The sequence below is a fragment of the Leiobunum rupestre genome, chromosome 4, assembly GCF_980474605.1.
Source record: "Leiobunum rupestre chromosome 4, qqLeiRupe1.1.hap1, whole genome shotgun sequence".
NCBI lineage: Eukaryota > Metazoa > Arthropoda > Arachnida > Opiliones > Sclerosomatidae > Leiobunum > Leiobunum rupestre.
This window is the reverse complement of record NC_143387.1, coordinates 23,491,967-23,613,862: the sequence shown is the minus strand read 5'-3', so window position 1 is coordinate 23,613,862 and position 121,896 is coordinate 23,491,967. Positions and strand designations below refer to the sequence as shown.

General features: G+C 38.9%; 5 protein-coding genes across 5 annotated transcripts; 3 read left to right on the top strand and 2 right to left on the bottom strand.

Moving 5' to 3' along the window:
- Positions 1-609: 609 nt before the first annotated feature.
- On the top strand, positions 610-26,237 carry sano (CABIT domain-containing protein serrano). Its single transcript, XM_090172639.1, has 5 exons — positions 610-910; positions 21,678-21,741; positions 22,509-22,567; positions 22,643-22,957; positions 23,034-26,237. The coding sequence occupies exons 4-5, from the start codon at positions 22,667-22,669 to the stop codon at positions 25,200-25,202; spliced, it is 2,460 nt and encodes an 819-aa protein (XP_090028765.1). The 5' UTR covers positions 610-910; positions 21,678-21,741; positions 22,509-22,567; positions 22,643-22,666; the 3' UTR covers positions 25,203-26,237.
- Positions 26,238-36,644: 10,407 nt separating this feature from the next.
- Positions 36,645-39,255, top strand: LOC149947204 (uncharacterized). Its single transcript, XM_090170855.1, has 3 exons — positions 36,645-36,892; positions 37,375-38,035; positions 38,536-39,255. Exons 1-3 carry the CDS (start codon positions 36,645-36,647, stop codon positions 39,253-39,255), a joined length of 1,629 nt encoding a protein of 542 aa, XP_090026981.1.
- A 766-nt stretch (positions 39,256-40,021) lies between these two features.
- On the bottom strand, positions 40,022-43,449 carry LOC149947203 (uncharacterized). Its single transcript, XM_090171497.1, has 3 exons — positions 42,814-43,449; positions 42,043-42,440; positions 40,022-41,983 (listed from the first exon to the last, which is right to left on the bottom strand). The coding sequence occupies exons 1-3, from the start codon at positions 43,350-43,352 to the stop codon at positions 41,562-41,564; spliced, it is 1,359 nt and encodes a 452-aa protein (XP_090027623.1). The 5' UTR covers positions 43,353-43,449; the 3' UTR covers positions 40,022-41,561.
- A 10,460-nt stretch (positions 43,450-53,909) lies between these two features.
- On the bottom strand, positions 53,910-60,383 carry LOC149947202 (glycine receptor subunit alpha-2-like). The gene is made up of 5 exons (XM_090172753.1): positions 60,257-60,383; positions 56,226-56,308; positions 55,019-55,183; positions 54,620-54,957; positions 53,910-54,555 (listed from the first exon to the last, which is right to left on the bottom strand). Exons 1-5 carry the CDS (start codon positions 60,355-60,357, stop codon positions 54,190-54,192), a joined length of 1,053 nt encoding a protein of 350 aa, XP_090028879.1. The 5' UTR covers positions 60,358-60,383; the 3' UTR covers positions 53,910-54,189.
- Positions 60,384-110,331: 49,948 nt separating this feature from the next.
- On the top strand, positions 110,332-110,799 carry LOC149947201 (uncharacterized). The gene has a single exon (XM_090170854.1). The coding sequence runs from the start codon at positions 110,332-110,334 to the stop codon at positions 110,797-110,799; it is 468 nt and encodes a 155-aa protein (XP_090026980.1).
- The last annotated feature ends 11,097 nt before the right edge of the window (positions 110,800-121,896 follow it).

Genomic DNA, 121,896 nt, shown 5'->3' with positions numbered 1-121,896 from the left:
CTACACGTTGTAATTATGATTACGTAATTTAGAATATGAATTATGCTGGCGCGCGGGGGCATCTCGCGATCGGAAAGTGTACACTCGAGGTCAAACGGGTCGTCAAGTCCCGCGCGTGACCTTCACGGGTTACCGAAAGTCTTTTCTCTCTACCCACCAGACAAAATATAGAGAGGGTATGGCTCCTACCAGATATCATTTTCGAGATTTCTTTTATACCCAAATTACACCCCAAGCTATATTATAAAGAAATCTAGATAACCAGTTATGGACCCGCCGAAAATGGGCGATTCCATTACGGCGGCTAAAAAACAGGGGGTTCCGATACGCGACTATTCCTTCTCTTAGGTAACGCAACCGACTACGGCACCACTCAGGTACCAAAGGTTGTCCACACCGGGGGAAGTAGCGTTCCAACTTTCTGGCGAATTCAACTTTTATGCCGGGCTAAATCCCGGGAGGGTTGTTTTTTTTTCTTTCGGGAAAGGGGGTGGCAAAAAGGTTTCATACCCGAAGCCAGCTCGAGCAGCGTGCCGTGCATCGGGGAGAGCAGACGCCGTGAAACGGTACAGCCTTGGCAAAAGTTAGTTTGACTCGCGAGTTTCGCGGTGGAGGGTTCGGTTCTCTTCGCCGCCGCCGCGCGTCGCGATTTTTAAAGGAACGACGTATTTCTACGTTCGACAAATCGTACGTAGTCCTAGAGCGAGTTCTATCGGTAATTTCCTTTTAAGTTAGCCTCTTTAAAAAAAACGGATTACTTGTTGACCTTTCCATATGGATTATTAAGTTTCGCGTCCGAGCGTTTATTCGAATTCGTTGGCGTCCAGATGATTTTGTAAGTCTCCCTTTTGAAGCTTCGCTAAGAGGTTCGACTGACTCGTTAAGGTCTTTTCGAAGTAGAAAACAACAGGTAAGTGTAGACGTATATAACTGTATTTACACGTAGGCGAAAGTCTTTAGTCGTTATAAGCGGGGATTCTTTTTATTACGCCAAAACTGAGCAAAAAAGTGGCTCCAGACGAACTAGTTCTGGATTTCCAGTTTTGGCTAGTCTCGTTTTCTTTTCTCTGGTGCTCGCGGAGTACAGGATCGTTTTCTTCTCACTGTATGCAGATTATTCAACCTTTATAAGGGAGGGTTTTTTTACAGAGAATTTCGGCCCGAGAGCCTCGCCGTCGTGTGGGCGACCCGGGCACAAATTCGCCCGAAGGTGTGTGAGTGTAAGCGGCCCTTTTCCGCTACCCACTTTGGAATATTGAAATATATTCCTCATTTTTGAAGGGCTTTTTGACGTATATTGTCTCTTTTTCCGAAACGCGCAACTTTTGACGTGAATAATTAATTAGATTTTAGTTTTCAAAATATGAAAACCTATGTTTACGGGGTCTGCCTCAAATTTGGGTTATCATTAATACGTATTGTCTATACATTACGCGTTATATTTCATTGTTAGTAAATAGCGGTGTTTATTATTGATTAAAAATCTAACATTTGAGAGTTTGCAGCCCTTGACTTTAATTGGTAGCTACGACAGAATGGAAGCTATTGTTAATTCGTTTGACCCCTGATTTCGGCAAGCTCCCCTATTATGTTTGTCTTACCGTTGGAAAGTTTCCCGGATAATTTGACGCGTTTTAAAGGTTTAACCTCAAAATCATTTCCTTTTCAAATTCAATTAATTTAATTTCGAGTTCATTACGAAGCTTAAGCGCGAGCTTTAGAACGTGGACTGAGAACTCGAGAACGGTGCCTTATTTATAAACCTTTTAATGTGAAATTACTTTTCTAATAACTTTATTTTGGGTCATGATATGAGGGTTCGATAACTGATTAATCGTAATAAAATTAACGTGATCTACGCGTTCTCATTAGCCGTTTCAGTGTTCGGGGCTTAACCTCTCTGTTAGCGAATTTACTTATATATAATTGGAAGAGGGTTACTTTTCTAAAAACAGGTGAGGCAAACTGTAATAAAATTGAACGGAATTGAAAAGGACTATTGCGTCCACGAAAGAAAGACCAGGATGTTCGCGAAAAGTGAAGTCTCAGCCGCCTCGCTAGTAAAGCGCAGTCAAATATATCAAAATTCGCCTCTTTCTCCATTTCTGAACAAAAATTACTACAGATGAAAAGGTTTTATGCCGGCGTTTGGACGCGTAATCAACAAAATTCCTATTCAAATGCAATAAAAGTTCTTTGGTTATACTTCGATTTAGTTGAAAGACAAAATTGCAATATTTAAACAAACTAGTGTAGTAAACTAAAGTGTAATTTTTATAGGCTTCGTAAGTAAAGGGTTTTAGAGTTAACTTTCAGTTACAGTGGTTATTCACAAACTATTACATTTTGTAATCAAAGGTAAAATTTAGTTGTATTTTGTATAAATAATATCGATTTCCGTAAGTGAAAGCGGATACGACCGAAAAATACGTTCGTGATTATACAAAAAGTCTATATCACCCGAATAAAATTCCCGATAAAGTCGCCTATTGCGTAATCACTATCCGCGAATTTCGACGATTTTCCACACTCGCGTAATAACCCTGGAATTTATGAGTACTAAAAATCCCTACTTCACGGTTATTCGTAGACCACAATAACCGAATCGAACATCTCGGTATATAAATAATTGTGAGAGGGACGTTTATAAATTCCGAATCTGCAATTGTACGAATATGAAGTTTCCTCCTTTTGAAAATTGCTTTTACCTTGATTATATTCTCTTTCGCCGTACACAGTCTTAACAATGTTTTAAGAGAATAATCTCGGACATCCACCGAAAACGAAAGTACGCGCGAAAAAGAACAGCGTGAAAGATTTCAAGGAGAAAGTTATAGAAATATTTTCGTATAAAAAGGACCAAATGTTACATGACGAGACTCGCGCTGGGTGTTTCGAGACATGATGAAACGAGTTGGTTCGCCTCCTCCGCCAGCCTGCCAAACGAATAGACATCCTAATCTGAGTTTTGGATTTTTGCTGAAAGGAATCTCCGCCAATGACGAATGAAACTCGCGGCCAAATTCTTTCTCCGGCGCGAAAAAAAGATCAAAAATCTCCTTTTATTCCTTAAATTAAAACGCCACGATTTTCGAAGTTGGCGGAAAGTTTTTCTCTCGTTCTTTTTCTTAATTCATTCTCGAATCTTTGTCGGTTTATCATTGGTGCCGCGAACGTTGATGAAGTTCAAAATCCCTTCTGAGTAGTTGGCATTGGCAGATTACCGGTGGGCCTTTGAATTATTTATCTCATTTTGAAGCGTAGGCCGGCTCGTACGGAACGTTAATCATATTGATTTACGGTGCCCAAATGTCGCGCTCTTGTCTGCCACTAGCCACAGCAGCGTGTCTTTGAGAAATTAATGCCCTTTTGGTCGGCATTACATTCCGAAGTCTCGCCCTCAGCCGCGTCCGTGTTGCCGAAGAAAGGGGTTTTTCCTTCAAAGAAAGCGCCCTTTCTCGGAACATTTCGTTCGCTTTCAATTTAATCGTGACTCTATAACCCTAATCGCTGATATTAAGATGTTATCTAAACGCGCCGTTCAATTAATCCTACCATCATTTTTATTCCTTACGCGTAAGCCGCGACGTTATTGGGAATAGCCTTATTTTAAAAGGAGATATTTAGCCCGTATAATTAAACGTTCTGGAAGAAATCGCGGACAGTGCTTAAGACTTTTGATTTGTAAGGCGGAGTTTGTTTCAAATAACTTAAATTATGTATAGAAATATTCGTAATAAAATAATTCGTTTATTGAAATGAAATATATACCGCTCCACGAGTTATCCCTACGCGTTTTATTGTACGGGCTTAATGATATAACCCACGTGTACCGCAGCTGCGCTAGCTCCCCCGTAATAAAAAATAATCCCAATAAATATGATACTACCCAAAACATTCGTATCTTGTTAGAACAATATATACGGTTTTATCTAGACGTGTCCTGTTAATATAATTATAAAAATACGTATAATTTAATACATTATGTTTAAAAGCGTCAGTGACCAATGTTTCGTTTGGTTTTTTCCTAATGTTGTAAGTCGGAAAATTTTCCGTATTTTTCCGAAAAAAATAAAAAAAAGTTTTCATTCCATAATTAGTCTAATATATTGTTTGCAAATTGAAATAAAGCGGTATTTTCGCCTCATTTTTTCGAATCTGAAAGTAAAACTAAACCTCTAGACTAGTTTAAACTGATTAACAATGTAACGCTATTAATGTTTTGTAGTATCTTTACTGATATTAGACATTTTATATCGATAAAAAGTTAAAAACATTAAAAACCCTTAAAAGGTAATTTATGTTCCAAATTTTTATTTTTCCGATTTGCGGAAAATTTTCCGGAAACTTTTCTGGAAAATTTTCCGTATTTTATTTTTCCGGAAAATTAACAACACTATTTTATCCTCTCAGTTGCGGTTTCCACTCTAATCTCAAACATTTTAAAAGGCGAAATAAAACAAACGAAAGTGGTCGTGAAAATATCTATAGCCCCTCGCTTAGTGTGCCAAACAGGACGCATTCGGTTTAGAAAAACAAATTATATTCTGTAAATTGAAGTAGTGTACACGGAACCGAATTATTGACTAAGCATTTCATGTAAACCTTTATCAGCGTAATTTATTTTGACGAAAATAATCGTTATTTGGCTCGGAAGTTGGTTTACGTACGGATGAAAAGAAATCGAAGCAAAAACATTTCAATTATGATAATAAACTTGAACGAATTTTACATCCCAAAACGCGGTTGTTCGAGACAACTAAGCTCGATATTCTTTGGGTACCCCAACCGTTACTTATGGCTTTGGCCTAGAGCCTTCTTCAGCGTTAAGCCGGAGCCGCGGCTACAGGAATCATTATTTGCCATTGTCACTTATCTCTACGAGTTTTACGGATGACTGAATATTTCATCAGTTCGGTTCTCTCTTGACTTTTGGCGCGGGGCTCGCGAAGAATTTCTCGACCCCTTTTTAATTCTAATTAGGGCGAATTTTCAGATTATCAATGAAAAAGAATTAGTTTCTCAGCGATCGCGTTCCTTTTAAAGTGAGGGTGTGGAAGAGGGCGGGCGTGGTGTTCGAACTCCGGCGCTGCTAGTCCTGAAACAATTGGAAAGTCAAGCGCTCTCGGGGTAGCCTCTATGACCACTCTAGCATTGGACCTGTTTACCTCATTCACTGTGGCAAGGTGAAGGCTAATTCGTCATTGTCTCTCGTTTCCTTTCGCTCGTTACGCGCCACAGTCGCTTTCTTCCAATAATTAGCCGAGTGTGCGCCGTGTTATCGGCACATTTATTGAAGGGTGTTAATTGAAGTTTCATTTTCCGTCGTCGGAATTAGGAGGGGCGAGAGGGGGGGACAGTACTTGGACGGTTCGGTTCTCGCGGCGCCGCGTTACTCAGGTTCAGTGATAATTAAGCGTCCTGGGGAATTGAGCGTATCTTTAATTAACAAATAAATATACGGTCCAAATGCGGGGAATGTTTTCGCTATATTATCGTTTTGCGTTAAATATTCAGTTTGAAGATGCGGATATTAATTAAAAAAAAGATGATTCTTCACAAATCACTTTATTCATTAGAGTTACAGTAATCGGTTAATAAGGCAACCCATTTTTCCAATGAACATTCTAACCACGTAAAGAACTTATCGGCCATTTTAACTGTATACAGGATTTGATTGTTTCCTACTCGTCAACAGGCTCTTCTATAAATTACTGGCTAAGTCATCTACAAAGACTACATAACGCTATTGGCGATTGTGACTCTTCTTTGGTTTATGCACGGACTGTAAATTTTAGAGGACCGGTATTCCCGAGGTATTTTGCGCCCCGTTCACCGATCAGGCTGACGGGAGTCGCTCAAGGTCATAAAAAAAACTAAAGAGCGTGTCTTTCGGTCGGCCAGATTTCCAGATAACATGCGGGGGGGGGGGGGGGTATATAACTCTATGCCTGGTACAAATGACCTTGACGGACTCTCTCTCTCTAGTTCGAAGTGATTGATGCTCGGGGAAAATAAAATTCTACAGGGGAAGGCTACGCTTTACTCGTCCTCTAAAATTTACAGTCCATGGTTTATGTTCAGTCTTTATCAGTTGGAAGCGCGTAGCTACGGTAGCCTACGTGAAGACAGTATATTTCAAAATATAGCAATATTGACTGGTAAATGGAATATTAACACTATCAACGAAATATCGCTATTTCACTGGTTTGTTTAAAAATTTAATAGATAAATTCAACCATGCAACTAGATTTGCAGGTTCGTCAGATAAGTGAGATAACTGTTATCTCTTTTTCGGAGCCTCCCTGGTTCCCGAAAAATTGGCCAAACCCTCGTTTCAAGTACTTATTTGAACTTTCATTTGAATATTCTTAGACGTTGGATTTTGAAAAAAAAGCAACGATTTGTTAATCATTTAAAATTCGAACAATCTGAAGCCGCTCGTTACTGTAATTACATTCGTGGAAGCAAAATATTAATATTTGACGCGTATAGGCTCCGTTAATTTTTCTTAAGAAGGAGTGTTCGTCGAGTTCCGAGATATTTTTTCTCTTCGCAGTTAAAAGTCAATTTAAAGAAATTGGCCTCTCCCGGGCGCTAAGGGGGAAAATCGAATTCAAATGAAACCACAGCGCGCGGATACGCGGGGGCCCAGCCTGCGTGAGTCACGGCTTCGGATCTTAGGCGAGTTACACGCCGTCGATAGAATGTCTCCTCGTTAGGACAACGACAAAACCGGCCTTTCGGAGTAATTTTCGGGATTCTGCTTTTCGTTAGTACACACGTATGGTGCCGCCACCGCCGCACTCGTGTCACATTTCGATAAAAAAAAACCGAAGCTATATCTCCGAGCTAATTAAAGATTTTCTTCGGATAGTATAACCGAAATAATTCCGACGTACGGTTCATTAAGCGGAGCGCTTAACGCCATTTACACGCGGAATATTTTAACTCTTCATAAATTTTCTAAACGGAATATTTTGCATACATCTTCATTAATTTTTCATCTTCACTTTTGAGGTAAGAGTTATTTTTATTTTATTTCAGTCCTTAGGAATTTTTTAAACGGCTTTATTTTTAAGCAGAACTAGACGGTAGAAATTCTCACTATTCTTGCAAAAAAGCATAAAAATTCGCGGAAACCTCATTTACATGATAAAAAGTGAAATTGTCAAATTGTGTGAATTTAAAAGATTGAACTTTTTAATTACATTTAAGAAAAATGAAATTAACCTTGAATTTCTATGCCATTTTTAATTAAATAAGGCTTAGCCAGTTTAGTAAATAAAGCGAATAGCCACAAAAAAACCCATAAATTTTTCAAATTAACGTAAACATAAAAAGTGAACGCTTCTAAATCCCCGACAACGCTGCTTCGAATTTGGCTATTATTATTTTACAAAATAGGGACATTATGTAAATCGCGTGTATAGATTTTCCGGATGGGCCGAATTTCCTTATTTATCGCAGAAACTATTCGTTTGGTTCATTCTGGCGGAGAGCCAGCTAAACTAGAACGAAAAACTTGTATCATTTTTTGGGTACATCCAACCCAAGTTCAAGAAACTAGAAATAGGGAATTTCCAAACTCTGGCTGCAACGGCACCACCGAGTCGTCGTCATTATTCTGTTATTATCATCATCTCTTGGTTTCTTTTGTAAAACAAAGGAGCGCTCCCCCCCCCCCCCCCCGGTCTAGGATCTCCTTTTTCGTCCTTCCGATTACAACAAAAGAGAAGGGGAGCAAGCGGGGGAAGGGAACGTCTTTGGAGAAGAAGGTGAAACGGAAGAAAACAGACTCGAGATGGCCTTTATTTTCGGACGAACGTGGCGTGTTTCTGCCCAATTTAATCGTGCGTGCACTACGCTCACGCACAGTGTAGCCGATGCCGAGGCCGATGCTGCCGTATCCCATATAACTCTTCAACAATTAGGGCTAGAAGGGTCAGTTATATGTCAATCTAAAGCATATATCATGCCCTCGGTAGCCCGTTATGAATTGTTGAAATCGGAGCCCATGAAGTTCATAATTTTTCCATTTTAGTGGTGTTCGACAATTTTCGTCTTTAAATCTACATACTTTTTTTTAACTAAGAGCGACTTGGTTGAATATTATATTTTTAGCTAGTACTAATCATTTTTGAACTACGTTTTCAGTTGAATTAAGAAATTTTTATTTTAAGTGAGCTATCTTGTGACGATTTTAATCTCGACTCCTAACCTACAGACTGCGAGAGTATCCTAAACAAACAAACACATGGGGATTATCTTTCAAGCCGACACGAAAGCCACGGTCACACTATAGCTTAAAACCCAGTTTAGGTCAGTTTGAATGCCAGTTTTGACCGCCGACGATAATTCTTGGTTCACTCACGCGAAATCGCTTCACCCCGGTTCGCTTATAGCCAAGGCTTACCGTCATTTCAAATTATGACCATAATTTTGAAAATACTCAAATGTATCCCAAAACAATTAGTTTACTATACATGCAGTAATATTATTCGACCTTATTTAGAATATATTCCCATTATTTTGGAAAATATGAACAATTTTTCTTCCCCGCCTTTTCGTTTTGAAAGCGATTCTAAGCGAACCGACTTGGACGTGTTGCTTCCCGAACTAACACGAAGCGATTTCTCACGATGGTTTTGAAAACTAGTTTTCTAAAACGAAACGATTATAGGGGTAAGTGTGAACCTGGCTTTAATATCACGTACAGAAAGGGTTCCACGCTGTTAAGACTTTATCCCGGGTTTCGATTCACGTAACCACCACTGCTATTGGAGTTAGCGAAGTATACGTCAGTTGTTGTCTAGGCGTATGCATATTTTTAGGCTTATACTTATAACTGAAAACGAGACTCTGAGAGTACCAAAATATTTTGTAATATAAATAAAAAGTAGAATTAAAATTGAACGTTAAGAAACCAACATAATTGGAAGTACTTCCCTTCGCAACTTAAATACACTATTAATCATGCAATATACATAAAATGCAGGGAATGGGACATTAGGGATTATTAACATTATATTTACAACATATTAGTCCTTTGTCCTAGGGGCGTAGGAACGTTCTAGAAGTTGGAGGGGGCAAAGATACACGAAAAGGGGTCTGGAGAATGGTTTTTAATTTTTAATTTAGTGTAGCTTCTCCGAATGCATGTGTACTTGTTACTACTATGTAAATTGGCGGGAAAAGACTGAAATTTAAACACAGTTGAGGTTCTTTAAACTGTATATGCTTTTAAAATGATAATTTGAGCCTTTTGAAGATTTCAACTGACCAAAGGTTGGAGGGGGCAATAACATTATAGTTGCCCCCTCCAGCAAAATTCTAGGGAGGGGCATTGCCCCCCCTGCCCCTCCCGGTTCCTACGCCCCTGCTTTGTCCAGTTCCATTATGCACTCGTGGTTACTTTTGCACGACTCTTGCTAGCGTCTTTTTAGAATCGGCGTCTCTCTTTCAGAGCGCTCTCATTCGTCCTCGTTCAGAGAGGCAGAGCTCAATCGTCTCAACTCTCTCGTTGCGCCACCACATTATTTTCCTTTCTAGTCATGTGACCATTCCCAGACTAGACACTCACAACTCGCCCACGCATCCTTTTTAAATTTTAACGGACAGAGTCCGCATCTCAGCTTACGAGTCCTTAATAGCAACTATATTTATAGTGGTACTATTTGGTCTCTGTTGGATCCATGGTTCGCTCTTGGACGTCCAAAGATGTAAGGCCAACGCCACACACAAACATCACAGATGGGGAACATAAACACGCGCCGAAGAGACGATTCAACAGTAAAACACCGCTTAAAATAAAATAAAACTGGTAACGGTCATAAAACGGGGGTGGCTAAACGGGGTTACAATTACTTAACACATATTTCAATAAAAGAAGGGAGAGAAGCTTCGCTATCTCCTCGCAGTGGTCCAGGGAAAATCTTGGCCAAAGACTCGCCGCTGCACCAAAGCCCATAAACTTTCACTTGACGACCAGCGCCTTCGGATCGAGCATCTGGAACCCATTATCCGAAGTCTTTTTTACGAATATAGGCATACCATAGTTGTTTGTATATTTAACACTACAATCTGGCCAATTCGCGGGACCCCACAAACCTATTGTTATATTTGAATTTCGTGCCATCTAACGTGTTAGCGATTCGCTACCTTATTTCCAAAACCAGGAAACTCGAAAAATTATTTTTCGATATAACTCCTCTAACCCTCTTGGTTTTATTAAGTTAACGTACAAGGTGATTGGAAATTTGTTCAAATTTACATTGAATATTTAAAATAAAGTTAATTATTCGGGGGGATTGTGTGTACTTAAATGACCGTGACATCTAGTTCCCTTTAAATTAAATCCCATCTGCATGGAGCCCAAAATGTCATAAGCGCACCGAAAACGCCACCGACTTGAAGGGCAACCACGGCTGTCATTACGCCATCAAACGGTGCAGTTTAGAAGGGTTAAAAGAGATAAATTAGACGGTTGTCTAACACTTCGCTAAATTGCGCACTTTAGGTCATATCGTTATTATGTCTTTAATAAGTCATTTAAATGAAACAAGTATCCCTTCGCAGGTTCGAGGTAGTTTCCAATGAGCACAATTTTTACGTCAAATTGCGGAAGCATACCCTGCATATATTATAAAATATCTAAAATTTGTGCTTATAAACCATTTTTTAATGAATATTTTAACCAAATCATTATAATAACGAGTTTTCCTGGCTCCTTTTGTCTTTCTAAATCAGAGGCATTATCACTATATACTTATCTCTATGAGCTATATAATGTACTTCTGGTCAAACTTATAGACAAAGACGAAGGAGAACACAGCCGGTCCGAAGTCGTGCTTTTTCTTGTGTACAGTTTTCATTGGTTAGACTCTTTAGCGCCTTCTACCGTCGGAAGGGGAAAATTAGGAAATTGTCTTCCCCCTTTCCGTAAAACGTTCAGCGTAAAGGCTCGTCCAATGAAATTTGTACACAACACTGCGTTATCGTGTTTAAAGGCTAGCTGCGTTCTAACCAGGTTCACACTTACCCCTAAAATCGCTTGATATTACATAACTAGTTTTTAAAACCAACGTGAGAAATCGCTTTGTGTTGTTTCGGGAAGCAACTCGCCAAGTCGGTTCGCTTAAAATCGCTTTCAAAACGACAAGGCGGGGAAGTAAAATAACTCGTATTTTCCAAAATAATGGGAATAAAATAATAAATAATGTCAAATAATATTACTGTATGTATAGTAAACGTGATTAAATAATTGTTTTGGGATATATTTTAGTATTTTCATAATTTGAAATGGCGTTAAGCCTTGGCTATAAGCGAACCGGGGTGAAGCGATTTCGCACGTGTGAACCAAAATTATAGTCGGTGGTCAAAACTGGCATTCAAACCGACCTAAACTTGGTTTTAAGCTCTAGTGTTACCGTGGTAAAAGCGTGTTTGTTGCTCCAAGCTTAAATATACTCAACTTTAATTGAATTTTAGTCGCTTCTCGTCGATTGACAATGCGGATAGATTAATTACCATAAGTCTATAACTATATACCATAATCTTGTCAGTTATTCTAAATAATGATAAAATATTACGCTACTGGTTGCCAAAAACTAATAGCGTCTGCTAATACGATACCTATCTAATTTTCGACAGCAACCAAAAGAGGGCGTAGCGATAACGTTCGGTCGCGAATAACTCAGATCCGAACGAAGGCATACCGATAAAGTACAAGAGTAAAACCGCAATGTTCAAACGCCAATGAGGCCCTTTAAAGGATAGCAGCCAGTCTTTGTGGAATCACAAACAAGATGACAAGCGCGAATATCCGTCGCTTTGAATAGTTTCATAATGAACCTCCTTTTCGTAGATACGTAACTGCGGTTATAGACCTCTCTTGTAGATGAAGCACCGAGAATTTAGTTATTCATGGCTCGCGGAAGGTTGTGTTGCCGCCAGTTTAGCATAAAGGCGATGGAGAGAGAGAGAACCGAGGACATTTGCATCTTGGAGGACGTAAATTATTTCCAAGAACCGCCGACGGCTTTTGAAACGCGGTGGGGAGGAGCGCCGGCGATTCAACGGAGGGTGAAAGTGGGGCACCCGCTGAGGAACTTTTCAAGCGCCGCCGCGGCTATACGCGAACCCCCTCGCCTACCCTATATATTTCGTTATTACGACCAATATACCGGCTTACCACGTTCACTTACTGAAATAAATTCTAGCATGAAAAACCTACTCGCAATATCGAGAGAAGATAGGGAAAAAATGCCACCAAACTATTTGCATTTTCCAGTCGTTTCTCATTGAAAATGCCACGATATTTTCTCATGATTTGGTTAACAGCGCGTTATCCCCTCTCCTTGGTGAATATTCCGAGCAGCGGCGACCGGATGTTCAATGAGGCTTCCTTTTACTCTGATGTCCAATTTATTACCGCTGCTGCACGCTGGTCATTTCAATTTTCTTCTCATCAACTTTGCTCTACGCGATATTGGGCTATATTAATTAATAGTAATAATAATAAACAACGAATTTATAATGCTATAAGACTCATTCGAAACCTTTGAAATTGAAAAATGCTAATATTGAAATCGTATTTAAATAAAAAGCTACTGACTTTATTTACCACAATTGAAATAACATGAGCTGGTACATTGATGTACAAAAAACTCAACTATGCAATATTTATACAACTATTTCCGCGTTGAGTTTGCAAGTTATCTCCCCACTCGTTAAAGGGCTTTCCTTCGTGTTCTTCGTTTGCCCTTTTACACAAAAACTTGTTGAGGTTAACGGTAATTGTGAGTGTAAGGAGCTGTCACTTGGCTCGCGTGGCACGAAGGGCTTGCCACCACCCTCCTACGCATTGTAACTCTGCCACCTGAATTAAATACATTAAAATTCAGTATCTGACGTTGGACGATGTTGGTGTCTAGCTGAAAATTTTAATTTTTGTTTCGTTCAGTCTTTTACTTAATCTAAATTCTGTTAAAAATACCGCAAGTAGAAAAATAGGTCATAAATGAACGCTAACTACATATTAACCTTAACTGTTCGTAATTGCCAAGATTTATAGTTGAAATAAGGTAAAATTTTAAAACACTTTTTGAAGCGGTGAGATTATAATTATAAAGCCGCCACTTTGCTCTTAAGTAACGCGTCAGGGTAAAATCTTCCCTCTCTTTGAATAGCGTGAGCGACTACCAAAAAGCACATCAAACTAGCAAATACAATGAGGAGAGTTTACGGAATAGGTATTTTTGCGCTATATTTTTCGCCAATGATATATTTTCGTGCAAAATTAACTGAAAGAGTAGTGCTAGTGGAGTCAATTGATTCCGCTATATTTAAATCATTTTTTAAATTATTTGATTATTCTTGTCAAATTAACTGATAATTTAATTGGTAATGCTATTTTAATTTAATTAAATTTTTGAAAGGGAAAATTTTATACAAGAATACGATATTTCGAAAAATTAATTCGTATTCGAATCTACTATACAACTATTTAACCGAATGAGTATATTTAGATTAATCCACTTTTAATGGTGTACGTGACGAGATACGTTTAACAACTGATGCCCGAAAATACTACACTTTGATCGTAGCCAAAAACGAAAAAAGCTTATTAGTATTTAATTTCAAGAATTTGTTTTATACGAAGTTATTTATTTTGTACCAAAACTCAATATTTAAGTGGCACCTTTCTACAAATAAATGTTTCATAAGCTACAAAATGACACCAAAAACTATACAACAAAAAAATGTATAGCATTTGATTTTTATTATTTGAAAAAATCTAGCGTTAGTTACCGTTACGGAACAAAACAACAAGATTTCATAGCTATCAAATAAAGCAAAGTACGTCAACATTGTAATATTCCACCCTAATTTTATTGAGTACGCGATTTGACCTAACACGCATTGGTAGCTTATACGATCTTACTTTGGATCGAGTTAAGAAGCTGAAATCGTGAAGTCGCTGACTTAAATAATAGCAATGATAGTTGAGAAACAAAAGATTTAACTCCCGAAACATTTTAGAATTAGCCCACTAAACCGCGATACGCCCGAAACCCTAAAAGCCGGCCCCCTCAAAAAGCGGGGGCCAGCCTTTACAATGTACAGAGTCAGACGAAGAAAAACAGCTTCTCTCCAAGGTATATCTAGACCAGTCATGCTGATTCTGGTCTCTCGTTCTTTTTGCGTAACCTCATTGTTCCGTGGCTCTTTGCGATCTTTGATTGATTGACTGAAAACCAAAGGAAATGCTTTCGCATTAGGAAAGGCGTTGTTCCTATTTACCATAACCAATATGATCAAATAACTTCTACGCCACCATTTTCGTACTCAAGGGATTAACAATATCCCTCACCCCCGAGCCAAAAAAAGAATTCTGTAACAAAGGCGAGGGATGGGAAACTATCCCAAATCAAAGCCCAGAATATGGGCACTTTCTCCAAAAGTGTACATTTTCCAGGTGCTATTACGTGAATTAAAGCAAAAGGGGACTATACATCATTTTTGGATCATACAAAATCAAATGAAAAGAGACTTAAAACGGTTTTAAAATTCACAATTTATTTATTTAAAAAATCCAACGTTTCGGAGGAACTGTTCCTCCTTCTTCAGGGATTTTTACAAGTCTGACAGTATCTAGGAGGATTCAAGTAAACCTGGAGTGGTCGTCTCCCGTTTTAGGCGGGGTAGTAAAAAATTCACAGACATAACAAGTATCGCCATCTATCGTAGAACCTTTACACTTTTAATCGGCTTTTCGTCTGCTAGTTTTTCTATTCGCGTATTTCTAGTCCCGTGTTTTTAGTAGGAATAGACAATGAATTTTAACATTCGAAAACTAGCAGACGAATTTTTTAAAAAGATGTAGAAAAGGTGGCGCTAAACTCGTATGTCCGCAATTCTGCGTTGCCGTAGAGAGAGAGGGGAGCTCGTAGTGGGGAATACACTTTTCTATTCCAGGGTACCGAGTTTTCATATTCCTAGACAGTATAATGGTAAAACTTTGGGACGAAAAAACGTAAAATCTCCTGTGAATGTGGTGATTATTACATCGGGCAATGCCGTCGCCCATTTCATCAAAGGCTTAAAGAACACAAAAATATAAACAACCCGTAGAATAATTATCCCCTTAGCGAACACCTTCGTGTTTTTGGCCATAATGCTAGGTGGGACTCAATAGACATACTAGCTCAACCAAAATTAAATAAAACTCATTTTAATGTACGCGAATCTATCGAAATTTAAAAAAATAAATCTGCGCAATGTTTAAACCGTGACGATGGTCCCTTTAACTTATCCACGTTCTCTCCACTTTTTAAATGTTTTTATGGTCCTCATCCTCTCCCACACAACAAACCAATTCCTCCTCTCGCAGAATCTCCCATTCCGACAATAGTAGCCTCGCGCGCGAACGAAGATATCGAGCCCGTTGCTCCTATAACACTTCGACGGTCGACTCACCTTCGGGAAAAAACGCTCGCGGCTAAAGAACAGTAGCCACTATATGTATAAAGCGCATAAATGTTTTTTCGTCCCAAAGTTTTACCATTATACTGTCAGACTTGTAAAAATCCAGCTGAAGAAGGAGGAACAGTTCCTCCGAAACGTTGGATTTTTAAATAAATATATTGTGAATTTTAAAACCGTTTTAAGTCTCTTTTCATTTAGTTTTTCACAATGTGCTTCTCTTCACTTCTAATACAAAATCACCTACAAAAGATATGTACTTCTGGTAGTTTTGATTTTTAAATAATGGTTGAAACTTTCCTTAAAAAAAGCCTATTATATCCAAGGAATAAATGGTTTGTGAGAAACAGAATTCAAGGCAAACCCGTTTACCCGAAATATATTTTCGGTGTTAGTTCGATTATCCGGACAACCTTGATGATCGGATTATTTTGTGTGTTTCTTTATTATATCGAGAGTTTCTGTAGCGTTCCGCCGTTATTGATACACCTAGTTCACAAAGTCGTGCGTGGGTTTTTTCGGTGTTAGCCCTCAGCCCAGGTTTAAATTAAACCGCTTTAAATTCAAGGCCCCGCGAAATATAAAAGAAAGAGTTTAGGTCTGGCTACTTCCCACGCGCCTTTGCAGCGATTTCCGAAGCTACACCCATGATCCATCGGTCAGTGGCTCCATCTATCGATGACTGACCTTAAAACCTCTTTTTACCAGATGAATTATTCCCCCTTCCCCCCCCCCAAGCAAGTGCTCTTATAAACTAAGAACCTAAAAAAGGTAATTGTTACTAAAAGTCTGGCAAAATTGACTTTCTTATTAACATTTTATAAATTTTAAAATGTTTTGGCTCGTCCGAGTGATATACTTTAATTATATTAAAGTTAATATAGTAAATTGTCATTGTAATTTGATTTTATTTCCTCATAACACGGCATTTTTCTGATAAACTACAAATGTAAGTATTCAAACATTTTCCTCGCGTATTGGGGAAAAAAATCAACTTTCAAGTCACTCTTGATTTTTCACCGAAATCAAGGTCTTCCAACAAGGAACCAAAACTATTTTTCTTTGCTACAAAAATACCAAAATACGAAAATTCAATAACAGAAAACTTTCATATCCATAGTTCACATTTTTCATAATAACATTTTTTGAGTATCACCAGAAGTAAATTATTCTTGTAGCACCTAAAGCAAGCATTGTTTAAAATACGAAAAGCAAACGAACAACTCAGAACTTAAAAAAATAAGTAGAATAATAATTAACGTATTTATCTGCCTCGAATAACTTTAAATTACATTATCCAGGTTATAAACTATTCGGTACAAGAAAAATCAGAAAGTTAATTTTAGGTATACCAAAAAATAAGGCATTACCAACAACCATATAAACAATGTAAGAAATACATAAAAATATCTTGATATTGTTTTAAAGGAAAACGGTTACGTAAAAGTATTACATTTAAAACATTACGAGAATATTTATCGAAATTCCCGTTAATTTTCTTGGACGAGGAAACTCGGCATTATCGAATGAATTGCTCGCAGAAATTCGTACCTCCAAATTAAATGCTGTAAATTCCTGGTGCGCGGCAAAAATTTCGGACATTTAATTTGCATAACGATTAAAAAATAATTGGCTCCAATGTGAACATGACAGGAAATGTAATTAGAGTTCCACGCGGGAAAGTAATTAGAAAAATCGATTTCCTTTTAGAAGCGCTTAATCGCGCTAATTATAATTGTTGACTTCTCTTTAATTGAGAAATTAAAATAAATCGAAAATATTTGGATGATGACTGAAAGCGGTCTGTTTAATTGTTGTCGGAGATTTTTCGGATAATTAGAGTATTATTATTATGGTTTTCCGCCAAATCGTTACCGTATTTCTCGTTCTTGTTTGGGAAATTTTAAAAAGAATTGTCATATTTTGTAGTTTATTTTATAATATATTCTTGTATCATATTATAAATATTAAAGTAAATATCGCCGAAGCCAATCTTTTTTTTGGTTTCATTGTGATTATGGTAATACCGGATAACCCGGGGTAAACAAAGGGTAAGGGCTTTTTTGTCTAGACTAATGGCTGACTAGGACGTTGGAGCCCTAACAAAACAAGGCGGTTTCCTGGAAAAAAAAATTATTTAAACTTAACCTATTTTTACGAAATGCGCGAACTATACGACAAAATAGTATATACAGGAAATTTTATGTCTATTGGAATGGATATTTTTGGTCAAAAGGCACACTATTGAATCGGGTAGTTTAATGCCCCCGGGGCCCTCTTCTGTAACGTGGATTTTATAATGGTGCGGATCAGGATCCCGGGAAAATACAGGCTCACGAAGATGGCTTTGAGTTGAAGAAACATTCGCGCCCTTAGCTGCTTAGTGTATCCCCGAGACTAAATTGGAAAACAGGTAAGAGTATAATTATAAGAATACGACAGCATAAGCTTCAAGTATTGGGGTGTTATGCTGTGGTGTTACATTAACATTGTTATGGATTAAAATTTTGCGGAGCAACTCGCTACTTTGTTTTACAACAGTGAAAGTTACCGTTGATTTTAGTTCATTTTTAAGAAAAATAAACGCAAAATCGATAAATAAGATGCTTTGATTTGGGTTTCCCGACTATTGTTTGAGCAACTGTCGTTAATTTACCAATGAAAATAATTGAAAAAAAAAAATAATTTGAATTTGAATTTGCGTACTTTCGCCCGTGCTCAATTTTTTATTTTGTTTAGATCGGTAATGATTTCTTCCGCCCTCACATTTGTTGAAGGAAACTGCTAATAAGCCAATAACGAGGAATATAATCTAATCTAAGTATTCATTTATGCCGTGCAAGTTTCTAATGTTATTCTTCGTGTGTCATATCGCATCCAGGTGACGCCATGTTTTTGTTTCGTATCGCCCGTCATCGCGTACAACCATTCGCGCTTGGGAGAAAGTCAGCGACCTCTACCGACACTTCGTTAGAGCTGTAACTGGAAATGTCATAGCCTGTAGCCTATTCCCGCACCTATTTGTATTTCGTTCAACAGTTTATCGCTCGAACGCTTTTATTTATTACCTTTCCATGTCTTTGACTTTTTAAAAAAACTAAATATAAAAGGACAACGCCTGGTTACACGCCGTACATTTAAAAACGCACAAAGGGGTGCTACAATATTAATAACCGAAGCTTAGTGAACTCGTCAGTTAGTTATTTGTAGGTTCTACTCGCGTAGCGGGTATTAAACGTTGTCGAAATGCTCTGGAAATGGTAAACGTAATAAGAACTAAAATGGGCGCTAAAATGATATGACTATTACGAAAAAAGGCTGCTTTTTGGCCATTGCAACTAGTTTCATCTTTGGCTAGATTAGACGCTCGAGATTAGGTATCCTGACTTTAATATCTAGTTGAACCGGTTCTCGTGTCTGGAAGATAGAAAATATATAGTCCCATAAAAATGTTCGCGAAAAAAGAAAGACAAGGAGACCCTATAGGGAGAGGAGAATCGCGCATTGCGAGAACGAGTATCAACTGAGCGCGATGCTGGGGGGAAATGCCATTTTAAAGAGAGGTACCAAAAAAAGTTCGAATTAATTTTGAAGTACAGAAAACAATGTTAACTTGGCCAAATATAATTAGAAAAATTCCAAATAGAAAGTTTAATGTCGCGGCTATTAGCCAAATGTTGTCACGCACTTTAGCTGTCTCGCATTACTTTCAATTTTAAATACGCACTTATCATCCATTAGGCTCAGTAATTTATTCAATAAATAAATTTTATAAAAACGTTGATTAGAATATCTTGAACCGCTATCGAAAATATCCGGTGTGAACGTTAAATGAGCATCTTGTTTAGCGAACTAAGCGGCATTTTTTCATTGCCAATTCAGTTTTGTGGTTTTACACCCAATCCCCAAAGGATTTATGTGTACTCTGCCCACGTACATCCGATGACACCGATGCCACCGTATTCCACATATTTCTCGAAGAATTAGGTTTAAAAGGGCCTGGGGTATCTTAATCGAAAGGAAATACCATGCCCTCGGTAGCCCGCTATGAATTTTGGAGATCAGGGGCCCACAAGTTGATCATTGGCCCATTTTAGTGCTTTTTGGCGATATTCGACTTTAAATCTACATACTTTTTACCTCTCCGAGTAAACTCTGTTGTCTTCTACTTATCATTTACTTTTAGGACGGACCGACGGTTTCGTTGAACGTCTTATAGTATCCAAATGGGCAAATGGCAGGGTTTCTACCAAATGTTCACGGTATACGACTTATTATCACTTAGCGATAGCGTTTGTCGGGTCCTCCGGCGTGGCAGGCGAGTGTTCTATCATCAAACCACCGACACTTATTAGGCTTCACTGAAAATTAGAAATTCAGTTTAAGCAAAAGCGTATATTAATAGTGTTTTATGTTTTGGTTCTCATTTAAATATAACGAGATTTCATGCTCAATTTAAATTATTGCGTAGAAGAAATTGAAATGCATGTCTATTGAATAAAAACAAAACCGGCGATTGGGATTTCAACCCTGGCCCTCCTGTTTGGCAGGTGAGTGTTCTACCACAGAACCACCGACGCATATTACGTTACAACGATATTTAGAAAAACAGCTTTGGCAAAAGTCCGTTTTCCTTTACGCTTTTATAAATGTATTAACGTCAATTTACTCTATAATACTTTTATAATATTTATAAATGAAATTAATTAATTTAATATAAAATATGGTCGTTTACCGCTGAGCCATTGACTTTCATAAAAAGTGTCACAGGAAAACTCTTACGAGGAGAGGTATATTTTGCCAACTTGTTTAAATTAAGACTGACTGGGTTGAAAATAATATTTTTGTTAGTACAGATCATTTCTGAGCTGCGTTTTTGGTCGCATTAAGAAATTTTAATTTTAAGTGAGATATCTGGCCAATTCACGGGACCCCAGTCACCCCACAACCCGCGTACCCACTATTGTCATATTTGAATTTCGTGCCAATTGATACAGGCGCCATCTAACTCGTTCGCGTTTCGCTACCTTAGTTCCAAAACCAGGTAACTCGAAATATTAGTTTTTTTTTAAAATGAAATGAAATTAACGTGTTTGCGTTTAGCTACCTTACTTCCGAAACCAGATAACTTGAAATATTCGGTATGTCCAAAAATTAATTTAAATTAACGTGTTCGGGTTTCACTACCTTATTTCCAAAAAAAAAGATAACTCGAAAAATTCGGTTTGTTCGCTATTCACTACCTAATTTCCAAAACAAGGTAACTCGAACAATTCGGTTTGTCTAAAAATTAATTTCAATTAAGGTGTTCGCGTTTCGCTAACCTATGTTCAAAACCAGGTAAATCGAGAAATATCTTTTTTGATCAAATTCCTCTTGGGTTTATTAAGTTAATGTACAAGATAATTGAAAATTTTTCAAATTAAATTAAATGTTTATAATATATTTAATACATCGGTGGGATTGTGTGTACTGAAATATCTGTGACAACTTGGTTTTTATAAATACTGAGCGTATTGCTCTTTCGTCTTCTTTTTTGGAACTTTGGGCGTTTTTCATGGTTTTTAAATTTTTTGATTTTGCCTGTGTTTTGAAAAGTGGGTGGTTTTTACAAATATTACCATTTTTATGGGCGGGTTTGGTCTACCACTAACCCCCCCCCCCCCCCCAATGGTTGCACCTTTGCTAACCTCATTCAGCTAGATCACTCGGCCAATAATATTGAATACTGTTTTTAATTTTCGACTTTATTTTAAAAGGAGACATTTTAATCTGCAATTACTTTCAATTGTTGGTCTAAAATAGTGTTAAATTTAAAAGGACACAGATTTCAAAACGCAGATTACGTTCGTGAGTTTGCGGCTTAAAATATATTTGATGCATCTTATTGTTTTCGCGATAATAATTATTTTCAAAGCTGTAGCTCCTTCAAATTTAGTCACAGTTTAACATATACCTTTTCGAAAAAGAGAATACCACGTCAGAAACCTATCATAACTCATCGAGTGCATATTTAAAATTTTAATGGGGGGTTGGGTCTAAACGGGGTGTACAATTTAAACCCCACCCGAAATGAGATCCTGGATACTTATTAGCACTTCTGTGTTACTTTTGCTTTAAAATTATAAATCTGTTATTCAGAATAAGTTATTTAATTCAGTTATTAATTTAAAACTATTGGTCTCGTTTAGATGAATATTTCTCAAGAGGAGTATGGTTCAAGCAACGTTCAGAATGTGAAATGAAGACCTATAGGTAAGTGTTTTAAACCTTGCAGGCATACAGTGGAGCGGACCAGTAGGGAGTTAGGTCTACGAGTGAGGTCCGTATATGGGGGGAGGGGTGCCAGGGGATGCTCAGCACCCCCAAATGAATACTTAAGCATCCCTAACCCGACCGACCCAAAAAAATCGAATGTTCAACTACCAAAAGATATGATCTAAAATATTTGTATATAAATCAAATAGGAGAGCTACATCACAATTTAATTTCAGTAAATATTTAACACGTTTTTACTATAGGTTCCAAAAATATGGTTTTCGCGCGTTTCACTGCACCATAAGCTTAAATATTTCAATTGCAGAAATACCGAACTAGCCAATCAAAAGTGTTTCAATAACATTGCCTTGGTATTTTTGGGCTAATTCATAATTTGAAAAATAACAAAATTAAACCAATTTCGGTATATTTACTAATTTCAGGAGTGGGAGTTAAAAATTGTTTAGTATCAAGGCATTGGAGCCCCCCCCCCCCCCCCACCCCCTCCAAAATTTGAGCTCCCCCGAGTTTTGGCGGCTGGCTATGGGCCGGCTACGAGTGGCTCATTCGAAGTCGTGGTTATTTGCGTCTGGCACTATATGTACGTGAAAAAGTGAACTAAGAACAACTAAGGTTTATTTCTCTTTAATTAATATAAATGGCGAAGACGCCAAACTAGCCCAATTTGGAGTTGTTATTATTCTAAGTTTAATCTATGAGAACATAGTTATTCGTTATACTAACAATTTAATCCAATATTTCAGGTACTAAGGAACTGAGCGCAATATCTTCTTTAGAAACTTTGGGAGACATATATTTCAAGGTGCATTTAAACAAACCACTTCGGGTCACGTTCTTGACGTGACTGTTCGTTTCTAAATATTTGTAATATCCGCAGGTGCTGACGAAACGCAAAGGCAGCATGGCAGGTGCCGACGCCAGCGCCTACCTATCGGCTGTCAAATGGGGCGACGAAGCGCTTCAAGTGCGGGAATTTGTGCAGAAGATGAAACTGCCTCAAGTAGCCAAAATCATCAAAGGCCAATATTCTCACCTCGGGGTGCCATCACTGGCTTCGCCTTCCTTGAACCAGATCGTCTTCTTGTCGTCTGGTGGGACCCGAATTAAGGTTGCCGCGCAGTGTGTCAAATTCAAGGAGGGCAGAAAGGTGGTTCCAGTTGGACCCAAACTAGCCATACCTGATAATTACCAGGTTATTTACCATACTTACCACTTATTACGTAAATATAATACATTTTTCTCATACCGTATGAATTGTATTTGCGCAGGGATGGTTCGAGATACTTTCAGAGGATGGCCGTGCCGTTCGAAGTATCGAAAGCGTCGCTGAACTGTCTAGGAGGAAGCCCGAAATGTGCGTGGTCAGAGACCCGATCAAGGTACTAGTCTCGAAAACGGAGGATCCCGATGCCGTGGCGGAGAAAAGTCGGACGTTGCAGGCAGGCGAAACCTTGATTTTGGTGGGAGAAGCACCCTCCTCGTCAGTGAAGGCCAGCAAGAATTCCAACGCCCGCTATTTAAGGTGTTTGACGAGCAAAAACGAAACGGTGTATTTGAGCCTAGATCAGAAGGGTCGTTTCAGTCCAATCGCTGGCGAAGAAAATATTTCGGGTGTCCATAGTATTCGTAACCTTCTGAGCAAAAGGTTACCGTTAATGGTGAGATTAGTAGCCGGTAAAGGTCCAACGGGCTATAAATCAGGCTCTCAGTTCCTGTCGGAAATGCGTCTCTACTCTTTGTTCGAAGAGGAATGCATCGTCGCCCTTCCACTTCTCAAAGATTCTCGGCTGGTTCCGGTACCGACTAACGCGCCTCTGAAAGTACTAGCGCCCAAGAATGCCGACGTACTGGTCACGCTTCGGGAGTACGAACGTTTGAACGATAAATGCCAGTCCATGATCTCAGACGTATCCGATCAAATACAACCCTTCGATATCTCCATGAGCAAGGAATTGCGACGTGATTCGCGAAGCAGCCATATCAATAATGGAAACTTCAACTTCCCTCCAGTCGTGTTGAGCGGAAGACGGTTCAGTCACGCACCCCAACGCACTCGCAAGCTTCCTCACATACGACTCATTCAGAGAAGCCTCTCGGATCCGCAAGGCACCGCCGCTAATCCAACCAAAGTGATAGCTACTGCCGAAACTGTGGTTGAAGAGGTCACGACCAAAGTAGTTAAGGAAGTTAAGGAAACCCTTCGAGACGACACTCGCTACGACGAAATAGATCAAATTTACGATTACGTGCGTGGTTTCGCTCCGTTGCCGTCCAAAATCAACAGCGATTTCGCTGTCGAGGGTCCAGTTTCGAGGCAATCGTCGTCGGAATCAACGCCCATCATGACCCCAGCGTCGATCTTGACGAGCTCCACGGCCTTTGTCGAACATACGCCTTCTTCAACGACGTTGGACAATCCCGTCGTTAAACCGCCCTCGATAATGAATTCGGAGAAAATCTCCAAACCAGAACCACCTCCGATAGAGACTATTCCCGCCAGGAAGATCTCAACGGAAATGCCTACTGTTGCGGGAAACCTAGGACACAAAGCTGCTTCCGTTTCCGTCAGTCTTTCCAGTAAGCATACTTCTCGAAGTAAATGTAACAAGTCAACGGTCGAAGACAAGGACAAAAATGGCGAAGTACATTTGTACGAAAAATTGTCCAAACGTAAGGAAGACGCTCGTAACAACAACGTCAAAAGCGGTGACGCCAAGAATTCAACTACAGTCAGTCTTACGAGCAACGGTAACGTCTCTCCGAGTAAAGTTCCAGTCCGATCGGACAACAACAAGTTATCCTACCATACGTCTCTTTCCCCCAATTTGGCCATTCAGACGAGCCCTCCTTTGCAGCCGGCGTCCATCACGGTGTCCAATTCCGCCGGAAAAAAGCTCTTCGTAAAGAGCCCGACCCAACAAAGAACTCCGCCTCACAAGTCTCGCTTCTTCAAGCATTTTAAAGGAGGGTCGCGAGAACCGGCCATGGTCCACCAACAGCGCCAAAATCACAGCCATACGCCCCATTACCAAAATGGTAACGTCAGTCCCGTTAAAAACTATATCGCTTCGTCTAACGGGAGCAAGAGCTTAAGCGCGTCCCCGCTTTTTAACATTCGATACAAATCCTTATCCAACTTGGCGGTTGATTTCAACACGTTGGATTCGAGTAATTCCGGTGGCCAAACGACATCGTCCGGTTCCGCGGGCTCCAAGGAACATCGACCTCGGGAACCAAAAATCCTAAAACGCAGCCGCCTCCCTCGCCCTCGTTCGCTGACGAACTTGTTGTGGGACATTAGCCAAGTCGATAGTCGGAATAGATACAATTTGACGCGGACTGAATCCGGTAGCCGGAAGTTGATCTTCCCACCCGTAAATGGTGATGCCAAGCACTCTCCTAGCCAAACTAAAGCCATCGGAACATTGTATCTTTGACGCGCGATTAACACCTCCAAATTGGAGAGGTGACTCTTAAACTTATTTAAGCTTACTCAATTTATTAACCTCGGAACGCGTGAAGATTAAATCTTTGACGGGAACCCGGACGAAAAAAAATGTTATTTTTATACGCTAAACTAAACGAACTAAGCTGAAGTACATGTAACCACGATATTGTTTGTATGCACTAAGATTGCGAGAAAATATAAAATGTTGAATTTTGAAGCACCGTAGACTAAAACGTCTGGCGAGAACGCGCGAGAGGGCAATTTCGGTAGTATTATTTCATTGGCTTAACGCTCATCGGCACCTAATTAAGATTATTTGAAGAAAATTCTACATTAAAAACAAACTATTGGGCAATTGCTCACTGTCTGCGCATTCTCGTCCTATCACGTTTTATTGTCGGTCTTAATCATTAATGCGTTATGTTTAAAGCCATTTTTGTATAGTCATACCGTAAGTCATGACGTTTTGTCAAAAGGTAATTGATAATTAATGAGTTTATATATTTAAACGAAAAATATGTATTGTTTTATGGATATGATATGGAATGAGTCAAAGTTACATTTCTCAAATTTTTCAAGCGCGTTCCCTGCGAATATGGTTATTGTAATTTGTTAAGACTCCCTACAGTGAACTTTTGGTGCCAATGAAAACATTTTTTTTTTAATATAGCCCGAGATTGTTCCGTCTATTGCCATTTAATCAAGCTTGCTCTTAGCCTGCCGTGGACATACATACATACAGTATAATAACAGAAGAACAAAGTGATAATCTGAAAACATATTGGTCTTAAAAAGTAGGAAAGAAAAAAATGTTAACTGGTCATTATTAATATCACGAACATAATTTATATTGGCCATTATTAAACTGGGTTTATTTTGACTGCCATATATACATTATATATTTGTTTTACGTTTTGGTTAATTTTTATTGAGCCAATACAATTTACATGACACGAGCTCGCCATTTTTCTTTAAAAAAAACTAAATTGATTGCTACATAGAAAGTCAGCAACCATTTTATTTCCATCTGATGAACCTTCAAACGTGTAATGGATAAGTGTAATATTAAAATACCAATAAATGAGATTTCGATGAAACATTTAATCATTTTCACACACTGAATCAACAGTAACACGCTTAGCGGACTTGTGTACTTAGCCTTTTGAATTTTCAAATATTCATCTCCAAAGGCTGCCCACAATGATCAATTGCAAAGAACGATGAGGTATTATATCTACTTATCAACGATTTTTACAATTTTCAACAAGATTCATTCATTGTATTTAACTCTTAATTTTACGAAACTTAGGCATATATACAGTGGCGTAGCTAGACCTTTTTCCACCCGGGGCGGTCCAAGAGTTGGCCACCCTTCTCAATATACACCAGATATCAGTCTCTCTCTCTGCTCTACCTATTTCCAGGGGTAGCTCATATGAAAAATTCCGCCCACAAAAAAGTGCCACTTGAGGCGCCCCGCCCCCTCCGCCCCTGCTACGCCACTGCATCTATACTGCATTTTATTACAGTTAATGAGACCAAGGCAATTAGTTGAATGCAAGGAGTTAAGGATTCAGAAAGACACATTTTAACACAGATTTTGAATAATCCTAAAAATCCATAATTTCCAGAGTATGCTTTTTACAAATCCAAAAACGTAAAGAAATTAAAGGATTTTTTTAAACTATAAATAAAAGGAAATTTCTCAGTAAACGTTTTTAAAAATCACTTACAATTACTTTGCCAAAGATTTTACTTTCAAATTTAAAAGATTTATTAATTTCAAAGCAGACCCCAAAATAACTCTAGCTTTTTTCTAACTGAAAATTAAAAAAATTAGAAAAGAGATTATATTTGCACCTAGCGAATCTTCAATTTCAATTAATATTTATCAGATGTTGAGTTTAACTTAGGTTTATGACTAACCAGAGAGAGGGGGAAGACTAGGCGGGATGACAATTTTGGCCCCCCATCACGGGAGTAAGACCGAGATCCGTACCTGGTGGAAATCGAGGGGCTGATCACTCCCCGTAATCGGTGTACAGAGCCGTACCTTTGACTGTACTAATGGGGCTACACGTAATCTTTGAAGTCTCTGCCTTTGGTAGTGCTAATCTAAGCGTAATCCGGTGTACAGACTTTCTAAGAGTGGTTAGCCCCTCGGTGGAAATGTATAGAAACACGGGAAAATGGTAGCCGAAATAACCGCTGAAACGTCTTGGCGATCAATTATGGATATTAACAGCTTAGAAAGTGAGAAAGATGCATCAACTCAATATAACTATTATTTAATTAGCAAATCAAAACAAAAAGGAAGTCTCTAGCATGTAATTTCGATGAAACATTGGCAACTAATAACCAAAAAATGGCAAAGAATACTAAGCATTCGACATGTTTTGAATCGGTTTCCACCCAGTGCTGTACAATTCCGGTTGTAACAATACCATGCCACCAAAAAATTAGCCGGAAATTAAAGAGAAACACGATTTAAAAGCTAACAAATCTACCAATGTTGACATCAAAACGAAGAGTATATCCACCCTTACATAATCAGTGGTAGTTACCGTAGTTGGGACATAATGTAATATTAAGGCCATAATTATACAGGGTGTTTTTTTTTGCTCGAAAAGTATTGTTTTCAAAAACTATGTTTTCTAGAAAGTTGAAATTTGTACTGTACATTTTACGTGCCGGGGGACACTTTCTACCAAAATTGCATCTAAATTGAAAATATTTTCACGTTTTTTGAAAATTTCAATTTTAACCGCTAGGTGCTATAAGAAAATTGTCAATGAGAAAATTGTAGAGCGTCACTTGAAAAAGTGACAAGGTGGGCAAGCTAAAATAACTTTTTTTGAATTCCATTGGGAGAGTAGTGTAACTTTATGAAAGTCAGAAATTTGTTAATCTGGTGTTCAATGCAATAAACACCGCTGAAAAATCGAGGAGACAATGGCGAAGAAGGTATAACACATTTAATTTCGTAGGATGAAAAATGCGAATTTTTAAAAAAAAACAAAATTTATAAGTACGTTTCGAAAATACCACCTTCGGCTGCGATGCAGGCTTGGGCGCGAACAATCATATTGTCGAAGGTGGCTTGAATCATTTCCGGGGTTACTTCCCGGCAAGCGCTTACAATTCGTTGACGCAGCTCTTCAAGGGTCTCAACCGGAGTGGCATACACCTTGTCCTTGACGAAGCCCCAAAGAAAGAAATCCAACGGAGTCAGATCGGGCGACCTTGCTGGCTAGTGTACGGGACCGTTTCTCCCTATCCATCGTTGTGCAAATTCGTTGTTTAAGTAATCTCTCACGGCTCTGTGGTAATGAGGCGGGGCACCGTCTTGCTGAAACCACAGTCTTGCTCGTTGCGCCAACGGCAGTTCGTCAAGTTGTTGTTCTAGCTCATTTCTCGATTTTTCAGCGGTGTTTATTGCATTAAACACCAGATTAACAAATTTTTGACAAAGTTACACTACTCTCAAAATGGAATTCAAAAAATGTTATTTTAGCTTGCCCAACTTGTCACTTTTTCAAGTCGTATTTTTTCGCGCTAACGCTATTTGTACGTTTTCGGTGACGCTCTACAATTTTCTCATTGGCAATTTGCTTATAGCACCTAGCGGTTAAAATTTAAATTTTCAAAAAACGTGAAAATATTTTTCGATTTAGATGCAATTTTGATAGAAAGTGTCCCCCGGCACGTATAATGTACAGTACAAATTTCAACTTCCTAGAAAACATAGTTTTTGAAAAAAATCACTTTTTCGAGAAAAAAAAACATCCTGTATATCATAGGCTAATATGTTATCAGTAAACAAATGTATATTTTTTACTGTGCTGATTTTTAAGCTATATGACGTCACACTCTTTGTATAAAAGGCCGGAGAACTAGTCTCGTAAGACCAGTCTTATCATGTATAGCCGTGTGTAAACTCTTCTGAATAAATTTCGTTTTATTGTAATCTACTTTGTATCATTCTTAAAAAACATGGTGTCTGAAGTGTACGAATCCTGCTTTCCGACCACACGGTTAACGAATTGATCTTGCGTCCGTACTCATTACGTGCTCCTGTTTCCGTCGTAGCAGTTGGGATCCCGTCAAGATGGCCGATGCGGTGCAGACGTTCGCCTCTTTTCAAGTATCACCGCCAGAACCTTTCAGTTTCTTTAACCCGAACGACTGGCCGCGCTGGAAGCGTCGATTCGAGAGGTTCCGTTTTGCCTCTGGGTTGAGTTCCAAGCCGCCTGAAGAGCAGGTGAACGCTTTAATCTACTTGATATCCTCGCATCATTCACTTTTGAATGTTGAGCCCTTCTTTTAGGGAAAAGCTGCCGCGGAATATTTTAGATTTGAAATTCACGTTTCTAAACTCGATAACGACCTACAGCGATAGTTTCTCTCAAACATGAATTGCGCAGGAAATATCGGCTGCATAAATATACTACTACCTAGAACGATAGGTAAGAAACTTAGCATTAAAACAATTGGAAATGTCATACTTATGGTTTTGTTTCGCGGACCTCTTAAAGTTGCATCCGTTAAATTGGTAAAAATTAAGTTGATAGACGCTTTGAGATTTTGACATAGAGACTTGTAAATATTATTTAACTATTTTCTTTCCACTTGCCTACATTCTTAATGCCTTAAGTTTTTAAATTGTTTCGATAGTTTATTAAACTTTCGGATTGTGTGTTACACTGTAACAATTATTCGATCAATTCCACTAGCTGAGCAGGGCCGTCTGGGCGAATAATATCAGGCGCCCTTTTTCATGTGGTCGGGTCTTTGAATACTTTACAATTAAATTACAAAAAAATATAAATGACCAGACAGCACCCCTCCGAAGTGCGGCGCCCTTTAGTTTAAACCTACCTAGCCCAATGGTAGAGATGGGTTTGAGGTCCATAGTTTCAAATAAGTTCGAAAAAATGAAATGAGACGTGACCAATGTTTTTACTATTTAAAGTATTTGAATATTATTTTAAAAAATTAGTTGATATAAACTTCAATTTCAGTAGCAGACATTTCCTATGCATTTTTCTTGACGCAAAAAGTACCGCTGGAGGTTTTATCAAATCTAGAAACATCATTCTAGCAGTTTACTTATTTGGCCGCTCTTAACTCAACCCAGTTGCCATCTATGCTGTTAAGTTGGCATTAAAAAATACGTTTCTAAAATTAATTTGAAAAATATAATAAATTTAAGATGTATTATAATTGACTATTGCAGTCACGAGGAATATAGCTTTTTCTAGCGCGCATACAAATCGCCCGTGCGATTAAAATTCTTGTGACGTAAGAGCAACATTTTAACCAGTTGAGCAAGACCACTTTTTATTTTATAAAATCAACTATTCCTGAATGGTTTTATTTGGTTTGCGTAAGAACTCTTTAACAAACAGGGTTGGCAAAATCCTTGTTTTTTTTAAAAAGAACAAAAACAATGTTTTTTATTGTTTTAAACAAGATTCATTGTTTTAAACTGTTTTTAAAGCGAACAATAAAAAACACATAATAAACAATAAAAAACTATGTTTAAAACACGTTTTAAACTAATCATTATACTTATGAATCACGAGTAAACTCATTTAAAGAAATATTACGTATCATTAAACGTATTGTCATAAGTGGCATAATTACCCTAAGTGTGTCAATAAGATGAATTTTTCCATGATACCTTGTTTAACGAAATTGACGTAAATGACGTCATTTTTCCAGTGACGAAATTTACGTAATGTGTTTGCGAAGCGGCGTCTGCGGCGCGAGCATTAAATATACCATAAAGAGTACTTGAACGGAATTCGCGAGTCCTACGGTTCTTTGGTCTGTTTAGAACAAGCTCAAATTGAAGATTTTCTGTGGGAAAGGCTCCTATTGGCACACTTAGGGTAATTATGCCACTTATGGTATTATAAATAAACTCACATTGAGAAGAACCAATGAGTACACGCTTATTTAAACGAGCCAAGAATTTCGCTAAGCGTAGGGTTTTTAATATAGTTATCATCCTGAAATTTTTGGTCGCATAGAACTAAGAAAAGGGAAAATATCCACATATTGTTTTTAGTTTTGGTTTATTGAAATGTGCACGTCTGCAGTCATAAATCATCACAAATAAACAATGTTACATAAAATAAGATTTTAGGTACCTCTATAATCTTAAAACTTCCATCACGTCATAAAATTTCTAAAAAATCGAGAAAGGGGACCGAAATCCCTTGATTTTTATCTTGGAGTGCCGCCTAGTCGGTTTTAGCCCGATCTGTCCAGACCGGCCGTGTTTCTTGTTACTTAAAACCCGGCACAACCCGACTAAACAGCAACCCTACTTTTATCTCGTGCATAGGTAGTGTCCCAAATAGATGTATATTGGCAGCTATATAAATTCTATTTAAACAAAAAGACAAAATTCAATGCGCTCGTAGGATTTTTGCACTGGTATGAAATTTATGAAATCATATCGAGCCTTTTCAGTCGCTCTTTTCAGAGAATCTTTAAATCAAACTACCGTTATAAATACAATTTACCTTTCTTAGAGCCTTGGAATGGTTTTTTCTACCTTTTCCCTCATATTGAATAACGAAAATCTTACAAAAAACAATGAAAATTTACCTTATAAAAAACATGTTTAAAACAGATAGTTTAAAACGTTTAAAACAAATTGGTGTTTGTTTAAAATAATTGTTTTAAACGTGTTTTAAACACTTGTTTTAAACCTTTTGTTTAAAACTTGCCAACCCTGTTAACAAAAATGCATTCATTCGAACTCGCGTAATTTATCTTGAAAAATCCGGTGCTTCTTTCTTAGGAGCAACAAACACAATTAGAACGCAGCTAGCCTTTAAACACGCTAACGCAGTGTTGTGTACAAATTTCATTGGACGAGCCTTAACGCTGAGCGTTTTACGGAAAGGGGGAAGAGAATTTCGGAATTTTCCATTCCGACGGAAGTTGGCGCTAAAGCGTCTAACCAATAAAAATTGTACACAAGAAAATGCATGACTTTTGACGGGTTGCGTTCTCTTTGTGTGCGGTGCTGTGTATGTCGCTCATAGTTTCCAGTGCCTGTTAGTTAACACATACTTGAGAAATGGAGGCATGTGTTTTAAATGGAGATGAAACGAAGACAAATAAAGGAGGGCGTCTTTGCACAAAACTGTGGCCGAACCTCGCCTCGTAAAGCTGTCAACGAATTGTTTTAAAGTGGTGGTCAGAGTGGTGCATGAGAGTGACTTTTGTCTACGACTATAGCTGCGATACCCAACTTTCCAATTTCTGACTCATCGCCAATTGCAACAACGTTCTATCCAGAAACTACTCTATGTGTTACCTCTCTGCATGGACAAACGTTCTACCCTCAAATCTATCTATACCAACGCTGGGTCAGTATTAAATAAATTGAACGAACTGAAACCTATTGTGTTCCGAAAGGATCCTGATATAGTGGCTGTCACCGAGTCTTGGCTGCACTCGTAAGGGAGGTTATATTATGTTCGTGAAAGCCTCATTGGGCGGTGACTGAGAACCGAGTCTAGGTGGCGTAACAGCGCTAGCTTCTCCGTGGTAGCGCCTATGTTCTAGCGTCAGCTACAGACCAATTAGAAAGGCATAAGAAAGTTTATTATTAAATAAACTTAACAAAATATAAGGAAACGATGCTAAAATTATATTAAAATGCAAAGATCATTATTTATAATGTCAAATTTACGAATAACGATGAGGAAAAACTAATAGCGTCTGCTTCAGCTGCTAACTATCTGGGTTTCAATGGCGAACCAAAGGGAGCGTGGCAATAGTTTTCGGTCGCGAATTCACTATATTTATTTGTATACCTTCGTAGCTTCAATAAACATTTGTCTTTAAAGGAATATTTTGGTCCGTCAGTTTCTGTAGTTTTGTGGCACCTTTCCCTATCAGCTCTGAGAGACTTCACTAAAACATATGGGACTTAATTCTCACTTTCGACTCGGTCTTTGTGTCTACCGTTAATATTGAACATCCGTTAGATAAAAGTGATCATGCACTTTAATTTCAATTAAACTACTCCTTGCATGAATAGCAGGAAGTTATCCCCGCCATCACTACTCGGTACATCGTAACGCTCTTGTATCCCATATTCGATATGAATATTGTTTAGTTAACCAAGTGGACTTCAATTTAAAAGCACTTTTTAGCTACATTCGACGAAGTTTCAAGCATCGGGCGCCTCCAGCAGCTGTGGAATTCCCAGATGAACAGGTCACTCAGAATCTAGAATTCATCAGTAGTCTAATGAGGGACTTCTTCCGATCGGGTTTCCGCCCGGAACCCCATCAAGAAGCTGCCTACCTTCGTGACTTCTAAGCCTTCGTTGCATCTTGTGAATAAAGTATAAAAGCCAAAAGTCAAACGATCTCTATTTCGTATAAAGATTGTCAAATCACCTGGTCTTGATGGTATTCACCACCGTCTTCTTAAGGAAGGTGCTTGCATTTTGGCTAGCGTGCTTAATGCTTTTCAGCATAAGCGAACAGTCACTGTCTGTAGGCCGAAGTTATAAATCTTAAGAAGAAACCGAATTGTCGTAGTGTGGACGAATTTTGACCCATTACTCTCACTGTATCTCCTGCAAGAACTTCGAAACCCTAGTGAGTGAACCGGTTGTCACTCATCTGGACACCTGCGGATTTTTCTCAAAAACGTTCTCCCCGTCAAGCCAGTGATCGAATTGATCTTTTTAACAACTCGTGTTGTATGATCACTAAAATTTAGGGAAGGATCCATCGATATACCCAAATCGCGAATGGGAGCATCAGGCTTTCGAAGAGGGGAACCGTCGATGTGATAACACTCGCGAAGGTTGTTGGAGCCGAGGTGGGTCACACCACTTTTCTTAACATTAAAGGACATACTGTGGGCAATCACTTCGTTTCCGCGTGTCTTTAGCCATCGTGGACAACTATGCGATACCACTACGCTTTAGCTCTTTGCGCACCGATACCATTTTATCAATCCAGAACAGCCACTAGTCTTGTAAAACGGATATTATAACGACATAAATTTGTTTTCAAACGTTCCAAGTAATTCAGGTTAAGCCATGATACTCCATCACATGCGCAGCCATCGATCTAATACTCAAGCGTAACGACCCACTTCACATTGAAATCCACGACTATTTTCGGGGTATCTAAAACATCAAAGGTGGAAGTCAAAACTGGTACAGCAACCGTCATCAATAGAATTCTTTGAATATGAGTACAAATTATACGATATGTCTACCAAGTTCCAAACCTTGCAATGGAGTTAATTCGCTTAAGCTATATTGACGACGTGACGTTTCTAATTCTTCCCGCAAAATAATTAAATTCCGAATGAGTCGACAATTTCAATTTTACTCTGCTGAAGGAAGAACTACCAATTTGAAATAGATGCTGACGAAAATAAAGACATTATATTCGACTTTTCCACTCAGTTAAATTTAATGTTGTAAGTCGGAAAATTTTCCGAATTTTTCCGAAATAAATAAAAAAAGTTTTCATTCCATGATTAATCTAATATGGTTTGCAAATTTAAATAAAATGGCATGCCCCATTTTTTCGAAGCTAAAAGTAGACTAGTTTAAACTTTAAAGTCTTCAAGGTCGAGTCTTTCTCTCGGTACGTAAATAAAGCACAAGAATAGCGTCGGAGGTTTCCGAGAGTGCGGTTGTGTAGAACTACGTTCCTCTGTAACAAGCGAGGTATCAAGTTATCAATAATAACTGTCTGAACTCTGAACGTTTTTCCCACTAACCATGGGTAACCAAACTACTGATATTTGGCGTTATTTTAGGAAATCTAAAAAATTCGGAAAAATTATTAGTGAATGTTTACACTGCAAAATAAAACCCTTAAAAAGTAATTTATGTTTCAATTTTTTATTTATTCAACTGGCGGAAAATTTTCCGCATTTTATTTTCCAGGAAAATTAACAACCCTAGTGAAATTTTAACATTCGTCATCAGCGTATGCCGGTGACTTGACCCTTTTTTGGGGCCCTTAATGGGTCAGAGTGTGCAATAACTGGTGGCTTTACCGAGGAGTCGGGGTCCGGCTCTTGTAACCCATAAGGGCGGTGGTGTACTGGGAGATGTTAGCACTGATCAAATGGTCCTATCTCCACCTCCGACTTCGGTCAGGCATGGGATGGAAACTGGGTTTCAGCTCAGGCTAACGGAGAGGGTCCAGGCAAGCTGGACGCCTCGGAGGATTGGGTAGCCGGCTGTATAAGGCGCAGTGGTCCTGTTTCCCGGCATTTTGGGGCAACACCGTGTGCCAGGTTCCAGCTGTGCCGGGTTACGTGGACCGCTGTGTGCCCGTCATTCCCCTTTAGGAGCTCTTTCTGAAGGGTGTGGCTCTCTAACTACGTAGGTAGGGTGTCGGCTGGAGTTGCTATAGCATCCACTCTCTATTTCACAGCTGTGCGCGAAGTGGGAATTGGTCGCCCCATTATTGCTGCGCCTTTTGTCGGGATGAGTGGCTTGCGTCGAGGGTGAGTAGGGTACTACAACCCATGCTGGATTTGTCATTTCATCCGGGCTTGTGGACGCTGGCGTAGGGCATTATGATGAGACCACCGGTGTAGTAGGCTTTTTGATTCGTTTGGAGCACCGGTATATAAATTTCTGACCCAATGACCCTTCACTGGCTTTTTCATATCGTCAAACTTAGGAATTCAAGCGAACACTCTAACTTGACCACTAGTGCATAAAAAAACAAAAAAACAACGGATATAATCGACCTCCTGATTTTACTGTCCACGCCTTCTGTCGAGATATCGTTGAGAGTGTACGCGCTGCTAGTATACCGGGTGTCCCTTAAAAAATGAAAGCTGATAAATAACTGAATAATGTTTATTTTGATAAATTTAAAATTTCTATGGAACATTCCTCGTGCAGGTTAACATTTACTAGTGTAAAATTGAATGACCTTGAACCATGTCTTCAAAGTCATTCAAAAACTATCTCGAGAACCGTTGGGTTTAAGGATTTGGTTCCAATTAAAAAGTTGTTGCTCGCCATGTTATTAGTTCAAATAACTTTGAACCGGGTGGTGACCTTTTACTTTCCTCCATACTCGTGGGATAATTTATGAACTCTAAAAAACAAAAAACAAACCAAAAAAATGAGCAAGGGTCTACTTCCAGTCCCGGCTTGATGGAGAGTCTAGGTTATCTTCGGATGTTACCCAACCCTCAAAAACGTCGATACGCAATGCACGCCGCAAAGCTGCAAGGATCGCTAAGAAGGAGGTTCAGTCATCCTCGGGTGACAAAGAAACCCTTTCACTTAAGAAGCTCAGGTCGGAGGATTCCAATCACTCGCCTGGGTCTTCTCAATCTGCGGCCAAAAGGGGCTAAGGAGCGTCGAACTCCTATGTCCTATTGTAACGCAGTAGGGTTGCTTAAGATGGCCATTGTAAAAGATGGCTTTCCGAACAACCTTATCACAGAGGAGGAGATGGGCGCCGTCCAGCTTGGGATTCTGGAGAAAGTTGATGGGACACCTTCGGGTGAACATCTTCCTCTCATCACGAATTTCCACCTGGTCGGAGGTGCCATCACATATCTTTGTGGGGATGCCTCAACCGGGGAGTGCTTAAGGAAGGCAAGAACTTCATTAGATGGATTTTCCAGATGGATGAAGATTCTGTCGCAGTTTTAAAGGAGGCAGGATTTTCTGCCTAAACAGGGGTGGATAAAGTCCTCAAAAATCCTAACACCCCAGCGCAGCCTGAAGCGGTGGCAGAGGACTCTGATACTGAGATGTCGGACTTTGATCTGGCAGGAGAACTGGGTGATATCAACCGGGGCTCCATGTCGGACATTTCCGACATCACGGTTCAAAAGAACTAAAAAGGTAGATTGGGATGTGGCAAAACAAGTTGTCACTCACTCCAAGCTTATGTGGGCTATAAAGTCTTCTGGTCCGGATGGGATCTCACCCATCTTGTTGCAGGAGGGAATAGATATTATCTGTCCTGTGTTGTGCAGAATCTACAGCTCATGTATTGCTCTTGGGCATATACCGAGCTCCTGGAAGCATTCAAAGGTTATCTTTATTCCTAAACCCGGGAAAACTAGTTATCTCGAGGCTAAGGCATTTAGACCAATCAGTCTAACTTCATTTCTCCTAAAAGTCTTGGAAAATTAGTTGATAGATTTATTAGAGCGGAGGTTCTTAGTGTTACACCCCTCTCTGATGCTCAGTATGCCTATCAAAAGGGCAAATCTACTGAGACTACCCTACATGGCATAATTAACGGCCTCGAACGTGCAATTGAGTTCAAAGAAATAGCGTTAGCTGTTTTTCTGGACATCGAGGGGGCCTTTGATAAAGTCTCTAAGGCTGTCATTCTTAAGGCTGCTAAACGTTTTGGTATCAATGACACGTTGTGTCTTTGGATCGACTCTATGTTGACTGATCGGGTCGCGACGGCTTCCCTGCTTGGCGAATCACTGAGGGTCACCACTAGCCGGGGCTGCCCTCAGGGGGGGGGTGTTCTTTCACCCCTGCTGTGGTGCCTGGTTGTGGACGAACTCTGGGTGAGACTAAACAGGGATGGCTGTCGCGGCTTTGGTTACGCTGACGATGTCGCAATTATCATTACTGGGAAGTTCCCAGGAACCATTTCGGCTATGATGAGAAAAGCTCTCATCTCTGTGGAATGCTGGTGTAGTGATGTTGGCCTCACTTTCAATCCTGACAAGACGAGCCTGATTCCTTTCATTCGGAGGAAGGTACAGGACTTGTTTAATGATATTTCTTACTTTGGGACCATCTTGGTCAAATCAACTGAGGTAAAATACCTCGGTGTTATTCTCGACAGTAAACTAACATGGAAGCCACATCTTGATCTCAGTATCAGGAAGGCAAAAATGTTATTCTGGAGAGTAAGGGGTACCATAAGCAAGTCTTGGGGTCTTAGCCCAAAGGTTGCGTATTGGATCTATACCACGATAATCAGGCCTATACTGACGTATGCAGCAGTGGTTTGGTGGCCGAGGGTAGTGCTTAAGTCAGTTCAGGCTGAAGTACGCACTGTACAAAGGCTGGCCTGTGTTAGCATTACAGGAGCTATGAGAACAGCCCCAAGCGTTTCTCTAGAGGTGCTCCTGAATATTCTACCGCTTCATCTTTATATAGAGGAGGTTTCAATTATGAGTGCCTATCGGTTACTACATAATGGTTGGTGGAGGTCTGCTAATTGGGAGTGCAGCCACACCAAATTATTTCGGCAAAATTTTGGTCATTTACCGATCTTATTGATGGGTTCTGACAACATGGCTTTGAAAAGCAGTTTAGTGTTTACTTTCCAAGTCGTCTAGACTGGTCTGGCGACACAGTTTTTGGAACCAAGGGTGAAATTGTTTGGTTCACGGATGGCTCCAAGACTCACTCAGGGGTGGGTGCTGGAGTTTATGGTCAGACTAAGAAGTTTGGATTCTCTGAGAGCCTTGGCGTTTTGGCTACGGTTTTTCAGGCTGAGATTTCGGCCGTCTGCTTCTGTGTAGTAGACTTCTGTCTTAAGAAGAAGTATGGGGGCAAGACTGTTCAGATTTTCTCGGACAGTCAGGCTGCCCTTAAGTCTCTTAATCAGTTTAGTATTACTTCTAAGCTCGTTCTTAGCTGTCTGGATCTCCTTTCGGAACTGGGCACCCATAATAGGGTTCAACTATATTGGGTGCCTGGTCATAAGGGGCATCATGGCAATGAGCTGGCTAGGTTCTTAGGTGTTGAACCTGCTATTCCAATACCCAATGGCCTGGTTCGCAGTCATGTGCATGGCGCTATGGCTGAGAGGCAGGTCAGGCTTTGGCTTGAGACGGAAGGTCAGAGGCAGGCCAAGGAGTTTATTCCTGGGTCTTCTAAGAAAAGAGCAACTGAGTTGCTCTCGCTCTCTAAGAGTAGTATAAGGGTGGTTACGGGCCTACTTTTAGGTCACTGTCAGCTTAATAGACATCTGCATCTGATTGGTATCAGTGAGACTCCTATGTGCAGGGCATGCCTTGCAGAGTAGGAAACTTCCTCTCATATCCTTTGTGTCTGTGATTCTTATGCGGCTCAAAGGTTTGAGCATCTTGGTATGCATAGGCTGGAAACGAGCGATCTTTCCAACATTCAGGCGAAGCAAATCTTGCGCTTCGTTTCAGAGACTGGGCTTTTCCATTTTTAAAAGGCTGGGGCTGCACAATGGACCTCTGGTCGAAGTGCTAGGTTGGGTCTAACCCAACCACCCCAACTCTTACTAATAATTACTACTAATAATAATAATAATAGACTTTTAAGCAACTCAATATTACGCAAAGTAACACTCTTCACTTCGAAGTTATTCCATAACCGATTTCTGTCGATAGTCGATACTATCAAAGGCTTTAGCAATATAGATAAACCGCAGTTAAAGGTCCATTTTTCGTTGTCACGCGATTTCTATTAGGTGGGTGAGTATGAAATAAGGTTCCTCAAAATGCTACTCTAACAATTGAGTACGAATAGGTTATCAGCTATTCTCCAATCTTTCCGAAATCCACCTTGAAACCTTGTATTGCTACTCTTCGTTACGAGGGAGGGGGTATTAAAAAAGAAGATTTTTTTCATTATGTAATATGTGAACAGCCGCTACAGTAGTTTATGGCTCCTTAGGTGTAAAGGAATTAATTAGTGTTAAAATGAATATAATCTTTTAATATGATGGTTTGAAGTTAAAATCGTTGGGAGTCTTCTGTAACCAAAGCGTTGGAGGTTATATTATCTTAAAAGTTTAAACAAAATAGACATACCATTAATAATATTTCACCTTTTCATTTTATTCAAATTCACCGGTTTCTATATTACAATATAAACAAAGTCTTTTTATATAATAAAGCAAAGGCTATATAAAACTAATGCTTATATGAACTGGAAAGCTTCCATCGATAATGTAGTTTTCCAACATAAAAACCAGTGGAGGCATAGGAGAAATGAAGTAAGAACATTTTTTTTTAAATATCTGGTTGCCATATAATCCAAGATTAGAGTCTTGATTGCTAGGGGCTCAACATTAAGTTTCCAGTTTATGTAAGCATAATACTCGGAGACATACGCCATGGAAAGGGTTAAAATTTGTGTATTAATTGGTATTTCTGGTATATCATCAGCAGGAATTTAGAATTTGTCCAGTTTACAAATGGATTTATAAGTGTAACTGCTCAAAGAGCTTCAAAATCAACTGCCAAATAATGAAGTAGAAATTAAAACAATCAATTATTGAATATCAACATTTTGCAAGTTATTTTTTGTTGCACAGTTAATTTACTTTTCCAATAAATAAAAGTTTATTTCGATATTTATATCTTGCACATACTGAAACTAATGATTTTATTTATTCATATTTAGTTCAAAAATTTAAAATTTGCAGTTTTACCTCTGGCCAAATTTGAAATTTCCACCGAGTATTAGAAATATGTATTAATATATTTGCACTGCACTAGATTAGACACCCTTCCAAGACTAGTTCATAAAGTAAGATTTAATTAAAATTGGGCACACATTTCTTTTTTTGATATAATTAAATCAGGCTAGCCACAGAGAAACCCCAAATATTTCATAAGAAAAAAATACCAATAAGTTTTGCAGTCAATTTATATGAGTAAAGCTTTGCAAAATATAGTACAATTTCGGTTGCAATTATAAAAAAAAATTAATATTTATTTGGAAAAAATTTAAAAGAACTTTGGTTTAATTATAATCTGATCGAGCAAAATGATTGACTAGAGTTACACTACTTTAGCTTGAACATGCATGTTGCGAAAACTAAAATTTTAAATTTCTGATTACATAAAAAAAGCACTTAAAATGAGAAAATGATAGGTTAAAAAAATTCAGATTAAGAGAACAGTTAGGAAGACATTAAAAATAGGTAGCATTATAAAATATAGGAGTTGTGGCCACCCTGTTAAATACATGGTATATATAATATTTGAATGTGTTTTATCTGAATTTTCATGATACCAAAATTTTACTTATTTTAATTATACTTAGGAGAATGACTATGTTGAGACCATAAACAGGAAACATTGTCTAGTTTTCCCCATCATAAAAGGAACACATGTGCTTCAATGGCATCAGGTGACTATTGGGGGGAGGGGCTTACTCTTCAAGCATGAGGTTATTTTAAGCAAAGTTGTTTAAACATAGTAATTCTCCCTAATAAATAATTCTGGCTGATACTTTAGGTTAAAATAAATATCTATGAAAAAATCAATTATTATGAATCGAATATTTAAAGTACTTAACATTAGGATACACACCAGCTTTAAATGAGAAAGTAAAAAAGAACTCAATAACTCATCCCCAAGTTAATAAAACAAACACTGAACTTCGCACATGTTCAAATGTTTTCACTATTTCTGAATTACTACTCTCTTTGTCAGTGTTACACGTATTTGGAAAATAATCAGTCCCAATGACTAACCCAGGACGATCTATAGCATTACCCGTCATTCCAACCAATGGTATCCTGGGGAAAATGCTTTGAAAAGCAGATGATTCGACATCTGGAATTTGATAATGTTCAATTCCTTTATGCCTTGATGAGAACAAAAAACCAACAGTCTTGGATTTCAGATTGATACCATCTCTAAGTTCTTTTAATTTAACTATAACAGCTTCTCTGGTACGCATGGAAGGCTGGATTAAAATGCTTGCAGCTTCAACGTTCTCCCCAGTTATAGCCAGACCAACTCCAGTTTCATCATCATTGAGACCCACTATATGAATTTTAATTTGTTAAAATAGGAAATACATATATATGTATACTTAAACCCACCTGGTCTAGAAGGTGTGTTTTGCATTTGAATATTATCTGCTTCTAGTCCTCCCAAAGCTAGTTTATAATTTTCTTTGCTCATCAAATACTGAGTAATGGGAATTGTTTCTTCTTCCTTTCCATATATATATGGGTTTCGTTTAAATATCATGAGGCATTTGATTTTCTTTCCCCTTGGTATACGTGTAGCATTATCATATTCTTTGGACTGTTTTCGTCTTTTTGTTGGTAATGAACTAATTGTGTTGAAAGACTTGGGGATTACAAAAGGGTAAAATTCAACCCCTGACATATTTTTAGGAAAAAATATTGCTGAAATCGCAGGAACGCGCTCTGCTTCAAGTGGCCAATTTAACCTTGTAGAGTCGGGCAATCCTATAGACACCTTTCCATAAGACCTTTAAGTAATTCAAAGAAAATGATCAGAAATCTTAGGTTAAAGGTCAAAGAGTTAATAACTGATATTTGGGTGCGAATTTGAATTACGCCAAGCCAAGAATGTATTTATTTATACTTCGGTAGAATGACAACATTAAGGTGATCCTTGGAAATCATGCTTTTAATTTCCCTTGCACGAGAGTAGTGAACCAATTAGATACTGGACTGATTTGATTTTTGTTAGGGTGAAGGGGCTTACTGTTAGAGCATGAGGGGGAGTCATCTCAATATAGTAAATCTCCGGAAGTATAAATAAATACATTCTTGACCAAAGCCAATGCAAAAAGTCAACATTGAAAATGAACTTATTTACAGTGTGCTAAAAGGCCTTACCTTAAAAGAGAAACACCAGGAGGCAAACCATGTGGAAGAATTGCATTTAAATTTCTGTATCTAAGCTCATATCGAAGATTACAACAAAACACAAAACCAAAACTAGGATCAACATAAGTGTTCTTCAGCCTCTCTTCAAACTTTGCAAGTAGTCTTTTTGAGCCCCATTTCAGTTGATAACGGTATTGAATTCGCTCTATGTCACCAAGTCTTCTTACATTGTATTCATGCATGACATTTATTGGCTGACCTTCTTCATCCACCGCAACTTCATAAATGACAAGAGGGTTTCGTCTCTGATTTTTCACAATTTCAGCAAGTTGATTCCACATTTTACAAACAAGAGAACATTTCTGAAGTTCTCGTAAGTTTAAAAGCTTAAAAATCTTTTCCAGTATCGTAGGGGTTCGTGTGAGAAGGGTGACAATCAAATCTTCATTAATTTGATTTTCAGAGGAATCATCTCGGCTTACTTTTTGACGATTTTGTTTAGTGTTCTGATATTTTACACTTGATCGTCGCTTTCTTTTCTTATCCATGACAATAAAAAATAAAACTGAGTAAGTTTAAAAGTGGGAAAAACTTGTACAGCGCTGTTTTTGACAATGCCAAGGCTCAAAATATGCGACTCATGTAGCAGAATACAGTGTTTCCACTCTGCGGTAGAGATTTTCGCCTATTTTAGGGGCAATTTTACTAGTTTTCGCCGGTTCTATAGTCGATTTTCGCCGCCGTTTTCACCGCAATTTCCCCCCAGTAGATTTACCTTAATATTTTTAGTGAGTGTCACTGCATATTTTACTTCTCTTTATTTCCAATCTTAGATTTGGGCAATAGTTTTTTTATTAAAAAAAAATTTATTTCTTCAAATGTTATACATTTTTTATTGGTATATATAAAAATTGAATGGGCGAACATAGGGGGCAGAGTAGAGGGACTACTGTCAGAGACGACGATTTTTTAGTTTTTGTGACTGAAAATATCGAAAAATATTTTCGCCGCAATTTGCGCCGTTTTCAATGGTTTTCGCCGCTTTTAAAATTTATGGTACCCACCGAGACAGTTTTCGCCGAAAACGCCCTTTTATTTTCTATCTCTATGGGGTAATCGCGTTCGCATTTTCTTGAATTTTGAAAAATGGTCACTAGGGTAAAACCATTGAATTGGGAATAGTACCGCTAGAATTACAAAAGCGCGTTCGGGAGCCGTGGTTTTGCAGTCAGCGCATTCAGACGTCAATCATTATACGGGTGACGACATCTATCACTTTCAAAGTACACTAGTACTATTAATTCAATTGTATGGGATATAATTCCCGCCGCTAACAGCGGATGGCGCCACCAACAAATGATAGGGTTCTCAATTTTGCAAAAATTGTTTCGCGGAAGGCAGATTGAAATTGAAATTCTAGCGGTACTAGGTTAAGGCCATTGAAAAATGTGGGAGCGTTTTTTTTGTTAATATTGAGTTATTCTATAGTTTTATTTTATTTTATTAGTATTTCAGTTTTTCACTGTTGCCAACTTAATCGCCGACAATTGGACCTCAACCAAGGCCCTAGTTAGTGGCGTGTGTGAGCAGAAATTACGGTCACGCCGTATTACGCTTTGGTATATCGGCCAAGGCATAGAGGCGATTGCTGCATCGCGAGGCTAGTTTGACCTCTTGCAATAGTAAGCCACCTACTCGTTAAAGTACAATCTGCTACCAGTACAAATTGAGAGACCCTCTAAAGGTAGAGGAAAGTCTGTACATTGGATCTCAGGTTCCTCTTGAGATGCTTAGACCAATTCGTAACGGGCGCTCAACACCCTAAAATCTCAACTAGTCGCTCTCACAAACCAGCACTAGACCTAAGGCTAACATGTAAAATGGATAGAATCTGAACTAACGGACAAAATTTTAACAATCAAATCGTTAGACCAAACTGATCGGGTCCTCTCCTCCACTCTCGAAGCCCACAAAGCGGATGTCTGTCGCTACCAAAATGATTTAGAAGAGCAAAAGGTTATTATGGGTGAACCGGTTGATCAAATCCAACTATTAATTGATAGTCAGGGTCAGGAAATTATCGGCCTGAAAAAATATATGCAGACCAGCCATGGCTGACCTTGATTCAGGCTGCACCAAGCTATCAGGCACAATCATAAAAATTGGAGAACGATTTTTCATGGAGTTTCTATCTAAAGAGGATTTGAAAGTGCCTCCCCCCTCCAAGTTCTTAAAGCCTACTCGGTTCTGCGCATCGTTTTGGGGTTTCCCGCGCAACTCGATCCTCATGTAAACAAACCTGACGTCATTTCTCTCGAAATATCATTAGCAAGATCGTAGAAAACGTGGCGAGACGGTTAGCGTAGGAATCAGGCCTTATGCTTTCAACATTAAAATTATCCAACCTTCCACATCGCTTTACCCACATTAGACATTTGTTCATTCTTTCTAATTTCTTACTTGGCTTAGGGAAAGGTATGAATCTAAAATCCTTGAAATTAAATGTAACAGGATATCGCGAATCTCTCCTACAGCTACCATAAACACATTTTTCTCTTCCCTTTTTCTCAATGTAACGTTTAAACAAATATTATTAAACAAATATTAATAATGAAACTATAAATCAAAATACTAAATTATAAGGCTTAGTACCGAATTGCTATTGGTGATTCGCGACCATCTTCGTTGTTTATATGGGCTCCCCGTTTTCCCGAGGGGCTAAAACGGACAAAATAGACTGTACTCTCTAGGAGCAGAGTAAAAGCTAAGAGGGGGAGGCACTTTCAGCTCCTCTTTAGATGGAAATTCCATGGACTTTTATAATATTTCGGTGCTGACCGATTAGAACTGTACCTTTTGTTATGTTATCTTAATTACTAAGAGTAAAACTCATAATTAACAAATAGTTATATAGTTTAATAGAACATAGAAGTTACATTTACATAGTGCAACTCGCACGATGTCCAGACTAAAAAAACAGACCTTGGTACCGCTACCTGCCCCGCCGTTGTACCTATTTTAATTACTCTATAGGCGCCACCTATGAGCAAGAAACTAAATCATTTTTGAACTATTCAACATCTTCCCCTTAAGATATAAAACTATTACAGATACAGAACATTTTTTTTAAAGATTCAGTCTTTGTGGTTTTCTGATCTCTCGTCCAGATCTGGTTCTCGTTGGTGGATGTTGACCTTTAAATCCCGCACAGCGATGAACTGGTGACATATTCTCTAGATTAGAGCTGTTCGTAGGAGTGTGCTCAGTTGGTTTATCCATTTCTTGGTTTGGACCTTGAACTGCCTTGTTATATGGACGGCTTATTTCTTTTGGCTCTTTATTAACTTGGGGAATGGGAATTAAGTGCAGTCGATTTCTCGGTATAATTCCTTTTGGGGTCACGAGCATATCCAACCTTGGTTCGGGTGTTTTTGAAGTTACCTTGCCTTCTACCCTCATATCAGTGACCCAGACATCTTCTCCTTCCTCTAGAGGTCGCAGTTCTCGAACATTGTGACGATGATCATAGTTCGTTTTCTGGGAATTCTTGAGTCGTTTTCAATCTTGACAACTTCGGTGCGTGGAGGAATTGATGGATTGAGTTGTTCATTGGCGGTTGGCAATGTGGTACGCAACTTTCGACCCATTAAGAGTTCTGCCGAACTGTATCCATTAGCCAGAGGTGTTGTTTGGTAGGCTAATAAAGCTTGGTATGCGTCTTCAGATTTCTTTAGTTGCTTCTTAACAACTTTCACCGTGGCTTCTACGAAACCGTTACTTTGGGGAAATATGTGGCTAGACGTTTTGTGTTGAAAACCATATTCCCTCGCAAATCTTCTTAATTCAGAAGTTTGGGTTGGATCGAACTGAGGTCCGTTGTCTGATTTGACTGTTACTGGAATACCGTGTGTCGCAAATATCGATTTTATTCGAGTGATTACTGCATCAGTTTTTAGATCATTTAAGGGACGGATTTCAAAATATCGAGAGTAGTAGTCTGTGACTACGATATACCACAGTTTGTCCATGGCGACGATCTGCCAAGGACGCTCAGGAAATTCTGTAGTAATCAATGGCTCATTTCTGTTGTTCGATTCTTTAATGCAAGCTAAGCATCGCTTTACTTTTTCTTCGATAGCCCGCGACAAACCAGTCCACCAAACTGTGGATTTCGCTCTGGCTCTAAATTTGACGATTCCTTGATGTCTCTGATGTATTTGTTCTAGCACTGCATCACGAACTTTCACAGGGATTATAAGTCGAGGACCTTTCATAATTAGACCGTTCAGTATCGTCAGTTCATTTCTGTAAGGAAAGTAGTCTTGGCATTCCAAAGCAACCTGGTTTTTAGACGGCTATCCATCACGAATATAACAAACTGAGTCTTGCTTTTGTGTCTCCCAAATGTCCGCCAAACGAGTATCCGTAACTGGTAAAGACGTCACGATTAGCTGAACATGAGCTGAAATTTCATCTTCTAGCTCGTGATCGTCCTCTCCGTCAAGTAACGGACTGCGTGATAAGGCATCAACCGCGTAAAGATCTCGTCCAGGAACATACGAGATAAAATAGTCGTATCTCATCATCCGTAATCTTATTCGTTGCAGGCGCGGGGATAAGTCGTCCAATTGCTTTGTTTGCAACACAGCCACTAGGGGTTTATGGTCTGTTTCTAGCTCTACGTTGATTCCAATGATATAGTCTTTAAATCGGTTACAAGCCCATGCCAAAGCTGTGGCTTCTTTATCGATTTGCACATAGCCTTTTTCGGCTTCCGATAATGTTTTAGACGCGTAGGCTACGAGTCTTCGTTGATCATCTTCATGGACTTGACTTAAAACTGCGCAACTTGGGATCATATACTGCTAAGACTGGGTGACTTGTTAAAATAGACTTTATTTTGAGAAACGCGTCTATCTGTGGTCGCTCGAACGTCCATTCATTCTTTGTACTTAGTAGCTCATTTAACGGCTTGAGTACGTCGGACATGTTTGGTACAAACTTTGCTAACAAGTTTACCATTCCCAAGAAACGTTTTAATTGAGTGAAATTCGTAGGTTGAGGTAGCTTGGTGATGGCTTCAATTTTAGCTTCATCAGGATATATCCCTTTTTCGTCAATTATGTGGCCCAAAAACTTTACTCGTTCGACGGAGAATTGACATTTTGCTCTATTAAGCGTGATTCCAGCATCTGATACGCGTTGTAATACCTTTCTCAATCTCTCGTCGTGTTCTGCTTTGGTTTGACCCCACACCAATATATCATCCTGTAAGTTTACCCTTCCATCGATGCCTTCGATGCAAGTGCTAATTTTACTTTGAAAATGCTCGAACGCTGAATTGAGACCAAAATGGCGTACCGTTAAAATAATATCGTCCAAATGGCGTGATGAATATTGTTAGTTTAGCCGATTTAGAGTCCAATTGTACTTGCCAGTATCCGCTGTTGGCATCGAGTTTCGGGAAATACTTTGCTCCGGCCAGTTGGCCTAAGGTATGGTCTACGGATGGAGCCTGAAAGCGTTCCCTTTTGATGAATTGATTAAGGTATGTCAAATCGACACAAATTCGAATTCCCTTCTTCAACTGCACCGGAGGCACGTTAACACCGTTCTTGTTTTCAGGTGTCCCGTTGAAATCTTTATTAGGTAAACAGACTCTGAAAAACCAAATTAACCATAACAGAAATGAAAGGTACGGATGGCATCTCACACTCTGACCCTAAGTTTATGGCTACAGTCTTAAATTACCATTTCTGGAGGTAATTTCCAACACCGCCCGTACCTCCCACTACTACCCACCAGCCTCGAGAGATGGACCCCTCCCCGACAACAACTCACACTTTCTCTACATTTACTTGCACCCCGGACTCAGTTTATAAACAACTGATTGCACTCAATGTTCACCAAGCTGCTGGCCTGATGGCCTCCACCCATATTTTTTGAAACAACTCGCTGCCGTCCTCACTTTAATAATAATTATAATAATAATAATAATAATAATAATAATAATAATAATAATAATAATAATAATCAGCTTGGCTAATACCCAAGGCACAACCCTAAGCCCGAATCATCAAGCGACTTTTATTGCCTTTAATTCAGTTGGCCGGGTTAAATTAATCATCAACAGAATCTTCGTGATCGTTAAAGTTTCACACGTCTAGAAATGTGATAAAATTTAAGGCTGGCTTGAGAATCGATTCAACGAAGTATCGGCTGATTGCAGTTACGTGCCACGTTGCCTGTATCGGTGAGCGCCTAGTGGACGAACAATTTCGTACTTTCCTTCTCAACATGGCTTTCGCTCCAAAGACTCGTGCACTTTCAGCCTGCTATCAGCGACCAACAATTGGACCACCTGGTTAGATGACGGAAAACCCGTAGATGTCATCTATTTAGACTTTCGAAAAACGTTCGACACCATTCCCCACCAGAAGCTCATCGAAGCTTTGCAAGAGAACTCAGCCCTTCTCTGGCTCTCCGGGTTCTCTGTCTTCATAAACTCCATGCCTAGCGTTGTGCAACATACACGTATTTACCTCTTTGTGGATGACTATAAATTGGCCTTCCCCGTTGCATCCCCCGATGATCACAATTGCCTCCAAACTAATCTGGACGCATTGGCCCGTTGGGCAGTAGACCCCGGCATGGCCTCATTGTCTCTAAATGTAGTCTCAACCATCTCGGCCGCAACAATTTTACCTTGGAGTGCCACTATTGCATTTGGATTCCCCAATACACTTCAAGTGGTATAAATGTACCTCTGAAATTAATTAATATCCGTCCAATAAATATGTGAATAAATAGCAGACTACTTGGGAATGTTTTTCGGTTGAACTTTCGGCGGTTGTGCAGAGATTATTTTGAACGAGCAGTAAGCTTTCATATATTCATTTTAAAACTCGGTTGGTAGGCGGCGATACTTATGACCAAAATGTAAACTACGCTTGAAGAATAGACCTCTAGAGAATATTTCCATAGAAAAAATTAAACGGAACACGCAAATAGTGGACTCTAAATGGAAAATTCTTAATATTCCTTGTCCTATTGAAAATGTTATCATAATATTCCAATCAAAGTCCAATATTTTCATTATACTGCCAAAGCTGTCATTAAAGTTCTGGCAGCATTGTTCGGCAAGGGGGCAATACAGTCGGTTATGACCACTTCGTCGTCGTCGTCATCCGAGCAGTAGCGGCGCTAATTTTTTTTCACAAGTGGGCTAATTATTTTGTTGCCCCTAAGAATTTGGTGACCCTTACAACTTTAGTGACCCCTTATAAATTTTTCAGGAAGCGAGAAGAGCAAGTTCGTTTTATTGTTGCGGCTCTCGTCCCTTTCACAGGACCCCCTACTGACCTTGTATCCGACCTGGAGGGGACACGTGCATGCCCGGGGTATTTCTCTAAATTCCCTTAAGCCCTTTTTTTGTTTCTATCGTCCATTCAACTTTCTCTCAATTTCTGCCCCCTTCCTCTATATCTGTTTATGGTCTACTCTCTTCTTGAGTAAACGAATTATTTTGAAAGATTTTTTTTCGAGTAAAACGTTTCTTAGCAATAAAACAAATTTCTGGAGATTAAAAAGATTCATAAATTCAAATATGTGGCCTCTTAATTATAAATATATGGCCCTTTTAATAAAAATGTGGCCCCTCTCAGAAATGCAGGGGGTTACAGCCCACCTCTGCCCACCCTCTAGCGCCGCTACTTCGTCCGAGCTTCGTCTTTCTGGCCTCTGTAATCGAAAACCATGTTAAGCCGGCTGAGTAGTAAAGTCTGCGCGTATGGGTACTGGCCCCTCTTTTTCCACGCTATTCTGTGGTCGAGAATACCTATTAGCTCGGTCTCTCAGAGTCTTGATACTCAGTCGGGGCAGCAGTAGGTAACATTGTAAAACCGGGGAGGGGGAATGCGGCAAGCTTTTCGACAATCCCGGCCTTTCCGCCGTTTTGCGAGGCGAGGCGCGGAGTCTTTATACTCTGTCGGGGCAGCAGTAGGTAACATTGTCAAAGCTGGGAGGATGAATACGGCAACCTTTTCGACACACACGGCCTTTCCGTCGTTTTGCGAGGCGAAGCGGTCTCTCGGTCTCTTCAAATTTTAAGGGACGAGCGTATTTGTTTCTGTTCGTCATGAGGGGGGAGCAAATCTGCCATTGGGTATAGGGGGTTTACAGGAGTACAGAGTTTTTCTTTATTTTTGCGGGGAAAAAGGGTACCCCGGTAATTATGGCATGGGGAAAGGGAGAGGGGTGCCTTACTGGGGGGTTTGGAAGAGAGAGAAAGGCGAGTTTTTATGAAATTTTTGCGGGGGGGGGGCAAAGGGTACCCCGGTAATTCTGGCATAGGTAAAAAGGGGCAGGGGGGCCTTACTGGGGTGGAGTGCCTCGAAACACCCAACTAGCTGAGGGCCCGCCCGTAGGGTGGGCTTCTCGGCTAGTTTCATATAAAGACCTATTGACATTAATTAAATTTCGTGATCGAGAGGCATGATTCATGAGCTAAGTTATAAGTTGCCAAATCTAGAAACGCGCGAGGAGTTCTGAGCGTTTTCAAACTTCAATGACGATATTAAGTGGTTTTTTTATCCCCGTGCTGGGATTTTGGAGTAGAGTAAGAAGATTTGAGTAACCCTCTGACGTAATTATACTCCGATTCTGTGGTGGCGAATAGTTTGAGTCGGGGTAACAAGGTTTTCTCAAAATGGCTACCTGTGGCCATTTTAGTGGATAAATTCTGGATAAGCAGATGATGTTTTGTCGATTAAGCTAGTCCCCACTTTTTTTATTTCCGGAAAAATTCTCGATCAATTTTATGCACCCACAATGCGAAAAAATGCGACAACAAGAAAAAGAGATGCGACTTAACCATTAACGAGATATTTTTAAAATTAAAAGGCGGGCTTAGTTAACGACAGCCCCCTTAATTTCATTAATCAACCTGGGTATATTACCCTAGCAACAACATGTTAATGCGAAGAAATTCGACACATTTAATTTTGAATGCGAAAAAATTGTGTTTTAGAAAATTGATCGAGAATTTTTCCGGGAATAAAAAAAGTGGGGCCCAACTTAATCGACCCGATGATTTTATCAGTTTACACTCTTTACTACCGCTTTTGAGGACGAGCAGACAGCGTAGCCCTATAACAATCCAGAACCGAGGGGTAAGACACTTACGATTTTTGTGTACACCGGGAGTTCGAACTCTGCAGAGTTCTCTAGAATTCACGGGAGCTCATGGGAGTTCACGGGAGTTCACGAGAGTTGGCGAGAGTTCGTGAAAGTTCACGCGAGTTCGTGAGAGTTCTCGAGAGTCCTTGAGAGATCCAGAGAGTTCTCGAGAGTTCCAGAGGGTTTTCGAAACTAGCCTAGGTGGCGCAATGGCGCTGATTAAAAAAAACGTGTATAAATCGTCTGCTAAATTTTTCTAATTAATTGAGCGTTCTATGAAATCGGCCCAAGTCGCCAACACCGGCCAAACATTCGAACAGACTTTAGAGCTAGTTCAGCAGGACTAAAAACATCTGTTATTCTTTGGTTAAAGAGAACTTGGCTTATGTCCAGTCTTTATATGAGCTGGAAATAAGACAATTTTTGTACCAATTATTTTAGGCTTTAGCCAGAAAATCGTACTATTACTATAACTAAAAAAATAAAAACATGGGAAAAGGGGGGAATATCTGCTGTGTCTCTATTTGTAAAAGTAAGAATATTTTCTTGAGATAAGTTTTTTTTAAACGTGTATTTTTTTACTAGTATTTTTCTTATCTACCATCATAAATTTATTACGAATATCTTTTAAAACAAGAAATACGGCGTAGATAGCCGAAAAATAGTTGAGCCCATGCTAGCAACTACGCTCGGTGAGACGGTAACTCGAGCAGCGAGCTCCTCTCCCAAAATTCGTCTGCTCCCAAATTCTTACGTGTTTGCCAGATAAACATTTTTCACTCTCTCTCGAAAAACTGGTCAAACCTTCACCTCCTCCCGCGCCTCCTCCGAACTCATAAGGGGGAAAGCACATGACGTCGACTTTATTAGAGTGTGAAGAGTTAAAAAATGGAAAGCAATGCTTAAAAGGAGTAGACAAGGAGAGTGAGACTCAGGAGCGGCGCCAGTAATAGGCCTACCTGAAAGTTTCAAAGGGGCTCTACATTTTAAAATTATGGGCCTCCAAAAGTTTTAAATTAGTGGCCTCTAAAATTTAAATCTAAGGCCTCTAAAATTTAACCTGAAGCATATGAAATGTAATCTGGGAACTTTAAAATATAATCGAAATGCTTTTTTAATTATGGCATGTAGATAATTAAATAATTTCTTCATTTAAAAATCGGAGAGAGTGCGGAAGCTCGACCCGCTGCTCGACCTGCGTAACCTGGTTTTAAGTTAGACAAGCAGTAATACTACCCGTAAGAATTCATGAAGATTTCGAGGAGAGTTCGCCAGAAAAGGAAAGAACTCTTGGGAGTTCGAAAAGAGATCGAGGAGAGTTCGCGAGAGTTCGAGGGGAGTTCGAGGGAGTTTGAGGAGAGTTCGTGGGAGGTCTTGAGAATTCGCGGGAGTTCGAGGAGAGTTCTTTAGAGTTATCGGGAGTTCGCGGGAGTTCATAAGAGTTCCAATAGCAAATGTACACCTGAGTTCTTGAGTGTCTTACCCCTCGTCCAGAACAAGTGAATAGTTGATGGGGCAAAGTCAATCTGATCCCTGGAATAGGCGAATAAAACGTTTTAGAGTCCAAGAAAAGGTGAAAAGAAGCCAAGGTCTTTTAAATGTTTGTTCTAAACTACCACTAAAGCATTCGTTCAAATCTTGCCCTAGTTTTTATTCCTGGTTCATAAACTCATAAAGAGAAAAATACCGTATTCTTGCAAGACTTCTTATCTACGTGTCCTAGTCTGGTTTTACACGTTCGTATTTGGAGAAGTCAACTTTTATTTTAAAATTATAAGCTTTTTGGACACCCTTCTTTAAATAGGAAATTTATTTCATAAAAATATTGGCATATTTAAGAATAATTTAAGTTAATTCTTCAATGAATTTGTAGGAAAATCTGGTTCACAAATGTTTTGTGGTCGGATGCTCGCCTCGTTTAAAATAATTTAACATGGAAATTCAATCAGAATTTGGTTAATAGAGCCATTGCTCTGGAGCCAACACAAGAAAATATTGATATTTTTAAAAACTTTTTTAATGATACGAATGTTCTTTCAAAAATGTTTGTCATAGATTGGTGCCTAGTAGATAAAAAGTGTGATTGAGAAAGTTGTAGATCATCCCTGACATACTCCTTGAAAATCTTTAAGTAACATGGGTACTTTTCGCTATCAATCATTCCCAAAAACGTTTAGTTTTTATAAGAATTTGTTTTTCATATTTCTATCAAACAAAATCAACATCGTCCAGCGCTACTATTTGGGAGCCATAGTAAGACCAATACACAATGCCAAATAACAACAACGTTATTGGGAACAAGAAACGTGACATTATATCAAATATATTCGTTCTACGCGTAGTCTTCGTGTCCTTAGCGGTTTGAAGCTTCCATCCACTTGGAATCTCCACCAACTGATTGCCCACATTCACTACCACCAGTAAAGTCCAACCTAGTTTTTGCGACTTCAAGGTACAGTCTTTGCATAATGTTGGCTCTAAGTTAGTTCCATGTGATGTAGGAGGGCGACTGGATTCCGTCTTCACTTCACCTTCGGTGGTCCAAGCTCCAGGTACAATAGTTGCTGACTGCGCCTTTAAGAAATAACGCAACTTTAAATAAAAAAGTTCTTCAAGAATTGTTTTAGAAAAATCCTACCTTTGTGTGAATTGCATCTAGTTTTCTAGTGAGCGAGTAGGCAAGGGTGAACTCTATCAAAGAAGAGAAGACCATCAGAAGGCAACCGAATAGCCACACATCCATGGCCGTCATATAGTCCACGGGAGGAAGCAGGCTTCGTGCGTGCACGATTTCCGTGGCCAAGGTTAAAAGAGCAGTAACGCCGAGTGTCACCCTTCCAGGGACCGCGTCTGGTTCAATCCAAAAGGACACCCACGATAGACTTACGACCAACGAACTTGGGATGTACGTGTTAATTACACTGGCTGTGATATGGCGAGCGAAATTGAATTTGCAAAGGAGGCTACTGCTGTTACCTTTAAATTAAAAAAAATGTGGAATTATTTATAGAGCTCGTCAAGAATCATTGTGAATTACCAGTTAATCGCGGTTTTTCTGTGTGGCGTAGTTTCGGAGGTCCCATGGAAAACTGCAAAGGTTGAGCTCCTTTGTAGACTGTCACATTATGAAATGCTTCGGCGTATTTTGGCGTACCACTTTCTCCAAACCAGTGCAAAGTAACCTCATCTAGGTTGCTATACACTTAAATATATAGGGATATATTGTAGTCAAAGATTATGTGAAACTATCGCTTACATAGCATGCGCTCTTTTACATCACTTGAGCCCCCTTAGCGCACGTTTTTCACCCACCCTCATCCGAGTGGGCCAAATGGAACCCTAAGGAGTGGTATACCCCCAGGGAAGTATCAGACCAGGCGCGGATCCAGAGGGGCGCCATGGGGGCATGCCTCCCTCAAACCGCTGAAGATATATATGAAGCTGTATGAGAAGAAAGCTCCGGTCGCTTCAATCGCTCGGACCAGGGCCGGCAGGTGGTGTTCGGCCGGTAGGGGGGAGAGCCTCTCCAGAAAATATAATAGCTTTTAATCGAAAGTTCCGAAATCGTTCACCGTTCTTAAACACATTAAAAATATAATAGTATGAAAATTATACCACAAATCATTACCTGAATCTCTGAAGTTTTAAAATTTGTTAAACAAACTAACCGTTAAATTGTAAAACACGGTCCTCAGTTATTCCCTCAGTTAATAGAATTTGAGATACAAACGATAGCACGACGCGAGACGTAGCTATGTTTTTAAACAAACATTCCTCGTAAAAATAATACAATAAATCTAGGAGGTTGACGAAACAGTTCCTTAGAAACTATGAAGATATGCGTAGTGCGATACTCGAGAAGTCGGTTTCTAAACAAAATTTGACATCTAGAGTACTAGACGAATTGTTCAAGACATCAAGTGTAGAAAAATATGAAACCATTTTCAATTTGAGCATTATTTTTCCAAATGCTGGAATAGAATATAAAAATTTTCATTTCGCCAAGTGGGCATTGCTTTGCCAATCTCTTCGAATTTTAGATGGAGGAAGCTCCGCCATCCCCGAATTCCAAGTGGGTAAAATACCCACTTGGAATTTACCGTGTGGGTAGTGTTACCCACTATACCCACACCTTCCGGCGGCCCTGGCTCGGACAATATCAATGTGACGTTACCCCAAATGTTTATCTGAAGCCGCGCCTGGATTAGACTATGAGAATGAACTCCCAAGGTTCACTTACTCACATAAAGATATAACTAGCCGGCAATTCTGACTATCCATTGGATAATTTTGAAAATGCATTTGGCAACTGATTTTCAACCGGTACCTTAAAAAGAAAGCCCAGTCTTAGTTATTTAATCAATTGGTCATAGGGAAAAGGTTTTAAACCCCTTATCTACGCTAGGATTGATTTGCCTGTTCTCCTGTTAGGACATGTTCCTAAAAATGACTTATGTACAATAGGAACCGTCAGGCCCGTAGCCAGCGAGGGGGCCTGAGGGGGCCTGGCCCCCTCAAAAATAATTTGTTCCCCCTCAACAAAATCTGAGAGTGCCCCGTGGTGCCCCCTCAAAAAGTCTCGGTGCCCCCTTAAAATATAATTGTGCCCCTAGAAAAATTTCAAAGTAAGTAAACAAAATCAATAAAATATGTCCTATTTACATATTATATTTAGTTCAGTCCAACTGTACAAAATATATTATTACTTTTCGTGTACCTCGCTTTACTATATTAGTTTCCTTCACCGTGCGCCAAGTTGAAAGTTTAAGCTGTAGCAGAAACAATAATATGGGACGTAATCTGGTACAAATATTGTTTGACTATACTAACTAAGGTTAATTTCCCGTAGCACTGTAGTCTAACTGCTAATTTTCGTCGTCATCGTGTATTCAGTTGTATCCAAGTTATCCAACTATTAATGGCGGCGTATTTCACTTTATTCCCTCCGCGTAGTTCTCAAGTTTACAACGGCTTTAAAAAAACACTGTCGAAGAACAGACTTATCCATAGACATAATAAAGAAATAGACCCAAGATTCTACGGGGGGTAAATACGGGAGCGATAACTAGCAGACAACCGGTGTTTGTTCCGTATTCCTGTGGTACCACGTTTAAGCGACGCCTGTCGATTAGGCGAGAAAATACAAAATCATCACGTGACACGTCACACATCTTCGTGTTTGTAATCTTTTAGGTACTCTGACGTGATTCGCGAATATTTTGGCTGTGAGAATTTAAAATAAGGTAAATTTTTATTATAATTTTTAAATAAGTCAATTAATTCTTTCAAAACCCAAATAAAAAGCAGCAGATGATCTTATAATTAAAAACAAAAAATTCTAATTGCGAAATGATATTTTGTCAAAGGCTTAAGTAACTATCCGGTTTGTTGTGGTTAGGGCTTGTTATGGGAATATTCTGAGATTCTAAATTGTAAACAAAAGTAAATGGAATTTTGATGAAAAGGATGATTCTACCTTGGATTAATAATGATTCTACTAAAAGTATGTAGCTATTGTCCTTGAAAAAAAATTAGCTTTGACAATTTAAGTCTGATGGCTTGACCCTTCATTTCTAGATTTTTGTCCTTCGCTAATTTGTGGAGTCTGAGCTTGCAATATAAATTAATAACTTTCTTAATGATGATGTTCGATTCCAACTTCAGGATCAAACATGTTCGTGGTGATCTGGTAAGATGTCCATGCCAACAATATTTCGTAATACAGCAAGTTCTAGCAAGACTACATTTCTTTTATAGAGAGAGGAATATCTCTTCATAACAACTAAACAAAATTGGCTAAAAACCAAGGAGATCTTACTCAAATTATAATAACATAATTAAACCTACACGAAATGATCCTTGGTCAAAATTTAAAGGTGAGAAGTTAGCATCACCGGTTTTTTCTATTTCACTTTCAACTGGATGTAATTTCTTTAAATTAAATAAAAAAATTATTTAGACTTTTGTTACTTGTTTTAATTCTATGGAAACCAAACCAGAGTTGGAATGGCTTTTGGTGTGACCCACCTTTTGCCATTTACAATTTGTATATCCCGTTCTAAAAAGTGATCATTACAAATTAAATCATGATTTGAATGTGTCGCGATTTACAGCAATTGTCCATTGAGAAAGTATTGTAGGTTTAGATAAGGGAAACCTACCAGATCACCACGAACATGTTTGATCCTGAAGTTGGAATCGAACATCATCATTAAGAAAGTTATTAATTTATATTGCAAGCTCAGACTCCACAAATTAGCGAAGGACAAAAATCTAGAAATGAAGGGTCAAGCCATCAGACTTAAATTGTCAAAGCTAATTTTATTTCAAGGACAATAGCTACATACCTTTAGTAGAATCATTATTAATCCAAGGTAGAATCATCCTTTTCATCAAAATTCCATTTACTTTTGTTTACAATTTAGAATCTCAGAATATTCCCATAACAAGCCATAACCACAACAAACCGAATAGTTACTTAAGCCTTTGACAAAATATCATTTCGCAATTAGAATATTTTGTTTTTAATTATAAGATCATCTGCTGCTTTTTATTTGGGTTTTTAAAGAATTAATTGACTTATTTAAAAATTATAATAAAAATTTACCTTATTTTAAATTCTCACAGCCAAAAAATTCGCGAATCACGTCAGAGTACCTAAAAGATTACAAACACGAACATGTGTCACGTGATGATTTTGTATTTTCTCGCCTAATCGACAGGCGTCGCTTAAACGTGGTACCACAGGAATACGGAACAAATACCGGTTGTCTGCTAGTTATCGCTCCCGTATATTTTTGGCAAATCAAACTCCGCGTAAGGTGTCTATTTATTTATTATGTCTATGGACTTATCTTTATTCGATCTCGTTGGCAATTTAATCAGTATATAATATTAAATTATCGGTAGAACAGAACCAACGACGTAAGAAGTAAGGAAGAAAAGCAACTTGTTTGTTGTGAAATTAGTCCAAACCGTCAATTTAGAATGTAGTCTATATCGAAAGACCATTATGTAGATTTCTCTTACTTTTATAAAGAATTTTATCAAGAATTCAGCAGATAATTATAGGTACTAATCTATTAGGTGTCAGTTTCTGTTACTTAATATTTTTAAAGTTCGTAACAAACAATCAAAACAAAACCCAAATTGGGGCAATCGATTGAAAGTAAAGCCCAGTTCACACTATATATTTAATTGGACCACTTAATGGTATCCAACTTATTGTAAGCAAGAAAATTGTATAGTGTTAACAGAAAAAGTGGGAGTTATTGTTACAATTTTTCTGTTCACACTATACAATTTTCTTGCTTACAATTAAGTGTCATATTTAATTGTATAGTGTGAACTGGGCTTAAGTTTATATTTGTGCTATTGTTACATGATTATCGTTTATTATAAAAGTTATTATAGCAGAACTATTCTATGTGCCCATAGAGATAGAAAACTGAAAAGAAATAGAGGGAATATTTTCGCGTTAAGACACCCCTGTTTTTGACCGGGAAAATTCATCCCCCCCCACACATGTATGAAAGCGGAGATGGGCAGAATTTGCAACGCCTTCCTTTATTTACATCAAATGACAGTTGATTTTCCAAAAGGCATAATGTATTTCATTTCACCGCGCGTCGATGGCGCCACGTAATCTGCCCATCTCATGGCATCCTACATGGCGAAAAGGGGGTCGGCACTCGCAGTCAACTTCGCCAGATACAATAGTGCCTATTTCTTTTCTATCTCTATGAATGTGCCTAACATATTAGTAATTAAAAAAAAACTAGGCCTTTCACGTTAGTTTTGGTAAAATACAACAAACGGTAAAAGTTAGGAACAGTGTCAGTAATAGTCCTATTTATAAAAAAAGTTACAATTTTTAAAAACAGGACTATTATTGACACAGTTCCTAACTTTAAATAAAAGTGTTTTAGTAGTGTAACGTAAAGCGAATGGCGATTATTATCGGAAAAAGGAAAAGAGATGCCGATGTAGAGGCTTCTAAATCCAGTAAATTCATCGTGTTTAAATCATTTATATTTGAATATAATTAAATCATTTATATTTCAATATAATTAAAGTAGTGTGTAAAGAACACTTGTTCCTAATTTACTTTAATTGCGGGCGCCATATACACATTTTGAACCGGGCGCCACAAACCCTCGGTACGCCACTGAGCGTGCCCCCTGAGGAATTTTTCAGGCCCCCTCAACTGAAAAATCCTGGCTACGGGCCTGGGAACCGTCTTACTGTTGTTTCACAGCCATCGAAGATAACATACCTGCTATAGCGAAGGATGAAGCCGTCTGGGAGTATTTTGAGGTTGGAATTCGGGATGGTAACGTCGAAGAGATGGGAGTCTTTACTGTTGGAAAATATCATATCCGGTTTCCAAATGCATTTTGAGAAAGAGGTCGGCACATTGATTGGATTACTCAAATTTAGATTGTTTAATTTCAAAATCGGATCTTTCCAAATCTCATAAATAGACGTCTGTAATCCAAATTCCTGAAATTTTTAAGGTGAAACAATCAATTCACTTATTATTATTCCTATTTAGTCGTATTTAGTCACTATTACAAAAATCACCTTTTTGGAACTGTGACACAAGTTATAATTAGAATAACACATCTATGATATGTAAACTAATTTTCATGTATTTTTCGTAATTAAACCTTTTTGAACGTGTCATCAATATTTTTGATTAGGAAATGGGTGTTGGGAAAGTGAAACATTGTAACGGCGACTGAAAGGACTCGGAATTCATGTACCGGTGACTGGAGAAATTCCGTATACTTTTTCAAAAGTACAAATAATATATAAATCTTTTAAGATATACAGTTTACTTATAATATTATTATTTGAAAATAGTTATTTTTCTTGTGCAAAAATATAAAAAAATAATAAAAGAGATACAACGAAATTTTATCGTGCACAAGTGTTAAAGGTTATTTTTTACACTTATGATATGTTACGTCTCTCCGTTTGAAACCCGTTCTCGTTGAATTTTTTTAAAGATATGCTATACAGAGGAACACTTATGAGTGGTTATGGTATGTTTACATAACATGTGCTGATAGGGAAAATATGCATTTTACCATTTTCTCTTCACTGACATCAAATAAATCGATGATGTTGATTGCCACAAATACTTTTATAGGGTTATCTGAAATAATACAAATACTCGTTTTCCGTTTACAGAAAAATGTATGCGTACAAAATTTAAAGTGGCTCAGAGGAAGCTGACATAGAGGTGTATTGAAAGCGAGGGGTCCGCCACTTCAAGAAATCATGTACAGGACCTGATTCCCCTATTCCGAATTACAGGAATCTGGGCGGGAATCTTAAATTTTTCAGGAATCAAAGAATCATCTTTGGATCTAGAATCATAACAGAATCATGAAATCTTACAGGGTATCAAATTCGAATCATTGAATCATCTGAGGAATCATACCAGAATCGTGGAGTCACCTTGGGAATCAAACTCTAGTGATGAATTCTTTTTCGGTTAATCTGGGAGGATATTAATCAGAATCGCGCCCGCTCGATCGCGCCACTGAGATTTGCTTCTTCGTCTTTTTTTCTTTTGTTTGCAACCTAGTTTACAAATCCATAACGAGGTCGGTGTGGGGATGGGGCGTTAGCCTTCCAAGGCCGGTGGGGATGGTGGGGGGATTGTATGTCTTCCGAGAGAGGTGAAGTTTGAACCCACGTTTTATTTTATGTAGTATCATTTTAAAGGGATGTGTAGAATAATTTGCAGAAAAATGGTAAAAATTGGGTGTAGTTAGAATACGTAGTGAACGCTGATGCCGGTGGAGGGATACAAAACATCATTTTCAAACTGATAATTTCAAATGCTGCAACGTAGGTTGCGGACCCCTTGAAATGAAAAATATTGCATTTCCTGTTCCCTTTAAATATAAACCAAGAAATAACCTTAATCAGAATCAACTAAGAGTATGAGGAATCAATTAGGAAATACGGAATTTAAGTAAAATTGTGATTATTGGGAATCTTAGCAGAATCTCGAAATCAAGCAGAATCAACGGTTTTTTGAAGAAATCCACGGAATTGAAAGTGAAATCAGAAAAAAACAATTTGGATTATGAAAGAATCAAAATGGAGTCATGGAATCAAGGCGAAATCACGGAATCAAAAGGAAAAAATAATTTTTGGAATAATAATAATATTAATAAGGCTTTATTCGGATATCCAATTCAGTCAAAGGACTGATTTCCAACTGGGTCCGTGGATAAAAATACAAACAAAAATAAGTTACAGTTTTAAGGTAATTACAAAATTAAAAATTTCACGTTTAAACTGAGATAATGTTAAGTTTTCTGGAAACAAGCGCGAAGGAAGGGAATTCCACAAATAAATACCCCTGGATCGATTGTGGATGGCAGATTTTCCAGGTAAAACAAAATTGCAATTGTGCGAGTAGAATAATTATGAACGGTGGAGACTGATTTAAAATGGTTAATGACGTATTGCGGTACTTGGTTAATATAAACCTTGAACATGAACATTAAGAGGTGAAAAACATAGCGTTGCTTAAGTGTTAACCACTTTACGGTAGTACGAGCTTGCGTAGCGGAAGACCGCCGGCTAGCACCAAGGACAGTTTTGGCGGCTCTGTTTTGAATAATTTAAAGAGATCCGAGGCGGTGTTCCGAGGCAGCGTGATAAAATATGTCTCCATAGTCGAATAGCGGTCGTACCAAAGACTTGTACAGAATGTTAAGCAATGACACATCCAAGGATGGTTTCAAAGTTCGAATACACCATAGGCGCTGATTTACCTTTTTCGATACATAATCAGCGTGGGTGCAAAAGTTGAGCCCTTCGTCAAGATAAACTCCCAAATATTTGACGGAAGTAACTCGAGAAACTCCACTTTCAGGTAACTCTTGTATGTTTTGAAATGGGGGAACAACATAAACACTGATTTATTCTTTTGGAGCGATAAGTGCAAGTTCTCATAGGCGCCGTCCATATTTAGAACATCGCAATCCATCTTCCTTAGGAGCTCAGTTGGCGAATTGGATATGGTTAAAGTGGCATAGTCGTCAGCGAAGAGATGGGTGACGCTATTTTCCAACTGCCGACAAATGTTGTTAATGTGCAATGAAAACAATAATGGACCAAGAACGCTTCCCTGGGGGACCCCAACCATCGAGTCCATGTGGCCAGACGAATGCACATCAACGGTTACAAATTGTTTTCGCCCAGTTAAATAGGATTCGAACCATAATAACGTCGATGAAGAAAAGCCTAGACGTTGCAAAGTATGTAGAAGAATTTGGTGATCTACAGAATCAAAAGCCTTGGCGACATCGAGGAAGACAACACCAACGTATAATCCATTTGAAAGAGCATATAAAATATCTTCAACGAGGTTAAAGATACAAGTTATCATTATAAATAACCGTGATATTGGCAATCGGGGAGTTGTAAGATGTTTCTTGAACGTCTTCCTTAAGAGACGGGAGTTTCCTTTGCAGCGTTCTACTTCGCATCTAATATAGGATTTTTTAGAGGATTTGAGTTGGTTATGAACCATATTTCTATACATTCGATATCGTTCGTTGTGGAATTCCGAATTCATTCCAGTACGACGCGATCTATGGTGATCATGATGGTACGACAGTCTGCGGAATGTTGAAGTGAACCATGGTGGATTATTCAGAGAACAACGTCGCGATATAGTTGGGGCGTATTGATCAAGGGTGGAAGTCAAGCAGCGCCGAATGAAGAGCCACAACTCATCTACCGAACCATCAGGTAACGCTGTTAATGCCTCCGCCAGGATTGTAGTAAAAGATTCCGCATCAAAGTTGCGATCAACGAGAATCATCTCTAAGATTCCTTGATTCCGAATCTTGTACGCTTTTTTCTTAAATGGCGGACCTCTCGATTGAAAGCGTCTAAAAATTGTTATTGTTTAACTTTTTGGTCAGTAAGAAATTCAGTGGTAACACGAACCCATTAGTAAGAATTTTCATGTAAAAAGGAACTTAATATTTATTTACTTCGGTTTGGTCGAATATAAGTGTCATCTCCAAAACATACTTCCGGTTTGATAGAAGCCCAATTTGGAAGTGCGGGGCTCTCCGAAGATCTGTGAGAAAAAAAAAGAACAGAAGAAAATGGATTTTCAGGCTCAACAAAGGTATTGTATCTCCGTTATCGTGCACTGATTTCATTAGTCATAGCAAAATCTAGTTTTTAAATAAATACACTTTTGTATTATTTTTCCTATCATTAATGTTTAACGTTTCTAACATAGTTAGAATGTAAAATTGGATTATTTCACGCAGAGAGAGTTTATTATAACTTCTATGACACTGCACCTTTATTCCATTTAAAAATCTTCACTAACGGTTTGTTTCACCACGAACCAAAAAAAAGGTGGACTACGTTAGATTTTAACCTTTTTTACTAATCCTAGTAGTTATGAGAGTTATTGGCCAGTGGCGGATACATATGGGGGGCGCGGGGGCTTTGAATGTGACTTGATGATTTGTTATTACACCCATAGTTCAAGATGTCTTTTAGTGCCCCCCTCCCCATTGAGTTTTTTCTGCTATTGGCTACTAACATATGTATTTAAATTAAAAGTCAAAATTTAGGCCAGAGATTCCAACAGTAGACCGGTTTCGCCCTTTTGGGGCTCATCAGTACTGTGTAGGAACTCTGGCTATCCTCGGAGATCTGCCGATATCAGTAAAACTTTAATAAACATTCAGAGTGCCCTATATGTGAGCAGCCCATTGCAACTTATAGTGAAATTCTTCACCAATTATTGCATTATTATAAGTTATTATTATTATGTTACATATGATTCTATACCTTTCAAAGGAAAACCATTGCTGTGAAAAATGACTCAATTCTGGGGGAAAAAAGAGATGTTTACTGCAAACCATTCTAAAGAAATGAATAGTATACCCGACGTACGTGTGAAAGAGAAGTGTTAGGAGCTACTTAAATTTTAATTCGGTTATTTTCATCGCCGTGAAAACTGGGGAATCTGTAAACATGACATTCCTCACAGCCTACAGGTGCTTGGCTCTCACACGATTTCACTTGTCTCTTAAGAAATAACGAAAGTAATCAATCCATCACCATTATTTTGATAAAACGTGGTAAATAAACTGTAAAGGTTACAAGTTGAACGATGTTTTTAACTTTCCGTAATTGATATTTCAGAAAAACTGAAATATATTTGTTCTCGTTCTAAAAGTTCCGAGCGAAATATGTCATATTGTAATTTTCTAAAGCAATTAAATCTTGTCAACATGGTTTATGAATAATTAAATTCATTTCAAGGTTTAATTTTGACGTTTTACATCCTTAGGCAGACTAAAACAGCCGATATTTCAGGCCGTGATGCGGTGTATACCTCCGTAATATGACTCGAAATTCAGGCTCATTGTTAGCTGCCTCGATCGTTCGAAGATAATGATTTCATTTTAATACATTAAATGGTTGCCTCTCTCGTTAGAAATATATAATGTACTAGTTATATATAAACAAGAAAAATGCATCCAAAAGGTTTCGTTTCGTGGGTTCAATTTAATTCCTAGAGCGTATTTAAAGGGAACATATGCAACAATACTTCTATAAAGAAATGGTTTCTGATAGGAATCTAAATTTGTCTCAACTTAATTACATGTATCTGTGGAGCTTAGATGGGGATTATTTATTTCTAATCCTTTTAAGAAATAGAGCTCAAAAAGTGACGTTTCAAAACATATTTCTAAATGATGGAGCGTCACCGTTGGCAAATGCTTACTAACCAGCTCATCAAAATCAGAAACACTTTATTTCAGGACTAACATTTTTTTTTGTATGTCAGACATTTTTTTCGGAAAACAGTCCGTTAGATAGCGTTGATCAACTGTAACATTCCTATGCGTGATATGCAACTTAACCACCTTAGCGTACCGATATTTTATGAAAATCGGCGAACACGTGCTCTTTGTCAGCGATAATTAGAAGAGTGAAAACGATATCCGAGAATGCCTTTGTTTCGACTGTCATAAAAACTTTGAAAAAATAACTATATCGGTTTTCAATTTTCGTAGATTTAGGAAAATATTTAAGAGCAGCCACCGATTAGATGGCGCCACTAATCTTTGATGTTTAAGCTATTTCCACCAATGGTAAAGCAGGTGAAAAGTCACGTTTTTCATTGCCCAATTGAAAAGAAGGGGAAAGTAGATGACTGTAGCTGTGATTGAAGATTGTTATTTTGGAAACATTATGCCTCAATTTTACTTAATCCTACATTTGTTTGGTATTTCCGAGGAGCTAACGACTTCCTTAAATTCTGTATACCGATTACAGTGAGTACAGCCTTTGGTAGTGCTAAATCTGTAATCGATTACGTAATAACTTTAGTAGAGTTAAAGCTACGGGTTTGTGTAATATGATTAGGTTGACTTCTAATATATATCTAAGATAAACCACAGAATGGAAGTTTATTCCAAAATCCATCGATATTTGAAGTGGAATATTTACTAAGTGCCACAGATTTCGATATTTATTTTGTTATTCTTTGCTTTATTGGAAATTTTTTTGGAAAAAAATGAAGAAATAAGTGCAAAATTAAAAATATCATTTTATTATGCCTAAAGATAGTGCAAGTTAATATTTTTGCCGTAACTATGTGCAAATTAAACAAACTACTAACAAATTACCATGATACAGTGTTGACCATTGTCAGTAGCGTAGGCTGGATTATGATTCGGGGGGTACGGCACACAATTGTACATACAACCATATGTTTCGGGGAAGGGAATGTGCGATAGGTGCCCCAGGCTACGCCACTGACCGTCGGGGTATGTTAAAAAAAGGGACGTCCACGTTTTAGCTTGGAAAAAAGTCTAATTTCTAACTGTATTCTTTGAAACGTACAATTCAATGGGCTGATCGAAGGGGTGACGCTGAACTCTGTATTTATTTCAGCAGTAAAGAGCCATTACCGTCAAGAGACGCTGGTATATAGTTCATTAAAAGTAAACAGAGTTTACCCTTTCGTATCAAGCTCATTATAGAATAATGAGCTTACAAACCGAGGAGTGCCTCAAACTCCGTGACCCACTTCATTTCACCGCTTTCTTCCACTCCCCTGTTTTCGGTTTACACGGCCTGACTACTTGTTGCAGTAGAGCGTGAATAATAGTATCATTATACGAACGTTGCAACAACAGTGCCATTGGATTGATATTTTTTTGGTCTAGTAAAAGATTTATTTCTGTTGCTGTGGCAACGCGCCTAATATATCCGTAAAATATACAGTAGACCTTTCTAGAAAGTAAGGCAGCCTTCTTGTTTAACCATAGCTCTTTCGAAACTCCCTACTTTTACGAGATACTACGACAGCGACAAATTTCACGGCGTGCAAGGAATTTTGTAATAACGCTGTAGCTGTCTCGTGCCGCTCGGGGAAACACCTCTTCAAGCAATCAGCGAATTTTTAGAAATAACGGTAGTATCGCGTGTTTGGAATATAAGACCGTTCTTTTAATATAACCATAAGTAACGTAAAAGCTAAGTTACTTATGATATAACTATAATCGCAGTACTTCGGCAAGATATTTGTCATCAATGTAAATCCATGTCAAATCACCCAATTTCGTTCAAAATTTAACCACATATAATATCGACCTTTTGAGTGGGAAAGCCAAATTTTCACTCAGAAAAAAGTATTTTGGGAGATTCAATTTTTGGAAATATCACGATTATACTGGTGATAAAGATAACTAAGTAATTATCACGGGGTTCGAAAACATTGCCGTTTATTTTATAAATTTTTTAAATTAGATAAACGACCTATATAGGATAAAATGAACCCGGGGAACCTAAAAAGCTAGATAATTATTCGCGGAAGTAGAGTGGTTCAAAATGGTTGATTTTCCCAAAATCGCAAAAACATGGTAGTGAATAATCTCGTTTTTAGCCAGGTAAAACACTAAGGTGTGCACAACCGCGGGAAATTCGCGCCCAATAAAATCTGCGTACAGTCTACGAAGATAGATGTTTCATCGTAATAGATTTGAGGGATACTTTACTCATATGATACCTAAAATACTTATAGCAGTAGAGTCGTCGGATTTTTATTTGGGTTGGAGGAGGGGAGATGAGTAAGCAAGTTAATCTTAATTTTTGAGGGTATTACGATCTATTTGTTGAGTGGGCTGTCGGAAAATTTGAGGGGGGGGGGGTTATTTTGAATGTAAGAGGGCTATAGCTCCACCACCAAAAATAACCTAGCTACGTCACTTACTGATATTACCGAAACGAAAGAGGAAGCTTTGATGTATAGGTAGAGAAATGAGAATACAAATACAGGAGGAGCAATTTCGGTTTGTATAGTTCATTTTCGCTACACTTTACAGCGCATCACTACGCGCAGTACCGTTGAATTTCAGCTATTACCCAATCATAAACAGCCGGGAATATTTAAAATTCAAGGTCCAAAATAAATATTCGACACTAATAAATGTTTCATTTAATCATTAGGATCGCAAACTTGGTGACCCCTACTAATTTACCATAACGGATGATAGATTTTCTACCCTTAATTTGTTTTATGTTTTCGAATTTAGGATTTTTTCTTTTGGGATATCACCTAGTTTCATTGAATACTGCCAATAAAGAGGTCAAGCAATGTTCTGTAGAAGGTTTAAACGGAACGAGAAGGAATTGACAACCGTACTAAGCTAGATGACTAATGGTTGGCAAAACAGTCTAGTTTCTATTCATAACTAATTGGCGAGTTTAAATTCTCTATTTATACACGAAGGGTTTTTATTTAAAATTGTACCCGTATTTCCACCTGAAAAAAAGCTGTTTTGGGCAAATAAGATCCAAAAATGGTTTAAAATTTTCAGTAATTTACATTTGGAAACCAGGCGTTACGAAGCAACTGTTATTTTTAATTTGAAACAGATTTCAATATTAATTTAGTTTTGATATGCCGTTTTAAATTTCGAGCTAATTGTTCAGCTCAGCTATACAGACCTGTGACACTCTTTCCAGGGTTGTATAAATCTTTTGTGACGAATTTTGCTGGGCACGCCCATGTTTTGTTTTCACTCTATTTAGTTTTCCTTTTTGTTCTATATTTTGAGATCCCCGAATAAACGTTGAGCTGCAATACTAGAAAAGCTTGTACTACTACATATCCACAAATAAATCTTGGATCTTTAATTTGACTCTTTTAGGTGATAAATACAATATAAATTGATTTGATATTTACACACGAATCTTCTCTTGATTTGTTAAGAAGATAAAAAGACTCAAGAACTCAATGTTAGTTTTGAGATATCAAAAATTTTGCTTTGGGCCTTGTTTTTAAAAACTTAGATCTAATTAACTACTATTTTCAAAACTATTTAAGCACTACACTCTAAGAAATTGTGGTGTTGTTTCAAAGCGTTTTAACACAATTTTTTTACTTTTTAATGAGTTGAAATTTGACACTGTTAGGGGTGTTTTATTGAGCGAAGCGAGCGTAGCTCTCTTAGCAGCGAGTTCTATGGGAAAGTTTTGTCCGTCCGAAAGCGAGAGGGTAGGGGGGTGCTAGACGGGGATAAGAACGGTCGTCCGTTAGTTTTTAAAGGAGGGGGGAGAGGGTAGGGGGTGCTAGACGGGGATAGGAACGGTCGTCCGTTAGTAAGTTTCAAAGGAGGGGGGGGCGGAAGAGAAAGAGGAATGGTATGAGCCACGGGTGGCGAGAGAGAGAGAGAGAGAGAGAGAGAGAGAGAGAGAGAGAGAGAGAGTATAAAAAGGCTTTATTATAGCCAAAACATAGTTAGTTTTACAAAATAGTGATGAATAAATACAACTATGTCCTTACATGAGTGATAACTTTTACAAATTCTTCAAAATGTAAACATCAAATCATTTCTTAGGTTAAAAGCTTAGGAGTTACAACATTTTCATGTGAAATTAATCTATGATAAGACAGATATTTGAAATTTTAGGTTACAATAACAAATTAAAAGTAAACGAATAAATATATGCAAGAGTAACATTTTTTTTTCCGAATAACAACCGAATTACATAAATTTTTTAAGTTCATTCAAATTGACACGCCAAGTAGAATTAAATTCTTTCATTTTATCATTTTTCTGGGCAAAAGAGTAGGCTAATTTAATTCGGGAGATGAATCTACCACGAAAACGATTAAATATAAACTTTATAAACTCAGGCAGAGGACGGGAAAAGTTGTTGGCGTACCCGTCTCGCAGACCGTTACGATACAGCGTATCTTTAAGTAGAACGTAGGCCAGGTTGCAAGCGCGATGGGAGTGAAAATTAGGAACTAAAAACCAATAATGGTGGGAACTGTGGGTATGGCCTAACAATTTTGAGAGAAGTATTTGAACGTCGATCAGGATGGTCGTGACAATCGGGCAAGAGTAGTACATATGCACGACGTTCCCTACAGATGGGCAGAAGGGACAGTCGCGCGTTGGATAAGTGTCTGGGTCGTAATGGTGCAGTCGTGTTGGAACGGGAAGGGCATCATGAAGTAAACGCCACTGGGTTGCGTTTTCATGACGAGCCGAAAGAGGACTGATAGTGTTTATTCTCCAGAATTTTGGTGGGATTGGAATGGACAGGTCTGAAGGGAAAATTGGATTTGGAAAATTAGTTGTACGCAGGGCCGTCTTTACGTGATTGGGGGCCCCTGGGCAAAGCGATACGCGGGGCCCCTAATAATTCCAGACAATTTCTTAAAGGCCTAGGTTTTTTTCTGCTTGTCCCCCTTTAAATTAACTTATTGGAGCACAAATACCCCGGTGGTAGGCCAACCGCTGAACATGTTGGCCTAATTTAAAGGGAGGCAAGCCGAAGAAAAACTAGGCTTTTAACCTCCAATGCAAAGTCCATCGTCGCCCTAATCTTCAAATATTGGTTCAAATAAAAAAAATGCGACGGTCTACACCGTCTATATCACGAAAAGACATGTTTTAGATAGTTTAAAAATTTGTAAAATGTAAATAAACAATACTACAATTTAAAAAATGTGAAAAACAATATTTGTAAGATTCATCTTTTTCACCTTACAAAAGTTGAAAATGGGGCCCTCCAGAATCTTGGGGCCCTAGGGCAGTGCCCTATTTGCCCAATGGGAAAGACGGCACTGGTTGTACGAATGAGGTGGGAGTATGCGAGTCGAGAGATACCAATACCAGAAAGAAAGAGGGACGTGCGGCAAGAACCAGGTAAATTTAGAACGATAGTGGGAGAAAGAGATTCCCCAAAAATGAAGTTATCTCGAACTCCGAAATTATCAAAAATGTCGGGGAAAGCGTCGAGTACGCCTTTTTGTAGAGCCTTAAAAGATTTAACAGTTAAGCGGGAGACGGATTCGGGTGATGAAACTAAATTTGGGATCCGACGCCACCATAGAGAGTCAGAGTCAAGAAGATCCATGACAGAGGAAACTCCATCACGGATAAACCTAAAAAGGGGTTCTTATCAGAGTCAGTGATGGCGGGGTTATCAAAGAGAGGGATGTTTGACAAAACATCCACGCTCGAATTTTCAAGAGAAAGTTTAAAATCAAGATTGGAGAAAGTTTCGGATAAAGAGTTATAAAAAGTCGAATTGGTAAGGTGAGGCTTATTAGTGAGAAAATGAGTAGTAAGGGAATGAGATAATCCGTGAATGAAAGCTGAAGCGGTTACATGATTAGGTTGGGAGGGGTCCGTTTCTAGAAGGCTCGCAACATTCGCCAGGCGAAAGCTACGAATTTTTTCGGCAATTGAAACCAGTCCTAGGCCACCAACTTGCTTAGGGAGAAGACAGTATTCGTTTTTCACCCAATGAACCTTGTCCCAAACGAACGCTTCGAGGGCTTTTTGGCACCTATCAACAAAATCAGTCGGAGGGTTCAAAATTTTCAGTTTATGCCATAATACACTGGCAGCCAACTGATTGGCGATGTTGACACGACCATATAACGAGCAATGGGGTTTTATTGGACGCCAACGCGCGAGAACGCGAAGGAAGCTCCCTTCAAGGTCACTCCAATTTTTAGAGACTACATTCTGACTGTTTCCGAGATGGATTCCCAGGAACTTGTGACCGTCAGACGACCAACAAAAACCTAGTGGGCAGTCAACGCGGCCACGCCACGTTCCACACCAAAGGCCAACGGTTTTTAAATTGTTGACGCGCGCTCCGGAAAAGGCGCAAAATGTATCGAGACACGTTCTTAGGATGGGAAATTCCGCATCCTCACGGAGAAGAGCGGTTAAATCATCGGCGTACGTGACGTTAGTTAGCCTCCTGTGAGGAACCAGTTCGTTAGGGCGAGCGAGTTTAAGATCAAGAAAGCGAATGAGAGGTTCAAAAGCGATCGAGAAAAGAGCGCCAGATAGTGGGCAGCCTTGGCGGATGCCACGGTTAAATTTAACAGATGGGGTAAGCGAGTTATTAATTTTGATGTGAAACGACGAATTGCAGTAAAGCATAGCAAGAGGGCCAGAAAATTCGGAAGGGAAACCGAAAGCGACAAGAGTTTTGAAAAGATAATCATGGAGGATGGAGTCGAATGCTTTCTCGAAGTCTATATTCACGAAAGCGAGGGGTTCATCTTTAGCGTCAGCGAGATCAATGAGATCTCGAATAACGTTTAAATTATCGAAAATGGTGCGAGAAGGAACCGAATAAGATTGAGAGGGGGAGATAATATCAGTGAGAACTTTATTAAGGCGAAGGGCAAGGATTTTAGCGAAAATTTTGTAGTCGACGTTTGTCAAAGAAAGAGGACGCCAATTACGAATATCGCGAGGGTCTCCTTTCTTTGGCAAAAGACACATCATAGACTTCGAGAAAGCATTGGAGTACGGCGAATTTTTCAAATTACGAAGGAGTTCACGGTAAACTTGGAATAAAGCTTGACCTATTTCGTCCCAAAAGGTTAAATAAAATTCAGCAGGGAGGCCGTCTAGACCAGGGGAACGACCTCGGGACAAAGATTTGAGGGCTTGAGAAATTTCAGCAAACGAGTACGGATATTTGAGGGATTCAACGGAATCCGGAGAAAGTTTAGGTAAATTTTGAAGTAAAGGAGGTAACGCGGAAGAGGGAGCGGGAATAGAATTTGGATTAGAATAGAGTTCGGAATAAAAGTTAATGACAGTTTCGCGAAGACGGGGAGGATCGGAGACTAAATCACCGTTGGGGTCGTAAACGCTATCCATAGGCTTCACGGAGGAAGACACTCGTGAAGTCCAGCGGAAGAATTCTGCCGAGGGCTTGTCAACATTGGCAACGTGAGACATTCGACACTATAAGAGCGCCTCCTTAGCATGATTATTCAGACAGTCGTTCAATTGAGAACGAATTGCTTTGGCATCGGGGCTTTCTGGGTCGTTAAAAGCGTGAACTTCTCGTTGCAGGTCCCGTAAACGAGACCGTTCTAAATTAGATTTAAAATTGCAGAATTCGCGGCAAAGCGCGCGGATGTTCGGTTTAAAATCGTCAAACCACCACTGGCACCAAGAGCGATTAGTGGTGTTTGAAGCCTGTTCATTTACTGAATCGCGGATAAAAGTTTTAACGTCTTTGACAAAATCAGGGTCTTCAAGGGCTTTAACATCCAACTTCCAATAGGCCGGTTTAGACCGAACTTTCGAAAGCGGATTGGCGATACGTAAGATAACTGGGCAGTGGTCCGAAAAAGGACACACTTCGTGAACACACGCTCTGACAGGGGTGGCACTGTCAACGTAAAAACGGTCCAAGCGTGCCCGAAAGACGCGACCACGCTGAGGGACGGAAGTCCAAGTATAGGAACGAGTATTTGGTTGGAAAATTCTAAAAGCATCTTGCAAATCCTGGCCGTTTACGAGGGAACGGAGGGTCTGCGAGACGTTTACGCGACGGTCAATACAGCCGCGGCGGTCGAGAGCTTCATCGAGGGTGCAATTAAAGTCACCATTTAAAATAACTGATTCACCAACAGGTAAATTTTCAATTAGCAAATTTAAATGATCAAGGACGTTTAACGCAACTTGATCGTCATTAGACGGAATATAAACAGAGAAAACGTGAGTGAAATTTTGAGGGGTGAATTCGAAACGAATATAAACCAAATAACTAAGATGAATTTTGACTTCACGAACGAAAGGGAGGAATTGGGGCTTCATACCGATGGAAACACCGGAACCCATTTTAGAAGCAAAAGCGTGTTCGAAAGAATACGACCAGTGTTTCCAAAGGTATGACGCCCCAAAATCCGTTTTAACATTAGTTTCTTGAAAACAAACAATATCAGGGTTAGAATTTTGAATAAATAAACGAGCGCGGGTATTGGTCTCGGGGGTACCAATGCCCCTGACATTTAAAGAATAAATAGAAAGCATTAAAATTAAAATTAAAATTAACCAGTACATAGAAAAATAAATAAAGTTCCGTAAAATACGAAGGAAAAATAAACAAAAATGTAAAATACCCATAAAAATTAAATAGACGATTCCGCTACAATTTCCTTCATGATTTTTCGCTCCCACTGGTAGATGGCCTGTTTAGACAATCTAGAAAGTGGACTCTTTCGGTACGTGGCTTCGTTCTTTCGAATGCTTTGTAGCTGCTTGATAAGAGCAACTGGTGAGTTTGTGAACTGACGAACATGGATAAGGATGGGGATCTTGGATCGATACATCGAGTCAAAAAGGCTGACTAGTGACGAGTCGCTGAGCGGAATGGACGTTGAAGATTTCGGGTCACAGTCAGAATCAAGGAAGTCTGTCAGGTCACTCTCTGAAGTGACGCTGGAGTAGGAAGAAGCAGATTTTTGTGATCTCGCTTTAGGAGAAGTAGGTTCAATAATGGAAAATTTCATTGGCGGGCCAGAGGAAGCCTCTATTGCTGGCGAATGCCTCTTGTTCTTATTGAGGACGGTGAAACCCGGAGGATGTTTACGGGTCGGTGAATTAATTGGAGTCTTGAAGACGTCCAAATCTTCATCATCTACACGAGGCACAATTGGAGTCATGTCCAAGACGGGAAGAACATCTTCATTTTGAGATGCCATGGTGACATCCATTTCAATTTCGGCAGCGTTTTCAACCACTTTCGGTGTGGTAGAACTGTTTTCACCGGCTAGATCTTTTTCAGCGTGAGTTTTTGGACAATGATCACGGGTGTGGCCAGTCTCGTGACAATTGTGACACCGGATGTCAGTGGAAACAAAGAAAGTATACGGGACGTCATCAAGATCAACGAAAAGTCTCTCGGGGAGCATCTCACGAGCCTTAGAGGTCGGAAACTTCATCATAACTTGGCGACGGAAGCTTTGCAAAGCAGGGAGCTCTGGATCTACATACGAAGCTCTGAGTGTCTTGATTGGGCCGACAACGGAGCCAAAGTCCGACATAATATCACGCAAGTCTGAGTTTTCAAAGAGGGGTGGAACATCAGAAACCACCACACGCGTTGGAGGGGTTCCGTAGGCGTGGCATTGAACGATTGTGTTATCAGGCATGGGCAGACCGTTGGTCTTCAGATCCGTAGCCCACGTCGAGTTGTTGAAAAATATTTGAAATGTACCTTGGATTCTAGCAAAAGCGTAGATCTGGTTTGGGTTCGTCGCCGCCTTGACGGCGTCAATCAGCTCTTTGTTTGAATATGGATAAACCGAGGAATCAATCAAAATACCGTTCGAGGCGGTCATCTTCTTGTTGGTCGTGTTCGTATTATTCGTCCTGGAGCGAAAAACGTATCGTTTTGGCTGGGTGCGGTTGGATCGGTTCGTGTTGGTTTGGCGTGTATTTTTAACGGTGACATTGGCAAAAGATTGTCGGTTCGGATATGATGGATTCGGGTTGTTTGTAGATGGAGTAGGGTTAGCGGCGTTCGCCGCGATTGAATCGGATGGCGCGCGACCTTTTGAAGGCATAGCGCGAGAATTGAAAGTCTAATTTCGCGCGCGCGCGAAATTAAAAACTTTCAAAAGCTACGAAGCCTAAAAAGCCGAAAATCGACTTTTTGGCGGAAAAACCGAAAACCGAAAAACGGTTGAAAAACCGAAAATATCGGTTCTTTTGGGAAACTTTTTTCACCAAAAGCAAGCAGGAACGTTCTCGAACCGGAAAAATACAAAAATAAAGCCTGTACGGCACTTTGAACAATAAGCGAGAGAGAGAGAGAGAGAGCGAGCGAGAGGGTAGGGGGGGGCACTCGGCGGGGATAGGAGCGAGTTGTACGGGAACGTTTTGTAGAGAAGTGGAGGGGGATGGAGGCGCAGAAATTTCGCAATATCTCGAAAACAGTACCTGCTGAGGGGAATCCCTTCGAGGTCTTTTTTTATTGAGAGATAGGGAAACTGGCAATGGTACTATAGGCAAAGTCATTTACATTATCTATATTTCCACCGATACTCGCGAGTATTTAAACGAGTTGCCACTTTGTGCGCTTGTTAATTTTCCAACATATATACTCAGGTCCGTCGTTATACAACAATCTGATACCGATCCCACCAGTCACCGTTTCGTTTAAAAAGGGGGCGGCCACTTGTACTCATAAGCAATTCCAACTGCAACTAGCTTACGCAATCAGCATTAATCGTTCCCAGGGCTTAACACTTGAGCAAACAGTTGTTGATCTCGGACCCAACGAATTCGCTCTCGGCATGGCATACGTTGCCGTTTCGCGCGTAAAAACATTGGACGGCATAATTTTCGATCCCGGATTTAACGTTGAACGACTTTTGAAAGTCAATAGTAAGACCGGGCTAGCTTTAAAAAAAAAAGAACTGGAGAGGCTGAAACTACTGTGATATGTATGTCATAAAAATAAAAGTTATTACCTTAATTTCTTTAAATGTGTGTTCAATATTTGAATTATTTATATTGTCGCTAGCTCGTTCCGCTCAGGTTTTTGTCAAAAATACCCGTTGGGGTTTTGTGACGCCCTAGTTATCCACCTTTTTCGGTGCTATCAAACTTCGTATTAACACCTTTACAATATCATGGAAGAATAAGTAAAGGAAGAGAAATGGGAGCGCGCTACTCACCCCATCCTAAAGGTTCACACCCACAGACGGGAGCGTTAGGGAGGAAAGAAAATGGGGTTCCCGGGGTAAAATATTTGGGACGTTGCTTTGAGCTACATCATTTGGCGCCCTCTTTACATAGCGAGAAAAATTATTACTGGATTTCGAATTGAAATATTAATCCGTTCGGGAAATCATAACCATTGTGTTTAACTTCTGTTTTAGCTTTTTATATTTGAGTGCGTTATTATGGATTATAATGATCATAACTATCACAAAATTAGAAACATAACATTTTTATATACTTAATTCTTAAGGAACCGTTGCCGTTTCGATTTTCAAAATCCAGAAGCTTTCGAAAACTTATTTTTAAAACGTCTAGATTGCTAGTAGGCTTGTCACGTGATATTATTTACCCCAATGCGGCCCCCATAGTTTTCTACCCACCCCATTCCCCCGTTTGTGGGAGTTGGCCTGGATACTTGTTTCTAGCTTGCCGCGTGAATTCTCTTCCTTTACTTATTCTTCCATGACAATATATTTCTTAAAAAACAGTGTAAGAAATATGAGATTTAAAACTCCTTTTCCACACTATTTAAACACATCTTAAACATTCTTCCCAGTTTGTGACACAAAATATTTCCAATAACCGTGTAATAACACACCTTTGAAGAGTCATTTTGCACCTTGTAAGCGTTAAATAACACCTTTAAAGAGTCATTTTGGAACTTATAACCACCTTTAAAGCTGTTAATACGCCCATTAAAGAGCAAAACCACACCCGTGAAGTCCTTTTAAAGAGATATAACACCTTTAAATAATAAAATTACACTTTCAAAGGTGTAAATGCGCACTTTAAAAAGTGAAATTGCACCCGGTAAGAGTTAAATCACACATTTAAAAGTGTAAATACGCCATTTTAAAGAGTAAAACCACACTTTAAAAGATAAAAATTGCACCTGATAAGAGTTGAATCACACCTCTAGACGTTCTTTTAAAGAGTAAAATCACACTTTTAAAGGTGTAAATGCGCACTTTAAAACAGTGAAATTGCACTTGGTAAGAGATAAATAACAACTACAGAGGTGTAAATATGCCCTTTTAAAGAGTAAAATCACACTTTTAATGGTGTTAATACGCACTTTAAAACAGTTTAGTTGCCCCTGGTTAGACTTATGCGCTTTGACGTACATACTTTTTAATATTATTCGCAACACGTGAAAAATAAATGATGCGACTGATATTGCTTAGCTAGCGTCGTTTCACCTAGAAACAACCTAGACACCTAGTTTATTGGTTTAAATTATCTTGTAGTCGTGACGAAATTCGAGTAATGCTCACCTATTACTTGAAAAAGGTTCTTGCTATCTTATAAAAACCTAACGAACAAATGCAACGCCATTCCGTGAATGCGTGATTTAAAGAGATCAAAAGTGTCACCTATGTTCCGACTATGACAAAGTCAATCAAAAACAATATAAATCGAAACGGTACTTCGATTCTACATGCCGTGCGGGGTGCAGTGGTAAGAATATACATGTCTCCATACATACCCTAATCCAAAACGTGGAAGCAATAGCCAGTAAAGCCACAAGAGCATTCTTTAGTGCAGCCGCCACAGCAGTCTACAAATTGTAATGAGGAAAAAGCGCGACCGGCGAACTAGCTATGCGGTACGGCATGTCATTGATTTTCTTAAACAATCCATGAAAAACACCTTTATGCACACTCCCCGGGTAAGGAAGGAGCAAACACGACGTAAAATCAATGAAACATCTCCTTGATTTCCTCATTCTACAATGTGTCCGTGCTACAATAACCCGTACTCTTAACAAACAAATGTAGTTTTCAACAATCATGAATGATGAATTTGTTTTGTCTACTAACTTATAAAAAAAGAAAAAATGTAATATTACGAAATGAGTATTTTGTTCGAGTGTCCATATTTAACATTAAGTCCGCTCGAAACGAAAATTTTTGAGAACCGTCGGGGTGCGGTTCTTGATCACGGTGAGCGACGGGATAGTCTGTTACCCCCAAATCGCTCACTGGAGGGCAAACCAACTTTTATTGCTAATAAATACTTATTATATTTGTTGTTTAATGATTGTGATTGATATTACTTTAACCGGGTCAGTTTCGGTTTAATGCTTAAGGCACAGACATAAAACCGGGTTTAGGCTCTGAGGAAAATTAACTTTAAATTAATTGGGAGAGCTAAAATATAGACTAAAAAAATATACAACTTTCCTTTGTCAACTCCTTTTATTCGAATTTATATTAAAAAAAACTCAAGCCTAACGATCCTCTTTTTTTAAAAACAAAAATTAGCTCGCGACAACTTTTTAAATTTTACAAAGAGAGGAGTTTTATTTTCTTTTTACACGGCTTATACAATGCCTTCAAATTTAGTAGATTAATATATTATTCTTTTCTTTGAAATACTTGTTAAATATTTAACACTTCACCCCACCCTTGAATATAGTTCAAGCAAATTTTAACATTCAAGTTTATACAAACGTTGAATGGGCCTCGTTATCATCGTTCCACTCGGAAGTCGCAACACAATAAATCTTACGATATCATCTCGTCCTGGCTTTACTTCATCAACTACGGCCATCTTCCACATTAAACGGGGAAGTTTCGCTTCTTCGACCAAAACCACGTCTCTTACTTTTAGCGTTTCCGACGTTTTTGTTTTATCGCGATGATGGACGGATTTCAGCTCTAATAAATAGTTCTTACGCCAACGTTTCCATAGATGGTCAATTAATGTTTCACGATATCTTAGGCGACGAGTTAATTGATCCTTCGAAGATGTTTGAGCTTTGGTAGTTGGTAGCGGTCCACATGGTAACACGGTTAGCTTTTGTCCTATTAAAAAATGGGTGGGCGTCAAAGGTGCCAGCTCCGTAGCTTCTTCGGATAAATAGGTTAAAGGACGTGAATTTATTTATTTATCTCCGTCAAGATCGTCTTTAATTCTTCGTAGCTTAATCTCGAAAGTTTGAGCACTTTCCGTAGTGATACTTTGACACTTCGCACCATTCTCTCGTAAAAACCACCCCACCATGGCGCTCTGTCGGCTATGTATTGCCATTTGATCTTATTTGTAGCGATGAATTCCGCAACTTCGAGGCTCGTCACATTATTCCACAACTGTTTTAACTCTTCTTCGGCCCTTTTAAATGTCTTAGCGTTGTCACTATAGATCAAACTTGGTATTCCACGTCTCGATATAAATCTTCTGAACGCTAGTAAAAACGTTTCGGTTGTCAGGTCCGATACCAACTCCAAATGAACTGCACGAGTCACTGCGCGAGTAAAAAGTGCGATGTAGCACTTGCTTCCAGATTTTACGTATAAAATTCCACAAAAATCCACACCGGTGACGTCAAACGGCGGCGCCGGTTTAGTTCTCGCTGCTGGTAACGGTGCGCTTATAGCCGTGGCTGGTTTCGCGTTGAATCTTTTGCACCTTGTACATCAATGAATAACCGATTTCACTATAGTTGACGAGCTCTTGGTACCCAGAAGCTTTCCCTTAGTTCGGTCATCGTTTCATTAACTCCGGCATGCATCAAACGTTTATGGTGATAAGCAGCTAGGAGTGACGTTAAATAATGTTTTCGATCTAAAATCCATTGATTCTTCTCATGGTCTGTGAAATGTTGTCGAAATAAGCGACTACCTACGCAAAGAACACCATTCTGATCAAACACGGGGTGTAATGCGAGGATTTTCGAGACGCGAGGTATCGGTTTTCCGGATTTGAAATGATCGATTTCTTTTCCATATGATTCTCTTTGCGCATTTAAAATCCAATATAACTCAGCCTGTGCTATTTCTTCGCAGTATCTTAATAAATCTCATAACCAACGCGGTAATTCGATAAACTTTACTCAAAGAGCTGTAATTGTTCAATTTCAGTATTGGCTCCGTCGCTCCTTTCACTGTCAAAACTGCAACTTGATTGGCTCTATAAGATTGTCTAAGCTCGTTTTCTAGGTTATCTTTCTTAACTTTATCGATATAGGATTCGGTTGTTACTTCTGACATCAAAAATTCTGGTCCTTTCCACCAAAGATCGCAAGTTGATAACTCAGAAAGAGTCTTACCCCGTGTAGGTAAGTCAGCGGGATTTAAATGACCAGGGCAGTGTCCCCACAAGACCGGATCAGAAAGTTCTTGAATTTCTCTCACTCTATTTTCGATAAACGGTTTCCATTTGTCTGCCTAGCCTCTTATCCAATGTAGAGCCACCGTTGAATCCGTCCAAAATCGAACCTTACGTATTTCAACCGACATAGCATTGACCACTCGCTTCACGAGTCTTGCACCGAGTATCGCGCCCATTAACTCTAACCTCGGAAGAGTTAGTTTTTTGATGGGTGCTACTCGAGTTTTCGAGCATACTAGAGCCGTTAAATATATTTCCGTAACATATTTTGATCGTAAGTACACCACTGCCGCGTACGCTCTTTCACTGGCGTCGACAAAACAGTGAATTTCCAGATCGGATTCTAAATCTTCAGTAGCGTCTTTCCAGTAATATCTCGCGAAAGATAATTCTTGTAATTCTCTTAAGTCATAGCACCATGTATCAAATCGAGTAGCCAACTCTGGTAGAAGTTCATCGTCCCATGTTAAGCCAAGGTTCCATATCTCTTGAAACAATATCTTCGCTCGAATAGAAAATGGGGCCAATATTCCTAATGGATCGAAAAGTCTCGCCACTGATGTCAATACCCATCTTTTCGTATTTCTTCGGATAGCTATAAACTGAAATAGCGTGCCTAGTTCAAATCTCATTACATCTTCGTATTCATTCCAGGCCAGTCCAAGATCTTTAGCGGGTGCAGAACTCGGGAGACTAGTGCTCATTTGCTTTTCAGAAGTTTCATCGATATTGATCACCCCTTTTGCGTTACAAGTTGTGCCCCCGCCAGCAGTAGGCACAAGTAGGCACGTGCCTATGTTCAAAAATTTTAGGCCTATTTTAGGGGCCTCTAAAAGTTTAAAAAAATTGCCTCTGGGGCCTCCAAATGTGATTTTTAAATTTTATTTATTTTTAAAAATTGGTCATCTAGCCCCCTAAAAAAAGAACTCCCATTCAATTCCAATTTCCAAGAGTCCTAAATGGCCCTAACAAAACGTTCCCTTTTGAACCACCTATACTCGAAATCAATATTACTTGAGTACACAAACAAAGGCAGCGAACTCTGTGGTTTCTGCTTTTGGTAGTGTACTCTGTTAACATTGATATAGAGTATATGACAAAAGACTGGACCGGGATGGGGAAGTCCGTCGTGCAAGGAAAGCAGCAAAAAAAAACCACCTGTTCGCCTCAGTGATAACTTAGCTCCAACCAACACAATAAACATAAGCTTAGTTTCTAGGAATTCTACAAAAGGGGGCATAAAGTGAGAAACTGGATTTCTTTAATACGACTTAAACCGTTGCAACCGAGGGGTCGGATTTCCCAAAAAAAGCGTACGGGATTTCGTCAAAGATTTCGCGATTTCGTCAAACATTTCGCGATTTCATCAAGATTTCGCGATTTCGTCGGAGATTTCACGGTTTCATCGGAGATTTCGCGATTTCGTGGGAGATTTTGCGATTTCATCAGATTTCGCGGTTTCGTCGGAGATTTCGCGATTTCGTCAGATTTCGCGATTTCGTCAAAGATTTCACGATTTTATTAGAGATTTCGCGATTTCGTCAAAGATTTCGCGATTTCATAAGATTTCGCGATTTCATAAGATTTCGCGATTTCATAAGATTTCACGACTTCGTCAGAGATTTCGCGATTTCGTCGAAGATTTCGCGATTTCGTGAAAGATTTCGGGATTTCATAAGATTTTGCGATTTCGTCAGAGATTTTGAAATTTGGTCAGAGATTTTGCGATTTCGTCAGGGATTTCGCTATTTTGTCGGAGATTTCTTGAGAAGTGTACGGGATTTTGTACAAATGTCCGACCCCTCGGTTGCAACGCTTAAACGAAGGGAAATCCCCGCGGAGCTGAAGTCGGAGAGTAAAGCATCGTACCAGTCACTACTTTGAATAGAGAGCGTCCTGGGGATTAGGGTTTTTTCTTTTTTCACTTTGTCCCTTTTGCGAAATCACGTGATATCAGTGACCACTGATTGTAGAGAAAGGACCTAGACCTTCGGTGGTCGGACTTGTCCCAGATAACGCACGTTTCTTCATTTCGTTTTCTGCTCCTGAACAAACAGGTAGTTCTCAATTTCGATTCTCTCCCAGTCAAATTTTTTCAAAGTCTCTTCCGAGACTAACTTTGCCAAACAGCCTTTTTAAAGGCTATTTAGCTGTTTTAAGCTAATTTTTTAACAGCCTTTTTCAAGGCTAATTAGCTATTCTAGCTAAATTATTCAAAAAGCATTTTTCAAGGCTAATTAGCTAGTCTAGCTAAATTATTCAAAAAGCCTTTTTCAAGGCTAATTAGCTATTCTAGCTAAATTATTCAAAAAGCATTTTTCAAGGCTAATTAGCTAGTCTAGCTAAATTATTCAAAAAGCCTTTTTCAAGGCTAATTAGCTATTCTAGAAAAAATATTCAACCCGCTTTTTTCAGGGCTTTGATATAGCTGGTATTATTAAAAAGTCTGTTTGAAGACTACATAGCTTTAACTAAGCTTTATTTTCTTAAACCTTTTTAAGATTATTTCGCTATTAGTATATAATAGTAGCATTTTGAAATATGAGTACCAGAAAATTTTTATCTAGGTCCCAAAAACGAGAAAAACGGAAAAAGGAAGATAGTTTCGTTAGTAGTCAGAAAGGTGGAATGGCACGTTTTTTGAAATCGTCTGCGCAAAGCCATAACTATAGTTCTGAGAAAAACCTAGTCAAAGAATTGGGAAAGGGTTTAGAATCCTTGGGGACTGATAACAGTCACTGTTTTAGTAATACTCCCAAACGTCAGTACTGATATGGAAATGGAACTAACTCATGAAGGAGAAATTGCAGAAGTAATTGCAAACCCCAACTCTAACCATGCAGTTGCAAAGGACGCAGTGTATTGTTTTTGTTGCCGTCATTTTTTAGGCAGTAGAAACATTGCATTTCTAAAGGGATTTTCGGATTGGAAAAACATGGGGAGACAATTCGAAGAACACTTCACTTCCAACAAATCTTCTCACCAACTAGCCTACAAAATGTACTTAGACTACATGGAATCCAAATATCGTGGAACAATAGTTTGCCAAGTTAACGATTTTACATTTTTGGGTCCGCTTAATGTATGTTCCGCGTGAAACAAGGTCTCATTGAATTTATTTCAATGGAAATGTTATACAGAGGCATACTTATGAGTAATTATGTTACATATGCTAATATGTTAGGCACATTGAATAGTTCTACTATCATAACTTTTATAATAAACGATAATCATGTAACAACAGCACAAATATAAACTTACTTTTCAATCGATTGCCCCAATTAATTTGGGTTTTGTTTTGATTGTTTGTTACGAACTTTAAAAATATTTAGTAACAGAAACTGACACCTAATAGATTAGTACCTATAATTATCTGCTGAATTCTTGATAAAATTCTTTATAAAAGTAAGAGACTCCTTCTGTTAAAGTCTGTTAAACAACTAGATACAGGGGCGTAGGAACCAGGGGGGGGGCAGGGGGGCAATGCCCCTCCCTAGAATTTTGCTGGGAGGGGCAACTAATGTTATTGCCCCCTCCAACCTTTGGTCAGTTGAAATCTTCAAAAGGCTCAAATTATCATTTTAAAAGCATATACAGTTTATAGAACCTCAACAGTGTTTAAATTTCAGTCTTTTCCCGCCAATTTACATAGTAGTAACAAGTACACATGCATTCGGAGAAGCTACACTCCATTAAAAATTAAAAACCATTATCCAGACCCCTTTTCGTTTATCTTTGCCCCCTCCAACTTCTAGAACGTTCCTACGCCCCTGACTAGATATCTCCATAATGGCCTTTCGATATAGACTTCATTCTAAATTGACGATTTGGACTAATTTCACATCAAACAAGTTGCTTTTCTTCCTTACTTGATTACTTCTTACGTCATTGGTTCTGTTCTACCGATAATTTAATATTATATACTGATTAAATTGCCAACGAGATCGAATAAAGATATGTCCGTTCTTCGACAGTGTTTTTTTAAAGCCGTGTTACCCCTGTGGAGCCATATGGCGAGAGAAAAAAAAATTTTTGGTTTATATATTTGTTTATTTTTTAAATTTTTTCGTTTGGCGTATCCCATTTGTGAATGTTAATAGAAAAAAAAAGATTGTTTTTCATTTGTGTACCCCGTAATCCTACATTTAATAATTTCCCATAGTATATATCAAGTTTAATCAAAAATCCCCAATTGATTAAAAATACTTTAAAACACTTAATTAGCCCCTACTATACTTGATATGTCATGCGTGGTATGGTTAGAAAGCCCCAGAAAAATCCAAGAAAATAGATATAATTTTAAACTTCTAAATATTAAAATTAAATTAAAAACCCCATAAAACGGAAGTTTATTTTAAACCCGTAATTTAGCGAATCTATTCTATTCATTGTCCCACCTCAGTGTTACTTTCCCCAAGATAGACAATCCGGCGCCCAGAAAAATAGAAAATCCACCCAGAAGGTCCGATTGCACCATGAGTCGACAGTTCGAACAGGAAAGAACGTCCGAATTCCCCCCCCCCTTTTCCGTGCAAACTATGTAGCGGCCGACCTAACCCAAGGTTGGTAAAAATACTGTGTATTGTAAGGTTAGCGTATAACGCGGGGTCGGGAATAGAGATATCTGCTGAGAAAAAAACGGGGGAAAAACACGGTTTTTTCCCGGTGTGTGACGTAGCTGGATCCCAGCGAACGATCTACAACGAAAATAAACAGGCGTCGCGTAACTTAGAATCTCCGCGGTGGGAAGACAGCCGAGCGGGAGAGCTGACTGTAAACATTCCTCTTCGGCCGGCAGCCCGCGTCCGCCTTTTTATAAAATTCCTTTGTGGATTAAAATTCAGGTAAGCATTAATCGTTTACCCATAAATTAGATCCATTATAGTATTACATTTTTACTATTGCTAAATGGAATAGTTATATAATAATAGTATTTTTGACTATTTTAAACCATGAATTTTATAGCCGAGGCTTAACTTTTAATATTTTAAAGGCGGTTATTTTGAATTTTGTTAATAAAGGCTTGTCAAGTTGTCATGAACTCAACATAATATGTAATGCACGGATTAAAATGCTCGGTTCTCGGGTGCAATAATTCCTTAATTGTCACCCGAAAGAAGAATTTGTCATACCATCTATTCCCATCTCAAATAACTATAAGGCAAAAATGGATAACCGCTTGCGGACGTTCCCAAGACAAAATAAATGTGAAATATGCAAGGATTTGCTCAGAACATTTCTATGAAGAAGATTATCCAAGAGATCTGAGAGTAGAATTGATGAACCCAATACAAAGAGGCTCTGAATACCCACTGCCATTCCTTCAAAAAAGAACAAGAAATGAAATATAGTATAAAGAAAGTGATAAAGTATTAGTAGCGTGTTATTTAAAGTTTAAATATGTACAAATTTAAAATTGACTAAGTAACAGGAATGTATAGATTTCTGTTAATGTTAAAATTTTAAATTTAAGGTGTTATATTATAAAATTGGTATATAAAGTTCTAGTTGATTGTTAATGTAAATTTTGAATATGTATAATTAATATACTTTAAAATACTTAAAAGTAAAAATCTATGATTTTATATAATAAAGGTATCACATTACGTTATATAGTTACTGAATGTATAAAATATTAAAAGCGTTAATATATTGAAAGGTGTCACTTAACTAGTATTAATAATTTAATTGAAAGGTGTTTTATAATTTTACATGCCTGTGTGATAAATATTTCTGTACTTGAGAACTATTTTTGGATTTAGTCTATATTAAAGTGTTTTTATGAAAATATAAGCTTTGGATTATTTAGATGGCACGCTGTTCAGGACAAAACTCAATAAAAAATAGTGATTTTTTTGTAAATATGGGGGTATTTTTTTTAAATATAAAGCTGCTTTTAAAATATAAAGTCATTTTTAAAATATAAAGTCGTTTTTAAAATATAAAGCACTTTTAAAATATAAAGGTGTTTTTAAAATATAGGGTCTCTGGTTTTGTCCTTTTTCCATTGGTATGCTTAGGAGAAATGATTTAGGGTGTACTCCATTTTTCCTGCATTGTAGGAGAAAGTTTTGGTTTATTTGCTGTCTCCTAATACATAGTTGCAGGAAATAAACATAAAAACTATCCTTGTAGGCTGTAAGCAGTGGCGTAGTCAGAAATTCGTCAAAGGGGGTCGAGGAGGGGTGACAATTTAGTACAGTCAAACGTAGGCCTAATGGTGGCGGTGACACGGAAATCCCCCTTGTCTACGCCACTGCCTGTGAGGTATGTGTTACTATAGTGCGTTTGTACATTCCAGTATTACTATAGTGCGTTTGTACCTTCCAAACTGGCCTCGAATGTCTTAGACGAATTCGCCTTATATTTTGAAAAGTAATTTATATTTCAAAAACGCCTTTATATTTTAAAAACACCTTTATATTTACAAAAAATATATAAATATTTTTGGTTGAATTTAGTCCTGAACGGTGTGCCATAAGTTCCCTTATAGTCCTAAATTCTTATAAAAACGATTGAAGTTTTTAAAATGGCAGACATAGTTTATACATGGTTTTGAGATTGTAAGACGCCTCATTATTGTGTCTAGATCGTAGGCGCTTCGAAGAAGGGACCCCTCCGATATAATAACCACGCCTTCCAAACCCCGAGAAAGTATAACCGCAAGTAAATACCACTACCAAGCCTACACTTCCGACACCCGACTTTTCCACCCCCCCCCCCCCTAGACGGAAGAACAACAAAACCAGAGAACGCAAAGGAAGCAGCAAGACTTTCTGACAGGAAGAGTTCGAACAGAATCGGAACTAGAAGAGATCCCAAATCCAGTCCGGGCTTAGGCCGCGATATCCCAAGAACGTAGTCCCCAATGTCCCAATAAAAGATGCATAATGCACAACCCAAAAGAGGCGAAATGCCCATCGCGTTTAATTTCAAATGAATCCCAAAATCCAAGAACGTTTTTTCCCGTGATGGAAAAACTATCAGCAGATCGAGTCAACTAAAGGCACCCCTCCAAATCCAATTGTCGTCGAAGTATCATCCCATTGGCAAAGGACATTCCTGGGTTCCGTCCCCTTCTTATCGAGAAATAAGTCGTCCAAGTCGCTTATGCAGTAATCAGATATTCGAGACACCAAGAAACAGAGCCAGCGTAAAGAAGACAAAATCCCATGACAGCGAAACCGTAACGTTGAAAATTTCCATGAAAACCCCCCCTTACTATTCCCTAAGACGAAAAAACTACGTTTAAGAATATACGCTAATCCCAGAAAGGTTAAAAGATTGAGTCTAGAACCCCTAAAACCATGTTAAACCGATGCTCCCCAATAATTCCTTTAATACCAAGTTAGAGTGTTTTGTCAATATCCTGTCTCGAGAACGAGAAAAGCCCCGTGTCGAGAGCCCCGAACAATACCCCTTTATTCCAACCCGTATAAAAACCAAGCCCCCAACCCTAAAAAGTATCTTAACAGATTTTTACCTTGCCACGCCAGTCATAAGTCAAGAGCTACTCTCCCCAATAATTTTATTAAATCTCTTAAGTAAATTTAAGCGCTTAACGCAAGTTTTTCTTTCTCTCTATATTTTATTTACCGCCCCATTTTTAAGTGTTATTACCATTATCATGGCTGCCAGGTATCCCGAGGATACGCCAGATTTATGTAAGAAATCCCCTTTTTAATTTATCATTTATTGTACATTTTTGTGTTATTTTATATCTATAAATAAAATCATTTCAATCGAGAATTTCATTGAGTATCCTAATTACTGTCCGTTATCATCATCTTTCTTTTACTAATTGCCATCGACGCACTGCAACGTATCGTAAATAATAATCGATATAGGCACGGGAGCGAAGGGGTAATAGCCGTTGTAAACTGAGAACTACGCGGAGGGAATAAAGTTAAATACGCCGCCATTAATAACTAGGATACAACTGAATACACGACGACGACGACCATTAGCAGTTACAGCTTAAACTTTCGACTTGGCGCACGTGGAAGGGAACTAATATAGTAAAGCGAGGTACACGAAAGCTAATAATATATTTTGTACAGTAGGACTGAACTAAATATAATATATAAATAGGACATTTTATTGATTTTGTTTACTTACTTTGAAATTTTTCTAGGGGCACAATCATATTTTTAAGGGGGCACCACGGGGCACTCTCAAATTTTTTTGAGGGGGCACAAATTATTTTTGAGGGGGCCAGGTCCCCTCAGGCCCCCTCGCTGGCTACGGGCCTGAGTAAGGGTTAAAGTAGAAGAAGCAGTAGGTGGCCATTGTCCGTACGTTCATTGCTACGCCCACCGCTTAAATTTAGTTTTAGTTGACTGTTGCTCCAAAATATCGACAGTTAGGGAATTACTTGGTTTGGTTCAAGCCATTTACAACTTTCAAAGCAATTCGGTTATTAGAAGTGAATATTTTGAAAACTCTCAAAAAGATCTAGGGTATGACATACTGAAAATGCCACAAAGCTGCGACACTCGATGGTGGAGCAATAAAAAAGGGATTCACTATTTTAGAAATAGACTGTGGTCTATATAATGGTATCATGGCGTCTGACCCTAACTCTGAGAACTTCCTAAACGAAATCGATATCCTAACACATTGTAACACATACGATAGGTTTCATTTCGACCTTGATTCTTTAAAAAGTCAAATTAAAATTGCGAGAAATCTAATTATCCCCAAAAAATTTAACAGCGTAAGCGACTGCTTCCACTATTTAATGCCATTGGAAGATGGCTTCCCTGACCTTGTTAAGTACTACAAGGTTGTTCAATGCATTCCTGTCGCAAACAACATCTCAGAAAGAAGTTTCAGTTCCCTGAAAAGAATAGAAACATGGGAGAATTTAGACTTTCAAATCTGGCAACGTTGTCCGTTAATCGGGATTTGTCGAATTGTTTAAAAGAAAACCCTAAGTTAGTGGTTGACGAATTTGGTAAAAGCTCTAATCGAAGAGTATCATTCTTTGATTAAATTGCGAGGGCAGAAGATTTTACCTTTCCTAAGAAAACTTTTAAATTAACTTATTAGTGTCATAATTTTATAATTTTAACCATAGTCAAGAAAATTCTTTAAAATCTGACATTTCAAAATTAAAACATAAAGATAGGGGGGGGGGTCTTTAAATCAGACCGGGCCTGTGTGTTAAAAATTCCTGGCGGGGGTATTTGCCGAAATTGACAAGACAATCTGTTTGGGAACGCCCATTTTCAAAAGACCCCAACTAGACCCGTGCAACTAGCCCCCATTGTAGCGATATCTCCCTTCTAAGCGGGAAAGAGGTATTTTTCCCGTTTCGGAATCACCGTCTACCCCTGGCGGATTCCCTTCGAAATAGGCCTCTGTGTTAAGTCAATGGGCAAAATAGATGAGTGGCTTTCATCCAGCAAATCTTTAAAGATAAACAAGTAAATTTTTCGAGTAATACCTTAAAAAAAGATATAATAATTTAATTATATAATAATATAATTTGAGATAGTTTTTATGGTGACACAATATTTAGAAATAAAATTACGGGACAATTAACTGCCCTTCAATTTTTCCGAAAATAATTTTTTTTTAACTTTAAACCCAATTATCTTTAAAAGTAATAAAGATATCCGAATAAAAAAGTACTCAAATCATACATCCAATTGTTTCAAGTAGAATGACATATTGCACAACCCGATCGGTTTGATGTTTTTACAAATTTGCTGGAAGAAAGGTTGTCATGTGAGGGAAAAACTTAATCAACTTTGGATAATCATAATTAATTATTCCGATGTCAGAAAAGAGCGTATATATAACCAATCGACAGAGTGAACATTTGTTTATAATTTATGTAAGGCCGACATTTCTAACTCTAATAAGTAATATAGTACATTGATAAAGCCGAAGCATAAAAACGTCGTTTTAAGGGAAGAAGAGCCTTAAGCAGTGTGCATACTCATCATTAATATGATTTTTACGGTTATACAAAAAATAGGTGCTGATATCATTGCGATTTTTTGCCTGTGGCCCCTATCAATCTACATATGGCTGTGAGTCAACCTACCGTTAGCCGCTGTTTATGAAGTATCAAATGCTATAGTTACGTACTTGGCTCCTCATTGGATTCAATTTCCAATGACAGAAGCAGCCCAAAATGCTGTTAAAATCAGGTATGCCATACTGAGTAACATAAAAGTGTATTTTACACAAACATCTAACATGCCTCTGATAGTGCTCATTACTCAAACAAAACATTGAGAAGGGTAGGCTAACTTTCATTTTATAAAAAATTTTAAGCACTGTTAAAGGGGCAAGTGAATAATTTTGATACAATGCACTCATAATTATATAGATTTGTTCAAAAAACAAAATTCCCTGGTGTAATAGGGGCAATTAACTGTACCCATGTAGCAATTGTCCCACTATCTTCTAATGAAAATGAACATCTCTATGTTAATAGGAAGGGTTACCACTCATTGTATGTTCAACTGTTATTGCATTATGTTCATACTAATTTTAATGTTTGATTTTGGTTAGAGAGATTAAGCCAGTTTATTTAAACACATAGGAAAAAATTAGAGCAGGCTAATTTTACTAGATTATATTAATCTAACATGCGCTACTACTTGTTCTTAAGGTAACTAGCGCCAAACACTCTTAGCGTTTGTAATACCTGGTGGCAGAAATGTGGAATGCGTTGAACCACCATAAACCTAATTTAATTTCTTTGAAATTAACGTCATCTTAAAAAGAAAATGTCAAGAAATTTAATACCACCCGTCTATTTTCATGACACATTTTCAATGTACAGGCTTAATCTCTCTAATCTCATAAATCTTTTAGGTGATTAATTTAAAAATAAATTATCTACTAGTTTTGTGATAACGATTCAGTAATTCTTCAGGCTAATGCTCAGTTTCCAGGATCGACCCACGATTCTTTTATTTTTAAATCATCCTACGTATCGGAATATTTAGAACAAGCTTACAGGGATGGTTCACTAAAAGGTTCATGGCTTATTGGTAATATCATAGGTCTTTTTTGGTAATATATCTTTTGTTTTGATATTTTAGTCAGTAAGATAAGTTAAACCAGAAGAATATAGTATATCATACTTTGCTTATAAGAGATATATTATATAATTCTGGAGAAGTCACCTACAACTATATTAAAATGAGAAACTTTATCTTGATCAGTTTGGTATTGTTTTAAATTTTTACATTGTTTGCAAATTTATTTAATTGGCTTAATTTTTGTTATTCGGACTAATTGGTTGGTTTGGGGTTAGAATACCACATTTGCCAAAAAAATATATTTAGGTGATGGAGGATACCCTCAACTCCCTTGGCTTTTGACTCCCATCGAAGGTGCTCCTGCAATTTCACCAGAAGGTCGCTATACACATTATCAGTGTTCAGCCCGAAGTGTTATTGAAAGATACAATGGTGTCTTAAAACAACGCTTTCGTTGTTTGTTAAAGGATAGAGTTTTGCACTATAAGCCCCTGAAAGCAACAAAGATTATATACTCTTGTATTGTGCTGCACAACATTTGTAGGTTGCGAAATGTACCAGAAGATTTAATATACTTGAGCCACTAGACCGTTTCCTCATTGATGATAATATCTGGGGACCAGCTGAAAGGCCTGTAGGTACAGACAACAACAGAATGTGGAATTTGCCAGGTCATAATGTCAGAAATCAAATAGTTAGGCATAGATTTTCAAATTAATTATTTTTCTTTGATCAAATATGCATACCTAATTTAATTTTTAGTTATAAGTAAAGAATAATAAAATCTTAGTTTTATTTACCTGATAGGTTTGTTTTTAAATATTGGCATATAAAATAAAGACATTCTCCTTCACAACTAATAATTAGTTAATTTGAACAAATTAAGGACCAAAGCCAGAAACAATTCATCATTATTGATATGAAGTAGCATGTCTATAAGTAATAATATCTATTTGTTACGGAAAACTCATGAGACTGTTGTACTATTTTACAAATTTTTTTAATAAATCTTAAAAACTTTAAAATATATACAATTACAACGTGATGGGTACAGCATCAACGTTGGGACACAACGTTTCGGATTTTACAAAATCCTTTGTCAAGTGTCTATATTGTCTATATTTTAAAATAAAAAATGATATCAATGAAAACTTTTTAATGATAGAAAACCAGCAGAAATTTGGCAAAAATGCCTTTCAGGCAGATAATTCTTACATTTTTCCATAGTACCACCCAACGGGGGCCCATTCAGAACTAACGCTGGGGAAAATTCGCTTAAAGCTTTTCTCCCGCGCCAGTGACGTCATTGGGTTCCAGTAACTCGAGCAGACGGGCGAGAAAAATGCCTTATATTTATTTTAGAGTTGTCTGTCTTTAGAGAATTTATAGACCCATAAAATAAATGGGTTATTTCAAGATTCCATATTTTTCAACTTTAATGAATAAAATAGAGAGCTGCAACGGAGCGGAAATTATTGGAACGGAATCAGAGCGAATTTCCGAAAATTTGTTGTAACGGAACGGGATCGGAGCAAATTTCCGAAAAATCGTTGTAACGGAACGGGATCGGAGCAAATTTCCGAAAAATCGTTGTAACGGAACGGGATCGGAGGAAAATTTCGAAAAATCGTTGTAACGGAACGGGATCGGAGCAAATTTCCGAAAAATCTTTGTAATGGAACGGGATCGGAGCAAACTTCCGAAAATAACGTCGTATATTGAAGCATGGACACTGTTTTCATTTCTTTCTTGGCTGCTGAGCCTGCTGATTGGGTCTCTCACTTTTCCAGACAGTGAGATCATAATCCCCCTTCTTCACTGGCTCGTGGGAAACATAACTGCAACTGAAGCATTTTTCTCTACGACTACGTTGCGTACATCAATGCGAAGAATCGCAAAAGGTACAAAGGCCGTTTAGCGAAAAGGGGGAATAAATTGGCGGGGTGACCCGGCTTGCGGTAAAGTTTTAGTTTTACATTCAATTCAATAGAAATAATAATTGTTTCTGTAAATTTCTGTATTCAGGAAAATAAAATAATTTTTTCTCATTTTTCAAGACTATAGACTCTTAAACGCGCCTTCCCAATCGACCGCCATTACCTTACAGTCTACGGGGAGGGTGATGAGAAAACCGGTTTTGCGGGGATGAAATAACTGCGGTAGAGGGCTGGCTCGTTGGTTGTCTGTACGATAATGGCGACGCCCAGTAAACGTTTCTAAAAAGAGTGTATACTGAAGGAACGCAAAATATTAAACGGGAACGGAAACTGAGCATGAATATTAAGTAATATAGACGATTAATGAAACTGAGCGGATCACGAACGGAAATAATATCGGATAAACAAACGGAGCGGAAACGGACGGAAAATATTGACGATAAATGAAGCGGAGCGGAAACAGACCGAAATGATAGGCGACAAACAAAACGGAGCAGAAACGGACGGAAATAATGGGCTAGAAATAAACCGGAGCGGAAACGGACGGAAATAATGGGCTAGAAATAAACCGGAGCGGAAACGGACGGAAATATTGGGCTAGAAATAAACCGGAGCGGAAACGGGCGGAAATAATGGGCTAGAAATAAACCGGAGCGGAAACGGACGGAAATAATGGGCTAGAAATAAACCGGAGCGGAAACGGACGGAAATAATGGGCTAGAAATAAACCGGAGCGGAAACGGACGGAAATAATGGGCTAGAAATAAACCGGAGCGGAAACGGACGGAAATATTGGGCTAGAAATAAACCGGAGCGGAAACGGACGGAAATAACGGACGAGAAACAAAGCGGACCAGAAACGGATGGAAATAATAGGCGAGAAACTAAACGGACCGGAAACGGATGGAAATAATAGGCGAGAAACTAAACGGACCGGAAACGGATGGAAACAACAGACGAGTAACAAAGCGGACCAGAAACGGATATATGTACCATACCAGGAAACAAAACGGAGCGGAAACGGTATGGTATTTTCGCTGCTCTGCAGCTCTCTAGAATAAAATATGGCGGTCTCCGGGAGCGAGTGAGCCGCTGAGCTACCTGTGAGGTCGGGGATCAAGGAGGCTCTGTGGCGCCACCTGCCCAAGATACCGTGAGATACAAAAAGGGAACCTTTAATCTAAACATACAATACCAATACCAATATACAATATATACAACATGCTCTTTTTTTTTTTAAGTATCTCTGTACCGACTAGGAAGTTTAATATTATGTCTGGTTCGGGTTGTTTTCCTATTAAGAACTACACTTTGACTCGGTTCCTGTGAATCTTGTTCATAATTCTGGACTACTGGTGAACTTGGGAACGGAATTGGCCCTTGCAACTGTGCTAAACTGTAGAAAGGCGCTGGGGAATTTCCCTGCAACACTCTATCTGGAACGGATAAGCGTGCTGCCATGTAATCCTTGGTATCTTTTCCTGGTTGAACCCGTTCATGTAGTCTTCCTTGACTTGAAATCGAATTTCCACTTCCTTGTTCCTCTATTACCGATCTTTCTCCCCTTGCTACTGACACATCCTTCGGATGTGTTAAAAGATCCATTTCACCCAAGAGATGTGGAATCGCTAGTAGTGAGTGATCCTCATTTTCAGCGCCATCTTCTATGTCAACTGGACCCGATTGGTCACTCTGTGGAGATGAAGGTGGTGTAGCATATTTTTCTTGATTCTTCGAGTGTACGGTGTTTGAACGTGTAGCTTGTATAGGGTATGTGTAAATGACAGACATTGAGGAATCTGCGTTAGTACCTAGTGGTGCCGTAGCGTTTCACTCCTGTCCTTTTCGATAATCTTGATTTGGATAGATATCTTGATTGATATATTGATGTTCCACCCTGGGTTTTTTAACCGAATAGTCCACTCTTAACTGCTCACGTGTTCTGCGAAACACTTTACCATTTTCTGCCCTAATCATATATGAATGTGGTTCGCGAGCCCGTGCAACTATAAATGCCTTTTTTCATATTCTGGGCCCTGTAATATACCATACTGGCATATTAACTTCTAATAGCAGAGGTTTTAGTGGTCGTCGCCCTTTTTGTTGCTCCATCATTGCTTGCTGGCGTCTTTTTAAAGAATTAATTATTGCTGTCGTTGGATATCTTGGTTTCAAAGCTGTTGTCGTTGTTGTTAAGGGTGTACGAATAGGTCGTCCCATCAGCATTTCTGCGGGTGATGGTAACTCCCCTATCGGTGTCGCCCTGTACTTCATAAGTACATATTGCAAATCTTTTCCATCTTGTTTAGATTTCTTTGCCAGATTCTTTATGGTCTGAATTGTTCGCTCAGTAAATCCATTTGTTTTAGGATGATAAGCACTTGCTGTCACATGGTTGACACCCCATTGACGCAGAAATTGCTTAAAAACGTATGAATTGTAGGGTGGGCCATTATCTGATATTAAGGTTTGCGGGGCACCGTAGCGCGCAAAATGTGGATTTAAAAACTTTGTCATTGCTGCTGCGTTTGTTGATGAAAGTTCCATTGCCTCCACAAATTTGGAGAAATAGTCCACCAATATTACTACATTCATATTTTCGAGATGAAAAAGATCAGAACCGACTGTTTCCCATGGGCGTGATGGAACTGGAAATGGAATGATGGGTGGCTCATTGTTGGCTCTATCCCTTGCTCTACACGTTGTACACTGTCGTATGAAATTTGTAATTTCTTGAGCCATTCCAGGCCAATAAACTTGCTGTTTTGCTTTAGTAATACACGCAACTATCCCTTGGTGTGCTGCATAAATTTGATTAAGTGCCTGGTGTCGCAAATTAGAGGGGACGAATAAACGTTCGCCTCTATAAATCTGCCCATCCTCCATATAGAATTCTTCTTGAATTGGCCATAAAACTTTGACCTCTGAGTGACATTTCTCACTAGATTTGGGCCAGCCTTTTTGAATGTATTGTATCAAAACTTGACTTGGGTGGTCTTTAGCCAAAGCATTTTCCATTTCTTTGATTTTGTGCTCCGGTAACACGGACAGCGAATGTATAACCACATGAGGGCCTTCTAATTCAGGTGTTTGAATATCCCTGCTTTTACATGGTGCTCTTGATAGTGTATCAGCCACGTACATCTTGGACCCTGGGACGTATACCACGTACATTCGGTATCGTAACAATCGTAATAGCAATCTTTGAAGACGAGGTGACAAAAGGTGCATTGGTTTCTGCACAATTGAGACTAATGGACGATGGTCTGTCTCTACGGTGAATATCGTGCCGGTGACGTAGTAATGGAAACGCTCGCACGCATAGACTATTCCAAGTAGTTCCCTTTCGATAGGGGCATACTTCTGTTGAGTCTCTGTAAAAGAGGTTGATGCATATTCCACAGGGCGCTGTTCTTGTAAAAGCACAGCCCCCACTCCCAACTGGCTACTATCCACCGAAATTGTGCAAGGTAGTTGTGGGCTGTATAGCGCCAGTACTGGAGAATGCGTTATGAGGTCCTTTAATCTCAGAAAAATGTGCTCATGGTTGGAATCCCACAGGAACACATTCTCTTTCTTCAGCAGAGCTCGCAATGGGACAGATAAGGTCGAAAATTGTGGTAAAAACTTGGCTACAAAATTCGTCATGCCCAAAAACCGTTGCAACGTTGCCTTGTCTGTAGGTGAAGGCATTTCTGTAATAGATTTCACCTTATCGGGATCTATCTCTAGTGCTTGTGAGCTAATAATGTGTCCCAAGTATTTAATCTTTGGTTGAGCTAATTGCATTTTCTTCGTACTGAAAGTCAAACCATGTCGTTCAGCTTTTTGCAGAATCGTTACCAAAAGGCGCTTGTGCTCACTCATGCCTTTACTCCCAATTAAAAAATCGTCTGTTGAGATGAATGTGGTCGGAAATTGAGTCGGAGGAAATATTGAGTGCATAATGCGCTGGAATATTGAAGAAGAAACGCAGACTCCTAATGCTAATCGTAAAAATCGAAATTGTCCCCATGGGGTGGCAAATGTGCAAAGTCGGGAGCTGTTATCATCCAATTCTACTTGCCAAAAGGCACTTTGGGCGTCTAGGACGGTGAATACATCAAGGTCACCCAGACTTGCAAAAATATCTTGGGCTGTGGGAGACGGGTGTGGATCCATTCGAATAACTTTATTTAGCTTCCGAGGGTCCAATACCACTCGTAGGGAACCGTCGGGTTTTGTCACAAGTAACATTGGATGTACCCAATCTGTGGGCTCTGTAACTGGCACGATGATGCCTTGTTGTTGTAGGCGAGTTAATTCTTGCAAGACTTTACTTTGAAGAGATTTTGGAACAGTACGTGCAGAGCTGATAGATGGAGTTGCGTTCGGCTTCAGCTTGATAGTATGTTTCCCTGGTAATTTCCCAATCCTATCAAATTGGTCTTGGAATTGCGCAATGATTTCTTGGAACGACATGTCCTCATAGTTTGCTTCCGCTCGGCTTGATCTCACCATAGATGTCGGTGGGTCTGGTACTATTATGTCAATCTGTTTTTGTGGCCACTTATGCCGAGTAATCAACTTTAAATCCACGGACGCTTTAGCGCTCAATATGGGGACGGTCTTACCAGGCGTAATATAAAATAACTGTCTTGACTTTGCTGCTACCGAAGCGCACGATAAATCCACCACTCCAACAATATCAATACCATGACCTGAGTATGCCCGTACCAAATATGGAGCTTTACGAAAGGGTGGTTGCACCGTTAGTTTGTCATATATGCCGAGGTTAATTATGTTAACTTGTGAACCCGTATCGATTTTCATTCGTATCGGAAAATTGAAAAAATATATTGTATCGAACCATTGGTCTTGGTCATCCTCCACTGGTTGACTGGTAGCATTGCAAAAAAGGGTAAGTTCAAATAAGGTCCAATCAGGTTGCTCATCCTGCTGCATTTGTTGAGCCAGGTGTGTTGAGGTGGTTAAGGAATCAGTCATTTGAGGCATGAAATATTGTTGTGCGTGAGAATGATCCGCAACATCAAGAAGGTGAACTGGTTGAGATCGTGCGGTTGAACGGCAAAGGGCAGCAAAGTGACCCACTCTCGAGCAGTTAAAACATTGTTCATTGCGGGCTGGGCAGTTTTGTCGTGGATGTTGTGGTCCTCCACAGTTCCCGTATAAATTGTCAACGGATCCAGCTGATCCTAAGTTTTGCATTGAATACTGAGGCCTCCGTTGCTCATTCTGCTGTGTTTGAGGAGAGTGAGAGTAGGGTTGCTGCAATGAGCGAGATCGTACAGCTGATCGTGGATGTTGGTTTCGTGATAGCCCTGATCTTTTATTAATTCTCTGATTATAAGGTCTAAAATGCATTCTACCTCTACGATTTCCCCTTTGTCTGGATACAAAATCAACGGAACGGGAGGAAACAGCCTCTGAGCGATCTCGTGTAAGAATAGCAGCATGGGTACGGGACGCTTCTTTTGCCTGGGCTTGTCGTACCGCTTGTTCTAAAGTGAGGTCGTTTTGAGCCAAAAATTTCTGTCTAAGTTCATCGTCTGAAATTCCACTAACTATCTGCAAACAGATCATAGATGAGGCGAGCTCTCCCCACCCTCATTTTTTTGCTTGTGTTTTTAATTCTGTTAGATAATCATCAAAAGGCTGGTGTGAACGTTGGTTAGTATGTAGAAATTGATAGCTGCATGCAATTAGATTCCTATGCGGAGCATAATAGGTATCAAACTCACTATAGATGCGATCCAAAGTTAGATGTTCCTCTGCACCCAGGGGAATAGTGAAGGCGTCGTAAATACGTCGTCCAACGTCGCCAATGGTATGTAAAAATAAGGCAATTTGGCGTGGCTGTGGTTCAGTCGTCAAGTTAGATGCTGTGGCATAAATTTTATAAGCTGCTTTATATTGGGCCCAAGAAACGGCAGGGTTATCCTTTCCTGGTTCAAATTGGTCGGGGCCTTTGATAGCAATCTACGTCGCCATATTGCCGAGGCCTAAGAAAATCGGATAGTACTGAAGTTGAAAACTATAGCGAAAAACTCACGATACGCAGAAAAGCGAAGGCGATAGGATCGTGACTTCTGACACCATGTTGTGTATGTTGTAATGAATAAATACACATTGGTTAAAGTGATCATTAACAAGTTTATTACTATCACATGGCGGTCTCCGGGAGCGAGTGAGCCGCTGAGCTACCTGTGAGGTCGGGGATCAAGGAGGCTCAGTGGCGCCACCTGCCCAAGATACCGTGAGGTACAAAAAGGGAACCATTAATCTAAACATACAATACCAATACCAATATACAATATATACAACAGGAATAATCATGACTTTGAGATAAATTTGGACTGGAATTGGTACTACGAGAAGATCTAGTATTTGAGAAACTCAATTATTGACACTCATATAAATCTTCCATATCATTTGACTGTGATTGGTTGTTTAATAGAACGTTACTGTTTTCTGCATTCGTTGAGCTGGTTTTTTGGGTGGCTACTTTAAAGGTAAAAGACTTTTTGGAGACCAAGACTCGTTTATCATTAATCTTGATTTTACTTTTAAACTTAATGGAGCAGTTATCTTTAGTTTGTCACTCAAGTTTTTTCCTTCAAAAGGCAAATTTTCACTATTCTTAGAAGTTTTTAGCGTACTCTGGAAATGGCACTCATGTAATTTTGACCTAAATGAACTTTCGTTGTCCAAGGAAGAATTTATTGTTTTCTCAATTAGAGTTTCTCTAATTTGTGAGCAATTATTTTTGATTGGTGTCAAAATATTTGGGTTTTTATCACAGATTATAATTTCCTAGCATTAGAGCTGGAATTGAAATTTTTTTGGAACATTTTTGGTTTTAAATTTAACAGTTCGGATTTACAATCTGAAATACAATCATCTACTTCAAAATGGCAGGAACAAATTCTTGCATTTTAAGGTTAATCTTGTTCAGCTCTAACCATCTCCGTCAATAGACTGTCATAGACTCCCAGATCGCTTTCCACAGGAAACCTATGATATTTGTCCTTGATTTTGGTTTTCTGGACGTTGTTTATAAATCCGGAAACTGCACATGTGTAACCCGGCATTTTGGAGAACTGGAACAAAATTATTTAATTCCAAATATATTTAATTATAGAGCAATATATATAAAAAAATTGCGAAATTTCCCTCTTGAGGGAGAGTTGAATACTAGAGAGGGATCACGGTTTTCCCCATCTCTGCCGCCGCATGGGCCAAGCCATGGCCGCATCACGGTCCACGGAAGACGGGAAGAGAGAAAAATGGAGAGGGGCTTATTTCGTTTTTTCTCTTTACGCGGAAGTTCCTGGAACCCAATGACGTCAAAATGAGGGGCGTGCTGTCTCCAAGGTTCGTAAATCGTGCATGCTCTAAGAGGTTGGCTGATGGAGCCGGTTTTAAAAACGTAAATCCGCGGGTTTCGGTATGATGGGTAGAGACAGCGCGCCCCTCATTTTGACGTCATTGGGTTCCAGGAACTTCCAGCCAGGATGTTCCGCGTAAAGAGAAAACACGAAAAAAGCCCCTCTCTATTTTGTCTCTCTTCCCGTCTTCCGTGGACCGTGAGTGGCCGCCGCAGGACGCCATGGCTTGGCCTATGCGGCGGCAGAGATGAGGAAAACCGTTATCACTCTCTAGTCTTCAACTCTCCATCAAGAAGGAAAATATCTCAATTTTTTTTACATATAATTAACTATATTTTGAATTAAATATTTTTGTTCCCGTTCTCCAAAATGCCGGGTTACACATGTGCAGTTTCCGGATTTATAAACAACGTCCAGAAAACCAAAATCAAGGACAAATATCATAGGTTTCCCGTGGAAAGCGATCTGGGAGTCTATGACAGTCTATTGACAGATCTGGTTAGAAAAAATAAAGTCAGAGCTGAACAAGATTAACCTTAAAAATGCAAGAATTTGTTCCTGCCATTTTCAAGTAGATGATTTTATTTCAGATTTAAAATCCGAACTGTTAAATTTTAAACCAAAAATGTTCCAAACAAAATTCAATTCCAGCTCTAATGCTAGGAAATTATAATCTGTGATAAAAACCCAAATATTTTGACACCAATCAAATCTAATTGCTCACAAATGAGAGAAACTCTAATTGTGAAAACAATAAATTCTTCCTTGGACAACGAAAGTTTATTTAGGTCAAAACTACACGAGTGCATTTCCAGAGTACGCTAAAAACTTCTAAGAATAGTGAAAATTTGCCTTTTGAAGAAAAAAACTTGAGTGACAAACTAAAGATAACTTCTCCATTAAGTTTAAATGTAAAATCAAGATTAATGATAAACGAGTCTTGGTCTCCAAAAAGTCTTTTACCTTTAAAGTATCCACCGAAAAAAACCAGCTCAACGAATGCAGAAAACAGTAACGTTCTATTAAACAACCAATCACAGTCAAATGATATGGAAGATTTATACGACTGTCAATAATTGAGTTCCTCAAATACTAGATCTTCTCGTAGTACCAATTCCAGTCCAAATTTATCTCAAAGTTATGATTATTCCTAACATTAATAGTATTAAACTTAATATGATATATCTTTTGTTAAAGTAGATTAGGAATTTATAATTTTAATATGTATAAAGGCTTTTTGAATGTATAATTTTATATTTATAAAGGCTTTTTGAATGTATAATTTGATATTGTGATGTCAAAATCAAAACTACTGGTAAAATTTAAGAGTTCGGATTTAAAATGTTATATTTTTCTAATAATGATCTCAAAGATCTGACTTTTGATATGTTTGTTACTTTTTCTAAGTATCAATAAAGCTTGACATTAAAACTATATTGTGCCAAGATCCATGTTTATATTTTACATAAACTACATCACCTAAGAAAATTAATAGATAAAAGTTATCTATATTATTTTGTTTAAAATATATAAATCTCATATTTTATTCATTAAAGTTGAAAAATATGGAATCTTGAAATAACCCATTATAAATTCTCTAAAGACAGACAACTCTAAAATAAATATAAGCCATTTTTCTCGCCCGTCTGCTCGAGTTACTGGAACCCAATGACGTCACTGGCGCGCGAGAAAAGCTTTACGCGAATTTTCCCCAGCGTAAGCTTTAGAATGGGCCCACGTTGCGCTGTCTCTACCCACCATACCGAAACCCGCGGATTTTCGTTTTGAAAACCGGCTTCATCTGCCAACCTCTTAGAGCATGCACGAATTAAGAACCTTGAGTACCACCACAATTTTTCCTTCATAAATCTGGAATATCGTAAAAAAACTTTTCAAGTTTTTCCATAACTAAACTACATTTTTTTTGGTTTTTGAATTCCATGTCTTGCAGTTTTTTCAAATAAAGCATTAAAGATATCCTTTCAAACTGTATTGGTAAATTTATTGTAACATAAAAAAACTCTGAACAAGAATTAAGTAGGTTAGAATATAAAACTGTAACAGGGAAAAAGTTAAGTAATAATGCTTATACCTATAACTGAAACTCAAAACAAAACTCTTTAATATAGTGCTATGCGAAGGGTTAAAATAAAGTATATTTAGGCTGTTTGAAGTATGAGTATATTAATTCTTGAATGTCAATTTCAGCCGACTCAGTCGAGATAAAAATTATTATGAATAATTCCATATGCATTACACCAAACTACATTAATAAAATGTCCCAGAGTCACCAAGAACAATTACAGAAATACATTAATTATAATGCACAACTATTAGGAACTGGAACCTTAAATAACATAATGAAAAATTCCAATTGTATTTAAAAAATGGCGGTAGGAGTGAAATTCTAACTGTTAAAAAGGCGCTTCCTAGTTTTTCTTCCTTTCTCAGTTTCCGTGACTGGACTTAGTAGGTTTTCATCCATTTGAATTACGTCATCCGTGGAAAAATGGAAATCCTGTTCATCAAAAGGCTCAGATGAATTATTTGAAGACATTGGTAACGCTACTTTAGGAGGATTATCAATTGACTCTAGCTGTTTTGACAAAGTGACCATCATTGGTCTAGAGCAAACACTCGAGGAAACTTTTGAATTTTCATGGCGAGTAGTCAAAACTGGCGGTGATCTCAAATTTTTGTGCAAATTTGGTGTTGTTTTTGATGTTAAATTTGCGTTAGAGCAAAATTTTTAATTCCCTTGATGTACAATCTTTTGAATACTATTCATTGAAGTACTGGCTAGTAAGTCTTTATTTATCATTAGCTCTTTCGGTCTGTTAGTTGTGACTCTGTTTTCAAGAAAATCTTCATTAATAGATGAAGTGCCACTTAAATCCTACAGAAATATAAGCATATTTAGATATTGAATTGTACAACGGATGGAGCTTAAAACTCCCGCCATCCGTTGCAATCGAAGTGATAAAAGCTGCTCCTAACAGATGTCGCCGCCGCCGCCGCCAAAGAACATAGTTTTTTTATTAGTATATTTTTTATATTGGTTTTCCTTAATATAAAAGGGACATTTGAGTTTTTAAACGCAGAAGAGAAGCGTGGATATTGAAAACGAAAGCTATAATTATCAGAGGCGCGGGGACATGGAGTATTTGGTGAGAAAAGGACTTAATTGAAACTAATTTATTATAATACTTTATTGATTTAGTTATTGAAGAATTTATTTAATAAGAAATGAATTGTTTAATATATTTATTGGTAAAATTGATTCTTCCACCTACACTATCAAAGGCCTAAATTAGTGTTGGGTCACGCACGTTGATTAACCGAGGGTTAATCTAGAATATAGCTGGTGATTCACTGTCTCTGTATATTACGTTGTGGTATCACAGTGAAGGGGCTTCCCAACCGTTATACTGGAGCCCGAACTATGGCTCGAAATCCCCTGTCTTTCTGAGAATATATTGCTTTCTTTTATTGCTATTGTCTGTGGAAGAATCACCTAAGTAATTTTTGTTAGTTAGACTGAACTAATTGTTCGCCCTGACCTAGACGAATGGCACAATTTATTATGCACGATTTTGCGGCCGCAATGGCTCAGGCTTTTACAGCCGCTCCATCCCCATCGCGACCCCCGAAAGAATTATCCTTTTCCGGTAAAAATGGGGAAAACTTACGAGAATTTTTAACTGCGGTCGACGATTTTCGTAGAGTCTATCAATTAGCTGACGCTACCATTTTGAATTACATGCCCTTAATGCTAAAAGGAGGTGCGTTAGCATGCTATAGGCAAGTAATATATCCTGATGTCGATAAAATTACCCTACTCGATTTTATACAGGCTATTAGAGCCCACTATTTACCTTATGAAACCGAACGTCATCTTTTAAACGAGTCACGACAAGTTTGCCAGAAAGATGATGAACTCGTCACTGATTTTATAACTCGAGTATTTAAATCAAATAACAGATTAATGACTCCCGAAACAGACGCCGAGTTAGCCATCTTTATTAAAAATAATATCAAACCCGAGCTTCGTGCGCATCTTCTAGGGTTTACCTCAAATAACTTAGCTGCTTTACGAACTCGGTGCGAAGCTCTCGAACGTACTCTCAAAGACCTAAAAAAGCCATCAACCCCTCACCCTCAAACATTTCGTTCGAATCCTAATAGTTCTAGCACTTTTAATTCCTTCCGATCGAATAATACTTCTCGCCAATTCCAACCACGTTCTCATCATGACATTAAATTTAATAATTATCGTCCTGATTCGGGACAAAATCGTTTTTCACCTTCTCCAATATCCTTCGGAACTCCTCGCACTTTTCAACCGACAAGGTCTAACAAGTCTCGAACCCCCAATTCCCGCCGAGAACCACTCCTTCTGTTTCTCCGTTGGAGAATACAGCCAGAAATTATCATGCAAACCAGGTTAAATGTTTTAATTGCACGGGTATTGGCCATTTTTCAAGGGATTGCCCCACGCCACATTCGGGAAACGCCAAGACGGGCCGCGAAGAGGGAACGCGTCGGTCAGATCAGGGGGCGCAACCCAGAATAAGTTCCCATACCAATTAGGTCTAATAAACAGACATCGTCAAAATCCCGTTGGGATTAAAATACAATACAGTCACGGGGAATATGTGACTAGGCTTGACTCTGGAGCGGACGTCTCCTTCAGAAGTCTTGCTCAGTGGCATAAAGTCTAATTTACAACAGGACCGCGACCAAGTCGAGTGTATTATGTTGGGAGATGGGAAATATATGTTTACGCGAGGTTCTGAAATTATACCTTTTAAAATCGGTAATGTTTATTTTAGTCATGAATTTCATATAGTGCCCTCACTATTGTGCGATTTCATTTTAGGATATGATTTTTATCTCAACGCTCAGCTATGTTAGATTTTAAAAATAACACTTGTCTAATAAATAACGTCAGAGTTCCTTTTAGTACCGAAAACTCTAGAAAAAAACCTATCCCTATAAATGTTGAAATAATAGACCATGTTATTCAAAAGTCAAATCTCTCCGTTCGTCGAGCTCAAGAGCTTCGCTCCTTATTTTTCAATTACCCTGAAGTTTTTAGTGAAAAAGAGGGACGGACTAACCTCGTTTTTCATGAGATTAAAACGGAAAATAAATTACCAATAAAAAGCCGTCCCTATAGAGTAAGCGAAGAAAAAAAAACTAATCGAAGATCATGTTAAGGAAATGTTACGTTGTAACATTATCCAACCGTCTCTAAGTCCTTGGTCTAGCCCAGTCGTGTTAGTATACATCGCGACCCCCGAAAGAATTATCCTTTTTCGGTAAAAATGGGGAAAACTTACGAGAATTTTTAACTGCGGTCGACGATTTTCGTAGAGTCTATCAATTAGCTGACGCTACCATTTTGAATTACATGCCCTTAATGCTAAAAGGAGGTGCGTTAGCATGCTATAGGCAAGTAATATATCCTGATGTCGATAAAATTACATTACTCGATTTTATACAGGCTATTAGAGCCCACTATTTACCTTATGAAACCGAACGTCATCTTTTAAACGAGTCACGACAAGTTTGCCAGAAAGATGATGAACTCGTCACTGATTTTATAACTCGAGTATTTAAATCAAATAACAGATTAATGACTCCCGAAACAGACGCCGAGTTAGCCATCTTTATTAAAAATAATATCAAACCCGAGCTTCGTGCGCATCTTCTAGGGTTTACCTCAAATAACTTAGCTGCTTTACGAACTCGGTGCGAAGCTCTCGAACGTACTCTCAAAGACCTAAAAAAGCCATCAACCCCTCACCCTCAAACATTTCGTTCGAATCCTAATAGTTCTAGCACTTTTAATTCCTTCCGATCGAATAATACTTCTCGCCAATTCCAACCACGTTCTCATCATGACATTAAATTTAATAATTATCGTCCTGATTCGGGACAAAATCGTTTTTCACCTTCTCCAATATCCTTCGGAACTCCTCGCACTTTTCAACCGACAAGGTCTAACAAGTCTCGAACCCCCAATTCCCGCCGAGAACCACTCCTTCTGTTTCTCCGTTGGAGAATACAGCCAGAAATTATCATGCAAACCAGGTTAAATGTTTTAATTGCACGGGTATTGGCCATTTTTCAAGGGATTGCCCCACGCCACATTCGGGAAACGCCAAGACGGGCCGCGAAGAGGGAACGCGTCGGTCAGATCAGGGGGCGCAACCCAGAATAAGTTCCCATACCAATTAGGTCTAATAAACAGACATCGTCAAAATCCCGTTGGGATTAAAATACAATACAGTCACGGGGAATATGTGACTAGGCTTGACTCTGGAGCGGACGTCTCCTTCAGAAGTCTTGCTCAGTGGCATAAAGTCTAATTTACAACAGGACCGCGACCAAGTCGAGTGTATTATGTTGGGAGATGGGAAATATATGTTTACGCGAGGTTCTGAAATTATACCTTTTAAAATCGGTAATGTTTATTTTAGTCATGAATTTCATATAGTGCCCTCACTATTGTGCGATTTCATTTTAGGATATGATTTTTATCTCAACGCTCAGCTATGTTAGATTTTAAAAATAACACTTGTCTAATAAATAACGTCAGAGTTCCTTTTAGTACCGAAAACTCTAGAAAAAAACCTATCCCTATAAATGTTGAAATAATAGACCATGTTATTCAAAAGTCAAATCTCTCCGTTCGTCGAGCTCAAGAGCTTCGCTCCTTATTTTTCAATTACCCTGAAGTTTTTAGTGAAAAAGAGGGACGGACTAACCTCGTTTTTCATGAGATTAAAACGGAAAATAAATTACCAATAAAAAGCCGTCCCTATAGAGTAAGCGAAGAAAAAAAAACTAATCGAAGATCATGTTAAGGAAATGTTACGTTGTAACATTATCCAACCGTCTCTAAGTCCTTGGTCTAGCCCAGTCGTGTTAGTATACCAGCCTAATAGAGGAAATAAAGTTAGATTTTGTGTCGATCATCGTCGTCGAAATAAAATTACAGTAAAAGATCCTTATCCTCTACCTCATATCGAGGATATTTTAACCATAATGAAAGAGGGGTCGATTCATTAGGGCCTTAGATCTCCGCTCGGGATATTGGCCGATCCAAATGCACCCTAATAGCATACCTAAGACCGCATTCGTCACAAGCTCTGGTAAAACGAATTTAATGTTTTACCCTTTGGTCTTATGAACGCCCCTAGTACCTTCCAACGATTAGTCGATGAACTATTTCGCGATGGTAAGGAATTCGATCTCTGTGTCTATCTTGATGATATTCTAATAGTGTCAGAAACTTGGGAGGATCATGTTAAAGCTATAGAATACGCGTTAGGTTAACTTCGAAACGCCGGTCTAGCTATAAAGTTGAAAAATGTCAGTTTGCTTTAAAAGAAGCTACGCTACTTGGGCATATTGTCAATGAGACAGGCAATCATGTTGATCAATCACGGTTCGAGGCCATAGAAAAATTTCCTAGGCTGACTAATATTCTAGGTTTATACCGAAATTTTCCTTATTAGCCGAACCATTGCATAGGTTAAAAAGAAAGGACATTCCATTCCGTTGGGAGGACGAACAACAACACTCCTTTGAACTTCTTAAGGAATCACTGTATAAAGCTGGTCCCTTGGCTACATTTGAACCTAGTGAATCTTGTATTGTTACAACGGATTCTAGTGATCTTGGGCTAGGGTGTATGCTATCCCAAATGCAAGATAATGTCGAGGTTCCCTTAGCGTACGCAAGTCGTCTTTTAAATGACGCCGAACGGAAATATACTACAACCGAGAAGGAATGCTTGGCGATTCACTGGGCCATCAAAAGGTTTCGTCCGTATTTGGAATCTAAACCTTTTACAGTTATAACCGACCACAAATCATTACAGTGGCTTTTTGATGTGAAGGACCCCAACGCGTTGGGCTATGTTCTTACAAACTTTAAATTTCCAAATAGTTTACAATAAAGGTGTCGAGAATGTTGTGGCCGATGCGTTATCTCGAGCCCCTCTAAACTTAGCTCCGATGGAGCGTCGTTCTACTTCCTAGATAGATGATGAGGACAGTTTGGTGTTACCACCTGCCCCGCATTCTATGTTTTATACTTTCTCACTCAATGACGTTACTCGTACTCAAACACAAGACCCTGAGTGCGTAGCTATTCGAAATCAGTTAAATAAAAAGGATCCAAAGGCTCTCTCTATATTCGCAATTATCGATTCAATCCTTTACCGTAAGGCCTTTGGAAATCAACCTCAGAAAATATATCTTCCCCAATGTCCTCGGCAAGACGCTCTCCGGCTGTTACATGACCATCCAACATCAGCCCATAGAGGTCGTGATAAAACTATCCTGAAGCTAAGCCATCGCTATTTTTGGCCTACACTCCGTTCGGATGTGCAAAACTTTGTAAAGAATTGCCTGATTTGTCAGCAGCATAAAGCCCGTAACAGTAGAGTGCCCGGATTAATGCAATCTACCACATCCATGGAACCATTTGATATGATAGGTGTAGTAGATATTATGGGTTACTCCTTAGTCAAAAACAAAATCGTTTTCTCCTTGTATTCGTTGACTATTTGACAAAGTACGTCGAACTTGTGCCTATCCGTCGCATTACGGCCGAAGTTTGCTCTAAACAGTTACGTGACTTCGTGCTCCGTTGGGGTGCGCCGCGAAAAATCTTCAGTGACCAGGGACGTCAATTTATATCCACATTAAGGGCCGACGCTTGTCACCTTCTAAAGATTCGCCCCAAACATACATCTATTTAGCATCCCCAGTCGAACTTAACTGAATGTCAAAATCGTGTCGTTGGCGAAATGATCTCAATGTACGTGGGCAATAACCTTCGGTTATGGGACGCTCACCTACCGTTTCTCCAATTCGCTATGAATTCCGCGCCGCATTCCAGTACCGGACATTCCCGTTTTTATTTAAATACTGGTAGAGAACCTCGAATGCCATGGACCATCGATGGCTCCCCTAATCCTATTTTAGACAACCACGACCGTTCCTTCCAACAACTACGTGACGATCTCGCACATGCTAAGCGATTAATGTGTAAAGCTCAAGAACATCAGCGCCGAAATTATGATATTCATCGTGATGCCATTGAATATGAAGTAGGGACTCTTGTGTGGGCCGCAACTCACGAACTTTCCCAGGGCGCGCTGTATCATGCCGCCAAACTAACTCTGAAGTGGAAAGGCCCTCTCCGAATCATCCGGAAATTCTCACCCCTCGTCTATGACCTTGTCGACGCCGTCACTGGTGAACCCCGAGGCTAACGAAACATCGCCCAATTGAAGTTGTATATTACCGACGCCTCTTTGGTCCCTGCTTCACCATCCCAAACCCCACCTCGCCCTGCCCCTACCGCCGACGAGTTTCACGCCGGACTAGCGGCTGCCCCTTCTGATTCGTTCTCTCGCCTTGTTGAGGAGGAGGAGGATCGCCTCGATCTCGAAGCTCCCTCAACGTCAGCCCGCCCGCAATACGTTCAGGCCCAAGAGGTCTATCGTGATCCCGCTGTTTCCTCTCTCCGACGGAAGTTGAATTAGGTCCCGTCGCTAACGACGAGTTAATGGAAACGACTTTGGCTGACGTTCAAAACAACTATGACGAAACCCATAACGAAATAGTCTCCGAGGCTACACCATTAGATACCAATCCCCTACTAACAACAGACCAAAACATGACGGATGAAGACCAAGAAATTCTCGAAAAACCATTCCGTTCTGGTTGGATTAGAGAATTGTGCTCCCGAGCTACCTTTCGAGCTTCCGGTCCAAGTGTCGATATCTATTATTACCCCCCTGGCACGTCTTAACGTGTCCGTTCAAGACCAGAAGTATCACGATTTCTGAAAGAACACCCCACAATAGACTTATCGTTGGACAATTTCTCTTTTCGCCGTATTCCCATTTCAAAACCCCCCTGGGAACGTCTTAGAGATGCTAAGATCAAGACAGACTAGTTTTAATCATTATGTTTCCTTCCTTCCAGACACTATGTGCGACGCACCAAGTGCTCTTAACGGTCGGTGACCGTACTACGAGAATGCCCGCTTTCCTGGATATCGGTATTCATGTGGAAATATTAACTTCAGCGGCAGTTGTGAAATTAGACATAGAAGTACACCCTCCGTCGGAGGGCCTTCTTTGCTCTTTTTTCCACCGTTTTCCCGATTTTCCTACCGACCAATTCTTAGGAAGTGCTAAGGACGTACAAATAGTTCTAGGGGGACAAACAGCGAAATTTCAGGAGATTGCCATCATTCCAGGAGCTGACATCGCCTTTCTGTTCGGCGCCCACGCTTTGGGAGTATTTCAACTGCTATTTGGCCCTTGTCCTGTATGCCTCGTGACGACTGGTGGCCTACGATTTTTTCAGGCCTTCTCAACTGAAACGCACCATCGAGCTTCTATTGAACCAATTGTACACACCCCTCAAGGAACGCAGACCGTTGCTACACAGACAACCTTCCATAATGAATTACTAGTTCCATCCTCTGTGAACACGATTCCCTGCTCTGAACATACTGAGACGAACCAAATTACCAGGTCACTTTTAGACGGATCCACACTAGTTGAACTAACCACTCCTCCGGCCACCTTCGAGGATCTCATAGACCTTACTTCAAACCAGGACGAGTTATTAATTTCTATTTCCGACGAGGAACCTTTCGACCTAAATGACGACTCCGTTGCCGATCTCGACGAAATTTTACTTACTTACGATGTCATCGACACCAAAGTGCAACTACATCAAAATGGCATGACCACCGTTTGGCCAGCAACGGCCACTATGAAAGAAGTCACTGAATTTACAGCTTTTAGAAGGTTACCCAGTACATCACCTCCAACTCCCGTCAGTCAAACCCCCTTCGGACCAGTCTTCGAGAAGGAAGTACCGCAAAGCACAAAACTTGTCTACGGGATGAATCAAGACCTCACTAAGGACTACTTTCAAGCCCCATGTAAAAGATGCCTTTTTCGAGGACACATACAAAAACATTGCCCTTATGCTACCTTCCAATAGTTCGTCAAAGAGCTCGTAGCAGTATGAATTCATCAGATTAACGAAATTGTTATAAAAGAGCTACCAAAGTTTTTTTTTGTGTTCTCTTACAAGCGAACCCCTCCTATGATTTATTTCTTCCAATTGGGAGGAATGCAACGGATGGAGCTTAAAACTCCCGCCATCCGTTGCAATCGAAGTGATAAAAGCTGCTCCTACGAAATGTCGTCGCCGCCGCCAAAGAACATAGTTTTTTTATTAGTATATTTTTTATATTGGTTTTCCTTAATATAAAAGCATAAGCCTAAAACCTCTAAGTTTGAAACGCGCATAGCGCCCTTTCTACCACCACTGGGCGGGCGAAAAAGAAGAAATCCGGCGATAGTATCGGCACCTGGTAGAGATAAATTGAAGCTTCTTCTTGCCCCCTTTCTCTCTCTACGCACCTCTCTCTTACCAAATCAGCTGGCATCATGCATTGCGGGATGCGTTACGTTTCTATTTTCCGCCACCGGGGGGATTTAGCGCTGTACTTTCGCCAGTCATTTGCTTGAACCAACACTGCCTTTCGATTCAAACTTAGGGTTGATAGGCTTATGATAAAAGGGACATTTGAGTTTTTAAACGCAGAAGAGAAGCGTGGATATTGAAAGCGAAAGCTATAATTAGCAGAGGCGCGGGGACATGGAGAATTTGGTGAGAAAAGGACTTAATTTAAACTAATTTATTATAATACTTTATTGATTTAGTTATTGAAGAATTTATTAAATAATAAATAAAATGTTTAATATATTTATTGGTAAAATTGATTCTTCCACCTACACTACCAAAGGCCTAAATTAGTGTTCGATGCCTGAATATTTGGCTATTTTCCTCTTCTCAGCCTGGGTGGCGGCCCAGAGAGGAGCTGTAGAGGAATTGGCCAAATAAAAAGGCGCTAGCGGGTCAGTACATAAGGTTATGTATTTGTACCCCGCCGTTCCGCTGGGCACTACGGCGGCACACAAGACAAAGAGTCATGCCGGACAAAAACGCACTTTGCGAAACAAACGTTCGGCCAGTGAGACAGCCATAAAGACAGGCTCACATATGGCAAACAAACGCCCTCATCATGGCCCAACAAAAGGCGACACCATGGGCTGCCCTAATTCCCACCCTCGCACAGCTGAGGACTAGAGTGACTTCCTCTTCCACCACACAAATCCTCCCCAGTAGGATATTGAATGCTAAGTATGGAACACCCCCGAGGTTCCAGTGACCCAGCGCCCCGATCACGAGACAGTACAGGTGAATTCCCACACCAACGATTTGCCACCCGACCATGGAACCTTAGTCATCCCGTCTGGACGTTTACCGTCATCGCGAGAGAGGCCGGGCAGCAAATAAGAAATAAATTGTTTAATATATTTATTGGTAAAATTGATTCTTCCACCTACACTATCAAAGGCCTAAATTAGTGTTGGGTCACGCACGTTGATTAACCGAGGGTTAATCTAGAATATAGCTGGTGGAAGTTCACTGTCTCTGTATATTACGTTGTGGTATCACAGGGAAGGGGTTCCCCATCCGTTATAATTGGAATAAGTTAAAATAAAGGCTTAAAGTAACAGTAGCATACAGCTACATTTTTCATATAATCCATATTGCTACAAGGGCTTATTCCCAACAACACAGGAAAATTTAAATTACAAACCCCTAACTATTGCTTTAAAACTTCTTATGCAAATAAGTGGAAACTGAAGTACTCAGTGGAAAACCTCTTTAACCAGTTGGAAGATAATAATAATAATAATAATCTACTGCTTATAACCTGCATCGCAACAGGCCTGGGACCCTTTTAACAGAGATACAGAGAAATTTAAACCGCGTGGGAGGGTTGTAGCTTGCCCTGCCACAGCTAACCGCTAGCGTCCCTACACTAACTATTGCATTTAAACCTCCGAAAGTTTTAATGGAAAGGGGAAACCGAAGTACTCGAGGGAAAACCCCTTTAACATACGGTGAGAGAACTTGCAAACTCTACGCTGAAGGAGAAGTTAAGAGGTTCCAACCAGTGCTTCAAGCTGCGATCAAACCCGGACTCCTCTTGCTGCGAGGTAAGAGTGCTAACCACTCCGCCACCCCGCCTATGTGTAGTTCCTAGGTTTTCACTTTCCAATTTAATTTTCATGGTTTGTGGGGCTGTGGTAGGGGGGGGGGGGGTTGCAAGCGTTACGAATTGTTACGGGGGGGGGGAGGGAGGGTTCACTAAAATGTTACGTAACACATCTTATTTTTAATATGGAAGAATAAACTTTTCATCATTTTCAGAAACAGTCAGAATTATTACAAACATAAGCATTTTCTTAAAAGAATTTCATACCCATGGGTATAAAGTGTTGCATAAAAATACAGTTGTAATTTCAAATGTAAATTACAAACAATAAAATTTAGTACCTGCTCTTATTGTAATTTATTACCAGCATATTAGTTGTTACGTACTATAATAATTTAAGGGGGGGTTCGATATTTGTTACGTAATTTAAGAAGAGGGGTCTTTCCATTTGTTACTCTTTGTTACGAGGGGGAGGGGGGGGAGTCCAAAAAGTGGTTTTTCTGCGTTACGTAATTTGTAAACAGCCCCTGTCCTGATTGTCTAAAATTGTTATCTCAGGCCATTTGTTAAATTTAATGTCATGATTAAAAATAAAGGTGAAAATGTCATGATTAAAAAAAAAATTTAGTTATAAAAATAACATGAATACCATTTTGTGTATTATAAGGATTACCCTTAAATTACTTATACCCGGCCTTCTACTTTCTCCCTTCCCTACATCATAATGACCTATCACTTGCCAGCCCCTTAAATTCTTAGCTAACCACTTTTTAAATAGTAATCAAAAATTAACTAAAAAAAAGAATTTGAAAAGAAAAGAGATAACAACCCTGCCTAGAAATGGTCGACCTCACATCGCCGAATTCTCCTTACTCCGAATTCCCATATCTCCGAATTCTCTTTTCTCCGAATTGATATAATTCCGTATTGCATTTACTCCGAAAGTTCATATCTCCGAAGTCCCATTTTTCCGAAATGTATTTAGTGACCTCACATCTCCGAATTCTCCTTTCTCCGAATTCCCATATCACCGAATTCCCTTTTCACCGAATTGACATATTCTTGCTTTTACTCCGAAAGCTCATATCACCGAAGTCCCATTTCTCCGAAATGTATTTAGTGACCTCACATCTCCGAATTCTCCTTTCTCCGAATTCCCATATCACCGAATTCCCATATCACCGAATTCCCTTAAATCGGGACAAATTTTAAACATTACCCAGGTGTTTGAAGGAAGTGCTTTGGCTGGTATACAGGGTCTTTTTTTTTGCTCGGAAAAGTGTTTTTTTCAAAAACTATTTATAGTACCGATTTCAAATTTGGAAGGTCAATTCTCTATACCGGGGGACATCAGTATGAGAAATTTGAGCGTTTTCGGTAATGTTTTTCACCAATTTTGAAAAATTATTTTTCGACCACTAGGTGCGAGATAAAAAATTTCTATTATAAAGTTGTAGGCCGTCATCGAAAACCCTTAAAAATTGTTCACTCGACGAAAAACAACTTATTTATCAGTGAAAATTCGAGCTTGAAAAATTTACAAGTTGGTGAAGCCAAATTACGATTGTTTGAAACGATAATTGAAAAGGGAAAAAGTCTAATACAAACGTAGTAGAGTTTTCACACTTGAAAAAATGTACACGTTTGGTTTTTAAATGCAGATATTTTATTCACATAAATTTTTACAAAACATTTTCAATAATATCACCATTGGCTGCAACACAGGTTTGTGCGCGGACAATTAAGTTCTCAAACGCTTTCTCTACCATTTCTGGTGTGACGTCTCGGCAAGCACTGATTATTCGTCTAATGAGTTCCTCCCTAGTTTCAATGGGCGTGGCGTATACCTTTGCTTTAACGAATCCCCAGAGAAAATAATCCAGCGGTGTTAGGTCAGGTGACCTTGCTGGCCAATGCACTGGACCATTTCTCCCTATCCACCTTTCAGGAAACTCGTTGTTGAGGTGCTCAGTTACTTGCCGGGAAAAATGCGGAGGGGCGCCATCTTGCTGAAACCACAACTGACGTCTTTCAGCCAATGGAAGGTCGTCGATTGCGTCACTCAGTTCGTTCTGTAGAAAATGTAAATACCTTTGGCCGTTGAGGTTCGTCGGCAGGAAAAAGGGACCAATCGAACGGTTTCCAACAAGTCCAACCCAAACATTGACCCGTTCAAATTGAACCTGGTGATGATATTCAAAACCCCAATGTGGGTTGATGTCAGACCAAAGATGGCTGTTTTGATGATTAAAGGGCCCATCTCTAGAAAATGACGCTTCGTCGGAGAACAAAACATGGCGCAAAAATTGTCTATATTCTTGGACAGCATTTAGTAACCAGTTGCTAAATTCATAACGTCTTTGATGATCTCCGTCAATTAGTCCTTGGTGGAGCGTAGCTCTGTATGGGTGATGGCGATTCTTACGAAGAATTTTCCACACACGATTTGCAGAACAACCCAAATCAGCAGCGGCGTTAGCGCAACTGTGACGAGGATATGCCACAAAGTACGCGAGTACATTGTTCTCGAAGTCTAAATCCGGTTGACCCAATCCGCGAAACCTAGGTTGCAAGTGACCAAATTGATTGAAATCGTGAATTGCTCGTCTTACTGTATTTACAGATGGTGCTCCATTTGGATGTCTTTCTGCGAAGATTTCAGTCACTCTTCTAAGGTTTTGCGCTGCTTCTCCATAGTAAATGGCAACTATCTCGGTACGCTCAGCTACTGAATAACGAGGCATTGTTCGAAATATTATCAAACACTGATAATAATCTCCCAAAGTTTTCCTTTAAATACCCAATGCATGTTTAGGATTGACCTATAGCCTCGTGTTTTTTAAATCCGGTCGTTTTTTTAACCAAAGTTTCAACTGGATTAGGTAATTCGGTTTCAATTATCGTTTCAAACAATCGTAATTTGGCTTCACCAACTTGTAAATTTTTCAAGCTCGAATTTTCACTGATAAATAAATTGTTTTTCGTCGAGTGAACAATTTTTAAGGGTTTTCGATGACGGCCTACAACTTTATAATAGAACTTTTTTATCTCGCACCTAGTGGTCGAAAAATAATTTTTCAAAATTGGTGAAAAACATTACCGAAAACGCTCAAATTTCTCAAACTGATGTCCCCCGGTATAGAGAATTGACCTTCCAAATTTGAAATCGGTACTATAAATAGTTTTTGAAAAAAAAACACTTTTCCGAGCAAAAAAAAAGACCCTGTATAATACGTAGGTATCATTTTTTCGACGAATTTGCAGTTTCTAATCTTCCGATTACGCAATCACCCCGCGACAGATCATCATTAATATCATTAAACGACGTCGTTCAGTGATACTTATGATTATTATGTTAATTATGATATTATATTAAATCATATATTTTATTCAGTTGAGTGGTAATCAGCTTATTTTAATAACAAGTTTTTAACAATAAAAATATTTTGGTACAAGCTAGAGCAGTACAATTAGAATAATTACGTGGCGAACTGAACTAGCGACGAAGTAGAACTTAATCGGCGATGGTTATTTTCCATGTCGCCACTAGTTCATTCCCCACCTAAGTAATTATCCCAATATAAGAGTCTCTAATAAGGGTACAAACTGGGCACTTACAAGGAGAGTCTTCGATGTGTTAATTGCCGATTTTGTTCAAAGTCGGGCGTATATAATCAAAGATAATTTAAACAGGTACCCTAGATTCGAAATCACTCTCTCGCGCGTTGACGATAGCGTTTACCCACTTCCCGCTGGAACTCAGAAAAAATTCGCTCCATGGTTTGCGCCTTACCGCAACCGACGGAGCCCGATTTTTCTGAGGTCACGTGCCGGAAAAGGGTATACGCTTCGTAACAAAACCGTCAATGGGAAAGCTCTCAGTATTTGAATCTAGGGTACGAGTTTAAAATATCTTTGATATAATGTAGACCTATCTCAGATATGAAATTTCCCAAAGGAGACGTTGCGCTTCCCTTTCGATTTGCCATGGAAGCTGAAAATGTTTTGACCACTTTAAACAAAAATATCCATTTTAAAAAGCATGGAATGTTTTCGGTTTTACCTTCGAAAATTTAAAAAAAAATTAAAATCACGAAATAGGTAATTTCGACCACGTTTGGGTAAATTCTAACATTTTTGGGTTAACGTTGTAAATATTTTTGGGTAAAATAAGGAAAAAATCTCATTTCTGTTTTAAGTGGTCAAAAACATTTTCGGTTGCCATGGCAAAACCAATGGATAACCCACCGTTTCATTTTGGGAAATTTCAAATTTCATATTGGTTTACATTACGCCCGACTTTGAACAAAATCAGAAAAAACACCTCTCCTTTATGAAAATTAAATCTGGGGATCTAAATGGCGGAACTAACTTTCGTAAGTTATTATATTGTTTTCAAGAAATTGCAGTCCATTTTCACTTGAAATGGGGGCGTTAGTAGTTTAGATTATTATTACTGTGTTAAAGTATTTCAAGCAGAAATACAGAAAATGGGAAATAGAGTAGTATCAGTGTGACGTCTCCCATACTTTTCACACGTTCCTAAAAGTCTATAACATTCTGAGATTATGTACGTTAGGTTAGGTAGAATCCGATTCCTTGAAAATAAGAGCTGGCCTGTAGTCGTTTATTCACTTCATTGCATCGAGTCTTAATTTTTTTAAACATTTCTGCTCATTTTGTTCTTTGAAATCGAATTTGGAATTTTTTGGATACAATTTAGCTTTACCGAAGCACGTCAACAAAAAATAAAAGCAGACGAGGAATCGGAACTTTTTGCAGGTAAGCTAGACGGCGAAATGAAATGCGTCCAACGGGGCCAAACCCGAGGCCAAACCGAGGGGCAGTTCACTCCTTCGTAGAGTGCAGAAGTAATCAAGGTTAAAAATTTATTTGGATTAAATTTAATACAGCCAAAGCTACAGACATCAAATTTAATCAGATTTAATCAACCAAGAGTGCAGATTTAATCATTCGAGTGAACTGCCCCTCGGGCCAAACCTAAAAACTACGAATTTTCAACGGAGCCTTTTTTCTAAATTATGACAAATTTTGGGGCTTTCCTAATCGAAGAGCGATGCTATTCATTTTACAGAAAGAGAGCAATTGTAAAATACGCTAAATCCCCTGAGACTACATAAACACTCTTTGCTTTAAGGGCGTACCAAAATATTTTTATTATTAAAAATAAAATATACCATTTAATATATAATATCATAAATAACATAATAACCATTATTATGACACTGACAGACGTCGGTTAATGATATTAATGTTGGTCTGTCGTGGGGTGATGCGTAATCGGATGATTCCTAACCGGAAATTCGTCTAAAGATTATTTTTATGGCTGTATATACGAGCCAAAGCACGTTTGGGCAAGGTTTGGGTCTCAAATTCGAACAAAACTACCTTCAGAAACAAAAATAAAGTTTAAAATGTGTTCCGATTCAACTCGCGGAGATTTGTCAGTCCTTAGGATGTAAGTGGCCTTCTTGGTTTCTTACACAAGACTCTTCCACCGCACGATGTTTTCTTCTTAATGGGAGATTTTAACCTACATGTTGACTGGTCGAATCCGTCTCCTCGTACAGCCCAGGAGCAAATTTTTTGCGATACTGTGTTTGGCCTTGTACTTCAACAGACGGTATAACAAATCCCACACGCGGAAATAGCTTCCTTGACTTGGTTTTCATAAATGACGAACGTTTACTCACTGAGATTCACACTAGAGACAGCCTACCAGGTTGTGATCACTTTGCGGTTGCTGGAAGCCTGAACTTACCTCGGTATTTTGTTTAGAGAATTCATCGAACTATTCTCAATTACAAAGATCGGTCTAAAAGTGATGTTGCAGGCACGTTGTACTACGCTCCTTGGGACATTGTTTTTTCTTCAATTGATATTGATGGGACTTGGGAACTTTGGCTTGATCTCTTTTGGGCATGAGTTAGGGACAATGTTCCGAGTATAACCATTCATGGAAAGAAGCGTCCGCCCTGGATTACGGCTGGTCTTGTTCACGCGAGCCACGTTAAGAATTCTCTTTTTAGGAAGGCCAAATGGTTGGGAAGAGATTTTGATTGGAAGAAGTATCGGGATTCTAACAACGCTTTGAGAACTAAGACTAGAGGTGCATATGATATATTTGTGTCAATTTTGCATGATACCATTGCTACTTATCCTACGCCGTTTTGGAGTTTCGTCCGCTCAAAGTCCCAACTCCCTCCACCGTCTTCGTTTAAAGTAAAGAATGGGCAAATATGATGTCCTTTGGCCATAGCTAAGGCCTTTGGTGAATTCTTCTACCGAAGCTTTAGCACGTCAGACACTGCCTTAACTCTACCATCCGTTTCGACACCAGAAAAAACACCTTGAAACGTTCGAAGAATGGATCGGCCTGTGGGCCGGATGGTATTACATCCTAGGCTTCTTAAATTGATGTCTCCTGCCATAATTGACCCGATGGTGAAAATGTTTAAGTTATCACTATCGATGTCTTCTCTGCCTTCTGGTTGGAAGCTTGCTAATGTTGTGCCGGTCTTCAAAGGGTCGGGCAAGCGTAACGATCTTTCAAATTATCGACCTTTATCACTCACGTCTGTCGTTGGAAAATTACTGGAATCGATTGATTACGAGAAGCTGAATAAGTTCTCGGAAGACAGTTCCTTAATACCTACCTCGCAGTATGGATTTCGAAGGGTCGCTCTTGCACGCACCAGCTTCTGAAGTCTTTCCACGAGTGGTCTTCCTTTCTCGATGAGCGTAATCCACCTGACATTCAACGAGTGACCTATCGTAATGAATTCAGCACGTACCTTCCAGTGCGTTCTGGAGTGCCTCAAGGCTCAATTTTGGGACCATTACTTTTCAACGTCTTTGTGTCTGATCGGCCATCTGTGTTGACTTCAAAATGCTATCAATATCAGTATGCGGATGACAGCTATATATCTCTCGCAATTAGATCTTCCGCGGATCTTTTGAACTTGCAAGATAACATCACTAGTTAATTGGAAAAGTATATACGACGACGGATACTTCATGGCGTGTTTAAAATAAATTAAGAATAATTGTTTTATAAAAACATATTTTCTTCACTAGTATTTTCAATTGGTGTGTAGCCAACAACATTTCCCTCAATATTAAAAAATGTAACTTCATGGTAATTACAAGGAGGAAGTCCCGTGATGATGTCACCTATAATATTAATGGCGTTCCACTTAACCGTGTGTACTCTATGAAGATTCTCGGTGTCGTCGTTTCAAGAGATCTA

Coding starts and splice junctions, on each gene's coding strand:
- sano (XM_090172639.1), top strand. CDS start 22,667: ATGGCAGGTGCCGACGCCAGCGCCTACCTATCGGCTGTCAAATGGGGC. Junction 22,958..23,033: donor CCATACCTGATAATTACCAG/GTTATTTACCAT, acceptor GTATTTGCGCAG/GGATGGTTCGAGATACTTTC.
- LOC149947202 (XM_090172753.1), bottom strand. CDS start 60,357: ATGATATTTTCCAACAGTAAAGACTCCCATCTCTTCGACGTTACCATC. Junction 55,184..56,225: donor CCGGCTAGTTATATCTTTAT/GTGAGTAAGTGA, acceptor TATATATTTAAG/TGTATAGCAACCTAGATGAG. Junction 54,958..55,018: donor AGAAAAACCGCGATTAACTG/GTAATTCACAAT, acceptor TTTAATTTAAAG/GTAACAGCAGTAGCCTCCTT.
- LOC149947203 (XM_090171497.1), bottom strand. CDS start 43,352: ATGGATAAGAAAAGAAAGCGACGATCAAGTGTAAAATATCAGAACACT. Junction 42,441..42,813: donor CCTGGTGTTTCTCTTTTAAG/GTAAGGCCTTTT, acceptor AATTACTTAAAG/GTCTTATGGAAAGGTGTCTA. Junction 41,984..42,042: donor AAACACACCTTCTAGACCAG/GTGGGTTTAAGT, acceptor AAATTCATATAG/TGGGTCTCAATGATGATGAA.
- LOC149947204 (XM_090170855.1), top strand. CDS start 36,645: ATGGCCATTGTAAAAGATGGCTTTCCGAACAACCTTATCACAGAGGAG. Junction 36,893..37,374: donor TGGATGAAGATTCTGTCGCA/GTTTTAAAGGAG, acceptor TTCTCCTAAAAG/TCTTGGAAAATTAGTTGATA. Junction 38,036..38,535: donor TCTTGGTCAAATCAACTGAG/GTAAAATACCTC, acceptor TTTGAAAAGCAG/TTTAGTGTTTACTTTCCAAG.
- LOC149947201 (XM_090170854.1), top strand. CDS start 110,332: ATGATCTCAATGTACGTGGGCAATAACCTTCGGTTATGGGACGCTCAC.